This window comes from Pagrus major, chromosome 7 (genome assembly GCF_040436345.1).
Source record: "Pagrus major chromosome 7, Pma_NU_1.0".
NCBI lineage: Eukaryota > Metazoa > Chordata > Actinopteri > Spariformes > Sparidae > Pagrus > Pagrus major.
Window position 1 is genome coordinate 27948550 of NC_133221.1, and position 144179 is coordinate 28092728.

General features: G+C 41.1%; 2 protein-coding genes across 2 annotated transcripts; one reads left to right on the plus strand and one right to left on the minus strand.

Annotated features, from left to right (window-relative positions):
* Positions 1-6760: 6760 nt before the first annotated feature.
* On the plus strand, positions 6761-29209 carry LOC140999179 (carbohydrate sulfotransferase 11-like). Its single transcript, XM_073469452.1, has 4 exons — positions 6761-7267; positions 22803-22879; positions 24001-24165; positions 24945-29209. The coding sequence occupies exons 1-4, from the start codon at positions 7174-7176 to the stop codon at positions 25626-25628; spliced, it is 1020 nt and encodes a 339-aa protein (XP_073325553.1). The 5' UTR covers positions 6761-7173; the 3' UTR covers positions 25629-29209.
* Positions 29210-30713: 1504 nt separating this feature from the next.
* On the minus strand, positions 30714-63784 carry LOC141000277 (solute carrier family 41 member 1-like). Its single transcript, XM_073470962.1, has 11 exons — positions 63686-63784; positions 62227-62582; positions 51370-51477; positions 49022-49093; positions 48046-48190; positions 46009-46155; positions 44409-44553; positions 44237-44316; positions 39790-39924; positions 38899-39047; positions 30714-36676 (listed from the first exon to the last, which is right to left on the minus strand). The coding sequence occupies exons 2-11, from the start codon at positions 62536-62538 to the stop codon at positions 36503-36505; spliced, it is 1467 nt and encodes a 488-aa protein (XP_073327063.1). The 5' UTR covers positions 62539-62582; positions 63686-63784; the 3' UTR covers positions 30714-36502.
* Between the last annotated feature and the right edge of the window lie 80395 nt (positions 63785-144179).

The window sequence follows — 144179 nt, forward strand, 5'->3', positions numbered from 1 at the left end:
TTGAGGCAATGTGATTGTGATTCTGGGCTCTATAAATAAAATTGATTTGTTCATGCAACAGGGAAGCATTTCACAGATTTTAAATTGAAAAAGTGGAAAAGGAGAGCTCTGGTCTCAGATCAGTTCTCAATATCAGCCGATACAAGGAGTTAGTGTCAAGAGAGAAAAAGTCAAATGGGTACATCCCACAGAAAATCACCCTGGATTGAACTGATGATACAGTATATACTGCTTCATATTAACAGTCAGATAATACCCTAAGTTGTTCTGACCAAACAGGAGAGTCAACCGTCCATCACAAAGTAGTGTCATCTTTTCTCTAACCATCATGCTGTAGCCAATGAAGGACACAGATCAAAATATGATGATTTAAATCTGAAGTATTGACCTCCCGTATACTGACATATTTGTAGTTTTTGGTTAGATCTGACTTTATTAGATTGGAAGAGAAAGTACATGACATGACATTCAACAAAAGCTCTGGTTGGATTTTTGGCAAGGTCATTATGATCACATGTACAGCACATGTAACATGTTTACACACTACACAATCTTTTGGTCTCATTGATGTTGCCAAGATTAGTGGGTCACATGCATTTAAAAGGAACATGCTTATTACACAGAGAACATTAAAGTACAAGCAAGGCAGTTCATGACATGAGGTTTTTGTGGGAGTTTTTTCTTGTTCTCACTTCGGGTCAAAGGGTCGGAGGGTTGCCTGAGGGAGGGCCATTTTCAGTTATCGCCAGTGTTGCAAAAAATACCCAAAAGTCATATACTTAAATTAAGTGATATTAAATGCACTATATTTACATGTTTTTTTTAACGGTATACTGTGGGTTGACCAATTATCAGCCTGGCCATATCTAGCATTTTTCTCATTATGGGAATCAGTGGGTTTTAGTTTTTTTTTTTAAATCGGATTGCTAATAAAATGAATGCAGTTAAAAATGCACTTCTTACCCCTAAATTCCACCAGATCCGTGTTCGGTCCACCACGGCACCACCCCTAACTCTAACCCTAGGTTTCACTCTAGTCTATGTGTTTACTTCCACTGGCTCCGCTACATTGCGTGTCTACTCCTGAGCAGATAAGCAAAGCTTCTATTTCTGCCGGATGCCGGAACACGCTGCATCAATTCAGCCAAATTCACAACTCAGACAGGAAGTCACACACCGAAACAATAATATAACATCCAGTTAATTTTCAGAATAAAACACTCACCAGCACAAAAATCTCAAAAAAGAGACAAATCAAAGCACTTCTTCTAATCTTTCGGTTGGGAACACTTATTGTTGATGTGTTTATAACACATACGTATAACTGCGGTCGTGCGTGATTCTGTGATTATCGTGGGAACTCCTCGGTCTCGCAACTCCAGCTGTCCAGCAGTGCTGCGCCGTGCTGCACTCAAAACGGAGCCGGTGGGGGTTGACGGACGATGGAACAAAACCGTAGTGGAGCCGTTCCGCAATGTACATGAGACCAGAATTTCCGGGGTTAGGCTTGATGCAGCATGCAATCTACGAAGTAACTAGTAACTAAAGTTATCAAATAAATGTAGTGGAGTAAAAACTGCAGCATTTGCCTCCAAAATGAAGTGAAGTGGAAGAATAAATAAAAAAGGAAAATGTAGGAAAAATGAAAAATGGAAATACTCAAGAAAAGTACCTCGAAATTCTACTTAAATATAGTACTTCCATCACTTGCGTTTTTTTCCATAATCTGGGCATTGTGAAGCCCTTTCAGGTTGGAAAAGAGTTTAAGGCCTATATAAAGACCTGATTTGGACTTGTGTTGTGTGCATTGCACATCAAATGACAGCACGTGCTGATAGACAAGCATGGTCAGTACTGTCTGATGACAAATCTACAAAATGTCCTCATGTCCTTTGTCACCAATGTGACCGAGTGCAGTTTATTTGGCATGGCATGGCATGTCTGAAACAAGCTGATATTATGCAGTTGGTGTATTATAGGCTGGCCTTACTGACTTGTGATTAAATCCTTTCCAAGACTTAAAAACTGACTCAAGGTCATGTCCAGGGAAATGTCTCTCAGTGTTGTGCAGCATGTTTTAGGGCCCTATTATTGTCTTGCAGTTTTACAGGGGATGTCTCCACACTAAGGCCAGTCCTCCCAGCCCATCCCTGCACCACAAACAGAAAACCATATGGGATCAAAGGACGGTAATGAAGCTAACCGCTAACTGCAGGTCTTACAGCACATGTTAGAAGGAAAACTGCAAACGTTTACTTCCCTGAAGTTCCATCAGTCACAAATTAAATACATCTTAAGGCTGTGATGCCTTCCAGCTTGGATTCATTTACCTACAATCAGTGCTCCTGAATGACAAAATCACTAGCTACAACAACACTTTGATTTTTATATTTGTAAATGGTGATTATGGTGATTTTGACCTTTCTTCCCTTTTTGTTGATTGGTTGTGTGCGCTCAAAATTGTTGAATGGTTTAGATCGGGATTTGCTAGTTGGAAGCTATTACAGTAGTTAGTCAGGACAGAAGATTCATTTACATGACAAATCCCACAGGGACAGGATTAGAGAAATTAAGAGAAAAGAATAGGCTTTCTGTTGACAGCTCCCGAAAGAACATATATTTATCACATCAACACTGCCTTTATTGGACACTCATTATTGTTCCTTATCCAGTTTGTTCTTTAGCATTTATGTTTTGCGGTTTGCTACATTCAAATTGATAGGTTGCAGAAGAGCTACAGATTACAGGCACCTTCTTGGAAACTAGTGGTACAGTATGCAGCAGTGGTTCCCAATGCTTTCCTATCTTGCCTTCCTTTGGAAACCAAAACTAAATCTGGCTAACCTGAATCTTGATAGTTTGCCAGATTCAGAGCACTCTTTGGTCTATAGCATTCCCAAAATGATTCACACTGTAGATCTTCTTCACAGCCGTCCTTTTGAGTTATCTGAGCAGGAGAAGCACCAGTGGTAGGTGGGGGTATGGGGTACTGTTTGCACATTGAGATGATCTATTCTCTGTTTTATCTTGTCTGTTTAAACTGAAATGTAAAAACGGCAAGTTGTGGTTTTATAGAGGCAAGCTTGCTCTTTCCCCCTGCTTCCAGTTTAAGTGCTAAACTAAGCAAAGCTAATCAACTCCTGGCTCTAGCTCCATAAAGTCACATGAAAGCATCAACTTTTTTCAACTCAGTGAGAAGCAAATGAGCGAATAAACCAGAATATCCTACTATTCCTTTAATTTCTAGCCCCCATGATACCTTACACAAATTATGGGTGCAACTTCTGGCACGTTCTGTCTCTTAAAGGTGCTATTTCTAAGAGAAGTTGATTTATGAGTCTCATTCCAACGCTTTGGGATTATAGGACGGGTCGGCTGCCATCCCAACTCTTGAGTTTTTAACGAGTTGGGAATGAGACTTTAACAAGAACCAGGACACTAATCCCCATTCTCAGAGTGATTAGTACGGCATATAGCGACTTTATCCAGTGAATACAACTAACACAATTACTATTGCTTGGTCCACAAGCCTTGGGCCAGTGTCAGTGTGTCAATTATTATGGTACTTCCTTACTAACGCTAGTTCTACCGAGCACGGAAAAATCACCCGTAATCGTTTTGCCAGCAACCTCCTCAGTGACATCCCCTGGATGGAATTTCTTTTTTTTTTTTTCAATAGCTGACACCTGTAATATGAGAAAACAGGCAGCTGAGCCTGCGACTGATCTGATCCTATCACTGCAAGGGAACAGAGCTTGTTTGGTGATTTGTTTTATAGTGAACTCTCAAAGTAGGAAGTAGTACCAAATATTTTATTTAATATAAGGTGTCATGAAAAATATTTGTGCTATCCATAATAGTTTAGCACTTTGTTATGGCAGTTTTCAGTTTGCAAATGGCATCTTTATCCAACCAAAATCTCAGTTCATTAGTTTGCGATCTGAACTGAACATTTGGCCATCTTTCACTTAGTTTGCAAGACTACACAGTCAGAGCTCCGGTCAAGCACTGAACATTACTCTGAATGAATCTTTTTAACAAATCTCGTAAAATAACTGATTGTAATGAGTCATTGCACTGAAGAGAGCTGCTTTGTACATCACTAACCTCCCTGAGCTATGAGGAACTAGATCAAGACCCAGTGGGTGGTCAGTAAACCTTGTGCTGGTGAGAGTTGTGTGGTAAAAGCTAACATTGGCGCACACAACCACATAATTTGCAGAGCCGTCCTTAACCGAGCCTCCCTCATTCTCAAGTCTGAGATCTCTGTTAAGTGTTTCCAAGAATCCCAGGAGGCCTGCTTGTTGTAGGTGTAGTGATGGGCATGTGGGTAATTACAGCATTCTTTGATATGGCAGCATGAATGGTTAGGTGGCTTAAGTGCTGACCTGGTATTTCCTCAGTGGCACAGATTTCTGCCAAGTCTTTAGAGGATCATTTCTGCCTCAGGAGAATGAAGTTTGGACTATATCTTGAAGGAAAATCAAGCACTGACCTTACAGTACTCGTGGACTGTCATGGCCTTGCTTGTATACATTGGCACTTCATTTTATTCATTCTGTCACTGATGAAAGTAAGTTCTATAGGGAAGCTTTTGACAAAATTCAGTGGACAGAAGCTCTCAGTGATTATATTTAGAAACTCCCCATTTCCACGATCGACATTAAAATGCGTGCAGGTGAGCGATCTATTCAAACAATATAATCAGCTTTGATTAACAATTACTCTGTTTACTGTTGATACGATTGTAGACAATTGCATTTAAAAATGTGCAAAGAAAATGTATTTGTGCAAAATTAGTCCAAAAGCGAACACACATGCATACCATCCTGACGTGTGTGTGTGCAGTTCTCAGAGGTACTGTATATTTATCATGTTTTATGTGAAGCACGCCGAGTCCGTCTCTGTTTGAATCATGCTATACAGTCAGTGAAACCGACTGACATGATGTAATGCTGCGAGCATATGGCATGAGGGGACTATCTGGAGAGCAGACAGTTGATCTTTTTTCAGATATGCAACTGATACAATCTCCAATGTCCATTTCTCTGAAAGATTCAATCAACATATTGAATTATGTTAGGCCATAGCTGTGTTTTCAATCATCCTCTAACTTGATGTATTTCTCTTCCCTCTCCATTGGCTGTCTGTTACAATTTGTCAAAACTTCCTGCTCTGGTAATGACGTGACTCGGAGCATTGCTTGAATTCAGTGCTGCATTAACTTCTGGCTGTGCGTTGGAATGTGCTCTCGTTCAGAAGGGGATTTTGACTCAAGGGGGAGGAGAGGTGCAATATATAGAAGTCATTTGATGTCTAGAAAGTCGAGCAGAGTGGAATTTGAACATGTCCAGATGGTGAAGTGAAGAATTGCGCACATTCAAATAATACTGTATATAAACTCCAAAAGTTAAACAATTGTAAATGAGCTGTTATTTTTACATAATATAAAGTACTATTGGAATTAGAAATTGAAATGGATGGATTGTATGATGGACAGTAGCCGAGACATATCTCAAAAAGTAAAGGGGTCAGTACTGCAGCCATATTAACTTTCCAACAGTGACACAACAGGGGCATACTGCATTTCTCCTCAGCTTGTACCTTTGTAATCAACAAGCTCAAATGGGACTCTGAAGAAATAAAACTAGATATTGATGTTCCACAGCATGTCAAATTCGATCCCTTGTCATTCTGATGTTTTTGTATTTTTTATTGCTAATTATCTTGCGTGGTCTGTCCTCTTCAAGGTCAGCACGACATAGTGTTCATGTGACTCGGGCACCAGTTGGCGATTGCCTCCGCCTTCTCAGTCGTCCTCCTGGATCCACACTCTTCACATACATTTGATATCATTTCCTTGTATCAGATATTCTGTCAGTGAAAATTGTAAACTGTGAGTTTGTGGTTCTGTTCAGTAAATGACATCTACTGCATGTCTGTCCATCCTGGGAAAGGGGTCCCTCCTCTGTGGTTCTTCCTGAGGTTTCTTCCATCCTTTTCCCCCCCTGTTAAAAGAGCTTTTTTTTTTCACAATATGGCAAGTTGTTCCTCACTCGAATGGAAGGTCTAGGATGTTGCTCACTATAGCCTACAGATTGTAAAGCCCACTGAGGCAATGTGAGAGTGATTTTGGGCTCTATAAATACAATTGATTTGATTTGATATGGTAAGTTATTCAAATTCGTGTATTGTGTAACTAAAGTTATTCCTTTTTTAATTTAAATTTATTTTATTTCATGTAACATCTCACAGCCAGCGTCATTTAACTGTCAGTTGTCGCATGAGACCGGACATGGTGTACCTCAAGTCAGTTAGTGTCGAAATCCCTGTGAGCGACTTTAATAGAGCCTTAAAGTGCTCCTCGTAAGCCCGACCATCACAGGTCGACAGTCATGTGGCTAAATGGAAATACACCCCGCGCGTGCTATTTTTGATTTGACCGGCTAAATGTTGAGTTTATCTATTTATATTTGAGCCAAAAAGTGATGACACATCCTGCATGTACGACACGCTCTCTACATAACGGACAGCTGAGCTTACATCGCGTTATAAAACCCGACTTACTGGGTGTAGAGTCAAAATTTCCGGCGTTGCATGAAGGCAGCACAGGAGGCTGAGAATCGGGGAGAGGGCGCGATAGAGGGGTGGGCGTGACGTCATGGCATGGTGCCCCGTCCATGTTTGGCGGAGAAGAAGAAGAAGAAGAAGAAGGAGAAGAAGAAGAAGTTTGTGTAGCTTCGACAAACTCCAGACACCATTAGTCTGAGTCACAACTCGAGTCTAGGAGGAGAGAAACAGTTTATTCATAACTTTTCATTTGCTTTAGGGCTTATCACATCAACAAACGTTATTTAAGGCTTAATTTAAAGTCACCTTGCTTAATTTGTCATTAATATTAAGTTAACGTAATCTAAAAAGCCGGCAGAGACCAGAGCGGGCGGTTCTGAATTTAAGTCCCACTCACGTTAAAATCACCGGCTTGTTGCTTTGTCGTTCAACAGCCCAGCTAACGTTACTCCTGGATGGGCTGTGGGTTTTTATTTTATTTTATTCTATTTTTTTTAAGTTCCCCACAATTAATGAATAGGCTCCTAATTCTTCGTTTCGCATGAACCGCGTCGAGGCAGTAACGAGGGGTCGGGGGCTCCGCCAGAAGAGCCGGGCTTCAGGATGAGGATGCCCAGAGGAGGACGCCTGTTTCTGGCGACGTGCCTCGGCTCGCTCTTCGTTCTCGTGCTGTACTTCCAGAGCATCACCAAGCCAGGTAAGAGCCCACTCATGCTCTGTGACACAAAGAAGTACAATGACCGTACTGCAGTGTTATTTCATTTAATGTTATTTATTTGCCATAGACTTAACAGTGAAGGGCCATAAAGAAAGTAAAACTATAGCGTTTGTGATAAACGCATTGTCCGCATTGTGTTGACGTTAGCAAGACGACATTTATGTTCCAATGTGTTGTGTTTAATAGACATTTAATGCAATGATAATTGCAGTGAAAATCGCACATTGGGGTTATCGAAAAAATAGTTGTTACACGTCTATACATACAATGTAGAAGTAATAACGAGTGGATAATGGAGTGTGGTGGTCTTGCAGGCACTTTTAATGCAGCATTCATCTGTTAAACAGGGCTGTGTGGTTTTTGCGAGAATTGTGTATCTTAAAGACCATTTTTTAATACAGAAACACCGACACACCTGTGTGTTAGTGTGAAACAAAGGGCATGTGCAGAGAGACGGAACCAAATGCGACTGAAGTGAAGTATGAATAAGCTGACTGTGAACTCTGTAATGTTTTGAAACCCCCCCTCCCACAGACCCCCTGCATTCCTGGGCTTTAGCCTCCTCTCCTCCTCTTACCTCTCCTCTCCTTTTGTTGCCTGCGCTGAGCCTACTCTGGACATTGCAAGACAGATCTGGCCCCAGGGGAGTGCAGACTCCTGGGGAGAGGAGTCAGAGAGAGAAAAAAGCTTTAGATGATTGATTTGATGTACATGCCGAAGCAAAATGGCACATGGGCAGAGCGTTTGATGAAAAACGATGTGTTTTCCATGTGGATGGTAAAGAAGGGAGGAGGAGGTGCAGAGAGGAGTGCCCAGGTTTTTGTGATACTGTAGAGCAACAGGAGCTGGATCAATATATGTGGGTTTTTGATGAAATGGAAAAGTAGTGAGGTGAACTCTGCACACGTTAAGGCGCATACAGAGCGTCTGCACTTGTCGTATGTTGTCATAGTAAATAAAAGATGATTGATATAGTAGAACATTAAAAAGCATTGTTACACCCATAACCTCTCCTGAATTGTCTGCAGCGCACACCCGTGATGGAACAGTTCAAAACCCTCAGCAATAAATAAACTTTTATAGACCACCGCACGTTGAATATGTGCGTAACTGTCAGTGGCAGACACACAAACCACATGTAGCCAAACCTACAAGCAGCACACTTCACCACTCCCACTGACCCCTCCTCTACCAGCTAGGTGTATGTACCCTTTACTGTCTGTCCTGTTTAGACTTGTCTGCTTTTACAGCCCCACCAGTAGACATGCAGACCACATGAAGAGCATGTTGGAGCCACATTAGAGAGGACTAATTCACAGGATGTCAACGAAGCACAGGGTGTCCTTAATTACTGTGTATCTCGTCAGAGACAGTATGAAAAGCAACACTAAATGTCTTGTTTAGTTCTCTCCTGGTCGTTTTGTGTTTGTGTTTGTGTTTCTATCAGGAGCACAGTGAAGTGAAACAGGAGAGAAGAGAGTAGCCAGTAGTCCCTAACTAGAACAATCTAGAGAAGTATGCAACTATATGTTACAGGATGTATGTTTTATTACTTAAAATATTGAAAAGGTACGTCTAATACAACGTTTGTTCTTATCTTTTTGAGACAAATGCACTGCGAGTGATGTGTGCTTAAGTAAAAAAAATCGTAATTTGACAGAGAAAGCATCCATCAGGGATTTAATTTTTATACCAAGATGGAACACAAAGATGAAAAATGCAGACTGTGTTTATTTTGGCACAAGATTCAACATAAAAAAACCTGAAAACTCAGTTGCAAATTGTGCAGTCTTTCTTACTCTCCTGAATCTATTTTTTTTTAAATCAAACAAAATGGCTCAGAGCCTGATGGAAAAATTAAAGAGAAAAAGGAAAAGAGCTTTCCAATTGAGTGTTGCAGAATCCTAAAATCCAGAAATAAGTAGCAGATTTGCACTTCCGGTTCCCTCGTATCAAAGCCAGTGGGTTTTTGAGGTCTGAAATTAGGTCTATTGAAAGAAAAAATGCAATTATTTTCTATTCAAATATATACGTTACATAAATTGATTTCACATTAACAATCAAAATGGGTGCTATATGAGACCAATATAGTTCACATTTCTGATCATAACATATACTTTATTGATGGTCCCTGAGTGAAACCCCTGAGCAGGGTTTCAGAGGTGAGCTAACTGCCATCTTACTGCCAACACTGGGTGAAACTGAGATGCTTCTGAATCTGGAGTGAACAGCTCTCAAATATCCCGGCACCGGCATGAATTTCTGCTCTCTAAACTGATCTGCCAAGTACCGGGGCTCAAAAAATAGTCTGACTTTATTGAGGTTTGATAGCTGCTGTGAGCGTTTTAGCTAACTTCCTGTCCGTTTTGCAGGTAGCAATCCCCTCCCCCCTCTCTACGTCACTGCTCTTGCACAACTTTTCTTTTTTTTTCGAGGCAGCTCTCTTTGCCTCTCTCTTTTCTTCAAGCATTTTTCATCACTTGGCCTGTTTGGTAGTGTAAGCCATCACCTCAAGCGCCAAAATTGGTAGTTTTCCCTGTTCCACCATTGCTGGTTTAGGTACCAGAACAAGAGGATCCTGCTCTCTGTGTTTTCTGCAAGCTGACAGGACCGCCTCTTTATGGAGGTCTGTCCTGATTGGATAAAGTAGGCAGGGATATCAGAAAATGTCATGATAGTATAGTATGGTGTGTTAATCTGTAAATCCCACCCCTATTCAGCAAAAAGACATTCAAAACCCCAAGATGATTTTTGAGAGGACTTTAAAATTGCAGACTTGACATCAGTACCTCATATTTACCACTCGTTGACAACTCATAGGCTCTTCACCATGATGTGATGTCACACCCCAAACTAGATGATTATTCAAACTGAATGACAGTGGTCAGGTGTGAAAAAACGGTAGTTATTAAAGTGTATTTACATGATGTGTTCAATTGCCAAATTTCTGTACAGTAGGAACATCTGCACAGGTGTGCTCAGACACTGACAGTTAGCATGGTCCAAGTGCTTTTGTTTCTTGAGGTGTTGGAGGTTTGATGTTCACTGAACACCAGAATATTGAGGATGAGAAACGTGAGTTTTCATCTAGTAATGGTGCCTTACTGTTGATGGAGAGCTGGGTGTATGATTGAGACTAAAGAGCAGAAAGTGGTACTGATGGTAATGAGCTTAACTCTGTGGTTGGCATTATATTACTGTGGTACTGCGCTAACTGTCCCAGTTGTATGGCTTATATTTTACACACTCTTACCTGTGAATCCCTTATAAAAGCTTATTGTGTAAGTTTTTGTACCATGTTTTGTCCACTATATGACTTTATCTGTCTTTCCTCTGTTCCTTCATTCTTCTTGCCACTTCCGATCTGTTTCTCCTCTTTTCATTGCTTTTATAAAACCCTCATTGCACACTAAGCTCTGTCAAGCTCTCCAGACAGATGAATGCTACAAAAAACATTTAGTATGAAGAATGTCTGGTACTTATACAGTAAGTTGAACACAGGCATACTAGATGTCATTTTAAAATACCCTCATGTTTCCAGTCCACTTGTCTTACAGAACCACATCTCCCAATTAAGCCTGCTGTTGAATACCGGACAGGAAGCTCAGTGCATATTATTGTTGTGCTTCCATTGTCTGCCTTCCTGAGCCAACACCCTGGGTTTGGCACTCAGGAAAGAAATATGAGCACTCTCCAGTGTACCATTATAAACTCATTACTTAAGTCACACTAGATTTGTTGTTCTATTAACTGTTAATTTATTTATTTGAGTTTTACAGCTATTTCACCTTCTTTCCAAATTATTTTTCAGTTCCTTTGTGGGTGGGATAGTATAATTTTAAACACTGGAGGTTGGCCGTGAGATACAGCACTCTCAAGTTTTGTTTAAAGGTTATCTTTGGCTTTCAAGATGTGACACACATGTATGACTAAAAATAGGCAACATTTTGGCTGACTACATATGTAAATCCCCTTTCAAAAACTACTTCCACTAATAGGGCTCAACACTAACTTTTAAAAGTGGTTGCCAGGTTGGTAGCTAGGCAGCAGCTTTTGGTTGAACTGAAAATATGGTTGCCATTTTTAGTCACCTTACATTTTGAGTAACTAAGATACTATGCAGTTATGTTAGCTCAATAGAGAAAATGTGATATTACGGTCACCAAACAAAATTCTTTGTAGCTTGTCTCTTCCCGTGAGTCTGTAGCATGTGCTACCATGAACTGGTGGACTTGATGTGTCATTTATCGAGATATACGTTGTTGTTGAAAATTTCACAGATCATTTGTGTCTCCAGTTTCTGCTTTGTCTCGAAACTACCTAAAAAACTGCAATGGCAGCAGGCATACTGGATTGTCGAGCTGAAAGGAAAATAACTGCAACTACAGTATTTTCATAAATGATTAGTCATTTAAGTCACCTAATGTGACTCTCAAATGTGAATATTTGAAAGGTTTTCTTAGTCCTGTGTGATAGTAAACTGAATATCTTCAGATTTAGGACTGTTGTTAAGACAAACTTAAAAATGTCACCCTGGACTTGCTTGAAGCTGATGTTTTATAGTCTAAACCAGTGTTTTTCAATCCTGTTACTAGGAGCACCCTGCCCTGCATGTTTTAGTTGTTTTCTTGCGGCAACACACCTGATTCAAATGATCAGCTCGCCATGAAGCTCTGCTGAAGCCTGATAACGACCTGTTCATTTGAATCAGGTGTGTTGGAGCAGGGAAACATCTAAAACATGCAGGACAGGAAGCCCCCAGGAACAGGACTGAAAAACACTGGTCTAACAATTAAATTAAAGTAAACAAAGAAATACTCAACATATTCATTGATGAAGAAAATGACCATTAGTCATAGCCCTGAGTAGCATGAAGAGATTTGCTTAATGTGAGTTTTAAAGGATTTGGGTTGTATTAGTCGGATTGGCCAGCATCTCAGCAGGATTTGCTTATGTATGCATTTAAAGTCATGATTTTAGATCATTTTCTTTGCTTTGTGCTGCATGCATTTGACCTAGTTCTAGCTAATTGGCAAGAAGAATTCAACCCTGTAATCACTACCCCTCAAATCAAATCTGGGCACAGAAATATTGGGTTTTGAGAGCTTCTGTATTGGAAAAGTGATTCTTTTTGATTGACCCTTTTTGCCTTCAGCTTTTCCAAGTTTTTTTCTTTATTTATTAACGATAAAATTCAAATGTCCTGCATTTCCATCAGCAGTGCTTTCATTGGTACTTAATTGTTTGATTTCCCCAAGTCAGTGTGAAAACATTTTTGACATACTAAGGAAATTTCCCTGACATGTGCTATTTCCAGTCCGCCTTTCTTATTAGATGCATCATAATTTGAACAAAAATAGAGATGAACACCCAGTTTTCTTCCCTGTCAGACTCTCTTTTATGTGGTGGCATTGACTCAGCACTACTGTGCCGCAGTGGCATTGTGTGTGTGGTTTGAGTGTATCTTTCATGCCAAGTACACTGGCTCAGTGTGGAGGGATGGTGCGCAGTGTGTGCACTTGTCATAAAGGGGAGTGAACTTTCACAGAATAAGTGAAATCCACATTTGTGCTAGTTTGACAAGTCTTCAGCCCGACTGTTTGCCACAGGAAGCCTTTTCTATCAACACCAAAACCAGACTTAAAGGGGAGTTGCAAGTTGTTTTTTTAAAAGTAAGCTCTGTTTTGTGCTAGAAACACAAGTCACGCTCACAAAAAAGTCTCTGAAACCTTGTGAGGTGTGAGTTGTTGCAGAAATACTACAGTGGAAATGTGAGTCAGGGTTATAGTTTACCTAGAGGAACTGCCAGCAAGAATTTATTTCCAAAGTCGTGGCTGAATATTGAACTGATTTTCACAATCAACATGACAATTGTAATAACTCACCTTGAGAGATTTCAGAGTGAGTCCTCCTTAAGTCTTATACCTCTAATCTTATTATTTAACAAAAAGGTCAATCTACATAGGAATGTTTCCGTAATGTTGTCAGACACTTAAAATAACAACCTCAGCCTGTCAGTGGTAAAAACAAGCACCTTTAGTCGAGGTAACTCTGACGGTTGGAGTTGCCCCAAAGGATTACATTGCAGCCATTGAAGCTGTGTAGCCGCTGTTGACTGAGGCGATGTGCTGGACTGATTCAAAGTCTCGGTTAAGTATGAATGATTTACACACCAACGTATGTAAATATAGAGCCCAGGTTTATAGATACCAGAATTCCCCTTAAGTCTTTAAATTTTGATAAAAACATTAGATAACATAAGAACAACATGCAACTCTTTAATCAACCATTACATTAAGCATATGGTTTTGTTTTGCTTGTTATTGTGAATATGATATCACATGGCATAGAAACCAAACTGAGCTGACATATGTTGACCTTGAGCAGACCCAGGACATGTGTCTCTGGTCTGCTCTTGGTATTTCTGAGCCATGAACATATTCTGTGTTCATGGTGCTGTTTGCTCTACATTCACCCTCTCCAACTTTTCCACTCCATTTGCTTGGCAATTGTACACGGCTTCACATACTGGAGAGTGGGAAAACTCTTCTCTCTGTTTCCAAACTATGGCAAACAATAGCAAATTGTCCGATCAAGCTGAAATGCCCACGGGCACCTGAGTAACATATCTTTAAACCATGCAGCTCTTGTGTATTGTGTGTGTGTTGCATACCATACAGCTGTCAAAACTGTTGTCGCTATACTGAACAAATCTGAGCTGGATGTGAAAAACAAACCCCTCCAGATAGGTGACGGGTTTTTGAAGCTCGCCACTCAAGTTCTCAAAGCAGAATACACTCGGCTGGTCTTTCTGTCAGTGATGGATTCCACCTCACAACTGTAAACAGACAACATCAAGGCCTGCTCTGATGTGCCTTGCCCACACACAGAGTCAGTGCACAATTCACATTGTCATTTTTTCCCTAATCCTACTGTACACACACACACACACACACTGTAACACACACTGTAATCTTTGTCAATGAACACGCATTTACCCACGGACACACTGTTCGTCCACATACACACCCATCCATATTCATACAGTGCGATCCTGTAATTGAACCACAGGGCGGCTGCTGTGAAACAAACAAAAGAATGTTATGATACCTGTAGGGTCCCCCACAATGCTGACGGCTCTTTAGAGAGTGCTGTACACCACATGCTACACCCGCTGGCCATTTGTTGCCTCACTCTTTGGAGTGTATCAAAAGTCTATTTGTTAATTTCACTAACATGCTTTATCTTGTAAATCATTAGGCCTTCTGGCTTCCGTCTTTTTAAAAGAATAACATTAAGGACTGATTTAAAAAGATGAAACACTAAGGGTGAAGTGGATTTTTATGCAAAGACAAGAGCTGGAGGCCGGTGTCTGAAGTAGTTGAAGATGTTGTTGTGGTTTCAGTGCTTCCTGGTCATGGTTGGACTGTGCCTCCGAGCTTACTTGTTCTATTGTAAAACAGTAGTGTTGATTGTTCATGTTTGCTGTTGCAGGTTAGCTGTGATCTGTCCATGGCTTCTACTGTGCTTTGTAGCCTCTCTGTGGTTTCAGGTATAGATTATTATGTTAGTTTTGGAATCAGCAAACTACAACTACTGCAGCTTCAGATAGACAGCAAGTGCTTACACTCTTACGAGAAGTTAGACTCATTCCCTCTCAGGGAAACAAACTGACATTACCATACTTTTCTTTCATCAATAGACACATCACATGTACTGTAGATACTTAAATTAGGGCAGAAATGTTGAAGGATAATGAAGGATTTTAAATGCTGATCATTACCGACCAAAGACAAACACTCCCAGGCAGTAAACATTTATACTGGATTCAGTGTTTCGCATTAATTAACGAGACTCTGGCGGCCTGCCATAGTCAAAGTTGCTGTCACAATGACTAAAAGATCTCCAACGGTCTGTGCCATTGCTTTAGCAAAGCGTCTTTAACTCTCAGTCAGTCAGTATTGACTATTGACTATAGCGTATAGGATTGTAACATTGTATAGCCAGAGCTGTGTAGGAGAGTCAATTATGATGACTGGACTAATCACCAGCCAGCAGAGCCAAAGCTTAGTTTTGATTATTTTCTTCATTTTATAGTCTCCAAAATTTCTCATTTATGGTCATGTTATTTATGAGATACATACAAAGTATTATACAGACGCTTTGGGTTGGCATCCGACCTGAGCTGCCAACCCAGACTGTCCGTATTTGATGATCTGGGAATGGGACTTACATTGTGTTGCTTTCAGTCTTTTTCACTTTTATGGTTCTGAATCAACAACTAGGGAATTTTAAAGCTGAAGGGAATCTTACAGAATTTAACAGAAATAGACAATATATATTATGAGCCTATGTTATTTCATGTTTGTTTGTTTTTTGTCGAACTGTCTGCTGCAAAACCATTTGTCCTTCGGGGACAAATAAAGTTGAACTTGAACATGTTACTGGTGCAGTAGTGAGCAAAAGGGGTTGTTCAAAAGGAGCTGATTTGTTGGTCTGTATTATTGCTGCTAGCAGCTTTTGAGAAATTAAACTAGCAATTTAAAATCTGGATGATTACTTTGGGACTTTTTGAGCCCGACCACAACGACCCATGAGAGAGGCATCTCGATGGCAGCTGACGGTGCTGCCAAGCAAGCAATTAACATTCTAGCCCTTGAGGCTAATGTCAGCTAGCATGCCACTGTTGACAGAAACTTAAAATCTCACCTCCAGTTCTCACTGAAAAAGAGAAAATCTGTGTTGACCGTGTCTACCCACTCATCCAGACCTGTTTAACCTTCTGCCTTTTCTTTTCACGGCAAAGCTTTACTACAACAAGTTGTTGCACCACGCTTATCTTATCTATTTGGTTTATGTGCTTCCCCGTGAGATCACGTGAGAGGGAAATGTGTGAGCTTAGCTGTCTTTTTGCAGAACCATGAAGCTAAAGCGCTGAAGCCATTATTTTTTTATCGATTAAAATATACATACATGGATGAAATAATTTGCAGCATGTAATAGCAAGACTTTCCCTGATATGGAGAATCAGTGTTTTTACTTAAATACTTTACTTCAAAATTAAAATGGTCGTGACACGGATTTATTTAATCACAGGAGTCATATTTTTCCATCAGTATGGAGTGAGGAAAATAACTGAAAGGATTTACTGATTGTAACAACACTCACAGACTGTAACAATAGTTTGCAATGTTAGTTTGAGCCATTTTACTTTAGATGATACTGGGCAAGGTTTTTTCGCTTCAGCTTGCTCTTCGGCGGATTCCATGCTCTGAATAGGCGCAGCCATCTTACATGCTCCGCGTCAACGCACGTTACATAAATTGACGTATTTACGTAATCGATTACGTTCACACGTCGCACCAGCCCTAGTGGCATTCACTGTTTATTCAAAATGTATTAATATTGAGCATGTTACATGTCAAAATTGCATCCTATCCGATGCTGCACTTCCTTCGGTCCTCAGCAACACACCTGCTAAGTGTGAAGTAGATGAGATAAACAGCTCTCAAGATATGCAAATAACAGAGACAGAGAGAGACAGACAGATTCCTTGCTTTATAGTTAGATATAGTGATATATCGGCTGATATAAATAAAAGTATACAGCTCTAGTATAAGTACTACAAGTACAGGGGTTGCTTTATCCCCTTTGGCCACTTTCTGGCCCTAACATGCACACTGTAATTACACAGCGCTGAATAATAACCCAAACTTGTTAGGGCCTCACTAATTGAGGGGAGCCTCTCAGCCTTCGTGTCTAATATGAGTGAACTCATAGTCCATCAAACTAAAGCGTTTTGCTCAAACTGCTCAAGGGGGTCAAACTGAACTCATATTTTACGAGGTGCAACTTTCTGAAGTGAAAAATACGTTGGTTGATGTAGTAATTTAATCCTTACATCTGTTACAGGATTGTTTCTGTAGCATTTCTGATTTGAAAGAACTGTGCAAGTGAGCATAAGGACTTCCTGCCCCACTACAAAGGATAAAAGTGATCGTAAAGTCACCTCAGCTTGTTGGGCTAATTACCACCATCTGCAGCTCATAGCATGTGGATGGTGTGACACCTTTGAGTCAAGCTATGCTCAGACCAAACAAAGAAAGTCTGGCAGCCTGTTCCTCCTGATAACCCCCTCGTCTACTCTTGCCTTCAGCTGTTTTCATTTGTGACGTCCTATTTTCTCTTCCAGTCACTTTCAGACTTTTATATACCTTGATCAAATTACATTGTGGTTTTCTTTCAGCCAATGGAAACTTCCAGTACGTGACCCTCATAAAGACAGACCTTTATTTCAAGAGCAATTAAGTGTAATTTTACCTCTTTAGGTAAACATTTACATTATCGATGCCACAGAATCCTTTGTACTATTTATCAAGATCACAGAGAGGAAGAGGTTTTTCAAAAAAGAGAAGCTCATTTGCCAGCAGAGGAGGATGAGATTTTTTATTAATTGAAACAATCATTAAATTATCCAAAGTGTTTTAATAAATCGGGGCCCACGCACACTGTGAAAGCATCTTAGTATACGTTTTACATACTTTGTCACTAACTTCCTGTCAACTGATTAGTCATAGGATAGTGCTCTCTGTTTATAATGATTCAGACCAGTTTACAGGCTTAATGGAACCTTGTTTGCTGGGAAATATAACATCAGCAAAGCTTCAAACGCCTGACAAACCAGACAAACCCACGTTCAACATGTGCCTGTTTGTGTGTGTAATAAGCCTCTGCTGCTTCAACTGTCTGTATTGTGTCACTTCCTGGATCTGAGAGGAAGTGGTGGTTTTCTGGTGCATGCGATACAACACAGAAAAGATGTGGTTTATGATGATAAGAGTGGAGTAGACTCTGACGTTTACTTTTCCATTTAACAGAGAAAACATTGACTCTGTGTGTGCAGGTAGAAGCTTTGATGCCGTTTAAAGGGTTAGAGAAGCAGTCCTGAGTTTAACATTTTAAATCCTCTAGGTTGGGTTGTGGTGCCAGTATAGATAGAGACCTTTAGATTCTTAAAATTTTAGAGAAATGACCAATAGAATGACTTTAGCTGGACGTAATTGTACAGTTTATACAGTTAACAATGTAGAAATCAATCCGTCAATCAATCAATGTTGGTTGTGTCCAGATGACTCACAATTGATATCACAATCATTCTCACAATAATAGAGTCTACAATAATGTTAACTGGTGAGGCTTTTGCACAGAGTTGCTGTACAATGGTCATCATCTTAGTTTAGACAATTTGTTAAAAAAAGTACAGCTAAAGGTGCGTTCACACCGGACTTTTTATTTTTGTCGCTGTCGCTCGTGTTGCTCCAAAAAAATCGCTCTGTCGCTCAGCTGCAGTCGCTCGTCGGCACAATTCAACAGATTACTCTGATGACGTCATTCAAGCGATTCCAGTGAATTTCACGTCGCTCGGAGGCGCTCATTTCTTCCCGTTTGTATTGGTCCAGCATGGCTGACAGTTTGACGAGCTGTTGGCGAGAATCGGAGGCAGGATTGCCCGGTTGGACACCAACTAAAGGCGCTCCATCCCAGCTGAGGAGCGCCTGTAGTTGGTGTCCGGCGAGTGGCTGTGTGTGCGTGTGTGTGTGTGTGTCAACGTAAAGCCGGCTTTGCACTTCCGGACGGGTGGAGTTGTATTACGACCATGGTTTTAGTAGTTGTCATAGTTACACATAGATTACGGCAGCCTATCAGCGCTGAGCGACAAGCGACTGATGGCCAGAGACTTGGGATTTCTCATCTCGAGCGACAGAGCGATTGAGCGCTTTTTCGCTCCGTCGCTCGGCCGCTGTCGCTCGGAGCCCCAGCGATATTTCGCCTGAGCGATTAATCGCTCAGTCGCTCGTTTGCATTGACTTAATATGTAAACTTGTCGCCAGCAACAAAAATAAAAGGTCCGGTGTGAACGCACCTTAAGGCTGATGGAATTCCATCACATTGTTGCTTAGATCTTTCAATAAAGTCCAATGCTGTGATTTGATGGCTCGACAGACCATTGTTGCCATCCCTAGAGTGATGTTGCTAAAAAATTGTCTGCACTCAAGCAGCAAAGAAGTCTATACCTATAACAGACTGATGCTGCAATGGCTGCCACCGTTTGGAAAGGACCTATTACATGACTTCCCTTTTCTTTAGAAAAGATACGGTTGGTCGTTGGATGTAAATGCAACTTTGACATGTACTGGTTAAACCAGAGCAGCACCAGGGGAATTTTAAAAGCTAATAATATGCACATTTCGTCACCTGCTTTTTTCCAGTTTTAAAGCATTAGGGAAAGTGTATGCATGAAGTAAATCAAGTAGCAGTGGGTGCATTCTACAATACTTTAAGCAGTACTTTAAACTACAGGTTATGAACTTCTTTTTAAAGTACAGAAATGTGAAATTATTTGTTATTTTTCAGTATCTGCCATGAGAAGCAGGTAATTATTGGTTATTGGTATAAAAAAACATTGTGCATTTCTTAATTCCATCTATGTTTCCTTTTTAAACAGAAAAATACAACTGTGCATGTCTGAATTCAAGTTTCACTCTTTCACCTAACTAAGATGAGAATAATTGCCATGGTAACTCACTGTAAAACACACTTGATTCAAACTTAACACAAAAAAAATAAAGAATCCAAAATATAGTCTTGGATTGTCTTCCCACAATCATCAGTAAGATTTGAAAATATTCCAGCTCTACACGCTGTTTCTGCCTGCTGCTGACTCTCTCTCACCCCTCTGCCACTTCATGTCTCTCCTGTCCCCTCCTGCCGTGTCTTCTTGTCCCTGGAGTCATAGTCCTGATCGTAAATCACCTCCATGCGTGTCCCCTGTCTTTAACCTGGCAGATGTCTGTCTCTAAGGCTGACTAATTCAATGATCTGAGACTGCAGTCCAGGCAGAGTCCAGTCAACTACAGTAGTAAGGCCAATAGCTGCACTGAGCTAACTAGCTAATGGCAGCTAGTAGGTACAGCCAAAGAGAGCTCAAGAATAAAAGATTTAGTAGCATCTAGCAGTGAGTTTGCAGACTGCAACTAATGATTACTCCTTGTCTCACCCTTCGCTTCCAAGCATGTAGAAAAACCTATGAAGGCTGCAACATGGCGGACTCCATGGAAGAGCACCCACTCCCTCTGTAGATATAAAAGCTCATTCTAAGCAAATGAACACACAGTGAATCTTAGTTGCAGGTGATTTATACACCAAAGAAAACATAAATTTGAATATTATTACCACACAGTCTTTTCTGACCTTAAACTAGTTATATTACTAACTTACATTCAGGTCGTAGGACTCAAAACAGGACTGGTGCCTTAATTATTTTCACCCACAGATTAGCTCTGTATTTGACATATATACTCCTCTTAACTGTCTCAGCCTCGATATATCAGAATGGACGAAATACTTACGCGTTTCCTCTCCATCATGAAGTGTTTACAAGTGTTTATACAAAACAGATAATAAACCATTAATATGAGTAGGGCCTCCACAAGTGTCTTTTGACCTACTTTCTAGCTTCCTGAGGAAGCGTCCTGAGTTTGCAGAAGGCTTAGCTGCTTAAAATGTGAGCTGCAGCGCTGTTGACTGAGAGCTTTGGCACCTCATACATTATATTCAGCTCTACTTGGAAGATTGCCTGATATGTGCATGATGAGCTTTTAAGTTTTCAATCTCTGGGATGCAGTTTGCTGTTTTTGTGACCCCTTTAAACCATTCGTTCTCCTTTCTCTTCAACATGTCATCCTAATGGGAATGCACTGTAACTTGAGTGCTGCACAAAACACTTTATCATGTATTTATATATATATATATATATATGTATATATATACGTATTTATCATATACATTAAAATTGCATATAAAAGCATATGTAATGCATGTCTGTTTTGTATCCACACATGGCCTGAGATGTATCTATCTAGTAAAGATTTCAACATGGTCCAACAAGATTTAGATGTCTATCTGTGTGTTCAGATGATGTGGCAGATTCGTCCAGAGGAAGTCGAGGATTTTGATGGTTCATGTGGGCTGAGGCAGAGAGGAGGGACAGGCAGAGGCTGCATCACACAGTCTCAGTCTTACTTCCTCTTATACTATATATTCTGCTTAGACACCAGTACTGAAATTGTTCTCTTTTTTGTTTTCTGATTCCTCAAAATAGCAGGAAGCAGTTATGATTTAGAGTTTGATTTTAATCTTGAACAAGAGCTTGTAAACATCTGTGGTTTATATTTTTTTTTCATGAGATACGAGTCCCCAGCTGACAGAGCGATTTATTAAATTTGGGTGCCATTTCAAAACAGTACTGTACTGAAAGTTGCTTAATTTGAATTTGGCAGAAAGAAAAGAAACAGACTCTTTGTCCTTCTGGATTCCATACTTACAGAGCATAACCCCCATCTTCTTTTTTATTGCCAAGTGATATACTTTCCATATGTATCTGGAATTTTCTTGTCATTCCATAGGCCCTCTCTCAAGCTGATTCCCCCATGCTAATTTACATGAAGCACATTCCCCTCCTCTTTCCACCTCCATCACATTCCACTATTGTGCAAGATGTAAAGCAACCCTAGGCATTGTTTAGCCACATGTGCAAAACAAATCACTTTTGTCGCTCAGTTACATTAGCTGCAGACCCAAACACTGACTGCCATCAGGCGGGGGTGGGAGCTGGGCAGGAGGGGGATGGGAGTGGGGCATTGAAGGGGAAGACAGATGTGTTTATAAAGACTGGAGGGGGGAGGAGAGACGATAACAAGGTCCCTATCCAGATACTTTCCTCAAACCAGCAGAGCTGTCGGCAGGTCCATCATTACATGTTATGCAGCCCAGTATTGGTGTAATCCACTAACTAATCAGTGTTGCATTCATCCTGGATTGGTGTTATGTTAGGAAATTGGAACTGGGTGGTCCCCAAATCTGATTTGTTTTGTCCTCCAGTTAATTTGCTGTGTATGAATAACAAACATAATTGCAGCTAGAGCAATAAGAGACTAAGAGAGGAGTGGTGTAACTTATATAAGAGTCACAGAGAGAGTTTGGAAGAACACACTGTTCCCATGGAATCTATAAGTGAAAGCAGGGAAAGCAGAGGCAACACGTCATGACAAAGGCAGAAGCAGAGGGGGTAGGAAAGTTGGCTCTGGCTGACCTTCCCATTAACGCTGTATGGATATCTTTATAATGTTATTTAAACCTCTGTGCGAATACACAACACATTGTAAAAAGGTGTTTCTCATTTGAGAATCTGAATTTGTGACCTGCAGGTATAGGCTGCTGAAAAAATAGAAGTCATGTGGACGGACTTAAACCAGTGGTGACAAAGTCCACAAAGCACCCGCAGTGAACATTCAACACACATGTACTTATGTTGACATAACACATGTAACATGTAATGAGATTTAATTTGCACAAATCCTGTGAAAAGGTGAGAAATGCACTGGAACGATGGAAAATCAAGAAAAATAGAACTCCTCTATTAAATGGTGTTTTGATTTGATTTTTCTAATTATAGACGCTGGTCTGAAGACAGACAGCACACCAGGGAAAAGCAGGAGAAGTCCACTGCAGACCCTCTACAATGGAGACCAGGTGAGAACACAAACACACACATATAAAACATATATTTGTCAGACTCTAAGAGGCTTTGCCAACTTCGTAATGATTGACTTGATCCTGAAATCTACATTATTCAGGGTTGAGTGAGTACTCGGGTTAAACAAGTTTCTGGTGTAGCTAATACACTTTTTTTTTAGTACGTTTGTCATACGAGTAAAATTAATCAATATCATTAATATTAACTCCTGGTTAAGGTATAAATCCTGACTGGGTAGCCGACTGAATTTAATTCCCTTTGAAACTTGTTCCATAAATACTTCTCTGGCTGTTACCTACTGTCTCACTGAAAACATTGATCTGATGCGCAATTCTGAGGCTGTACAGTAAAAGTGTTCTGATGAATAATAACAATTGTAATTAATATTTACTAAGCATGTCACAATAATAATTCTCCAAATTCAATTAAATTTTCAGCACCAACGGCTATGCTATTGTTAGACTTTTATGCCCTGACAAGTTTCGTTTACATTTTTTATGAGGTGCACATGAACGCACCATGACTCCCCTGTCAGAAGGCTTGTTTTGAAGGATTTTTGATTTAAAAGCAAAATTGTGACACCCGTAACATTTATATAACGAATGAGAATGTGTGTGAAAGCAGTTGCTCGTAGCGATGACCTTACAGAGAATTATTATCTGAATCTGTTTCAGAATGTTGTTTAGTTGTCTGGCTGCAAATTTCCTGTTCTGGTTTACGTTTTGGCTGCAATTGGCAGCTGTTTTCAGCATTCGTACATTCTCAACACCAAATGGCAAACAGACACAGTTAGAAAGGAGCTGGTGAACATAGTGACGCATTTAGAGAGGCGGATAATTCCCTCAAGACTAGTTCCAAATAAATAATGATGATTTTTTTTAAAACAGAAAAAAGAGAAATCAATTTGTTTGAAACTAAAAACTAAATCTTGTGATTATGAAACTGTTGTTTCACTCTTGTACAATAACACTGTTTACAGGAATTGCTCTGGACACACAACTTGTCTCTAACAATAGTTTTAAAGGTTTTTCCTCCTTCTGCCTCTTCTCTTCCTCAATCACCCATCCGGGCTGTCTCTCATTGGCCCCATGCATCGACCTGGTCACATCTCTACAAGCAGCTGGAGCTGTTGGCAGCTCAGAGGTCCCTCCAAGGCCGCAGGGAGCTGTTGGAGCAGACGTGTCTGAGCCACATGAGGAAGCGGCAGGTGCTTTCGCCAGAGGATCTCAAACACCTCATTGTGGATGATAAACACAGCCTTATTTACTGCTATGTGCCCAAGGTTGGTTACCATGAGATTAAGTAGAGTGGTTAAAATTGTAGACCGGAGATTTTCAAACTGTGAGGTGTGCCTCCCAAGAGGAAGAGTAGAGAGGGGGGGCATGGAGGGCAAGCAAGTCTTTCCAAATTCAGATTATTCTGTGTTAATAGGCTTTTACCTGTGACATGACATGATCAATATCCCAGAAGTCCATTGTAATTAAATGTCCATAATTCTGCTTAGAAATCATATAGAAAGAGGCTTTTTGTTACTCCAGAACTTGCCTGAGAATCATGAGGTTTTTAAGTTTTCGTCAGTATTAAAGTAATCTAGTGATTGTTGTCTGTACATCCATGGATACGTTGTAAACAGGAACTTTGAATAACTAATTCGGCATACCTTTAATGGGACCAACTTGCCAAAAATGCAAACAAATACAGGACACAAAAAAGAAATAGGGCTGAAGTTGTAGCCCATAGCAGAAACTCAATGAATCCATGGCAACACTGCAGTTCCTGTTGACAAGGAGGTGGGTGGGGGTCTTCATGCAGTTGTCTTTGGGTGCCCAGAGTTTAAAAACCTCTGTTCCAGACTAAAAAATCATAATAAGAAAAAAGAAACAAGCAGCAATTGCAATAAATTAGAGAAAAGCAAACAAATAAAGACAAAAAATGTTGTGCTGCAAGTAGTTTTAAAATCGTATTAATGTATTTATAGTTTAGATTGTTGAGATGCTAGTTTGATGCAGTCTTTAAAAACACTATGAATGTGAAAATCTTCCTCTCTGTTATCACTTCCAGGTAGCCTGCACCAACTGGAAGCGCGTCCTCATGGTCCTCAAGAGTGACGGCCGCTACACCGACCCCCTCTCCATCCCTGCAAATGAGGCCCACGTGGCAGGTAACCTCCACACACTGAATGAGTTCTCAGTCCCTGAGATCAACCACCGCCTCCGCAGCTACCTCAAGTTCATCTTCGTGCGGGAGCCCTTTGAGCGCCTGGTGTCCGCCTACCGGAACAAGTTCACCCGCAGCTACAACACGGCTTTCCACAAACGCTATGGAACCAAGATCATCCGCCGGCACCGGGCCAACCCGGAGCCCGAAGCACTGGAGAAAGGGAATGACGTTTCTTTCCATGAGTTTGTCCAGTACCTGGTGGACCCTCGGACCCAACGGGAGGAGCCTTTGAATGAGCACTGGGAGCGGGTGCACTCCCTCTGCCACCCCTGCCTCATCCACTATGATGTAGTGGGGAAGTATGAGACTCTGGAGCCAGATGCTCAGGCTGTGCTCAGGTTGGCTGGAGTGGAGGGAACACTTCAGTTTCCAACATCTGGTAAGAGCACCAGGACTGATGGCAACATGGCAGCACGCTACTTTAAGCACATCAGTCCTTTCTACCAGAAGAAACTGTTCAACCTGTATCGAATGGATTTCCTGCTCTTCAACTACTCCACACCAGAGTACCTCAGGACTCGATGAGGGAGGAGAACAGAGGACAGACATCAGCACCGTGGATGGATGATGCTTTTCTTTCACATTCTCTTCAGACATTTTGTTAGTGATGGATCATTTTGCACTTTTCAGTTGCCATGGACTCTTGTATAACTTTCATCCCTGTTGTGAGTGGTCCATCACAACCGCTGACTTTCCCAAAAAAAAACTCGATTTTCTGGTTTCAGTGAGTGGAACTTTCAAAATGGAAACACATTCCTTCTGACAGAAGTTTGTGCTGAAATCCAAGCATATGTCATATCTGTCAGTTTGCGTTCCAGTCTGAAAACGCCGTATTGTTTTGAAGTTTAACAGAACAGTGCAGATGCAGGTTGTTTGAAATTGCAGGTAACACATGAACTGTCTTTACTCACAGGTCCTTCCTTTCAGGGCTTATTAGAATTCAGTTATTTATTTTTTATTCCCCTTCATCTACAAACAGCTTTGTCAAATTGAGCAAATCGCTCTTTCAGTTTCGTTGTCTGTCACATGTGGTCATTGAGTCAGTGTGATAAGCCTTATCAGCAACCCTGAGGTGCCCACTACAGTGAAGGTTCTCCCATGGCTTGTTTTTTTTTTTTGAGAACCAGTGAGCCATAAATGAAAGTCAGAGCTGGGAGGAGCAGGTTCTCCTCTTGCACGGGCATACAGGTGAATGTGCTGACTGTGAAACTGAACACAGCAGATTCAATCAAAGCACCTACAGAACAATAATAACTGGATGGCGTTTATTTATGTATGTCAGTGCGTTAAGTATTTATTGTTGTGGAAACGTGAGTGGCAGTGAGGCTTTGGGCTCATGATTTAGTGAAAATGAGATTCATTTGAATGAAGGGAGGGGTTATGTCTTTTATTTGTGTTTGCATGGAAAATTACTTGCTGTCTTGGCTTTTGCACATGAACTCATGCCAAATATGAAATCTTCTGGACTGTTCAAATATTATAATATCCCTGTTCCCTGGGCCTGTCTTATCTAACTTATCACAGCGCTCGCTGACACTATCTTAAATGTATATCTGAGAATAATTCCCAGGGAAACTCGCAGTCACTGCTTACTTCCAGTAAAAGCTTGTTGCCACCCCTCCTCTATCACTGTCTGTATTTAGCTCTGGGCAGGTAGGCTGAACAAACAACCACATAGCTGTGGTCAGGGCCGGGTCCAGCCCAGCACTGCTCCTCGTCAGAGCTCTCCTTGTTAGGGTGAATGCAGGCAGCCGAGGGGTCAATCCACCTACAGTCATCTCCACTGCAGGGCCTTGTTCAGCAAATACGACGGAAATTATGGTAAATAATACGGAGGTTAATGTAGGAAAATGTTTATTAATGGCCTGTACTGTAAAAATACCAGGTTTAACAAACGTCTTCATCAAGTTTTAAATGTAAGTTTTAAAGGGAATTCCATCGATTTTGCACATCAAAGTCTGCTTACAGGTGTTGGGGCGAACTACGGCTTACGTGAAAAAAGATGTAGAAAGCGTCTTTGTGCTCAATTAATCAGTTAGTGATTAGTTCAAGTTCAAGTTCAATTAGTCAGTTGAGACAGAAGACTACAAGTTTGAAAATGAAAACAATTAGGAGGTGTGTAGTTCGAAAGAAGTGACCTCACCGAGGCCGGGGTCTAAAGAATCGATTTTCCGATTCAAATCAATCTTCATCTGAATGATCCGATACAGAGTTATACATCTCAATCGATGTTTTAATAATTGCGTTACAGGGTCCAAAATAAACACACAAAAAGTTCCACATGCAAGAAATGTGAGTCGATGTTTTTATATTGAACCAAAATAGTCCCGTCATAAAAAACTATGCTGAGAGTCATTACCCCACTTTTGACAGACTTTATGGTGCATTCAGGTGCACTTCGTAAACTCAGAAATCTATATTTGAATGGTTACAACAGTTGTTTAAAACAGGGAAAGTTTCTTTCTTTCTTTTTTTTTCCTTTGTTGAAATTCTTAATACTTAATAATCTGTCATTACTTATCCCACTCATTTCTCCAAATGCAGATTTTAACCACAAATCTCCAAAACCATTGAATTTAATTCCTAATGTGAAAATTAATACAGCATTTACAGCACTTGTTGACAAGATTCCTTTCATATCAAAGCTAAATTGATATTGTAACTGTTTATAACTGTATTTTTAAACCTTCCATCACAAGTCTCACACTGTGTAATGAGTGTAATGCTAAATCAGTGGAGTTCTGTACTCGGTCCATTCATTCTTGAGAGTAGAGGTAAAATCATCCCAAATCCCCCAAATCTCACTTGAAACAGTCAAATCTGCCAGTGCATTGGTAAATCAGTATCTTTTTAACACCCAGTTCCAGTAACCAGAGTAAACTGCACTGCCTTATTTTATGTAGCTGGGGGATATTGATAAGGAAAAAGAATTATAAGGAATACATGTAAAGACAACTCTGTGCTGTAGCTTTTGTTGAAGTAAAAAGATCAACGCTTAATGTTTCCATCTTCATGAATTCCTAAAAATGTCCCAGAAGGTTTAATGAAAGAATAAGTCAATTGGCAATAATTAACTAAAATAATCTAAACTGTCTTCTCAAAGTCTCATCCCGTACTCCGGACCTTTCTTTTCAAGGCACCAGTCCAGCCTGGATGAATTGGAAACATTGCATGCTGGGATTCAAATGGACCTGACATAGCTAGTTATCCCTGAGAATACGAAAATAACTTTCTAATAACAAAAGTCATCATTTCCAAAAGTCTTGTCCCAGAGTCAGGATATTAGTTCCAGTTTTGCTCCAAAAGCTTGCACACTTTCAGTGCATGTCCAGACAAGCTGGCATGGAACTAGCTATAATTTCATCTTGTCTCCTCCAGATTTCTTTTTATAAAATGTTTCATCTTGCTGAAGAATATTGTCAGACGGGCCCAGTCAGGCCCCGTCTGGAATCATTGCTTTTGTACGCCTGTAGTCATGCTTTGAAAAAGTGCAATATCTGTGTGAGAATCTGTAATGTGTTAAAAGCTGTATCTTTATAAGTGACTTCCTCTTTTATTCAAGCCTTAAATCTGCGCCATTGCGCCTCTGCCACATTTTATTTTTTCTGTTCGGCCGTGATTGCAGCCGTGGATTACAGGGTTTTCATTTTAATGCTCCCCTGTGTGGCAGTGTGTGATTTAAGCCATAATTGGCGAGAAGATGTGACTTGCCAAAAAACCCGATCACACCCTTTGTGTTTTTTTCTTCCTACTGGCTCGACAACACGCTGCACAAAATATATGTTTTGCCTTTTGATTTCTTTTTTCTTCTTCTGGAAAATACACAACAACACATAGCTTGTTCTTTCAAAGGGATACAACACGCGGACGCTGCTGTGTATGAACACAGCTAGTCACATCTCCAGCCATTTTTTGTGGGAATGTTCCTTTAGTCAGACCTGTGAAATAGCACAACAGAGCACGCTCTGAGAGAATCTGTCATGCACCAGTTTACTCTTGCCATAAAACTGTGAATGTGATGACTTATAAGTGAAGTGCACTTGCTGATGTGATGATTGACTGGCTGGTTACCTTGAAGTTCCAACAAATACAATCCCTGAACAGCACCACTGACTCTCTCTCTCTCTCTGTGTGTGTGTGTGTGTGTGTGTGTGTGTGTGTTTGTTTCTCATCACAAACTCAGAGATATTCTCCCAAAGGCAGTTTTTCCCCGTGATGGTATGGGAAGCTGTCCTCAGTTAGACTTGACAAAGATGAACTTGTTCTAGTCCTAAGAGCACTGCTCATGGGTGGTTGCAGCTCAGGGCGAACAAGGCAGCCTTGGAAGAAAAATAGTCCTTGCTAAGTTGTGTTGCACGAGTCAAGTAGCTGAAAAAAAGTTTTTATATAGATTTATAGACATTTCCAGTTGCAATAAATAAAGACATTATGCAAATATTTATTTTTAAATTATTTTTCATTTTAAAATGTGCAATATGTAACAATTGGCCACATGCTGAATTCATACTCCAAACAAATAGGGGGCAGCATATCAACAGAGTAACTGCTGCTAACTGTAGTTGGTGATTAGCTAGTTAGCTCAGTTAGCAGTGCAGCTAGTGACACTGCCTAGACTGCAAGCTTAGAGCACTGGGGAAGTGTTGGTGTTTACAGCGCTAGATCAGAAGCTTTGGATCGCCAGGCAGCAGACTTGTTCAGGTGCAGGGGGAAGTCAAGACTGTGAATTCTTCACCTTCACATTCTGGTTCTTAACATCTGAATGTTTTAAACTGAAATTCTTACATATTGCGCATTTAAAGCTACTACAATGAAATCCTGGCAACCTCTGTGGACAAATGATGATGGTGGAACAAGGTACACTTTGGTTTAGTGCCGTACCACCAGACTACAAGCAGGGTGACACTTTCAACAACATATAATTATTTCACTGTTAAAAGAATGAAATTCTTTTTTTATTATTATAAAGTTGCAGCTTATGTTTATAATACTTTGTGACCGGTTAACAAATACTGTGTAGTTCATCTATAAACATTATGTGGATGGTCATGATAAAGTTACAACTGATTAGAAACTTTTACAGTTGCTTAATAATTGGTTTAAAAATCAATTCATTACCAGTGAAATAACCACTTCAGTTTAACTAACCAAAAACCTACCACTTATTAATGACGGTTATTATAAATGTTATGTAGAGCAGCTGCTTTTCCTTTGTGAGGCTCCTCCATTCATCCTCAGCACTCCACTATAAAAAGTTCTTTTAATTTCATGATTTATCCAACCAAGATAAATCAGACTCCCGACCCAGTGACAGGCTGAAAACCACTATATATATTATACAGAAATCACCAATCTTCTCACTGATGATCTTGTTTGCTTATGTAGGTCATAGAGAGTCATCAGTATTACATTTAGATGGTTTCTTAACCAGGTCAAAGTAATTTCTTTCAATTTTTATGATCATTATTATTCATAAATATACAGATTTTCCAGAAATGTGGTTAAGATTTATGCTAAATGTGTTGACCTGGCTGGTGTCATCACTGATACACATTGAAGAAACTGACAAACGTTTCGGGCTGGCTTAGGTGACGATTACCAAAGTGACACAGATTTCATAACACTGTTGATTTTATTAAAATATAACTGTTCGTAGCCACAAAATTACATCAACACCCGACGAACATTTGTCACATTTTTATGATTCCACGTTTCATCTTTGCGCACACATAAGACGTAACATACTGTAGGTGTGGAAGCTCAGGTGACAGTGAACACAGCGAGATTAGAAAACAAGGATTTTTCTAAAGCCCCTACAGTCTTAATGTGGCAGTGTTGACACTGAAGAACAGGACAGAGTTGTCTACAGGGAGCAAAAGAGAGGACCGCTGCAACATTTAAATAAAGCTGTTTTCTGACATTGACGTAGCCGATGAGGAGGTTTTAGGTAAGACACAGCTGACATTGACTTTGTTTTCAAGGCAACCGTAGACTACTATTGAAACTAAAGTGCAAGTTAGCAAATGTTTCCATCACATTCTTTTACATACTAGATAGGGCTGGATGATAGACCAATATTTTTTAAGGGAGTAGCTCAACATTTTGGGATATATGCCAATTCACCATCATACTGAGAGTCAGATGAGTAGAACAACACCACTCTTGTGTGTGTGAGATGACTATGAAGCTACAGCCAGGAGGGAGTTAGCTTAGTTTTTCATAAGCCTGGCTAGCTTTGAAAAAGTTTAAAAAATCTGCCCGCCAGCTGAATTTGACTGATTATATTATTACATCTTGTTTATTTAAACACACAGATGTGTTTTTTTTTATGGGGTGTTGTTTTCTGATAGAAAACCAGAGGAAACTCCTGAAAGTCACTGGCTTATCAAATAAAAATGAAATCATGAAACTCCCCGTAAAAACCACAACTTCTTTTTTTTACTCTCATTCTCTGTGCGACTTTTTGTTTCGAGGCTGAATTTTTGTCTTAAATGTCAATGGAATTTTGAATGGGGTTTTCCTACTTCTGGAACAAAAAGTTCCGGTTTCATTTGGACTCAGTATCAATGTTCTCGTCTAAGTCTCGGCAATAAAGTGAGCATACATATCACCCAAAACATTTAACTATTCTTCTACATTACTGTATCATGACTGACCTTATTTACTGCAGTCATAATCAAAACTTCAAATAAACTATCTGACTTCCATAAACCAATGACATCCAACCACAAGGACCAAAAAAACAATAAAGACAAACACTTGAAGTGAGCCCACGCAATATTGTAAATAAATACAATGATGTTTGTTTTTTTTAAAATAAGGTTATTATTACATTCATTGTTATCTATGTAAATGTGACATTTTATTATGATAAAGACTTTATGATATATTGTCCAGCCCTATTGATTAAGACACACTTATGTGCTGGTACAACACAACCTTAGCTGTGGTCTAATTCTCACAGTTATCACAGTTAACACACAGATCTCGTACAGTAAGCTCGATTGAAATAAACTGTGGTTCAGATAGTACATATTGAGATTTCATTGTCATCTAGAGTAGAAAGTACTGTGTAACAGTGTCACAATAAAAGCTCTCAGCAAAACATTATTAGCACTGAAATACATCACATAAAAAAATCCATTACTGACAAGACAGGCTCTTTTTAGAAATGTCTCAGATTTCAGTGTTCATGAGGTTTATCTCGAAAAATAGGTTTTTACCAGTAACCGCAAACAGCAAAGATGTTCCATGTGACTTCATGAGCGCATTTACACACATTTTGCACTATTATTTTCAGAAATAATGTAAATCTTTGAGATGAAGCTTGTATACGCAAGGATAGAGAGAGCCAGTGTACTTTACACTATAAACTCTGTATCCTGAACACTGTGTGACTAAATGTACTATTTTGTGTTTTCATTTAAAGGTGCAATATGTAAGAATTTTAGTTGGAAACATTCAAAAAATAACTAAAATTCTCAACAGAATGTGAAGACGTAACAGTTTTGATATAATATCAAATATATCTACTGAAGTAAGCATGCTAACCAGTTAGCCCCTGCCCAGACCGGTCCAAAGCTCCTGTGCTAGCAGTGTTAGCACAAATGCTCTAAGCTCCCAGTCTGGACTGCTTACTGCTGATAATTGTAGCTACCGTTAGCTATTTAGTTCAGTTAGCCGTGCAGTTAGCTGTTATTATGGTGATATGCTGCCCCCCATCTTTTTTGAGTATGAATTTGACAGGAATCCAATACTTAATTATTGCACCTTTAAACTAAAATAATAACAAGAACATGAAGATGCTTAAATATGACTTGAAATATTATATGAATGGGTGTTACAGTCTGACTACACAGTAACACTGTGAAGGAAATTTTAAAAATGGTGATAGCACACAATCAATGGAAAAGTGTGAGTAAGCATGAATTTTCCCAGCGTGGTGTAAACTGATGCAACGACACTGCAACATGAGTTGAAAATGTTGTTGAGCGAGAACTCTAACCGCATCTCAAGAGGAGAAAAATAAAAGACTTAAAGGTGAGTTCTGAATTTAGTCAGAGGCTGAATTGAACTAAAACAGTCTAGTAGTTAAATTTGTGCAAATGACACAAGCCGAAAATTTGCTTCACTTCCTGTCCGAATGACCCTTCAAGATTAGTATGCACATGTACATGCACTCACTGCTGTAATGATGAGGTTTTATGGTTCTGACAACAATCAGTAAGGCTTCGTGAACCCTCCATTAAAGGGACTATTGGTATCAAGTAGTGAGGGAATACCCAAGATCCTCTGCAGCTACACAGTCGATGTGAACACATAAACCTGGGCTGACAGACGAGTCTTCTGCATCAGTTCACTGCTGTGTTTTGTTTTTTTCCATTAAGTGGCAGCACAAAATCAACAATGAAAAATGTTTTTAGGAATATTGAACTTGCTATACAAATAGTGAGTGGTGTAGACACATTTTCTGTGAGTCACAGTGCTTTAGTGTGTGTTTGGGCCTTTGAACAATTTTTAGCATAATGTAGAATCTGAGAAACATTTTCAGCGCTTGAAATTATTAATGTATTTTTTGCAAGTGCCACATTAATTTATATACCATATACCATGTGCAACAAAAAGCAATACATCATCTGCATATTATTCATTCTGGAGTTTTTGTGATGGAACATGGCAATTTTAGTCAGAGTTGTGGCATTTTCACAAGGTATAAAAAGGCCCAACTCTCACCTGTTTGTTGTTTGGTGACTTGCTTTGATATGACTTGTCCACAGTGGAAGGAGTGCAGAGATGAAGAAAAGTTCTCAATGGTTCCGGGGTATTTTACAAAACAGCTAATTTTTGGGCTTCACCAAGTGATTCTTACATAAACTTTTCCTTTGAGCGTTGGAACCGGATGTGTTTGGGAAATGTGCTTATTTATTTTCTTGTTAAGAGTGAAATGAGAAGATTGTTAATCGACATGGTTGTATGCTCAGTATGAAACAACGGCTAGCAGCCGGCAGTGCTTTTTGGGCATCTTCAAGATTCAGGCAAAATCAGCGTACAAGCAGGGGTTACTGATAAACATGTTACATCTCATTTTTTATACAGATTAAAGTGACTACGAGGAAGTTTCAGTTTTTGTTGATTCTAGTGGCCCCTTTTGACAAAAGCGGTACGACACCAGCGCCTCCTGTTGTAAAGATCTTTGCTAGCTGTGCCAGCGGCACGTGCGTTTGTTTTGGAAGCAAGTCACAGTCACCGCAGGATGGATCGCGATGAGGTAATTTATTTATATGTGATTTCATATGTGATATATTTGATCCGACCCAAGCACAGGCATTAATAATAACTATATACAAATAGCAGTCTTTTCGCTGATGGTGTCGTTTGTTGTTACAGGTCATTAATAATCATCAGAAGAATCATAAGACTGTTTCATAAACACTTAAAAGTTCCTCGTAGTCACTTTAAACAAATAAGATTCAACATGTTAACTGTTTTGGAGGGGTTGGTAGATTTTTTTAGTATAGTATATAGTATAGTTTTTGGACAGAGCTAGGTTAGCTGTTGTTGCAGTCATATTGCAACAACATGTGATCAATCTGGTAAAACAACAGTCTAATCCTGGCTTAGTTCCCAAGTAGTGGGTAAATAACCCAATGCTTGGTGAATTCTACTGCACAATGATAGGAAAAGCCAACATCAAAGGATCTTCTTATTAATATTTTCCAAAATGTTAAACATTTCCTTTAATTGATTTTATACATACAAACATAGTTTATATCTGTCTAGAACTTGCTGGTGGATGCCCTCCCTCCTACAGTTTAACAGTCTTTGTGGTCAGTTCTGTTTGTTTATTCACCTCATTCCACTAAAACATTGGTTAGAGGTGTAATTTGTAAAATATGGCCAGAATTTGCAGGTAGCTCCAGAGCAAATCACCAGAGTAACCAGCAGCTGCTGCTTTCTTTTAGCTGTCTGTGGCTGTAGCTAGCTACCGTTAGCTAATTAGCTTAGTTGGCTTTGGAGCCAGTGGTCCTTGAGTTTGTCTGGACTAGGGAGTCACCACAGATGACGGGGCCCAGCTCAACTGGTGTTGGCAGCCTGATGTGAGAATGAACACAGCTGGACACTAAACTGGAACTGACAACAGCTTCCAAGAGTTCAATTTAAAGACAGGGATAATTTCTTGAAATTTTAAGAGTTTATTTTGTTGATTTATTACGCTAAAAGCTGGCATATATTGGCCAGCTGAAACTAAAGTAGCTATTGGATGCGTCTGTTGCCGGTACAAAGTGCTATTATTAGAGAGGACTGCCTGGGCTAGCTGGTTAGCATGCTAACTTCAGTAGAAATCTCTGCAATACAGTACATAGATTCTTTGTTTGATAACAAAGTTTAGTGTGTTATTAGTTTGTTTTTTGAATGTTTTAAACTAAACTTCTGGCCATATCTTACAAATTGCTCCTTTAACAGTGCTCCAATGAACAAAGCAACCAAATCTTTCGATATATTGTCTTCTTCCCAATCATGCTGTTTCCACTGTGCAGCCATTTGGCCTTTAGCATGAAAATACCCATTGAGTCATTCTGTCTGTTTTCCTCATTAGAGTACCTCATTAATTAATTAATGCTATTAATTAGCAGAAAACGTAAAAAAAATAAAAATAAAAATATAGTACATAAAGTCCATCACATGGATAATAATATAAATTGGACTTTTTTTTCATGTGATGATGAAACATTCCCCTGTGTGTTACAGGTACGTAACCTGATTTCTCATTAAAAGTAAACCTGTACAATTCATTCAAAATAAGTCACAATGATTCCAAACTCATATATTGGACATATATCAATGAAAATTCCAGTTAAATTCCAGGCATAATACAGCCCACCCAAACATGGACTGCTTTAAGTCTGTTTGTTCTGTCCCCAAGTTCAAACAAAATGTCCACGACTGTTCAGTCTCACTGCTATGATGCTAAGTTGCTACATATTCCTCTGATGAAGCCAAAGAGATGATCTGAGAGACGAGGTGCGCACAGAGCCACCAAACTCACATTTAGGAAAACTAAAAGACGAACAGATAAAGAGGAATGATAACAAAATAAAGTTCAATGTGGTGTATTGAAGGACAGAGAACCTAAACCTCTAAATACTTGAAAGCCTTTTACCGTAAAACAAAAATATTAGGTTGGCTGGACGTGTTCAGGAAGCAAACTCTTCACCCAGATGGATGGGTGTAGATGGGTGGGCGTCACCAGTGCTGTTTCTCCATCGTCGGTGTGAACTGGTGCAGTGATAACCATCAGAAAATGCTTTACTGTCCGTTCAAAAGCATCTCTTTGCAAATCTAACCAAATTGGAGCAACAAGACAGTGGCTGGCTGAGAGTTCAGTGGTAGAGGGTTAAAGTTCAGAGACCCAGGCTCTGAACCAGTGAGACACAGCGAAAGCAGAGGGCCAGAAAGCCGGTGCCCAGCAAGTCCCCCAGGGCGGTCAGGTAGGGGATGGAGAAGTTGTCTGGGTCCAGACTCCGTCTCCACATCACACGGATGATGAGGTCGGCAACATAAAGGAGGATGGCCACCTAGAGGGAGAAGAAAACTGAGCTGAAAAAGCTGCGATAAGGGTTGTTCATAACTAAACATCACAAACAAAGCTATGTATTTAAATGTATTAATCAGAGTATTCACAATAACCACTCAAAATCAACAGGGGGTCTTAGAAACAGCTGTTTATGGTTTGTAGTACTCTCTCTCTCTCTTGCTCTCTGATCGTCCCTTCACTTTTCCTGCCGTTTCCCTTCGTCTATGGATTACTACCATACCCAAGCTTCTGTTTACAACCACTAAAAGCAAGTAGCTAAGACATCGAAACAAGTCTATCAATCGATCTCCTCCATTCAGTTTCAGTACTATGGACAGCATCGCACCTACACACCCGTAATGATCCATACTCTACTTACCATTTCACAGCACAAACAGCCCTTTCTTAGTTGTGGGGCTGACAGTAATCATATGCCAAAATATAAGACACCCCAAAGTATTAAACCACATGCCGGCATAGCTCATGTGACATTTGAGTATATCACACATTTCAGGAGTCCCTAAGTGACCTCCTTTTTTCTCTCTCTTTTTCTAAAATCATTTTAAAAAACAGCCAAAACAGTCAAACAAGTGACTTGAGAATAGTTTCAATAGCAAGGCAGGGTCCGGCACAAATCAAGCCCTGTCATACAGTGTTCTTTTTAATGATATATTTTAATAATTAAAGCGGCTGCGTTCAGTCATTGTAAACGTTTTCATGTACGCAGTAATGTCACTGTAACAAATATCGTGGCACATTTAAGCAGCAAAACTGAAAGCTGTAGTTATAAACCTGACAGGACAGTGGAAACTCTCCAGAGGAAACAGAATCAAACTTTTACTGAAGCCTCTGAGATAAAATATTTTCAAACAGCTCTGATGGAGCTCCAGATTTACCAGGAGGCCAGCTCTTTTATGAACCTGGACTGTGTGTGTGACTTTTTGGATGTGTAGAAGAACATTAATTAACATTGGATCCCTGGATCATTGACAAGTTAAGCACAGGGGACGTACTAATCGTTTCTGCTGCTGGAGGACCACTGCAGGTAACATAATGAATATTTTCCTCATTATAGAGGTATTATTCCACCCACTGTCATCCCGTCCACTATTAATCAGTGTTACTTTTTGTGAACAGGCCACCTGATCTGCGGATTATCCTGTGGGTTTAATTGCGATCCACACAACACTATATGAATAAGAGACTAAAGCGCTAAGGCTTAGCCTTCTTAAGCCTACATTACCCATTTTAAGCAATGGAATCAAAACACATACTAGTGTCGTGATTCCCAAATAGCTGGTTATCTAAAAGTAAAGGATAACCAGTTTAAATAGACCTTTAAAAGTAATAGATGAATGGTTGAAATGTCCGGTGTCTGTCAATCCAAACAATACCATCATCAGCTTGACCAAACCAATGTCAACATTGAAAACAATTCAGTTCTATGAAAAAGTGTTGCAATAATATCCTCTTCTGTATTACAGATAGTTTAACCGCCATTCAAAAGAACATATTCACACTTCAGTTCCAGTCTGATGGCTGGGGGGTACATCAAACACAAGAGGTAGATGAACCACTGGACCTGCTGTGTACCTCAGCCGCTCGTAACGGACATGTATAAGTGTGTTTCTCTCTGCTTGTGTTTTGTTTTGTTATTTGCTGCCAGGCAAGTGACCTCAATCACAGCTTTCCATGAATCTTCAAGGTCTAAGGCAGCTTTTCTGGACTTGGGTAGATAAATAATTCTGAGATTTATTTAAACCTCCAAGAGATTTTAGACATTGGCAGACAGTCGTTGACTTTGTACCAATGGACACATGTAATTTTGTCCAATAGTACTAACATTACTGTCAAAACATAATGAGTCTCAGGTTTTTACAAACACGTAACAGCTGAGAGGACATTATGGTGAGGAGGTCAGACAGGTGACCGTGGCAGGAGTGCAGTGTACTTTTGGTCCTGTACTGGAACAAATCTTTCATCTCACTGAGCTGCTGAAACACCAACACCTGGCACAGGTCATTTCACAGTTAGGTAACAGGTGGCAGCAGCCATTTTTATCAGAATGTACAAAGTCTTACCCTCTGATGACTGGTTTGTATCAGAGTGAAACTGAAACTGCAGGGCCTACTGAGGGCATTCAATATTAACTACAGGAATATAAGACTGATTTATTTTCTTCTATTCTTCTCCTCTATATATGTATGGAACTGCATCAGTTACCTGTAGCAGAGCAGCACACAGGTAGCAGATGCTGAAGGCTACGGAGATGGGTGCCTCGTCTCCCTGCAGCAGAGAGATGGCGTAGAGGAAGACCATGTGACCGGGGACAACCAGCATCAGAAGCACCCGTGCTGATTTGGAGTTCACCCCTGGGAGACGCAGAGAAGAGAACATTCAGTTTGGCAAACAGGCAGACTTTTTATTTGAATCAAAAAAGGATTACAGTAACAAGAGCAAGTCCAGCTACTATTACAAAAGCTCATCAGGATATTCTACTCCGGGTCAAATCCATTCAGTTATTAAGAAGGAGATCCACGAAAAGGTCTCTTTAGCTATCAAAAATAATATCCACTCCTCTTTAAATATTCTCTTTTACTCTTTCCAAGGGATGACTAAACCATTTTATTTTTTGGACACTTTGGGGCAGCAGAAAAAGCTTGAATGTGCTCTTTAGAGGCAAAATGCCCCATTAAGTCACCAACTGGTCATTAACTTTGTCTTTTGCTTGGGCAGGTAGTGTACAGTGGTTTGTCAAGCTTCTTAACTGAAAACTGCTGCTTGCTGTGGCTGAAAACAACCCAGACGAGAGCGACGAGAGGGAAACAAAACAGCACATTTGTGGGCAGTAAACTCAAAACAATGAGCTGACCTCCACCAGGCACAAAATCTCCAGAGAAAAGGAAGGCTGACTGTCCATTTCCAATTTAAAATAAAAATATTGATGAGTGCTGCTGTAAAGGTTCCCTGTTCTTGGAGTTTGTGATAGATAGTCGGAATTCACATTTCTACAGTCTCTCTTATTGTAAGTCACCCTGTGTTGGTGCTTTGGGTATACACAGAAGGTTTTATGTATACAGATACCGAGGTTTGCATTCAGTGTGGCAGTGTTACCTGCAGAGAAGAAGGTGACGCAGGGATTGGGCCAATGCTGCCTCATCTTGTACGGCAGCACCCCTGGGATGGTCCAGAAGTGCAGGTAGGTTGAGATCCTACTGGCCTGGATGGCCACCAAGTTACCACCCACACCTACACAGGGGAAGGACAGACAGACAGACAGACTGAGTGGGTCAGTGAATGATGGAATATCTGAATGGAGTGCCACAAAGCAAAGCAACCACTTTAATCTACTTGTACAATTATTTACTTACTAATCAGAGATATTGGTTTCCCTAATAAATTGATTTAAGAAGCTTATTTTTTATAATTATAATCAACCGAAAAATAAATTTTTTTCCTACAACAGCTTTAGAATCAATCATGCTGCATCTCTTCATCATCGCCTGCTCACAAATGAAGCCAAGCAATGACACAAGTTTGGCTCAGCTACAATCCAGCAGGGGGTTTACAGAGAGCAGAGTCCATCTTAATAAGCCACAGAGGCCAAAGCTTAGCTAAAACCTAGCCAGTGGAGTCACAGCATTAGACTAAATCAAAGAGATGAACACAAACTCCACCCGATATCTCTCAGACACGAGAGCAGCAACACGTGCGTATGGAAAAAAAATCATCCGCATGCAGCTGCACGGTTCTGACAGTGAAATACGACTCTGGTTGTGCAAAAACCATTATGTGCCTTTTTGTGAAATTCAGATGGTTAACTTGTTTCTGACTGACTTTGTATCAAGATGTCAGATCTGTTCGATAAGTCATCTTCAGGTTTTTAACCAGGTCCCAGATGTGTCGTGATTCAAAGCAACAGAAAAGGCTGAGATATAAGATACGATTTATCCTCTCATTCCGGTCTGAGTTGAGCCTTTTTTCATTCACTTCGTCAAAGCTGCGTTTCTGCTGAATGCAAAACAACACCCAGTTCTCACCGGCATTCAAATTACATTATCATTTTGCCGTTGACGAAAGTATCTGTGCCTAATTCAGTTACATCAAACACCTTTCCAAGTATTTACCCCAGAAATCGACACAGATGTTCTTTTGTGAGATGGAAAAGACTTGAAGGAACGTTTAGTAAAACATTATACTGGTTTATGCAAGCTGGTGGAGGAAAATGGGAAATTCAAACCAGATTGGCGAATTTACAACTTAACTGAGAGCGGTGCAGAGAGAGAGAGAAAGAGAGAGAGAGAGAGAGAGAGAGAGGCAGATTGTGAAACAGTGGGAAGATGGGCAGAGAAAATGAGAAACAGTGACACTGAGAGTCGATGGTTATTAAAGAGCTTGTCAGCGGTGCCAGGACACTGGGTGTGCACCATTAGTGGTTTATATCGAGTTTTCTCCTTTACTGCATGCGCCACTTCACAGCCAAACCACTTATTCTGAAGGCTGCTTCTTTTTTGCCTCCACTTCTCCATGTCTCAGTTCATTTTTCATCATTCTTGAACAGCATTAAGTGGAAATCTGTTTTCTGTGTGCATTAAGTACCTACAAACTTTCAGACAGTTTCATTCTCTGATTTCTGCAGTTGATTCAACTTTCTCATGGAGAAAAGAGCTGCTGGCAAATGAGGGTTTAGTAATGAAGGTCGAAGATTTTAGTCATTTTTTTAACCAATAGGTCATTCATTTTAGATAGAGATGGACAAAAGCTGGCTTCTTGTTTTATAATTGGCTCAAATGACAAATGGTAGCTGTAGTTACCTAGAAAATTAAGCTAACTTTAGCTCCAGAAGTTGTAAACAATACTACAGTTGACCTTTTAAAGTTTCAAGCTGACAGGTTTTAAGACAAGAAATAAAGGGGATCTTAGATATGCACTTGATGGCCAAAAGCATGAAAAAATACTAAAAAGATGCTAATACTAAATGCTAAATGTGCCGTCCTAGCAGTCGGTTCACCCTGCTGCCATCTGGCAAATAATACAGAAGTATCCACTGCCATACCACCAGACTACAGAGCAGCTTTTTCCCCAGGCTGTGATACTCTTGAACTCATCCTCAACACTCCACCAAAAAAAAGTTTTTCTTGTGTAGCCTTTAGAGACTAAGACTTGCATTTTGTTGTTTTATGATGAGGGAAAATGTAAGATTAGGTTTGTTTTATTTTCGCATTAGAAGAGAAAAGGAATTAGCATGTGGACTAACCAATGTGTTCTGTGAACGCAACACTAGGTCAAATAATGACTTTTGCTCGGGTTACTGAAATGTAAATTTTCCTAAATGTAGTAAAGAGCAGTCCAGAGTTACTAAGGTTTGCCTAAATTTTGATGCTAAACAGTGAATGTCTGTAACCACACCACACCGCCTTTGCCAGTCAGAGTTCACCAATGTTGAACTCCATGTGAAGCCAAGATGTAAATATTTGCCACTGTTGGTTTCATGTATGTGTGATTGTAGCCATAAACTGGTATATCAAACTGGCTCTGTTGATGAGCCGAAATGCTCCTTTAAGTAAGTAAGTTAAGTTCACCATCTAGTCATTAACTTTGTCTTCTGCTTGGGCAGCTAGTGTTCAGTGGTTTGTCAAGCTTTTTATTGGCTGAAAATTACCCAGATGAGAGTGTTGAGAGGGAAACACAACAGTTCATTTGTGGGCAGTAAACTCAAAACAATGAGCTGAAAGATACTAATAAGCTCCATAGTGCCAATGTTGATTTCATATAATAGTGACGTAGCCTTAAACTGGTATAAACTGGCTCTGTTGATCAGCTGTAAAGGGTGTATGCATGCACTGGTAATGCAAGTCATACATTTTGGAAAAACTGTGCAACTGCTTTGAACTTCTGTTGAGATGGCAAAAACTGAACTTGAGGGTGATTCATCAAAGTACTTTGATGCTCCTCATGGCCTCGGTGCATCTGAAATAACCAGTCCTTCTGAAAATGTTCCAGTGGTTTTGAGGCTTCATTTACCGGACATTTTGGCAGCTCTGCATGTTTTAGCCCATTAACTCCAAGTCATGTATACTTTCATGTTTGAGCCAAACATTTCAAATAAGTATCACATATGATTTTTGACTGGTTTCAGTTCATTTCACAACGGTTAATCAAATCAACTTGAAAAAACTTGATGAGATGAGGTCATCATGTATGATGGGACGTTCTGATCACTACCCTTTCTACCAGGGCTGGCTATCATAACGTAACAGTTTTTTGGTCCTGGTTGAATAAGTTGGCTGCAAATACTGTTCAGATTCTTAGTCATTTTAATTACACAGTCCCTAATTAAAATTTTGCTAATTTCAAAATGTATGTTATTTAGGAACAGGTTTTCTTAAAGCTACACATGTTTGACAACATTTCACATTTCTCTTCTGGTGCACAATTAAAAACGTTTTTTAGACTTCAAAATAACGTTGATGTACAACATGACTGAGGCACACTCCATAACTTCGGAGTCACTTGCTATGAGGGACATTTTTAAAATATATTTTTGGCCTTTATTTTGACAGCACAGCTGAAGATAGACAGGAACTGGGATGAGAGATGGGGCGGGGGGGCTAACTTGGATGCCCCAGAACAGACATTTTCATACAGAGGAAATACAGAGGAACAAATCTACGTTAACAATTAGTTACATTGTTGTTCTACTCCCTGGCTACACCACTCTTAGCAGCAGCCTGAGCTTTTTTTTGCCCATTGGACAGGGAGCGGTAAAGAGGCAGACAGGAAATTACACTGCTTTTAAAAAGCAATGCTTTACAGTTTTCTAACATCACGTGTTGGGCATCTTTAAACTCACCTGTGTTTTCAAATTACTCACTCCATATAACTGCACAACCACACAATTTAACTTGTGAGCGAGGAAAGAACTTTAAGGTGAAAAAAATGAAAACGATCGGCTGCCAGTGGCTTGGCCGGGAAGGAAGGCAATAAATCAAAAAAGTCATTTGATGAAGCGGAGCTATGTTGTTGGGGATTAGTGATGCACTCGGCACCAAATCTCAGTGAAATCTGAGGGAGAAGCATTACTATTCTGTTGTGAGTGTTGGACTGCGCTGTCAAGTCAGTGTTTAGTATGCTGCTCAGACTCACACAGGAAGCAAACAAAGAGCACAACCTGCACCTCCAAACAATCTTTGAGGCAGGAACAGTTTTGACTATATGACCAAGTGTATCTGGCTGAGATGAATGTTAACACATCAACTGACCATCAGATGATCCAGTCAGGAATAATGTATATTTTGTTTGCTTAGTCTTAAGATTTCTTTCCCTACATGAGTCCTTCCTGCTGCTTCCATCAAATCAGTGATATGTGTTTGTTTGGATTCACCTGTGCTCTGCTGAGTCATCAGCATTCTGCTTAGAGTCATACAGGCAGCACACTCATAGAAGAATCTGTACTTCACTGCTGCAAAGACATTTGTGCAATAATGGTTTGAACGATGCGTTTCCAAACTCTGGACAACATCATGCAACAAATGGCAAAAATTCTAATTAATTAGCTTACCGTTAATGACGGGCGTAAAGACAGCCATGCCCTGAAAGTTGGGATCAGACACTGTCTTGTCCAGTATAAGGCCTCCAAAACTGGAAATCACAAGCACAGAGGGATTCAGAACCACATGCTTATTATTAATGAATGATTCATTAAGATAATTAAAAGGTGTTTGAGTTCATACCTGCTAATGGACATGGCCACTATAACAGGCTGCCACCCTGAGCGGAGAACCTCCCTGATCTGAGGGCTCTGCCGGGCCACCACCACCCACACTGGGATCAGAGCCAGGAAGACCAGACACACCAGGGGGGACAGGTACCATATATCTGTGGGACAGGATGAGGCATGAGTATATTGTGTACTGCAATCATATAACTGCAATCATGTACAAGAGGTAAGTAAACGACTTGGAGCTTGTTTTTCCTGTAAAGTAGCTTACAAATATTAGTAGCCACGGGCTGGGTTTTTTTTTGGGCTTGTTTGTCAAATATAGTTGCCATGTCTCCCATCTCTCCTGAATAGTTTGTCCTGGTGCAGGATCATACACAACACACAAGATGGGTGACATTTCAATTCAAAATAGCGCCATAGCTTCTTAGCTAACAATGCCGGTGACGAGTGGGTGAAAAATGGGAAATATATAACAAAGAGCTTGAGAAAGAGACTGTATTGAAGGGCTGGATTCGACCTTAAGTGGAGGACGATTCAAAGGATCTCTGCAGATACTGTAAGTTAGGTGTGAAGCATGTGCTCATTATGCGGATCTCCTTCAACATGCCAGTTTACATGGGTGATGCAGTGCCTGATACAGTGAGTGTAATGATATTGATGAAATCCCGCTAATATTGAGTTATATTTCTTTGTTACTGTTGAAAGTAATGTACTACTGTTACCTCCTACACTGTTCACTGATATAAATACTTGGTCACTTCATTATATGCAACTTCTTTCGTTTTTCCTTTTCATTCATTTATTTATTCATTCCTCATTTTTTGTCAGTCAGTTGGTTTTGTTCAAGTTCCTTGGAGTTAAAAAGAAAAATTAAAATTTACAAGGTCCATTATTCTTTAAATGGTTTCTCATGAAACTCAGCCACTGAGTGACATCACTGGAGAAATTTATTAGAGTACATACCGCTTCCCCTGGAGCCACAAAGGATTTATACTACTTTTTTCACAGAGTTACCCTTCAAAATTAAGTCAAGTTAAAAGAGAAAATGTGATAAACTTAGAGTTAAGGTAAAGTTTTATACTATACTCCACTATAAAATACACATGAAAGATAAACATGTATAAATGCACCCACTCACACATGTCGAAACACAAACAGTGAAAATAGAGCCAAGAGGCTCAAGCACATTTACACACACTGGCCCTGGAACAGCTTGAGAAATGTAAACAGAGAACGGGTACTCTGAATACAGGAAATATAGTACGAAAGCATACACGCAAACACACTTCACTGCTGTTCATCAGTGCTTGCACACACCATGGGAAAATAAACATGACTTCTGCTGCCATCTTGTGTTCATGACAAACTCCAAAAGGACTTTGTGTAATGGTCAAAATGTTCCCTCACATCTGACTTAATATAAAAAAAAAGAATAAAAACACATTCAAAATTATTCTCCTGACTCCAAAATAAAGACATTCAAAGTTTCCTCTGATTGGGATAAAATGTATAAATCCACATGTGAGTTGTTGTCATACTTAGTAGGTGTTTAAATTTACCAGGGGTGACTCATTTCCTTCATGACCTTCATTCTTACTGTATTTCCTCACCTATATGTTCATAGAGAGTGCTGCTGACCCCGGCCAGCAGGGACAGGGTGATCAAGTCACCCAGACTGGCAGCGATAGGGGTGGCCACGTTGTCAGGGTTGATCCCCACCTTCCTGGAGCCGATGATCACTCCAATCATCACCAGGCCTGTGGGAGAAACAGAAACGGGAGGAAATAGGATGATGGAGAAAAAGGTATCACTGGACATGATGAGTGAAAAGGAAAATGTTTACAGAAAGAAATGATCTAGGAGAGAGGTTTCATCAGGGTTACAAGACGACTTAATGTGGACAAATCTGAACGTGTTGGATTTTCTATGTCGGTAGAGACAATTTTCAGAACATCAACCTGCCTGACAGAGTGACAACATGCTGGAAAAGAGAAAATAAGATTTCAAAAACAAGCTGCAGGTAAAGCTGAACAAAATAACATAACTGATTTATAAAGGAATATTAAAAATGGCAGAGTAAGGAGGAGGAAAACTGGAAAGATGTTACTCCCTGCTGAGACATGACTCAAGACATTAGCAGAAAAACAGAACCAGGGGCGGTTGAGTTCTCTCAATCATGAAGCTAAACACTAGAACATTTATGGTGACGATAAATTATGGATTGTGCAGTTGTTACGGGAGGGGAGAGGGTGATATGGGGATAGGTGCACCTGCTACCACGTAAAAACCTGCTCAGTGTGTATGATTGATGGTGTCAAGTTTAACACTGTTAGTTATAAAGATATACAACTGAAGGTATACGTATCTTTTACTTTCTACTGAAGAATTAGTGCGATGAGAAGATCCATATCACTCTCGTGTCTGTCCGTTAAATATGAAGTTGGACAGTTTGCTTAGCGTAGCAGTTTGCTTAGCTTAAAAAGAGAACCTTTAAACCACGTTTAAAGCTTTTTATCCCCTAAGTTTTATCATGATTGCTGTAACCGGTTGCTGTTTCCCTGTTTCCATGCATGCTTCATATTTAACGGACAGATACGGGAGTGGTATCAATCTTCTTATCTTACTCTCTGCAATAAATTAAGTAAAATGTAAATGCAAAACTATTCCTTTAATCCATTCAAAGAAAGTTCAGTGAATTGGATCGTCTACAAGACACAAAGTAAAGTGATAAGGATTGAGCAATTACCAGGGCATCTCTGAAAGAAGTTAAGAGTGATTCATCTGTCTTGCCTAGAGACCATCTCCTGTGGGTCTTTGAATCTACATATAAAGCAGCTCAATAACCACTACACTTCACCTTAAAGGTCCAATTTTTGAGAAGGTGATTTTTGAATCTCATTCCCAGCTTGTCAAAAACTGACGCTTTGTGATTGCAAGTCAGCTCGGACACCATCCTAAAGCTTCAGTATTTGACAAGTTGAGAACAAGACTCAAAAATCTACTTTCTTACAAATAGGACCTTTAAAAGAGTAAAAAGGTGTGTATGAAAATACTAATTTTCTTGGCTGGTTATCTGTAAAAACTATTTTTTCTAAGTGTCTTACTATCTGAGCACCCTGCCAGCGTTGTTTGGCAACAGTTTCTTACTAAATGATTGTGCTAGACTGCTGCCCCAGGATTCTGGCTGACTGGATTTTCACTGCATCTTTATTGCATTTACACAGCGATTTTACGCATTTCTCACAGTGTAGGTCCTGATAAACCAAGAATATTAATGTCAGCTGACATTAATACGCTACTTTGATTAGAATTACCAACAGTTTGACAGCGCCATTTGATAATGACAAGTTTATTTTCAGTCGCATCACTGATGATAATATTCAGTGATGAACATATAAATTGTTGGGATATTCAAATAAATCTTCTGTGTGATGTGTCACCTAATTTGAAACAGGCTTTTATTTTGTGTGCTGTGTGAGATTTCAAGGCCAGATTTAGAACTTTAACATCTGTGTTCAGAGTTTTGCAAACTGAAAGTAGGTTTTGAAAATTGAGCCAGAAAACAATGAGAAAACACTGTAATGACTGTTCAGTTTTATTCAACTCTTACCGCAAACCAATGCAAGCTTCCAGTGGTTACCACTTACCTAAGGAGAGAGCGGCTACAAAGGCAGTGGTGATGCTGCTGGCGCAGAGAACGGCCGCCTGGTCCAGTTCAATCCCCCCTCTAGAAATTGCCCCTAAACACACGGCGGCCACAGCTGCGAGGAAGCCCACCACAGTCGCCTGAACCTGCAGATAATTAAGAGACACTATATTAACAGTCCACACAAGTGGAACGATGCATCTGACATACAGTATGTTGACATTAAGTCAGAGCTGTAACTAACAATTATTTTATTACTGATGAAGCTGATGATTATTTTCTCAATGAAACAGTTAATCGTTTGGTCTAAAATATATCAGCAGCCAACGGTCCAAACTCCAAAGATGTTAAATTTACATAAAACAAAGAAAAGCAGTAGGTTTGGCAGGTGTTGCTTTAAAATTACTGAAATGTTAAACTGGTAACAAAAATAGCCAGTTGAGTTTATTATCAATTCATGATTTAAGCTCCAGTGACGTTGCTACATGTGTGATGATTCTGATGTGTGCAACATGTTTCAAATGTTGCATCAGTTACGAATTTTGTATAAACTGAAAATTATTTTCAGAAACATGTAACCTGATTTGACAGCAATGACAAATATAAGTTCCATCCCGAAGTCTTTGGAAACAGACACCACAAAGTACAAAGCATGCCACCTTTTACTGTAATTAGCCTATTGCTAATTAGCACTGGGCATCCATGATTGACATTTTACCCTTTAGCTCACTTAACAATACATATTAGTAAACAATATTAAAAGGTGTCATTAGGAACTTCTTTTTACTTTCAGGCTGTATACTGACACCATAGTTGAGATACTATGTATGACACCTGTAACACTAAACACAAAATACATGAGACCAAAGGACACAAGAAAATATCTAAACAAAATATTCTAATGTTTATTTTCTTTTTCTTGCCTAAGATGACCACAGTAAGCTATGTGAGTATACAGTTTACAGTAAGTATGTTACCTGTATAAGTGCCAGATTGCTGCAAACCATAGTCCATTGTTTGTCAGGATCGTCCATTTGGCCCGTGTTGGCCTAAAAACATGGAGATACAGATCAGTTACTTTACTCAGGATGGGGGTGGAACAGGCAATCTCAATCATTCAAGTTATAATGGTTTGACAACATTAAAACAACATTAATTTGGAAGCTGTTATTTTAAGGTATTTTATCTCAAAATAACAGCTTCAAAATCATTTTACATAATGTTGCTTTAAGTGTTACAATTAAATGTTGATGTGGAATATTATAGCTCATTGTTTCATGCTGAAACCAAAGAAACTCAATCAACAAAAGAAAAAAAAAACATTTTACAACCTCAGGTTGGCTAACAGTTGCCCACAAATTATAGCGTAATCTTTTTGTACATACTGGCGTCTTACTGATAGTTACAAGGGAACGAGAGCAGGGAATAATGCAGTAACATACTGGCAACTGTTTTATAGTTGTATCTATAAAGGTACTACTTGCTTCTGAGCCTAATGTTTTGTTCCAAGGCAACATACAAGTATTCCAATTTCTGAACTGTTAGCCCCATTACACCTCATTTTTTCTGTCTTGTTATACAGTAATGATATAACGGTACCCTGTAATTATTAAGTAGGTACTTAGGCAGAAAAATACTTGCATTCTAATAGATTTTAAAGGCACAAAGTTGTTGTTACACTTCTTACACAGTAATAAGTGGGCCTCAATCAAAAGTGTTTGAAAATTGTTTGACTGTGTGTGCTTCTTTTCCTGCTGGACTCGTCAGCAGTAATGTCAGCGTGTCCGCAGACAGCAGCAATTAATTTAAAATGTGATCAGAATGTGAGGAAGTATCTGAATAATTTAATATGTTGCATTATGCCTAGGCCTGTCACGATAACAAATTTTGCTGGACGATAAATTGTCCTAGAAATTATTGCGATAAACGATAATATTGTCGCTTTGAGACCATTTTTCAACTAATATAATGATAATGGCAAAATAATGCAAGTACACCCTTTCAAAGATCAATAAACCTTTATTTCTAAAGAATATTTAATATTGGAATGTGAAGAAGACATTTTAAATATCCAAAATAAATAAAGATGGAGGTTGTGGCCAAAGCAATTGAGCCATGGCCAGCCAAGATTCCTTATTGCAGCAACAATATTAGCACCATTGTCTGTAGTGATGTGGAGGCGTGACGGTACACGTGATGATGATGACGTATGTTTTTTTCAAGGTGTTTCCCCGTTAATCTAAACATGTACCAGCTGTCTGTTTATAATTATATGGATGCTGTTATAATGTGTTGTTATTGAGATCCTGACCCACCAAACATCCTGGAAAGTGACAAAGTTACGTTTTTCTATAATTTACATAATTACATAATCGCCATCAGTAAACTGGACGCTGTCTGACTATTTCACTCTCAGGTTCACTAAGTTCACTGAGTCTTGGTCGGGAGGGCTGACCGTCACCATGACAACAGTAACTGACCATCGCAGTGATTTTTTTCACCGCAACAAACACTTGGTGAGTTAAAGTTTTTTGCCGGGGACAGACGCTGTTTTTCGGCCAGAAATGTGACGAAGAGTCGGTCGGACCGGCAGCCTGACAGACACTTCTCCACGAATAACTGCGGTATTTTTTTCCTCATATAAGTTGCCAAAGACACGACCAGTTACTACGTTACTGTTGTTTGGTCCTGTAACGTTGCTTTGTGGGACATTTATCTTTATTTTGTTGAGTGAAGGATCTGTAGAGTTATCAGACACCAACACCATCAGATCGACACACCCTCGCTCTGCGCCGCCAGCTCGGTTCGCCAATACTGCGCCTCTGATGCCTCCGGAGGCGCAGCGAAATTTCACCCCTCGCCACATCTGAAACTTTCACACAAAGGCGGATGCGGAGAATTGGCGCAGGAACCCCGCATGCAAACGGCTGCGTGAATGGGGCTAGTGACTGACACGAGGAAAACAAACAAGCATGCAAATGGAAATTATCGAGGCCGGCAAAATTATCGAGCTCATTTTAATTTATCGTATGATTAATTGATTTATTGATTATTGTGACAGGCCTAATTATGCCTAATATTACTCCAAGAAACTGTTTAACTTTCAACTTTTTTATCGTCTCATACGATATGAAAAGGTTTAAAAGATGTTGATTCATGTGTACTGTGTGCGTGAAAAATTGTATGTATGGTGGTAAAACAATGTATTCCTAAATAATAACAAATACATTCAACAAACACCGAGTTTGAAGACAGTTGTCAAGTCTTTAAAAGAATATGACTCTGCGTGAGGACCTACAAATAACCTACACCCAGCCCTTCTTACAGCAGTGGAGAGGCGGGCAGCCAGTGTCATCTCCAGGTTTCCTTTGAGTCCAACCAGTGCAGGCACCAGGATGAACACCTCTGTTATCACCTTAAACACCTCCCAGTGCTGGAACACACACATTGGAAAATAATTAATTTATGGACAGTTGCAAAGCAATGCACAAAAACACAAAACATATTTAAATTCAATAAATCCCAAAAGATCTCTCTTGTTCTTAAAAAACCCTATCAGTATTATCTCCACCACCACAGATGAACCCGCCGAACCTAGCGCCTCACTGACGCAGTTAAATAAGCACATCACATATTCTCGACTAACCCAGTAGCCTACTTTTCCTGTTTCCACATCTCTGAGCATCGTCTGACACCACGCCATACCACGCAGGTTCAGTGGGTTTAGACGTACAGTTCACAGAGTCTGCCTCATATTTTCTGACTACAACTAGAGTTGGCAGGACCAAGACGGTTTAGATCTTTAAATAGATTCACATATAAAAGACAACGCAGCTGCCAAGAGTGGAGTGATGTGGAGCAGGAGGAAGGCAGGGAGGGAATTGAAGATGAGAGGAGGGACTGACAGGCTGGGAATGGAGGAAGGAAGAAGGGATAAAGTCTCAGATAAGAAGTTTTGATATGAAAGCCTTCATGTCGTGGAAGCACAAATGTCATCAGTGATTCTGTTAAATTGGTGTGATGAAATAATGCTGGTGGAGCAGTGACAGAAACTGACCATATATATAGTTCGGCCAGCGAGCCTGAGCACACTGTAGAATCCAAAGCTCATACAGTGTTTTTGTTTATCCAGCAAAGGTGTCTTTGCATGAACTTGACAAGATTGATTTCTCCAGAAAGGACAGCTTCCTTTAGAGTGAAGCACATGTATGTCTCTTTGCTAGCCTGCCCAGCTGAGATTATGAATGTTCAATCAGAAATGACGTGACGTAGTTTTGATATCCAAAGTCAAAAATAAGACAAATGTTCCTAAAAAGCTGATATATTAAATCTATTAATCCCTGTTTATCAAGTGATATGACAATGTATTGAAGGTATTACAAAGTTTAAGAAAAATGAGCAATTTCAGTCACTAAATGTTGTACTGGATAACTGCCCAGACCTCACAGGGAAATACAAAGACAATAAAAAAAATTTAAAAAGTGAAAAGTGTTGCCAATAATGTATTTAAATATGACAAAAAAGATATGACATCCAGTTCATTGTTATGCTGTGCAGCATTTTGTCCCAAAACTGACAGTCAGCCAATGTTATACGGGATAACAAGCAATCTGGAGCAACTTTATGGGGGATTTTATTTTGACACGTTACCAGACAGGATGTTACTTAATCACAGAGAAACCTTTGCAGCCTCTGGTACACTATGTAGTAAAATCCTCAGTTTTTTGTGATATATGACATATGCTATTTTATCTGGGGACTCTGGCTTCCTCCCACAGAACAAAGACATGCAGGTTAGGTTAATTGGTTACTGTAATGGCTGGTGAATCAAGTCCAGTGTTAGCTGGGATTGGCTGTTGAGTTCCTCCTTGGCACCTCCTTAATGTGCACCTGTGCTTAAAACAGGACCACAAGGAAGAAGAGATGAGTAGTATAGGTTAGAGGTGTGCTTTTTTTGTTCTTGCATGTGTGTTTTTCTATTTATACACACTGCTCTCTGGTTCTGGACTGGCAGGTCTAGCTGACTGCTGTCATCTTGGGAGGCTATCTTGGGACATGGCCCACTTCTGCTGTAATACTGCTACTGCTGCTGCTGCTGCTGCTGCTGTGGCTTCAGTGTGATGGGCTAAAAGCCAAGAGACCTAAACACTGTGCTACTCAAGACCTCTCAGGAGGATAATATGTTTGCTTTTATTGTCAATATAACTATGGATATATATACTTACGCTCAATAGAGACATCATTAGCTATATCATCAGCTATATTTTAGGCTAACATTATGTAAGAAACATTGGAAATATTGCATACAGTGCAGACAGTTTTCCTTGACTCTGGTTCTCTGTTATGCAGAATCTTTTTCTTTTCTTCTATGTAATGCCAGACTATCAAGGTTTCTTAAACCTCCCTCTCCCTGGCCTCCTTTCTTTCATCCTTCAACCACTTATTAAATTAAGCGTTTGCTTTTATCCCAAAGCTCTCCTCTCCCTCCCACATCTAAATCTGCTTTGAAAAGCTCAGAAAGGTGGATGTTGCACAAGGCTCCTTCTGTTGATTAGAAAACAGCACAGTCAATGGGGAAGCAGGACTGTTCAAACTATGGTGCATACAGCGGCTGCTTCAATATTTCCATCAATACATTCATACATCCATGTATCCAGTTATCTGTCTGTCTGTAAGGAAACACTGCCTCCAACTTGTCTCCAGCTGCTCAATTATTCCAAAATTCTGCCCATGTAATGCAATTTAACAATGAAGTAGAGGGCAACAGATACTCAGTTTTTGAAGCCGATGCCAATACCAGTATTTGGGAGTGAAAAATTCCGATATCAATATATGGGCTGATACAAACTCACATTTTTTGCAATGATCCCTAAAATGAGGTTATCAAACAGGATATTTTACAGTTTACACTCAACTTTTTAAAGTTTAAACCCATTGTTGAAAATGAAATAAGTGCAATGAGCCATTGAACTTCACTGGGTATTTTAAGCTCCTATTTGTATGAATGATTTTTTGAGTCTCATTCCCAACTGAAAAAGCTTTGGGTTTCCCAACTCGTCAAATTTGGGATTGTAGGTCGGGTCGCTCACCATTCGACGGGTATTTGATGGGTTGGAAAAGAGACTTAAAAATCAACTTTCTTACAAACAGGAGCTTTAATAATTTTAAGTTAACCCACAGAGTTTTTTCTGCATTATAATCTCTTGAAAAAGGTTTCATCAGGCAGGCTCTTCTTTCAATCATTTTTTTCTCCAAAGATAAAACATGTTTAAAAGACTCATGCAATGTGGTCAAGAGCCAACTGAGTCATAAAGAAGGTGAAAGTAACTGACTGAAAAATAATGTTTAATAAAAAGCCAATACTGGTCTAACTCTATTATTATAAGAGCTGAGGCCATTCTTACCCAAGCAGCAGATAACGTCAATCTCTGCCTCTCACTCTACTGTTTATCTGATCTCCATACATCAATCACCCATTCACATGTTGATGGTGAACTTTCAGCGCCAATACAGAGATTAGTGTTGGTCAGGGTCATGCTTATGTGGGCAGCAAGTCCGCATTTCAGGAGATTGGAGTGAGGTCTCATTACAGACATGCAATTAGGTGTAATGTTAAGTAAGTGTTCAATAACACTGATCTTCAAAGCCAATTTAACATATTGGCCGAATCATGTAATTACAATGTCACATGATGCACACTGGCCCATGAAGACTTTTTCCTATAAGCTTACATGATGAAAGCTGTAGCCATATTTCCCTTATTAGATCCATGGTCAGCCCTCAACCCCATTGCTATCTAGCCTCAGTCTTTCCCTAGCCTTAATAGAGCCCGACCGATATATCGGCTGGCCGATATTAGGTATTTTCCAAACTATCGGTATCGGCATTTATAATGGCCGATAAATGAATATTTAAAAAATAAAATAAAAATGGACGAAACCCCCTTCAACCATGTTATGAGTGTTAGCGTTGCATAGTTTGTCCACCAGAGGACACTCTACAACGCCCCTGTTGGCAACACTCGTGTTTAGAACGCCACAAACCCTACAACCAGCTGATCCAGCCAGAGTCGGGCAGAGCTAACCAGTTATCCACGACTGAGATCATTGGTTAAGTGTGTTCATGGTAAGTTGGCAACTGTCACGAGAAATACATTGCTTGAATAACAATTAAAAGAACATCCCCATCAGTTCTCTTAACTCAAATAACTACAAATAACTAATGTTACGGAAATCTGTTTATGTTTTGTTATGCGTTTAAGGATTTATTTATTTATTTTATATATCGGCCGATATATCGGAATATCAGATTTTTAAATCACAAATATTTGTATCGGTATCGGCCTTAAAAATCCTTTATCGGTCGGGCTCTAAGCCTTAACATAATGTATTTGCATAAGCAAATCATAATAAAAAGGTCTAAGACAATTGCCAAACAGCATTTTCTGTTTTGTGGCTTAAGAACTTAAGCTTCTCTTTTAAGGATTTTTTTGTAGAAAACGCATTTGTATTTGTCAAAGTAAGGTATCAGAAAAGTGTTGTTCTGGTGTCAGGAGCACTGGTATTATAACATTTCAGATGATACCCAACCCTATTCATCTATTTGTCAATCAATCTCTCAAAACAAATGTTTTTTCTTAGATTTCCATACTTGTATGAGGTCCATAACAATACCAGCGGAGACCATTCCGAGCCCCGACACCAGGTAGGGGACTATGACCTGGGCAGCAATAAGCCAGGAGCTCTCTGGTAGGAACCCATGTTCTGATCGAGTCAACTTCCATGTCACGCCACGTAACTTCTTGCCCTGGTAGCGTAGCTCCAGCTCCAGACGAGTCACCACCATGTTGAATGAGAGGTCACTTAAACACTTTCTTCAACGTTTAGTCATCCCACGGCAAGGACAATCCAACAGTAAAGGAAAAATCAGATATTTCCAAATAAACTCGGTTTGAGTTTCACCTGTTCTTAGAAGTGAGTAGCGTGAATGCTGAAGAACCAAAACAGTCAATGTTGTTGTCCTTGGTTTAGAGCAAGGGCAAATGTATTAAGCCTTCACTGAGGCCTTTCTTGGAGAACTGAGAGAAACGATTGGCCTGCTCTCGAAGGATTCCAAAGAAACGACAGGCTTTTCTTCAATCCTTCTTGACAATGAATTCTTGACAATGAATGCAAGTCAAATAATTAGCTTACAAGTCTCTACCCCTGAAGACAATTGAAGAATCAAGTAATTAACTACTGCCATGTCTTCAGATGTTCAGAGATGACAATCAGAGGAAACAATGGCCCGTCACCATTAATTATCTTTTTTCCCCAGTCAAAATCAAAACTGAAGGCTTTAACTCTAACTCGAGGGCAATGGAGCATGGCATCTTTGGCCCAGTGGTGAGTCAGCAGTGATGAGGTATCCATTTGTCAGCACAATCATTAACACCATTTCTTACTCATAGGTCACAATCTCCATCTACAAGCACAGATGAGCCATATCAGATGTCAAAATGTGGGTTTGTTTTTAACCAACCTGCCTTTTTAAGTCAAGGTAAGATGGCTTTTGACATCCACACAAGAGAATGAACTTGACAATGGAGAGTTCCAATCCATTTGATGTAGTTCAAAGTCTTTTAAATGGAGTTTAGTGTTAATTGGGTCTAGCGCTCAGTCCATTTGATCCAGTCTGAAATCCACTTGACCTCCAGCGTAAAGGCACAGCTGTATCCTACAATTGATAGTAAAGCTGGCCGTGACAACTGAATGATTGACAGCAGCAAGAAGATGAAGAATAGTCCAAAAGGTCTTCAGAGTTAGAAGCAGCAGAATTCCTTTGTGTCTTTGTCAATCTAGCTCCTCTCTTTTGGCAGGCTCACAATGAGGTCGAAGAGAAAAACAAAAAGAGCTCCGTGATGTCAATAGGTGATTTAAAAGGTCCTCCACTGACAAGATGCAGCAGCCGGCTTCTGGCAGGCTGGAGTGCTCCTTTCCTCCTGTCAGCATCAGGGTAGTCCTGCTCCCTCCGCTCCGCTCTGCTTGTGTGACGTAGCAGAGAAAGAGGAAGGACTGTCTGCACTGCCCGACATGCAAACTCATGAGGGAAACGACCGGCTTACCGACTCGCACTCCCCCTCCTGCTATTTCTTGCTGCGTGTCTGCCTCTCATCCCACCTCCCTCTTTCCATGTGACATCCCGCTTTCTACGTCGGCCGGTCTCGCTGCATTTCTCCCTCTCACATCCCCCTTTTTCTAATCTCTCTCTCTCTCTCTCTCTCTCTCTACATCATGACTCATACTTTCTCTCCATCCAGTCCATCCATCTCTACCTCCGGTCCACCTGCTATATCTGCACTGTGGTCCCGTCATAGGCCCTGGCACTGTATCTCCTTGTTGTCTAACACCAAACAGACACGTACTGTACTGTGTGACTAAAACATTGCCTGGCTTTTAAGAAGCTTCCCTAACCTAAAAAATTGATTTCAGAGCACTTTTCATGTCACAAGAATCTCAAAATCACTTTTCTCTTCACTGTTTTCACACAAACACGCTTAAAATACTTGCTTTTTTGAAGTAAGTTAATAGTTATTATTTTCCTTATTATTTCCAAGTCATTAATTTAATCCCAGCTTCACTATCAAAGGTCTTCTTGCATCTTAATTGCATGTCCATTATCAACCTCTCAGTGTTTCTTACTAGTTTCAAATATGGATGTATCATACATTTTCTTTTTCTGAATAACAAATGCTACTTAAAGGGGTAATCCAGCAATTTACTTGTGAACCTTCATAAGATTTGGGACTCACAAAAGACAGATTAAAATCAAAGCAGCAGAGGACAAAACTAATACTGACCCTAGTGTGGGTGAAAACGTAGGATCTTACATTTCCCATAATGCAACTTAACAGCATCTCTTCTCAAGACGATCCTGATAACATAACCAGAGCTTCTTTTTAAGACCTGACAGCCCCTCTGCACCCACTCATTGTACAACTTTTTGTACAATTTAACAAGCACCCCTAATATTGAATTAACTTAAGTTCAGACAAATTCCGGTAAAGGATAGAAGCAAACAAGTCGCCATTATTGCAGTGGCACCTCACTTTTAAACCTGTGCAATAAAACTGATATATGAAAGGAATTACAGTGGTAAAATAATTTATCAAGATATCTTTCTTGAAAATCCTGAAGAACCTGTGCGATCTTGTCAACAATGTGATCATCATGCAAAAAAGGTTCTAATCTAAAAACACAATTTTCAATGAAATGTATTACAGTGTAATACATTTCTGTTCTGTGCCATTATCAGTATTGTAATTTATTTCACTTTAATTCAATTAATTTAATTGTTACATGTTAGGGATACGCTGATCCGATATTCAGTATCAGTATTGGTCTGATATTGGCCAAAATCACTGGATCGGATATCTGAGAAGGGAAAGTGTATAATCCAAACCAATTTATTGGCCTAAACACTCTCAGAAATGCTTAAACTATGCGTGACATGCCGTAAAGAGAGCAGCATGTGTCACGTGACTAGCAAACGGAATAAAAAAGCAAAACAGCTGGGTGCAATTTATGCGAAGCAAGTGTTTCAACGGGTGGCAGCACCGTTGTAAACTTCAATACCACGAACTTGATAAAAGTCTGAGTCGAACTATGTCATGCTGATTTGCTTTTCCATCACCAGTTTTACTGCGCCGAGTTGAGCCAAGCTGTGCCGGCAATGGACCTGCTCCAGAGTAGGGCTAAGCCGGGCTGGGCCGCGGTGATGTCTCGTGACTGCAGCCAACCCGTAGCAAACCCCCCTCTCCCCCTCAAATTGATACTGAACTCACATCTGTGCAGGAAACCTGAGAGAAAGACATTTTTAAAAGTCTGAGTGTTCAGCTTTCAGTACTTTCGTTGCTTCTAACTGAGTCCCTTTAGTGTCTCTTGTCCTTGTACTTTCAAACATCTGCTGCATTTTACTGTTTCGTCGAGGTTCACTTTCAGCTGTTTCAGGGGTCATATTTAGTTACTGCTGGTGAAAACAGAACAGTTCCTGTAATGCTGCTTCATAAAAAAAGCTTTTAAATGACTAAATAACAGGGGGCTTTTATTGTGAAGAAGTTATAGTAAATTAAACGTGTTTGTAACTGAATGAGAGGAGCCACTTTGTTAGCAGTGATTCTTCGATAGAATGGCAGAACTGATTCATGATGTTGTCTATGTATTTCTTCCTTTAGAGAAGTAGAACATTTGTTCTACAGTTTGAGCATGTTTTTAAATGGCTAGGTTAAGCAACGTGCTTCCATACAGATGTATTATCTATAGCTTTGTTGTTTAAGAGAGGCAGAAAGGCTGGATCGGATTGATATCGTTATCGGCAGATACTCAATGTTTTCTTATTGGTATCAGACATGAAAAAGTGGTATAGACCCTTCCCTATTTCGCTTGCATCCCAAACAAAGCCGCTGTCTGCCCTCAGATCTCTTGCTAGTAGGGCTTGGTAAGAAATTCAACTGATTTTCCGGTGTTTCAAAAATGTTATTAAATTATGTATATATCTGATAACAAGTCAAGAAATCATGTATTACAAATTCATGGCTTTTCTGATTATAAGCCAACAGGTAATACCTGGTTTAAGTGGTAGATAGAACTTTCACATCCAGCAAACATGTCTGCCTTTATTGTCACGTAATGTGGTATTCCTAAAGAGTGAATAACATTAAGTTGGTGGATTCCTGTTTGTATGTACAATTTAAATTCTGCTCAATTAAACATTCACAGCATCAAATATCAATATATTGTCATCGTAACCGAAAGTGCAACAACAGACCTTTACTCAAAGTATATTGATCTCATCATTATTTACAATAACAATAGTTAACTCTTCCCCCACAGTGGGACGACCAAACTTGAGCATGATGCTGCTATGATTTACGACAACATAGTAACAATAAGTAGAGGTAACAACCAAGTGTGATAGCCGAGTGACACTTAAGCTAAACTTAAACTGCAGGCAGAGCACCAGTGTTCATTTGAGACTGATATTAGCAATTGATATTCATTTGATAACTGTTTATTCTAAACAAGTGACTGTATCTGACTGTACAAGAAGAGCTCTTTGGAATCTTTATGGATGCCCCATTCGACTGCACAAATGTTTTGGTTTTTTTTGCTCTCTCACCTACACAGCTTGCTCATATATGTAAATAAATATAATGATCTGGCCAACCCACACTCTCGGTGTGTGTTGTAACAGTTTGGCATTAAATTTGTTTGCCTCAAACATTCACAGCATGTAACGCCTCAGGCTTGTGGGAGGCTGACCAACTATGGACACCTTGAGGTTTAAATTTACCTCAACAGAACCTCTATTTACAGAAGACACCATGGGTGTATAATTTTGGTGTGATGATGACCACAGTTTAGTTTGAGAACAAGTGCTTTAAGGCCCCATTTGAATCCATTAAGTAATGTTATGGAGGCATCAGAAATATATTAGCATAATTAAGTACGCAGGCCAAGCTTGGTAAGGCTGAGTGAGCGATTACTTGGAAAGCAATGGCAAACCACAAGGGTCAAAAACTGAAAAAAGCCCGTTGGCAGACAGGCTGTATGATGTAACATGTGGGATATAAGCTGTAGGTATGACAACAAGATCCACAGCCACCACAGGCTACAGTAGCAATCCTAATTGCTGAAAGTGTACTGTTCTTGTCTTTATCTCCTCTCCATTCAGATAAGCTACTCTCAATGTCCTTCTACTGTCCCCTGTGCTTAGAGACACAGCACTCGGCCAAACTCATGACTAATCATCCTCTATTAGACGTAAGAGGGTAACAGATACTGTAGAGGAGAGAGGGTGGAGGAAATACTGATGAGCAACAGATGGAGTGAGGGGAATCAGCCGTGTGAGGAGAGACGTGTGTTAATCAGTGGAGGACAGAGAGGAGGAAACTGGTACCAGCTAATTATAAAGCAGACAGCAGTGCGTCTAATTCACCTCAACCCAGCTAAACAAATGCCGGGGACGCCTGGCAGAGCATAAAGACAAGCGGGACCACACATACAGTAGGCACTCCACATCAATTAAAAGACAAGGACGACCTTATTATGTTTCCCAGCAAAAAGGAAGGGATCAACTACAGTATTTTTTAGTCTTTTTAGAGCCTGCCTTTGTTAAGACCAGCAAGAGCAACCTAAGTTTTCAAAGTATCCAACCATAAAAATCCCACTCCCTTCCAGAACCACTCTTCTGAAACACACAAACACATATTGCCTGTGGCCAGCAGGGAAATGTGTTAGTGGCTAGTTTGTTATATTCAAGAGCCCTCTTAGCTTTTTAGCCACATAATTTCATACATTTTTAACTGTACCTCATTCCAAAAGAAGGCTACCAAGCGCGACAGATTACTGCTGTAGGTGTATGCTTTGTGTTTGTTAGCCACTGAAGGGGGCTGTTGCTGTGGCTCTGTTCTTTGTCTCAAGGGCTGTGTGCTTTGTGCTACTCGGTTAGCTGCTGAACAGAAATCTGTCACTGCCGCTCATTTTTTCCTTGGCTCAGGGGTCGTGTGCTTTATGCTACTGAATTAGCAAGCTGCTGAACAACAGGCTCAGAGGCTGTGTAGTGTGAGCACAGCACATTGTTGTCGCTAACCATATCCAATTACCTCATGTCTTAGTCACATGTAAGAACACACCTAACATTATCATGATGAATGTAAACAACAAACACCGCTATTGTTAGTACTCACTGCTGTCAAGCTAGCATGTTAGTATTGGGAAACTTTGGCTGCACTTTCTATTCCATTCTTGTGCCACTAGCTCGCTAATATCTTTAGCAATATACCCGCCTAGCGTTGTGGAAGACGCAGGTACGTAGACAGACAGACAGACAGACAGGTGCAAAACAAATTAGATAGTCGGATGTGCTTATTAGTGTCCTGCACCAGCCACAGAATTTTTTTTTTTTTAATGGGCATGTAATGTTGACAAACTAGCAAGTCATTTACGGCACGCACAAAAACTAAGCATCATTACTGGGTGAATTATAACAACTCTGACAACATTGCTTTACACATTTTACAAGTTTCACTGAAAATGTAAAAACATGACCATGCTGACACCATTTGGGTATAATGTGCACACTGTCAGTTCACAAAATTTGGAATACTACTGTCTCATAACCAGCTTAATGATGGTGTACTCACCTGTACATTGTCCAGCACCATGCCAGCCATCACCATGCCCATCCCAGCCAGCAGGTAGGGAAAAAGCACCTGGAGACAGATAGCAATGGACGACTCCTCTTCCACTTTGGCAACGGGCACTTTTGGCCTCTCCTCCGCCAGCTTTTTAGGAGGAGGTTGGAGTACTGGTGGTAGGAGGAGGTCATCTTGGCTGTCTATGGTACCTCCCAGGCGGCCAGTGGGACTCCCACCAGGGCTCTTCCCTTTGGAGCGGGACTTTTTGTTCTTTTTCCTCTGGCGGGTGTGTTGTGGTGGTTTATCCTCACCGGGCATGATGGCAGTGGTGGCTATGACTAGTGTGGCAGTCTTGGCTTAATCTGGTGATACAGGATAAAATGGGACATTTAGTGGGTTGTTTTTTTAATCACACTTGTACCCAAAAATCTCCTTTCTACAAGCATGAAGCCTGCAAACTGACACAAAGCAGAAAAAGGTTATCAGACAAATCAAAAATAAAAGTAGACACACATCGATAAATAAATATAACACCTTACGACTTCCTTTATACTCCATTGAGTTGGTAAAAAGCTGTTAAATATTTTTATATTATATTATTATTGATGAATAAATTAAAATCTCAGATCACTTTAAAGCAGCTACATGGAACTTTCAGTTTTGTTGATTGTGGCGGCCCCTGTGGACAAAAATGTTTGACATCAAAGGAAGTGAAAGAAAGATGCAACATGGACCCATGGCCGCCCTGTATTAGCATTCCAGCTAACTGTCATACATAAAGAATTTAGGCTAATACAGAACATTGTGTTATACGCGCTTACATTTTCACCTTGAACAATTACAAAGCCTTTCTCCTCAACTTCCCATTGGTAGATATAATAAGTCACATTACTGTAGTATTAAATGATACTATTTTACAATTTATTTGACTAGATTTTCACAAATGTGCAAAACTGTTGCAAAGTTTTTTCAAAGCCATGGACACCATCCTTACATACAGAGTACAAAAGCACATTTTTCAGATAACAGCCACATCCAGGGGTTACACTGGACCGGTGCTGCCTCAGACTTGGGTATTAAAAATTAAATATGAATAACTGTTATTAGCAACCGCAACCATTTTCTTGGACAACAGGTCTCCAAGTATCTCTGTGTCTAGTATGTAGCGGTTAGCGAGCCTAGCATCTGAGTCGAAAGTTAATATCGGACAGTGTGAACCAGCCTCCACCCACCCCTCCGCCCCCACATGATACATCCTTATTTAACCTCTGGCCATGTCAGTTCAGCAGTGTTCAGGTGCAAATGACAACATGCATCCTTAGTTTAACTGAGCATTCACACCAACACGAAGAGGAGTCTATTAGTGGAGGTGAAACCTGACAGCAGCACATTCATTCAGTGTCAAACCCAAACTAAAATGACTGAGGTTAGAAATGCTGTAAACACAAGTTAAAGATATAAATACCGTTCGCATAATATCGACGACGGAGTCCCGGAAATGTCTCAACATGTCCGCGTTTATCTCCAGCTCCATTACACGTCCGTGAGAACAATAAAATGTACAAATATCTTCTGTTGACATCATGAGAAAACGCTACCTCCACTGGAAGCTGCCATGTGTACAGACCATAATACTACCGCCCAGTAACCACGGTTACACCACTAGGCGCCCTTTGATTGGATAAACGCTTGAGTAGTGGCAACGTGGAGCCCCGCCCCCGTGAAGACAGTGAGCAGCTGCATGAATTTTGGGGGAAAGTGACTGTCCTGCCACTGGTGTTTTATTACAATTAAGTATTAAACGATGGACAGATTTAAAAAAAAAACATTCTGCCATGTCAGGAATGATACAATCTTTATTAATATAAACAAATAGGCTGAACATTATTCATGTCAAGGACCCTAAAACAGAACAAACTGATCATATTAACAGATTGTGTGACAATTACAATGGCAAGGACAGAAATCAGAACAGGTGAAAAACAGCCAGATTGAGTTATTTTGCAGGGGAACTCCCTGGTTTCCCACCAGACCCATACATATTCGCCTACCGAGACTTAATGTGAGTGAAGTCTATGGCTAAAGCTGCCAAAACTGCATAGAAAATGAAGACAGTCACTCATTAACTTATGTTTGAAAAGCACACTACTGCTGCTTAGGCTACAATATGCATGGTGGAGATAAGTTTCTGTTTTAGAGGCTAAGATTTGATTTATTGTCCTTACCTTTGTGTCCCGAGCCTGTGAGGGTGATGTGAGCTCAAGCTCCCAAGAATAACTGTGTGTATGCTTGCTATGCTGTGTGCATGTGAGTGTAAATGCCTGACTATATTAGGGCTATGTGTATGTTCCGCTTTCCGTTTGCTCGGGCATTTTTGCCCATATATTTGTGCGTTAATCTCAGTGTGTGTGTGTGTGCGTGTGTGTGAATGTGTGTGTGTGTGTGTGTGTGTGTGTGTGTGTGTGTGTGTGTGTGTAAGCAAAGTGTGAGCTAGTGCGCATGCATCATGGGGCACCGTCTTGAATTTCATGGCATTGGCAGATAATGATATCCCTCCTCCTGTCTCCTTCCATCTCTGGTAGGCTGGTGACAGCAGCAGGCAGATACAACACCGTCACTTTTTCATTCATTGGAAGAAAGAACACATCTTACAGCACAACAGATAACTCACTGCCATATCCTGATTCATAATCTAAAGGTGGACTCGAAACTGGTGTTACACTAGAACCAGATAAGTCACGTTAAAAGTTGGAGCCAGTTTTCAGCAAAATGAGAAGGGTTCCAAAACAGATAAGTGTATTTTGATCTTATAGGGAATATCAATCAAACTGGTGTTGATGTATTCATTATAAAGTGTAATTCCACCAAAAGTTTACAGTTTACTACTGCTGCATATGTGGGGGAAAAAAAAAGATAAATAAAAGTAGTATAAAGCCTTTTGTGGCTCCAGAGGAAGCTGCATGTAATTTGATAAATTGCTTCCTGTGATGTCACTCAATGTCTATGCTGCATTGTGGGTAATGAAGGCACCATGTTTTGAGAAGCAGTCACTGGTCTAGCATCGCACTCTGGACTCATTACGGACAGTTTAAAAAACAAATGATCAAAGGATATCACCTTTTTTACTCCTTTTTAAACTTCCTTTTCAAAACCTTGAGCCCACATTACCCACAATGCAACTTAACCACTGAGTGCTATTACTAGAGGCAGTTTATCAGATTGCATGCATCTTCCTCTGGAGCCACAATCACCTTTATACTACTTGTTTCACATGTGCAGTGACACTCCCCAAGACCTGTAAACACACTTTAATGTGTTAAACTGGTGGAGTTACCCTTTAAGGATGACCAACTTGCAAGTGATTGAAGTATGTAATCAATATCTTTCATGGCACGTCTGTTACGTCACTTGAGTCTGACTTGTTGTCCTCCACTAGCTTGCATGTGTAACATGAAGCAGCGTGATGATCCTTTCACCGTTGATCACTGTTGTTTATGTAAATGACACCACTCTGTGCCCATGCTGTGACCTTTAATGGTTATGTCAGAGTGATGGTGTTAATACTTTAGTGGTCTGTGTCTAAATACAAATTCCACTGGAGAGTTTTATTGGTCTAGTTGACAGAGTGAGAATGTCTTCTTGTACTTTTACACTGAAGACATATCTGATATCTAGCTGCTTTAACTGCTGGCTGTAGCTCATACCTGCACCAGCAATAAGCAATGTGTCAACTTTGTACTGTGGTGGTATAATTATATCATACCTCATTATTGTAAAGATATTCAGTGCTGAATGACATTTACCCTCATCTTTTGCAATTGCAAGGTGTCCTGTCCATTATTTTCAATACCTTAGTGTCTACACTCTCGGCTGCAAGAGGTCATTTACAATATTAAGTAAAACCTTTTTAATGTTCAATTTTGTAATTACATTTGAAATTGACATAAAATATTTATAATTTAATATTGACATTAGAACAGTAATCAGAACTACAGAAGCTCTGAGGGGTAAATGAGAAAACGTCCCTAACCCTAACCCTAACCCTAACCCAAGTACGACTTTAGTTTTAATATAGTTGGTGTGTGTGAAATTGCTGCAGTGGACACGACTGTGCTGTCAGGTGCACACACACTCTGCCTTCTCCAGTCAGCTCACCTGGTACATCCTCACCACCTGCACACCTGTGATTTATCAGAGCCTGTCAGTGACAGCTCTCACAGAAACTAAACTTAAACTCCATATCCTCCTTGTGAGTCCTAATCATGATGCAGGCCACTGATTGTCACTGGCTGTAAACACATAACTACTGCGGTGGCACTCGTGCGTAAGGCTGATGGACGCATGGACTTTCACCGTCCAGACAAAAATGACGTTGTTCTCTCTGACTAACACCAACAAACAACAGATTTGAGTGGTAGTACACATCTGTGCCTTACCTAGAACACATGTTATTATTAAGGCCTAGTAACTCTTATTTTGAAAGTGGACCTGCAGTTAGGGTTAGGATTAGGGGTTAGCTGGGGGCTACCTGAGTTTAAGCTGCACTTGTTTTGGCCGTGACTTCATAGCTAGTGATTGAAGATGGACTGAAAGGTGGAATGATTATGATCCATAGATCAATAATGCATGGCCATTACGACGACAACAAAGCGATCTTCACTGAGGACAATAAAGAGGAATGCTAAACATAACACCTAGCTTAAATGATCCTTATAAAACCTTTACTTAGTGGGTGTGGGCAGGAGCGCAGAGGCGATGCTCCCAAATCCTCATGTATGTTGCATTTAGTGGGCGTTTCTAATGTTAAAAAATTGGATTGAGTAAGGATGATGTAACTGAACCCCCTGAAAACAATGCAATAAAATATGATCTACTTAAACGATGCGTATATGCAAACCGTATGTTCTCATTTTCATGTGGCTTCTACTTAACTGAGCCATACTCTCGCTGGAAATTCAGAAACATCTCAAATATGTTCGGTGGGAGTTTTTGTGCTTGTCAGAGACTTAGTGCTGGATTTCTGTCGTGCACATACAAGCTCACCATTAAGTGCATAAGTCAGTTCACAAGTGACTGACAGACTGATGGTAGATTCCCATCTTATCAAGTGAGGCTACTTATGTTTCCTGCTGCAAAACTAAAGGAGCGGGAGGTGGAGTGGAACATGAAGATCTTCTCTGATAAGGGCATGTGAGGATGCACCACCCGTACCCCAAGACTATCCAAAGCTGGCCCGCCAGTAGGTTCAATTTGGCCCAGCAGACACTATTAGCAGAAAGAAGAAGTAAAAATTAATTTGAAAACTATATGAATGTTTATGCTTATGGTAAAACATGCCCTTTAATTACGCAAGACCTGTCATTAATGATTATTTTTTATAATCTTAGCATGGCAGACAGAATGACACATTGCGCAGGAAGTCAGTCAATTAAGGGATCTTGGGATCCTGGTACCATTTTGCATCTTAAAAATATAGTACAACAGGCGCTTGGTTTTAGCCTATGGCCCAACATTAGGTTTCAATTTTGGCCCCTCATGGGAAAAAGTTTGGGCATGCCTGGTCTAGCGATCATTCAAACATAATTGACTGACTGGACACGGAACGACTTTCTGACAAAATAAAAGAGGGTTTGCCTATTTTAACAGCACTTTTGCCTTACCTGCAATGGAAGAGTCTGCATCATCCTCTTCCTTCTCGAGCCAAAGAAATATTACTATATTCCATTAATTAGGGTTGTGCATGTGCTGGCACATAATAGACAGTAAAAGGTATCCATTATATCCGGTTGTCTGCACTCCTAGCTTAACGCTTAACTAATGCATGACTCATGATGATTTTATGTACATATTAATGCAGGATGTATCACGAATTCCTGTTGCTCACCATGAACAAATTACAAAGTTACTATAACTTTATGTGAATAGTAAATTCGCAGTCACTTCATACATGATTTGATATCTGCCCAAATTAGCTGGATTCTAGTCACATAAAGCTTTATTTCACACCCATGTATCTGCTCAGCCTCTCTGAAAGAAATATAAAAGCTATGTTTTTAAAATCAAACTGGTCGCCAGATGTTGACATTCACATAATAAACATAAATACATGAAAACAGTCACATAAATAAACTTTCATGAACCTGAAATCCAGCTAAACAGGTGCATATCAGTTCATGTATGAAGAAACGGAGAGGAGAGGAGAGGAGAGGAGAGGAGAGGAGAGGAGAGGAGAGGAGAGGAGGTAGAAGGGCAACAGGAAGTGTCTCATGCAAACGGTAAACATCAATTTCTTTAATAATATTCTCGCACTTCATTTCATGAATAAATGATGTGCTGACCTGGTTTCTGATATTTTTAACTGTAGCTCCCTTTGTCTTCCTTTTGTCTTCTAGAGGAGAGCAGAGGAAAGGTGGTGGAGAGGAGGGAGGGAGGGAGGGAGGGCAAAAGGAACTGTGAATTCTCTCATTTTAAAGGTAAATAACTCTTTTAATAATGTTGTCGGAACTTAAATGTGCAGTCATCCAACTGAGTAACCACACTAACTCAATTATATCATCAAACTATACCTGCCAAATAAAATGACTGAACCAGATTGCAGAAAGATGAATTCAGGAACTGAACAATCATCTGTAAGTAATAACCTGAGAAAAATCTGGAAATCTTTTCGATTTTTTCTTCACAGCTGAAACAAACTTAAGAAACTCCCAAAACTGAATCATCTCACAACAATGACTTCTGACACAATCAAACAGTAAACATGTGTTTCAAATAAAAAAGACACAATACAAGAGAAATGTTTAGGCCTTACCTCGTGTTTTTTAATAGCTTTTGTATGTTGGGGAATCAAAAGGGGGTGTTTTTTTTATTATGATAATGTTTGGACGTTCTTGGTGACTGTTGTAATGGGATGGTAACTGACATGATTTGCAAAAACTATTGTACTTCGAGGGGTGTGTAGTATTTTGTAAGGAGAGGTCAGTGTATAACAAAAACAAGCCACGCTGGATCAACAAACACACACATACACACACACACACACACACACACACATTGTTGTTTCCACATCTGAAAAGTTTATCTTAAATATCTTATATTTTATTCATATTTTATTCAAAAAGCCAATCATGATGAACCTATATAATTTACATGTAAAAATGTAAATTTATTACGTGGAAACTTTCATTCATATGTGAAAAAGCCAATCATTTGTTAATGTTTCTTGTCCACACTTGACATTATTTATTTTCACATGTTAAAATTTTAGTTCATTATGTGAAGCCAGATGCTGGTGAAACATCTGGACCCAAAACAGTACATTTGTTGTTGGTGCATGTTTCAAATAAAGATGCAATAAAGTACACATAAGAATCTCAAATGCAAACAGAAGGCAAGTTCACCCAAAAGTGAAGTCATTATCACAACAACAATAACTTAGTCCACTGGAGCTTCACAGCAAACTAGTGTTGCAGCCTTCTCCTACACAACTGAAGTAGATAGGGACTTGTTTTAAAATGTAAAAGAAATCCTGAAAATAACATAAAATGGCTCCATACAGATCATCTGGTGTATACCGGACGATCTCCAGAAGCCCTGAGATCCCTAACTGATTTGAAACAATTTCATTTACACCCTTTTATAAGCAATCCTCACTCTATCCGCTGAGCTAAAAGTGTTAGCGCGCACCCGTCTTAAGTGGGTCTGCTGCAACATTGTTTCTCTGTGAAGCTCCAGAAATGCTTAGTAGATTTCAAAACTCACCCGACTTTCCACCCACATGGGGCTGAGTAGACAATGACAATGTTTTCTTTTCTGGGTGAACTGTTCCTTTAAGAGTAAAAAGTTGCCGTGTGCTGGCTCAGCTCAGTGAGTCCATACATTTCCACCTTAGATGCTGTTGAGCTGTGCGATAATGGCAGTGGGTGAATTTGCCTTGTTCAGGGCAGGCGACCACATGGATAGATCAACCCAATAAAATGCACTGACGTGATCAAAAAATACCTCACTAACACTGAACATAATGCAGAGCTGGCTGTAGATGAATCAACACCCGGACAGCTCAGCAGGAAACCATGTGCTAATCATTTGTCCCATACTGCTGCAGTGTTCTCCCAACTATACATCCCAGTTTTTTTGTTGAGGCTGCAGGACCTCCTGACGTTTAATAATGGAATTCAGCTCCTGTGTTTCTGCTGCTGAAGTGCCCCAGAGCAAGGCCACTCATTAGCTAACAGTGTTAACCTCCTTCAGTTGACAGTACACCGCAAAAAAGTTATGGACGTGCCAAGATTTAAAATCTTATGAGAAATATGTAAATATCTTGTTTTAAAATGTATTTTCTTTTTCTGAATTGATCATGAATATGTCTTTATGCCTCAATTAGTCAGCAAAACTAGAAAAATGTATTAATTGGCTGGTAAAGGGGCGGTGAGGCCACATAGTTTCTCTTTCACGAAAAAAAAAATAGTTTCAAATAAGTTTTTATCATGATTGCTGTTTTTTCTCTCGTTCCTTGACATGCATTTTCTCAGTGTGCTGAAATTAAAGGTGCATTATGTAGTTTTGGGGAAGAAATGTAAATCAGAAGAGAAAGATCTCCATTGACTGATTTTGTTATGCCTAAACAAACAAAATAAACAAACTCTCTTCATTTTCAGGACTGAATAAACAAACTGACCTTAAAGAACAACACAATTTCATACTGTTTTACTTTGTTTATATGTGGCGGACCCTGCCACCTTTCTAACTTCAAACAGTGTTCTGTGACCTTATTTTCCTCTGAGAACAGCTTGTTTATTCAGTTATGGAAAAAATAAATATTTATGAATTTGTATTATTACCTCATTAATACTGTAAATATCAAAATTCTGAATTTGAACTTTCACACAGTGCTCCTGAATTTAATTAAGAATTATTTGCTAATGTTTACTGTAATTACTTATTACTATCCTGAAGAAAGTCTGATCTCAAGTCATTCGATGTATAAAAAACAACATTTTCACCTTTTAACACTTATCAGAGCCTACTTATGTCTAGTCTGAATCAACTCATTTCAAGATGTCTTGTTGAGTAAAATTATCTCCTTGCCTTGACAGATAATCTCACTGGTATTATGTCATTCTCTCCCCAGTGCCAGAGTGTATTTCTTTTATTACAGCTTTCCTTTTTTGCAGTGGACTGTGTGTCACTTGACTACTCAATGACAGATCACAAGTTGTCCACTAGGTGGCAGCATAGAATAAAGCGAGAGAGCCCCAAAAACAGTCAAGTTCATGTCTTTGCTACTTTTAAGACTCGTTCAAAAAAAAAAAAAAAAGCCAATCACCTGGCAGAATTCTCACCTACTTGCAACTTTATACTGGAGCTAAAAACAGACCCCAGAGGAGAGACTTTGTTTTCATAAGAACACTTGAACAGTTTAGACTTGCTCCTAACTGCTGCAATCAAAACACAGAGGATTGTAAAAAATGTTCAAGATATTAGAGTTGACAAGTATGAAGAGCAACTTTCCAAGATCTGTGTGTCGGAAAAAACCTCTCAGGTGCAGTGAGTCGACAGCATGGTGGTCTGTCAGGGTGATCTGTCTGTAACAGGCCTATAGCCCTGGTCTTATTTAAGTTTATAGTAACCTGATCCCTGTTATAGTTATGGATTCCTTTATCCCTCTATTCAGAGGTGGAAAACCCCGGGAGGTTATGGAAATCTGGTTTACAGGCCCTCACTGTTTATTTTCAACTCATATTAACTATAATCAAAACCAGGAAACACAGATTGCCTTTCCGTATGTCTTCCTATACATTTGTGTGTGTGTGTGTCTTTTCATGCGTACAGCATGTGTTTTATGGTGTTCTTTGCTTTCAGATCACCATGACTGTGTGAGCCCTGGCATTTTCAACACTTCATTAACGCCTTCATGCAGAAATAGTGCACACGCAATGCACAGACAGATATACATATATAGTTTATATATAGTTATATACTGTATGAGCCAACACATGCACACAACAAAAGGCATTCTGTGCATTGCAGAGCTGCTCTGCTGTGTGGAGTAAAAGCAGAGACCTGCCAGAACTCCGTGTACGACTCACATCATTTAAAAAGGCATTCACTTCAAACATCGCCGACAGTTAACACCAGCTCATGTGGTGGTGTTTTTATAGCTAATATGTAGACATGTGACTCAAGTCATCTCTCAAGCAAGTCCTTAGTCATTTTTTCCTGGCAAGTCGTGTCAAAGGTTGTGTCAAGTCAGATGCAGTCGAGTCCTATGTCAAGAAATAGTCCCTTTACCAAGATACTACGATACTATCCTTACCTGCAGTATCTGGTCTTTAAAGAGAAAAGACAAGGTATTAGTACCTGTCTAATAATGATATGATTGGTCAATTTACATATCTAACCTTATCAAAAATAATGGCCATTAATTGAATTTGGATTATAACAATTGATATTGAACAAAAAACTAATAACTTTTATAAAGTATTATGTATTTCTTAATTTCTTCTTAATAAACAAAATATTCCTACCCCATCAGCCAGACTAAAAGAATAAATAAATAAAAAGCTAAACTGAAAGCATCAAATGGACCCAAACTAAGTCTTTATAGTCATCATGTCTCACAAATGTTGATCTTTAGGTCAAAAAGGTATTCTGCAATTCCCCCACGGGTGAGGGGAAACTCTTAACTCCCCTGGGTGCTGGGTTGGGCATGGGCAGGTCAAGAACTGAGATTTTAGGCTCTTCATGATCTTACACATCTTATTATATATATCCTCTGTATGTGTCTCATTTCTGAATGAGACACATCACATCTTCTGAATTCTAGTGGAAATCACCAAGTTTAAACCATTCCCACTGTGGATCGAACTTGGCTCTGACCCATCAAGGCAAAGACTCAAGACTTCTCAGGCTGTCCTGTGGTGTCTGGCACCAGGGTGTTGGTGGTGGAACCTTTCTGTAGTGTAGGTTGCGAGGTGGGTCCTCCATGGATCTAAATTGTCCTCCGGATGCTCGATCGGATCAGGATCTGGGGAATTTGGAGGCCAGGTTGAAACCTTGAGCTCTGGCCATTCCTAAACAGTTTTTGCAGTGTGTCAGGATGCATTGTCCTGCTGGGGGCCACTGCCTTTGAAGGAGTGTTGTTGCCATGAGGTGGTATACTGGGGCCCAATCCCAATACACCCCTTGCCCCTACCACAGGGCAAAGTGTTAGGGCTATATGGCCCTCCAAATAGAGGTTCTGTAACACACTTACAAAACAAGGGTTATGAGAACTCCTTTTCTAGCGGTCCTTTTCTTCTTAACAAACATAAAATAACCGCTATTAGTCTGCTGATGTCTCTGTAACTAACTAGCTAGCTAATGATACATTGTTATTGCTGAAGTCCAGCAATAAAGTTACTGCTCTCGATACTGCTTCAAGAGAAATCACCACAGCTGAAGACGGGATATTGGAATTGTCTGGTCGTGTCTGCTGAAGTAAATACCATCAACGTCAACGGATGACGTATCAGGAGCTTTAACTGTCCCATTTCATAGAGGGGTATTTTAACCATTACCCCTCGTAACTCTGTTCTGAGGGCCACAGGGGCACTTGAAAGTGAGGGGTAGGGGTAAAAATTGGAAAATGTTCTACAACGATGTTGTGTGTTGTATCGTGATGATCAATGTTATTCACTTCACCTGCCAGTTGGTTTTAATGATTTGCTGATCGGTGTATATGTCAGGTGGGTCTTTCAATGAAGAATTGATAAATAATTATGTATATGATAATGTCAGATGAGATTATTAGATAGATAGATTATTTTTCTAACATTAAAGTTATTTTTAAGGGAAATGAAAGGAATCTTGGTGTTTACTCTTCACAAGAAGCACTACTCAAAGTATGAAAACAGAAAAAGTCTTCTGAAGGGAGCTTTTTCAAGTATAATTACATAACACTGATGATGTCATCAGGGTTATCCCAGCTTGGGTTTGAAGGCTCAAGATTTTTTACAGAAAGCCTAAATCGCTGAAGGAGGTTCGATTCTATACCCTTCAATGTGTTCAGTACCTCATACCAACGCTTGATACTGTATATATTATGCTGAGTGATACACAGCAATACTAAGGCATCAAACAATCATTAGGACAAAAGTTCTTGGGGAATATGGAAGGTTCTTCTTCTCAGTCATTTCACTGTACATGTAATAAACGGCATAATCTCCCAAAAGCTTGTTGACTTTATATCCAGAATGGAGAATTAAGATTTATCCCTGCATACTTACACATGCCCCAAACCCCTCTACTGATTCCATACTAGGAGAAAGGAAACAAGGAGGTTTGATTGGGGACAGTGAGAGTCTTGGTCCATGCAGTGCTTTCTAAGCTGCTGCCGACAGAGTAGCTTTGGTGCTTGTGTGATGATAAGCACAGTGGTTGATAGATAGCTATGTGTTTTCAGGATCTCTGGCCTGCATGGTGGAAACTATCATGGAAACTTGTAATGTTGCTATAAATAAATGTCCCCTGTCCCCTGTTGCCAGCCACGTTATCAGGGCAGTCCTATAGTCAGTCAGCGAGTCTTTCTGTCCGACTGCCTACTTGTCTGGTTGCGGTGTGAAACATCTGCCCTGTCTTTCTGTTCACTAGTTTGACTATCCATTTTACTGCCTACTTGCCAGCCTGTCAAGAACACTATCCTTCAATTAGCTTTACAGACTGCAGATTTGCTGTAGCAATAGTGTTGGGAAAGTCTACACTATATCTGGAGTGGGTTGACATGGTATAGGTGAAGGTATCAGCAAATAGATATTTGTATAAATGTCCCTCTCTCTCTCTGACGGCACTCTGTCTGTCTGGTGTCCCTCTGGTTTACCTTGGAGCACCTGTTGTTGGTCACAACAGCAGCTGTTGGCCTTGTGATACTCCCACACACACACACACACACACACACACACACACCAACTACTGTATTTCACCCACTCTCGCAACACCTCCCAGTGTCATCATACTATGAGGACTGCCCCCTCCACTGTGTCTGTGTGCACTTAAAGAAAAAGATGTTTCATGGCAACATTTCGAGCATATAATTGGACCTCCCAATTATGTTCATTTCACTGTTTGTAAAACTGAGTCAAGTCTGCTGCGTCACGCTTCTGGAAAATGTTTACATGAATTCATGCTCAGAAAACACAATTTTTCTCATACTGGCCACTGCTGCACCTCTATTCACCCTCCATCTGAACAGTCCTTTTTAGTGCCTGTCTCTTTCAGCTTCAGAGTCAGACAGTAAACTGAGTGCTTGTTAGCCTGTGAAAACTATTTCTGCTGTTGTGGGGTTTGTCAAGACTCGCTGCTAGAGTTTTTTCAACAATTGGTTTTTTTTTTTATATTACTTAAAGCTGCTCTAAATGACGTATTTTATTTCTATATTCCAACAGTAATCACTGTTATGGCATTTGGTCAGCAACACATTTCTCTCCTCCTCCTGCTCATGCAGTAAAAGAGAAAATGAATGTTCTAGTATCCCTGCCCACCTTATCCAATCAGGACAGAGAGCTCCAGAAAGTGGCGGTCCGGACCGCTCCACGTTCATGTGGTGACGTAGAGTGCAGGGATAGGATGGCTAACAGCAAAATGGACAGGAAGTTAGCTAAAACAACGTCAACGCTAACAGCAGCTTTAGCAGCACTGTGCAGATTTTCTGCACACTGAACGTTGCTGAGTATTGTACTTTTATCACCCTATGAAAAAAGTGTTGATAGCTGTGTAGTCAGCCCTTTGTTACAAAAGTAGTATCTTATGTCAATCAAAACCCATATGTATCTGGAAATGAGCCGTAAAGAGTATGACTGCCCCCCTCGCCTTCTCCACCTCAGGCAGGCTTTCACATTAGTAAGGTTGTTCCATACCTGAGTACACTTGCGTATGTACACAGTCTAATACAGTAAGTGGCGTCCATCTTTGTACCATGCCTGCTTCTATCATTTTGGAGATGCCAACAACGACCCTCTCGTCTCCCTTTCTGCTTCTTCATCTACAGTGCAGCCCAGAGGATGAGATGGGCCCCTGCTGGATATGAAGGAGACTTGCATTCGTACGTAAAGTAAAACACAAACCAGTTGTTAACCAGAATATTCTCTTGATTTCCACAATGCTTTTAAAAAAGTGTGGACTAGTTACCTAACCAGTGGTAGAGGTTGTGTTGTTGTAATAGCAGTGACCGTTACATTGCATGTCAACTTCCATATTTTGGTACAGTTGATTCACAGATGATGCGAACCATACCCGAGTACACATAAAGCGTACTCGAGACCCACCTTTTCAAGCAGACTGGGCACGGTAAGCTTGTGTTCACTCTAACCAAATTAACTGGACTTTGGGGTCAAGTGTACCGGGTCAGGGTCCCTGATGTGAGAGCACCCTCTGAGTGGAGGCAACAGAGTCGTGCAAGACAAGGTGCTGTCTGTGCAGGAGGAGATGATGCAGGTACTTACTGTAATTATTGTACACTCCAAAAGTGTGTTTTCATGATTATTATGGACATTTTTAGACCCTCAGACACACGAAAATACACCTTTGCTGCATTTTCTCCCAAAGAAAAAAGGAAAAGAGGTAGAAACATGTCAGATGTCATGGAAACATTTTAATGTATTGTATAACTTTGGTACAATAATCACCAAAGGTCTATTTACAGTGGATAAAGGAACAATGGCCATCGTCAAAACATTTTTAATTCTCTTCCATTGCCTAAAGATTCAAGATTCAAGAGATTCAAAGTGTTTAATGTCATATGCACAGTAAGGAAACATTTTTCCCTGTACAATGAACTTCTTCCTTTGCTGTCCACAGAATGCCTATACATAATATATACTGGCCGTTCTCATGGCCAGTATCATTTATAAACCACCATGCTTTCAAGGAACAGCTGTCACGTGGTTCAGTGGCAGGATACAGCAGATATAACTGGTTCCAGTGTGGACGCCTGCGGGGAAATTCAGCATGTATGTGCATGTGTAGTGAGCATGTGTGTCAGCTTTCACTGAATGAGTTCAGATGGGACATCTGTTGATCTGCTGCTGTCGAGCGCTTGTGCTGTTAAAGGGACACGTTGCATAATCCTGCACAGCAGTATGATGAATGACTGGAGTTCCTCACGGAGTCGTTGCGTGTGCCAACGCCTTTGCTCAAGGATAATCATTCATCACTCACACAGACTGGAAAAATAATGTAATGACAAATAAACAGATGATTTGTTAATTCAAATGCATATCTTGATTCTATCATTGCAATCTGCGGTCTGTTTCTTCATGTCCATCAAGATATTACTAGAAACTTTATGATCTCATAAAACTTGATGTTATTTATCCATTAGTTGATTTATTTGATTTAATTATTTATTTTGATTCAGTGATATTTTTGTCCTTAAAGCACTGGAGTTTGAGTTTCTGTAGGTGGTGCTCTTGTCTGTTCAGATATGGTGGAAGTCACTGCTCAGACTAAACCTGTTGGTCTTGTGTTTATTGCCAATAAACTGGACGCACTTCCTGCACAATTCCTACAGGATTTTCTTTTTTCACTAAATGTTCGAAATAACAAAGTATTCAAAAGATTTTTTAGAGGTGGAATCACTTCTGTTAATTATCCAAAACAGACCTTAATTTACATGAAAATGCATTCATACGAAAATCATTTTAAGATTCAAAATGAAAACAAATGTTGTGGTTATCTGGATATTGTTTGCTATGATAAGTTTGAATGGGCTAATGGTAACGTTATAATTACCTCTCATTTAGTAATCTGCCTCCAAGTGCAAGCAGGCTCAAGTGACGTGACTGCAGTTCAAATGTCAGGGTCAAAGAGTCTTGTGGTCTGCATTTTGGGAACTCGTACAAGTGGATGGAGGTGGTCGGGTGCTCGGTGCAGCAGCATCTGCGGAGAGGCTCAAAGTGTTGGGGTCAGCCGGGTTGTGTGGGAAGGGTCAACTGACGTGTCCCGCCTGGGGGGAAGCAGTCTGCGTGGTAGTTAATCAGGAATAGATTGCCCATGCATAAATACACACAGACACATACATTTCTACTGGTTGACATACTATTCTTCTGTGCTTCATCCTTTCCACAAATTATTTTCTCCTTTTCTAAAGATGAACATAAGAGAAGCATTTGTTGTTTTCATGCTAAACTAGATGTTTGACTTGCGCTTTTGTAAAGTTGTAACTACAGTTTTGACTGTGAAAAAATAAAGCCCGAACATAAAACACCTGCTTTTAGAATGGAGTTTGGTTCACCAGGCTGTCCACTCGACAGACCACCAGGAGCAGAGGGTGTTCTAATGTTAATAATACACATGAGCTGACCTACCTTCTAATAATAAACCTTGTAAATAGCATAAATTAATGTAGGAAGTGGAGTTAAACCTGACCTGTTTTTAACCTCCTCTCATAGTAAACGGTCACGTAATTAAGCAAGAACGTCTGTCAAAACGGAGACATCGGTACACATTCTTGGCCCTGGCACGGTTGGAAGAGGTGTGATTTGGCACGGGACGGTTGCTCATGCATGAGCACAAGCACGGGTACAAGGGGTGACCGTGGTCAGGCCAGGTTGGGGCCGGAGCAATGTGAGTACAGGCCAGCAGGGGAACTGGGGAGGAGGCACAATCATGCATCGGCATGGTACAGAGCAACTGACGGAAGGGCAAAGTATCCTGATGGGCCGATCTCGTCTATGGACACTTGTCAGACATATTTGTCATATGACTTTGTGCATCCGACCGTGATGTCCATGTTTGTGCGTCAGTGTGTGTGACTTATTTCTACACACCGTCACTGTAAATCTCGATGGCTCAAGCAGTTGCTAACTCTGCCACGAGCACACAGGTGCAGGGTCACCAGCTCGTGTTGCTCACATGTCACCGTGAGGTTCCTCTCATTTCACTCTCAAGTGCCATTATTACTGCTGCTATTACCAGTGCTACTACCACAACTATTAATGGTTAAGCCTACAGCCACTGTTGTGGGGTCTGGCACGTGACTCTGATTTTCTTAGTCAGTTTGTTTATTCAGTCATGAAAAATGTTTGTTTGTTGGGCATTAAAAGTCAGTCAATGAAGTAATGAAGTCTTTCTCTTCTGTTTAAAAAACTTCCCAAAACTACCTAGTGCCCCTTTCATTTGAATTTTTGTCTTCATTATTGTTAGATTTGTTCAGTTTTAGTCAACAAAAACTGCTAAAAATAACACTACTACTGCTACTACTGAAGAGAGGTAAGTCAGTATGCTGACGGCCCTGTATGATAGGTGACATCTTGTGGAGGTTTAAAGCCCGAAAGACAGTCAGAAAACGTTAGTAATGAGCAGCAGTGCTCTTATATAATGAAGTGAGCAGGGGCTTTGATTCTCCCACAGACCCAGCCGCCTGCTGTGAGCAAAGGGAAGCAGGCCAGAGAGCAGGAAAGGCTGTAAAACAGAGCAGAGGAAAAAAACATCTACAACCAACCCTCCCTCACTCTGCTGTCACTGACGCCTGACAAAACAACCGAGTGCAACAGCCGTGCATCAACTAGTATTTGTAGTTTTTATGTTGTTGGAACGTCAGGGTTACCATATTTAACTACCTGCACCCTGATACTGTTGGATGCATTTGTAATAGTTATATTCTCTGTGCAAATAAAATCTGTTTTGTCTAAAACAGATCCAGTGCATGAAGCATAACCTTCCTGTGTCTTCATCCACAACCAAGTGAACAAATCAAGAATGAATAAATACATTTCATATCATATTGTACACAGCAAATACACAAAACCAACTGGTAGCATAGCATTGCCTGTCATCACTGGTCTGATTGGGCTAAGTTGGGGTGTGATGTGTCAGCATCTGTACAATACCCACTTCGTTCCACTCTTCCTTTACAAGCAAATTATACTCATACATACACCACTATAAGCACAAGGGTGCTAAACTTTGGCACTTCTTGGATATCTTGGATATAAGTAAAACTGAGAGAAGCGAGAAAAGAAACAGAACTGCCAAATGAGAGGAATAAGTTGTGTTTATCAAGGCATATCTTTTGTGTGTGTGTGTGTGTGTGTGTGTGTGTGTGTGTGGCTTTGCTGCCAGTGTGAAAGTGCAACCTTGAATGACACTCGCTGACCGCATCTACTGTTTGTTTGGAAATCCGCTTGTTTGAGTTCAACCCCAAGTACAAAGAATGACGCTGAAGAATGTCACTGAACCGCTTTTCGTTTTCTGTCTGCACTGACTCACATTTTGGAAAACCATCAAAGTGAACACATCCGATGAGAAGAAAGAGAAAGTTGAGCGTATGGGAGAGAAACCTCTTCTTCTCTTCGCCAAGTAGCGTTCACAGTGCCAGCAGGACCTTGGGCAGTAGCTTGATATAATCAGTGGCAAAGACAGAGCTGCATACACACTCTCTTACTCACAGATGGTAAAACCAGATCTGTTCACTAGATTATAAACTTCACTGAGAGGACTCAAACACATGTATTTTCTCTCTGTCATACTGCATTAGTGGACTACACCAGAGGGACACCAAATTGGATTTTCAATAGGTCATTGTGATGTTGGTCTTGTATTAAATATATGAGCTTCATCAGTCATTGTAAAGGGCCATGGTAAAAAAAACATTTGATATATGATTGTTCTACCACATTGTTTTCAAGAATTTCAAATGTTATTATTATTGGCTAGATTACCAGTACACCCAAAAACAGATTTCCTCATGTCTAAGTTTAGTTATGCCAAGCTAGTGGTATAGTCATGAGTCCTACAACATGGAAATAAGTATTTTTTTTAAACTGCGGTTCCCTTGTCTTGAAGTCAATGGGTTTTTGAATGGGTTTTCGGTTAAATGCCTGAAATAATGTCTGTAGTTAGCACAGGCTTAAGATATTTACACATTTTGTTCTACGACATGAAATACATCATCAAATGTCCCGCAATTAAATTATAAGACATTTGCGTGTCTTAAAAACAACGGTTGCTAACGAGTGGCTAAATGAGACTACAGGCCGACTTTACAACTTGAAGATTGATCAGTTTACGGAAAACGCATAGTGTAGTTGTGTAGTAAGACGCTTCGTGGTGGTGACGTTTAAGTCATGTGACCGTGATGTAGTCTGTTTATAGCCTAACGTTAGCTTTTTACTTCTAGCGATTTAATTTGCACTTCGAAAATCACAAAAGTGGTGTTCACCTGTGAAGATTATCTCACCTAAAAAATTTGTGAATATCATAAGCTTGTATTTGCCACAGAGTTTATTTTCTGCAATAATTAAAAAAAAGAATTCAAAACTCCCGTAGGCTTTTTATTGAGGGAACCAGGGCGATGCTAACTTCTGGTTTAGCCTACAAAAATACCTCATCCCTACAACACTCTAAGAAAAAATGACACTGGTCCGTGTGTTGTGTGGGTTATCCAGAGTAACCAGGACATTGTGAGACACTGCATACCGGTACACTTTAACAAAGTCAGTTGGGGTGAACTAAAGTGCACCATCCTTGTCTACATTTACTGACCATTTAGTCCGTATGTACCAATCCCACAACCGACCCTTTAAACTTTTGAAATATAACTATGAATTAAATCTCAAACTTGCCAAAGTGAATAAAAGATTTTGGCATTAACTTTAACAGGCAATAGACAATGTTTTTTCTTCTACTTATCATTCTGAAGTCAATACTGATTGAACAGTGTAATGGCTGTAGAAAAATGACACCATCCAAGTATAGATTGGTTCCCTGTAAACCTCACTTTCACGATGCTTTTCATTCAGCCACAGGGGGAGATTTTTCCTGCAAAAATGAAGGTTGCATTATGGCACAAAGGAGTCCACCATTGCGCAATCAAAAAAGGAAGAGGCATTGTTTTCCCAGGTCGCTATCCCCAGGTAGCGGTGGAACAACCGGAATACCTGTGGAAACAGTGCAAAAGCAAAAGAACCCTGCTGATGGAGGAGGCAAAAAAAGTGAAGAGGGAAAGTGAGGTAAAATAAGAGTGAATGGATGGGCATTCACTCAATGGAGAGTGCCGGTGATGTGTCAAAATCTGTTCCCTAGCTGATATGTGTTGCACCTTACCACTGTGACTCCAGACGGCTCAAAACCGGCATTCTTTCTTCTAGATCAGTCAGAAAGGTGTTTGACTCTGCCCTTTCATAGCACTGAGATCAGGATTACTGGGTCAAATTGGCATTCTTATGGTTGACTTTTGCTTTGGACGGTAGCCATGCTGCGCGCAGGGTTAGCTGTGACTACGACACCGGCTCCAACAGTAATACCACAGGGAAATGCTAAGTTCTGTGAAAACCAAACCGGACCATAAACACAGTATTGTCACAAGATGAAATTGAAAAAACTGAGACCAAAAGTAGCATCGCGTTGCAACATACGGAAATGCAAAGTTTCAACATATCCGTGGTTTGCAGAAACGTTACCAACATTTATTCTGGGGATTGGTTTGCTGTGCAAGTTGAATTTTTGGTCCAGGACTGAAAACAGCCGTGTGATTAAGACGTTCCAAAGAGGTCTTTAATTTTACAGCTTGTGTACCATGTTTTTCACAAGGTTCATTTGAGTTTGCAGTTCACACAAACATGATTCAATTGCTTCTATTTACCAGCCTGTGTCACGTGCCCAGCACATCAAATGAATTCTTCAGCTGTTTTTAATGTGGTTGTCTGTGAGTGTCAAACACAACACTTGAGGGCGCCTTCCCGCACACACGAACACACACATAAACACACACAACAAGATTCCCAACATATAGACGCTTAATCTTTACTACTCCATAAAGAGCACATAAAGAGCTCAGTACTGAATCTGCCGGATAAAATCTGAGATGTGCTGGATGTGATTTTCTCATCTCATTGTGGTTCTGGAGCGTGATGTGGGATCGTTTTACTGAATGAATGGTTTCTCTTGGAAATGTCCAGGGCTGCTCTGACATTCATATAAAAGTAGGGAAAATTAAGTGGAGAACACACTCGTGCACACATACAAGTGCACACACACAGACACATAGGGCAGAGAATAGTCCGACCACAGAAGAAACTGTAACGCTAACCAGGAAATGTTGGACGATGATGACAGTTTCTGGAAAACACATTTTCTGACTGGCCATGCATCTTCTTACATAATTCTCCCACAACTATTGTGCATTGTAAGAAGCATCACTTTTTTAAGTGCATGAGTGTGGGAGCGAATGCTTTAAACAACACTTGAACTGTTTGGCTGTGTTTCTTATTGACTTTAAGCAGGCGAGCAGAGCCTCATGGTTTTCCGCCAAGTACAGTCTAATCAGTCTTATAATTGGTCTGGGCCGTCAACAGTGGATAATAAAACTACAGTCAACTCTGAGTCCACTCATTTTTTTTTCTCTCCCAACAAGTGAGCATAAACACACAAACACACACACACACTGCCATATGCAACCATGTGTGTACACAGTGTGTCTCTCTCTCTCGCTGCTGGATTCGTAGCATGTGGTAGTGTTTAAAGCTCTGTCTTCAAGACAGAACTCAGGCACACTTTACACTCACACACAGCTCTCTCTCTCCTCCTGCTCTGTGTGTGTGTGTGTGTGTGTTTCTACCTCTCTCCTCTCTCTTGGATGCCCCGCTCTGAAATCTTCACAAGGTCTCAATTTCTGTACATTCCTGTGTAACAGAGAAAGCAGATATCCCAGGAGAGGTACTGTTTTATAACAAACATTATCCCAGGCCTCAATATTGAAAGCACCGCTCCCAGTAAAAAAGTCACATAAACCCAGAGGCAGGAACCGTCTGCATGGCAGATAAATACTTACACAAACTTATAGAAACAGAAGTAGAAAGTGTTTCAACTTAAAGTCTTAAAACCACTCATCCCCTGCTCCTGTGTATCAGATCTGTTTGGAGTTAAGAAACATTTGAACACAATGTTTGATACAGTATGTTCTGACATGCATTTAGCCCCTGGCACCATTTTATCAATTATAGTAGTTTACAATCCAGTTTGAAATATGTCGGACTGTTTCCAAGCCCTCGGTCTGCTACCACTCTCATTTTACATCACAACATTTGGTGAGCGTATAGAATTTGAACTCTCAAGTGAATTCAATCCTTTGCAATTTTCCATCCGACTATCAAGCCAATTTGAAGCAAACTTTTGAAATGATGCAAAAACATAAGAGAAGACAATGCAATTCAGGCCAATAGGGATTGCAGCAGGGTGGCTGTAGCTCAAGAGGTAGAGCGGGGCTTCCAGTAATCAGATGGTCTCTGGTTCGATTCCTCAGCTCCCCACGATTGCATGTCCAAGTACCCTTGAGCAAGATACTGAACCCCAAACCCTCGGCATCTTGCATGGCAGCCTCTGCCATCACTGTATGACTGTGTGTGTGCATGGGTGAATGTGGCAAGTGTTGTAAAGCGCCTTGAATGGCCCATAGAGTGGAAAAGTGCCATAGAAATACAAGTTAATTTACCATTTCCATCAACTGGTTCTGAGCGAATAAACTACAGTACACAAAGTTGGCGTTGTTGGCTCAATACACATGGCTGCAATAAATAGTAGAGTAGAATGGTTTGCCAACCTTCAAAAAAACAAGAAGAAGAAATATTTAAATTTCTGTGTTTGATACTTAGGCTTCAATGCATAAGTAGCATTTTTCAGTTCTGGCTGTTCCAGGTGGCGCTCCTTTCAACTACACCGATCAGCCACAACATTAAAACCACTGACAGGTGATGTGAATAACATTTATCATCTCGTTATAATTCCATGTTCTGCTGGGAACAGGCACCACCTGCCCAAGCAGCCATATAGACCACTTAAACAACCTCCTGGCAATGGCGCTCCCTAATGGCCCCCAGTAGGACAATGTGCCCCGCCATACCACAAAAAATGGTCAAGAAAGACCCAAGGCGCTGATCCGATCCCCAAAGTCCCCAGATCCCAATCTGAGTAGCATATGCGGGATGTGCAGGAACAAGCTCGACCAGTGGAGGCCTCAACCCACAGGACCCAAAGGATCCAGTGTCCCAATGCCAGACACCACAGGACAACCCCAGAAGTCTGGTGTCTGCCTCTATGTGTCAGAGGTGTTTTGGCAACACAAGGAGAACCTGCACAAGATAAAGCAGGTGGTTTTAATGTTGTGGCTGATCGGTGCGCTTCCACTATTCTCAAATTGTGGCACGAATACCGCTGGTGGTACGCGAGTACTCTTGTCCAAACCACTCATTGTGTCAAGTTTTAAAGATTGTGACACAATTCCAGCTAACAAATCAAACAATTCAAGCTTCTGAATTAGCTCAAAATGCTACAACTCCTGTTCGCCAGTGCTCTCCTGGCATACCCCAGGTGTGTCTCACCCATATCAGTGAGCATTACAAAGTCGGATACCGTGATAAAATGTAGATGCCGTGCACTCATTGACACTTTAACAGAGTGGATGTTTGCTAACACTGCTGCTTAAGTGGAGGTTTTCTGACAGTCTTTTTAACCAGCTTGTCATTGATGCCCAGAATGCAAGACAGGCTGCAGGTCTTCTTCTGGTGAAGGCCCAACAACAGACAGGGTACTATTATTTTTCATCCAGGCTGTGGAATATTTCTGGAGTCTTTACTCTTTACCCTTTTTAAAAGCCTCTCTGCTGTTTGGAGAAGCTAATGGACCCACATATGTTGGAGACAAACCTTTCAAAGCTCTGCTTGAAGGCAGGCAGGGAGGAGAGGCAGTATGGCCGCTCCTTGCTCCCTTTAATCAGACCGATTTCCCCCAAAAGCCAAACCCTTAAAGGAAAGAACCGGTCACTTCACCCACAGCTAAAAACCATAAAGCCCCAGAATTTTCATCTTGACTAACTCTTTCAACTCTGTGTTTATGTATTTTAACAAGACTTTGGAAAGTCAGCTCACTGATGGATATATTTTGTAAAAATTACATTAAAAAGTCACTTCAACATCAAGGACACAGTTTGTTGCTATAGTAGGAATGAAGTAATTTACGTTATTTATCTTGTATGTAAGTTCTGAGTGGGTTGAGGATTGGATCTCTCTGGACGGAGTCGGGCTGGGAGTAGGAGGCAGGATGAGATTGCCTATCTGTTACAGTGAACGCACCGAGAGCCCCTCCAATTCAAACAAACACTTGGCAGTACACGTTGCTGCGGCAATTACACAAAAAAGATTCAATTTGATCTGGTGAATGGGCCGAGTGTGTGAGTGTGTGGCCGGTCCGAAGGGCTCGGCTGACATGACAGATAGATGGGAAGATAATCACTGGAAATGAGAGACAGCGTGAGGAATGGATGCCTGTGTGTCTGTTTATGTGTTGAGAGAACAGATGCAGTCATCCACCTTTTTTGTGGACCTCAAAGATGATCCGTCCAGAGGCACGAGGAGCCCCACACTGATATCTGAAGTGGGATTTGCAGCAGGCTTACAACCGACACAAAGTACCACTGTGTGCCTGCCAGGTTTGTGACTGTGTGTGTAATGTCAGAGTTGCAGTATCTGATTTGGACAACATGCAGGAAATTAAGCCCAATTACAGGCCTGAGATTGGCACTCTGAAATCAAAAGCAATCCATTCAAATCATGTGCTCACAGATAATGCTCTATGCAAATCGAATGCATGTGATTATAAGTGTTTGCATGTTTATGCATGGCTGTATGGAGATATAATGTACAGGAAGGTATGGCACCAGATAGCGCACATTCACACTGGCCTGACAAAGACCTTTTTACTACAGGAAAATAAATCACCCACTACAGAACATGTGAGTCAAAACAGAATAGAAAAGCACCAGTAAAAGCTCCACCAGTGGCTTATTAATGCTGCTATATACGTAAAACAGCTTCAGGTTCAGATATTTGGTTTCCAGGTCCTGCGTGGTACAGAGCCGCTGCCAACGGCACGATAATAAATCCACTCCAGTTTGTTAGTCAACTGGGCACTGAGCTGAGAAGGCTGGCAGAGCACGCTGGAAATGTGACTGTGGAGGTCACGGGTTCAAATCTCAGGTTAATGAGGAACTTGTATGATGGAGAACACACACGCACACACACAGTTCTTCAGCCAGCAGAAGGATTTTCTTTTGCCAGGGACTTTTTTTTAAGTGTAAAAATGACACACTGGCAAACAGTTTTTTGTGGGCCTTCCAGCAGCTCAGATATAAGTTCAATTAGGAGACACTTCATATAACGTGATATTTCGGCAATGTCTAAAAACGACCAAGCCTTTTGTTACACATTTTGTGCAGTTGTTCATGTACATTATTCCAAATGTTTCCAACAATTGACCCCTATTCACATGGCGGCCATTTTCCTCTGACATCGTGCTCGGGGTAGGGAGCTTGAATGCTGGGATAATGTTATGCTGCTGTGTTGCAGGTTGAATAAACGTAGGGAATCTGAAAACTGTTTATCATTTCATCACTTACTGGTTGATTCTTAACTGAAAAGTTAAATCTGGAGGGAAATTGGACTATATTTTGAAGTAAAACTACAAATTTGATAACTCGTTAGATAATGTTAGCATTCAACCACTTCCTAGCTAACATTACAGTTTGATTACATAACTACCCATTTTCTTTTCAGTTGCTCATCAGTAAGGAAGCTTTGAAATGATAATTTGTCAGATTCTCTGTGTTTACACAGCTTGCAATCTGGAAGACAGCAGTCCCACAGTTGAGCCTCCCACCATGAGCATGATGCCAGGAGAAAATGGCCGCTGTTTGAAAAATCTGTAATTATACTTCAGGTAGACTGTTTGTATGCAATGTCACGTGAACAAAACTTTAATAAATGACCTCATCTGTGAGATTTCTGCCTAATCCACGTCAGCAGTTGTCGACTCCCATGATCCCACTCTTCTTTGTGACATCATCAGACTACATCTCTGTGTTTAAGAGATCAAGAGAGTCAAGAAAGGGCATAAGAAATATGAGGAGTCCTCAGCAATCGGTCCCCATAGTGACATCATCATTTTTAACAGGGACTACAGTGCAGTGGGAAAATGAATCCCCTCATGAATCCTCTTTACTGTGCACCACTGGAGACAGTATTCATATTCACTTTAAAGTCCCCAATTTATTTTGAAAGTTTAAGTAAATGGCTGTAGAAGATTGATAATATCATTAGAAAAAACGTTTTATTCTGTTTTATCGCTCTTTGTGTCCACACACACAATCTGGAGACCTGACTTATGAGATAAAAAAGGGCTCAACATTGCAGGAAAATGACTGCCTTTACTCTGCTTTGCCACAGGTGAACAAATATGTAGTCAGTACCATTAACCATTCATATAAAAACATAGATAAAGCCAGACAGCCACTATCGACAAAGAACGAACAAAAACCATCACAAGAGGTACTTGTAACGTAGTTCACCATCATTTTTATGTGTCACGCTCTTTGTTTTTTCATCCATTTTGCTCTCTAAGCTGTGATGAAACCAGGATGAGAAGTTGCCCCCGACTGCAGAGAAAGCAACAGGGCCAGTCGAAAGACCTGTGTGAGCTGTTACGTTTGCCTCCTGCAAAGAATGAAACATAAAGAAAAAGAAAAGACAGGGGCAGATAACTGGGCTCAGAACACCCTGAGACACCAAGACACTGACAGATTTGTGGCTTTCACCATTAAGTTGTCAGGAGTTTATTTTTGTTTTCAATCACTCATGATGTTTATTGAATTTTGAGAGGCTCTGACACGTAAAGTGTATTTTTCTCTATATTATTGACTGAGTTGTTAACATACCACCACTTCATGTGAGCCACCTGCGACCTTGCAGATGAAAGAACCTTTTCCAAACAGAAGATGCTGAAAAAACCTCCCCGCTTTTTTTAAATGTGAATTTTTTCCTATTTTCGGCAATAGGACTTTTTGCATTTCTCAAGAGAAGCGGTGTTGTAGTGGGGCAATAACTCTTGGTGAGGTCTCCCAAGGCAAATTGCTCTCATGGGGGAGGGGCAAGACTAAGAGCGATTCGAAGACACCATGGATCGTCGTAGAAAGTGAAGTACCTCGCCCGATATGGGGAAACCGGGGCCCCCCCAGAGCCAGACTTAGGAGGAGAACCCGCCGGTGAGCATATGGTGGCCGGGCCTTAGACAAAGGGGCTCAGCCAGCTCAGCCCAAAATAAACTACATGGAGCCACCGCTTTTAGGGCCCATCACCAGCAGGGAAGAAAAATGGGGTTGAGTGCAACGTGTGCCGGGCAAGCAAAAACCTGGGAGTCCTCAGTATATTGGTTTGCAATCAAATTAAAAAAGCTGAAGTGGGTGCAGCAAACAGAAGAGAAAAGAGGAGGGAAAGGTTTCAAAATCAAGAAGTGTGCCATCAATTTAATTTTAGGCTACTGTCAGCGCTTGCAACACCACAACCTGAAGCTAGCTGTAGCAGCAGCCCATGATCGGGGTGGATTCATGTTGTGAGAGGGAATAAATGAAGAAGATGGAGGAGAACAGGACGGAGAAAGGAAAGACACACTAACAGGTTTGTGTGTGTGTGTGTGTGTGTGTGTGTGTGTGTGTGTGTGTGTGTTGCTTTAATTCCCATTTAATATCTGATACTTGAATGCTAATAATGCCCTGTATGCTGACTAATGACAGAAGGAAAGAAGGCCCTGACCCCTAACCCTAACCCAGACTAAGTTATGGCCCCATCAAACAGGGGGTCTGTAATTTGATGATTCCGGCCTCAATAGACTCTGAGGAGGGGACCTATACCTTCATCCCTGTCACCTTATCTCAGAGCACCCATTTACCATTTAAGTTGTTGACCATCTCCGCTTAATTTGAAATGCACGTTTATGCAAATGTTCTCATTAAGATCATGCAGGACACTCTTGTATATGTACAAATGCAATGTCTTAATAACAGCATGACATTTTTGTGTGAATGTAGACAAACTGAACCAGACACTTTGAAAGAGGAATACAAACAAAATGCTCTTTGGAGAACAGATCAGGTCAGCTTTCAATAATCTGTTTTATTGTAAGTTACATAAAAAAACAAAGGATTGCTTACAAACTCACTATCTGCGTACATGACGCTGTATCTGAGAAATTATGTTCAATGAGATAAAACAAAAAATAGTTGGAAAACTAAATTTGAGTCACATATTCACTTGGAGGTTGTCAAAGCCTCTCCATAGTTTTTGTATTATTTTAGGCTGCAGAAAATGTTCTACTGTGACTGCACTACAGACAAATAAGTAAGAGAGGTAAGATGATGAAACTGACTGCAAGTGAAATAGCAATCAGTGGTTGCTGAATTGGCTGACATTTATTTTTCCTGTGTATTTGTGTGTGTAGAGAAGAGAGGAGGTAAAGGTCATTTGGCAGCCTTGTGCCTCATGGTAAGAACTCAGCACTTAGGTCAACATTGGCTGTTTTTAAAGGTCCTTATAAATAAATTACTTCCGAACTAGTTTAGTGCCAGACTTCTGCAAAACTGACCCCAAGTCATTTGTTGTTTTGTGATACTCCATTCATATAAAATAATCTTGCAGTGTATGGAATGGTCATAGTTATTTGCATTTATGGTTCTTTTGACTCAAAGTAAAACTTGTGCATTTGGAAACGTGTTGGCTGCAGCGCTCAGAAATTGTCATCTTTACTGTGTTAATGTCATTGCAGCTGAGGTGGAAGGTCCACTGCTGGCGCTGTGCTGCCGCAGCTTCACTGGATGCCAGGAATGCATTGCAGTCCTACTGACCAGAAGCTCAGCCTGCCCAAAGTGCAGGATAGGACTGTTTCTGTGGCTGGCCTGTCGGAAGTTATAGATACTTTTTTTGTTAAGTTGTTCTTCTTACTGTTTAATCATGTGAAAAGTTGAGACTGTTCAGGTCAAATTCATTGCTCATTAAAAATTGTTTAAGGAAACCCAGAACCCGACTCTGATCTGTTTTATTAAATGCAATGTACTGACAATTTTTAATGACCATATAGCATGAACCTTGCTGTGCCATGACAAGTCATGTGGGTTGAATCTGTTCGGCTGACTGTATTACAAAATATTAAAACATAACGCCAAACCATGGACAAACTACATAAACCACACTACAAAGAAATCAAAGCTTTGCCAAATATTGTCACAGCTTGAAATATTGCACACACAGTGCTACAGCGGGAGTGGATTTCATTAATATAAGCTGCTAAGCCTTTTGGGTGAGCATATGCATTTGGGGCCAAATACTGAGGTCATAGTGCCAGCGTTACATGCATGAGTAGATGCGATTAAAAATGAATAACCCCACAATCAAACTCACATAACGCAATGCAAATATTTTCTTAGCGCTCGGTCTGAACGCACCGGAAGACCATTGTAAAAAGAGGCATAAGGTCTATGACAAAGCAGCAGACCATCTGTTACCAGTAATATTTCTGTATGACATGTTTTTCTTTACCAAATCACAGCAAGCTTGCTGGTGTGTCATTTAAAAATATAGGTCAGGTGCATCTTACTAAAACACAGTGATTAACGGTGGGCTGAGAAGCAATATGCTGAATTTGACAAAAAGTGGCTAACTTTAGCCAACAGAATGTTTTTTTTGACCGTGCACAAATCTATACTTAGCCAAAGTTTCTGGAATCCCATTGATATCTACTGAACTATTGTAGCTGATTACTGTTCTTTCATAGTTAATGAGAAATATCGATGCAACTCTTTAACTTTTCCTCTGTCCTGAAAAAGTTTCTACAGGATTTCTATTTTTATGAGATAAGGAGAAACTATTGTCTTTATTGTTTTAGACTCATTTTGGCAGTTACCTTGCAAGGCATCCATCTTGGCAGGCCTAAAACTATGTGTTTGTGGTCAAACACAAGTCGTTCAGACCAATCAGTGTCCTATGAGGAGCTATTGGCAGCTACGGGTGTGGTTTCAGTGTGACAACCAGCTGCTTGAAAACAACAATAGTGGCTCCTCAAGGGATAAGCGTAGCCGCTGCTGTAGCAGAGGAGCAAAGAACGGCACCGAAGGCTTTTCTCAAAGGAAGAAGAAGATGTTTTCGCTCTACTCATGAAACTAAAAGTACATATTGTATGACAGTTTTGAGTGTTTCATTCCACATTCACATAAGAATCCATTCCATCTCTCAGTCTAATCATAGTTACTCATTATGGGGAAACAGAGTGTCGGTTTAACTTGACCTTGGCCAAAACGAAAACATTGAATGATTTAGTCTCATTATTCAATGAGCCTATTCATCTGTGAAAAGGAGATGCGGGAGGGGAGGGAAAGAGGAAAAGTGACATTGTGATGATGTGAAATACTGCCACTTTTGCTTGAAAAAATAAGAATAATCTGTAATGGAGGGCCTAATATACCGGATATTTCCAACACATTTTCTAAACTTTGAAGGACAGCTTGGCTCCATGTGGCCCCCCTTAATTTGTGACCCTGAAAGTATAACAAAACCCTTTTTTCAGGGTCCAGGATCCTGGCTTGGACCACAATCAGAGGACAGCTCTGAGGTGATGATTATTCTAAGACTTGTTGGTTTATGGCTTTCCAGTTTTGGCACACTGGGACGTCGGATCGTAAAAACCTAGCTGTTTGGATGTGTGTGTGCTCATTCCTCGAATGCGTGGAGAAGGTTGTCTAAAGTTATCAGAATCACTCCCAAGTGTCAAAGCTGCATTTTATATCTCAATCTGAAGCCTGTCAGCATTATTATACTGCACTTTTTCTGCACCGGTTCAAAACTGGGTTCACAAAGTCCTTTTCATTCAAAAATAATCTTTATCTATTAGTTTTACAGCAGAACAGCTCTTATCTGAGCTTCAAGAAGCTTTTGGGAACTCATGGGCCCCAAGTCGGTAACTTTCCAAGCCTGGCTCAGTGCTTGTACTGCAGTGCAAGGAATGCAGTGGTTGTTTTAACATTACAATGGCTTGGCAGGACTCTGCTGTGGTCAACCACTTGGTCCCAGACAGCGTCAGATATGCCCTCCAGGGTGTCTCCAACAGCAAGCCTCAGAGACCGGAGGCAATCAGAAATGTATAATAAGATGTTTGAAAACGTCCTGAGAGCAGGTTCTGTTGAGAGCTGATCCAAGGAGCGCAGCAGGGCTCAACAGAAAGAGCTACTTTGAGACCTCAGTGATACAGTAGAGCAAATTACGTCTCCTTCTTGTGTGCTGTATCAAGTGATAGATACACTCAGACACTGCAGGAGATTTGCTGGTCGCTATTTCTGATGTTCTGTGCAGTATTTATAGACAGCTTGTGTCAGAATCGATGTTTATTTCTCACCAGGGAAATGAATTTCCATCACACATTATGTTGACAGAATGCATTTCATTTCCATGCATTGAAACTTTATTTTAAAACTAAATATATTTAATTGATGAGTTTTATATTAAAAGTCAAATGGTATTTTAATGGAAAAGTAAATGTATTGACTTGATCAGTGTTAGTTTTCAGTTAATCTTCATAACATCTACCCCTCATAATTACAAGTCAATGTTCCATCAAAAATGTAGTCTGTTATTTTAAGGTAGGTTTAAGTGATTTTTACGATGGCTGCCTTTTTGGTGAAAAAAGATCAGAGAAGGAAAACACTGAAACAACAACAACAAAAAAGTGACTTACAGCAGGACTTAATGGTATCAAAGATAATATATAACAAATTAGAATGTTAAAAGAATGGGGTTTGAGATATATGTTGTATTTTTGTTATTGTCAGTGAATTCTATGAAAAGACCCAAGCCCCTTCACTCTGGCCTAAAAACATGGATCTTTATATACGGGCCAAGAATATATACTTAAATCTTAAAAATAGGAAATGTAGTTTAAAATAAAGTACAATTCAAACTAAAGTTATTGGGTATATTTGTCGGGGACTACTTTCAGCCACAGATAAATCCACATTTGGTACTCAGTGAGTTTGTCTGGCAGCAGGATGTTGTAAGTGGGACTGACTCAAAATAAACTGCAGTGTGTGTGTTCATGGTAATGAAGTAAGATGTCCGCCAGTGCAACAGTGTGGCTCAGTGATGTGATTTTAATGGTTTTTGTACAACACTGGAACATTACTTATTAGTAGAATCAATTGTCGGTTTTGGTCTTTTCAATGGAATTTGTTGACAGTAAGAATATTTACGACATTGCCAGATGTGCCCTTAAATCAAGACATGCTCTGAGCTGTGATTTGTCAAGACACTCATTTCGTAACTCTGTCCATTGCTTCTGTTGGCTGTGATAACATTGTGCGACTAAACATCGAGACATCACTAAAAATATGATCTAGAGGGTAAGCTTATTTCGATGGAAAATCTATATTCTGCAAACTTGAGCTTTCCTGTGCAAGGAACGATTATTAGTGACATTACAGTTTCAGTTGAATAACTCAAAATATGGTCTATGGTTAATACAAGCTTAAGAGATTCTCATGGATACTGTCACACCGCGGTGAGGGGTGTCTCGTCTTGGGTTTTTTGTCTTGTGAATTTCATGTTTTATTTTGAAAAGTAACTCTCCTCTCGTTTCAGGTCACTTGCCCTTCCTCTTGTGTCACTGGTCTGACGTCTCCCCTGATCCCTGATTGTTTTCACCTGGTCCCCAATTATCCTCTTGTGCTTAAAGTCTGCGTCTGCCTGTTGTCTTGTGCCAGAGTATCATGTTCGTTCGTGTGTCTCCAGCTCCCATGTTCCATGTGTAACGGAGTAGATGTGTCCATATTAAATTATGGCAAAACAGTCGCAACACTGCCACCTACTGACATAGCGGGGGGCGTGGGAACAACACAGAGGAGAGAGGATCTTGCTATGGTAAGACGTGCTCTCGCACGGTCCGAGACAATTATTGATTTTCTGGAGTGTTTCATACTTTATACTTTACTGTGTATGACTTTCGTTATGTTTTATGCCAACTGGGTTGAGCATTGCTGTAATTTGTAACCCAAAACACGTAGTTTGGAGACTTTGTTAGTGAAGCTAACCTAGCTTGAATGTTGTTTTCATTTTACGTGTTCAGACTCCGATTGTCCCGACCGAGACTGACTCTAACCCATGCCGATGCTGTGTTGTCTGCTGTGTTGCAGGTAATGTGCTATATATTTTTATGTTAATTTCAAGAGGGTTTTATTGAAAACAATGCCTGTGTGAACTGTTTTTCTTTATATATTCAGTTAAATGGCTCATTCATTTACTAGCTTTGGATTTAGTGTGTATGCCACATCTGAATTGTGTTATTTACCTCATGGTGAATGTTGAATGTGTTCTTCAGTTTAAAGCCATATAATGGATTATGTGGGGGTTTAATGTATGTTTATAGACCAAAATACACTATACGATCACTGTAATATATATTTATTTTTTTGTTTCTGTTTTATATAACCAGAATTGGGTTTTTTTTGTTTTGTTGCTAAACTGAGCACAGAGGAGAGAGGATCTTGCTATGACTCCGATTGTCCCGACCGAGACTGACTCTAACCCATGCCGATGCTGTGTTGTCTGCTGTGTTGCAGGAGAATAAACCCCTTGTAATCCACCTGACTGTCGTCTGTCATGTATGAAGCCACGGTAGTGTGGAGCTGCATTAACAGAGAAAAGTGACCCGTCACATTGGTGCCGTGACTCATTGATCTGGAGTTTCGTCTTCACCCCGGCCCGGGACCACCCTGTTGGACGGCTTCTACCTTGTGCTCTCAGGTGGACAGTGTTTCAGTCGGGATATGGTGTAACTGGTGCACCTTGTTCCTCAGCCAGTCTCCTTGTGTTATTATATGCTTTTCTGTTTTGATCTTGTTTAAAGTGATTTTGTCAAGTGTAATTTAACAATGAGCTACATACAGGGGAATGTTAGTACACCCTTTATTCAGAGTGTTGGTAGAGGGAGGGGTAGAGGTATGGTGTTGCAGTTTGACAGTCCTGTTCAGGGGGGTGATGTTCATGTGGTGGGAGATAGACAGGTTCTAGCTGGGTCCTCTACAGTCAGTAGAGACAGGGTTCCTTCTCAGAGCCATCACACTGAACACACACCAAGCACGCAGGTTCCTGCTACCCTCACACAAACCCCTATTCAACCTCCACATGATGTCGTCAGTCAGATGAGTGACATAATTAAACTTGTTGGCCAGCAGGTGGCTGATAGTATAGTCGCACACCTTGGCCCAGCTCATAGTACACCAACACCTAACACCCCAGTTGTGCACAATGCACCCACCAACATGTCTGCACACAACATGGACCTGTCACACGTCCAACTGGTGCCTCAGAGGAAGGTGAAAGAGCCTCCGACCTTCAAAGGTGATGACACGGACGCTGTGGATGTGCATGGATGGGAAGATCTGATGAAGAATTACATAAAGAGAGCGAACATCAGACCAGAGCAGCAGGCTGAGGAAATACTCATTCACCTCAGAGGTCGAGCTAAAGATGTTGTGAAGTTTGGTTTGAGAAACAGTGGTGTTGATGTGACTCTGAACCCAGATGCCATTTATACTCTCCTTCGTAAACATTTTGCTGCTGTCCCCTATTCACCTCTCCCCCTAGCAGACTTTTACACTACACTGCCAAGAGGTAATGAGGATGCGTACGACTACTGGCTGAGGCTCAACCAAGCTGCAGATGTCGCTGCTGACCGCCTCAAAGAACAAGGCAAAGAGCTACACTGCCCCAGTCTTGAAGTGACGCGCATGTTCATCAAGAACTGTCCTTCCAAGGAGCTCGCCATGACTTTCAGGTCAAAAACCATTGATAAATGGACTGCAGTAGAGGTCCAGGACGTGCTTGATGAGTACCACACCGAGAGAGGTTTGAGAGGTGCCGCTGCTGCCACTGTGAGTAGGAGACCCAGTGAGAATGTATATGTGAATAAAGTCGAGGTGCTTCACACTGCAGCACCTCCACCTGACTTTAGAGACTCTCCCAGACCCAGTAATCCCCCCACATCAGACTTGGCTGCTCTTGAACGTGTCATTACCATGCTGGAGAAAGTTCTGCTGGAGAGGTCTGCTCCAACCCAAACTAATACCTCCAGACAGACTAGATCGAAACCATCTAGGATTGAGGGTCTGAATAACCTGCCGTGTGCAGTCTGTGGCAACTCCACACATTCTGCACTCACCCATTGTAGAGACAAGAAACTCTGCTTTAAATGTTTCTCACCTGATCATTCCAGACGCAGCTGTCCTGTGCAGACGCCGTCCAATCCATCTGCGCAGGTGGAAAACTAGTGGATCTGTGCCCAGGGGAGGACGGTGCGGATCCTATTGGTGTCCCTCCCATAAGTGATGTTGAGGATTTTGAGTCAGTCTTTGAATCGGCCTGTTCCAGCATGCCCCCAAGTAAAACAGTCATGTTTCAAGGCACACACAGAATACAAAAGTCAGACAGCTTGTTCTACACCACTGTCACTGCAGCAGGTGTTTCATTGAAGGCAATGATCGACAGTGGCTCTACAGGATGCACGCTGAGCGAACCAGCTGTGAAGCGCCTCCTGCAGCATGATCCAGATGTGAGACGGTACTCTGCGGATGATGTTGTTATTATTGGATGTGCAGGTCATCAGGTCATGCCTTCGGCTGTATATGATGTGGAAGTTGAAGTGTATGATTGCAAAATGATTATTCCTATGTTTGTGGTGCCTGGACAGACTGATGATCTGATATTGGGCAGCAATGCCATAAAGAAAATTCTTCACTTAATGAGAAAGACTGACAGCTATTGGCGACTCATGTCTGAGCCCAGTAGTGTCACTGATGAAGACTGTCACCACTTCTTCTCTCTTCTTTCCAACACAGAGAGGTGGAGAGGTGTCACAGTGCCTGACAAGGTTGGCACACTGAAGTTGCAGCGTTGTGTGACTCTACAACCACAAAGTGAACATCTGGTGTGGGGTAAGCTTCCTGCTTCTGCACCGATGTCAGTTGGCAGCACAGTGGTCGTTGAACCAACCCAAGCAAGATGCAGACCCAGAAATGTTTTGGTTGGTAGGATTGTTACGCCTATGTGGGGCGATGGATGTCTGCCCATGAGAGTTATTAACCCCACCAATGAGCCCATCATGCTGAAAAGAAACATAAAACTGGCAGATGTGTTTCCCTGTGTTGCAGCTGAGGATCTGTCTCATCCTGACCACATCCAAGTTCACTCTCAATCTACTGCGGATGCTGTGACACCAAGGTCCAAGGAGGATGTCAGACGTGCGTTGGACAGGCTTGGTCTGTCTGATCTGGACTTGGATTCATGCGCCGTCTCTGACCTCTGGAGAGACAGGCTTCTCCAGATCATTGAGAGACATGAGTCAATCTTCTCACGACACAAGATGGACTGTGGTGAGGCATCTGACTTTGTGCACAAGATACATCTAGTGGATGAGAGGCCGTTCCGGTTACCCTATCGCAGAGTGCCACCAAGCCACTATGAGAAGTTGAGAACAGCTCTCACTGAGATGGAAGAAAGAGGCATTATTCGCAAGTCATCCAGCGAGTACGCATCACCCCTCGTCCTTGTGTGGAAGAAAGATGGTGATCTGCGCCTCTGCACAGACTTCAGATGGCTCAATGCTAGGACGGTGAAGGATGCGCACCCGCTGCCTCACCAGGCCGATGCTCTCGCTGCGCTCGGGAGAAATGTCTTCTTTTCCACAATGGACCTCACCTCCGGTTTTTATAATGTGCCTCTCCATGAGGACCATAAGAAGTATACTGCCTTCTCATCCCCGTTTGGCCTGCATGAATACAACCGGATGCCTCAGGGCCTGTCGAACAGTCCGGCTACGTTCATGCGCATGATGCTCTCTATTTTTGGAGATGAGAATTTCACCAGCCTCTTGTGCTACTTGGATGACCTCATGGTCTTCGGGCCGACTGAACAGATAGCACTTGAGCGCCTGGAGATGGTGTTCTCTCGCTTGAAGAACCATAACCTCAAGCTGGCACCGAAAAAGTGCCACTTCTTGCGAAGAACCGTGAAGTTTCTGGGGCATGTCATCTCTGGGTCAGGCGTGCAGACAGACCCTGGAAAGGTTGAAGCCATTTCCCAAGTACAGGTGTCTGATCTGATGGACAGCGACGGTGTCACGCCTTCACAGAAGAAGCTTCGGTCGTTCTTGGGGATGGTGCTGTACTATCAGCATTTCATCGAAGATTGTTCCACTAAAGCCAGGCCCCTTTTCAAGCTACTCTCAGAACAAAAGGCTGGAGGAAAATCCCGGCGCAGGAGGATGCCTAAGAAAAAGCTCTCTAGTCAAGTGAAGCTCTCGGCAGATGACTGGACATCCGAGTGCCAGAATGCTTTTGACACTCTGAAAAATGATCTATCTCACAGTGTGACCCTGGCTCATCCTGATTTTGAGAAGCCCTTCATCCTTGCTGTGGACGCCTCATTTGACGGGATTGGAGCTGTACTTTCTCAGCTTCAACCTGGTGAGAAAGTTGCCAGACCGGTCGCCTTCGCTAGCAGAACACTGTCAAAATCCCAGTTGAACTATCCAGCTCACCGGCTTGAGTTTCTTGCCTTAAAGTGGGCCATATGTGACAAGTTCTCCCACTGGCTCAAAGGAAGACATTTCACTGCATGGTCTGATAACAACCCTTTGACCTACATCCTAACGAAGCCCCGACTGGATGCCTGTGAACAAAGGTGGGTGGCGAAGCTAGCGGCATATGACTTTGACCTGAAGTATGTTCCAGGAACCAAGAACACCGTCGCCGATGCCCTGAGCCGCGAACCCTTCGTCCAGTCCAGCATAGGTCATCGGCTGTTAAAGGAACCCTACCTGTCTTTGTTGGATCGAGTCAATGGAGTTGTCACTGGGACAGTGCAGGACGCCTTCCGACTAACCACCAACTGCCAGGCTGTTCAGACGGCTGGTGACTCAGCAGATGGGGATCTTAGTCCGGTGCGGGATGCCTGCCTGCTGCCTGGTGGCACCATTGGTGCTGAAGAGGTGTCAGCCATCTTGGACGCCCATCGCACTGGTGGTGTCTCTCGTCTGCCCGGTGCAAGTCCATCCTTGCTGCAGCTGCCTGAGGAAGACCCATCCATTGTCATTCCACGCAGTCAGTTGCACAACATGCAGCAACAAGATGCTACCATTAACAGTGTGCTCTTCTATGTTCAGCGACATAGGAAGCCCAATGCACATGAAAGGGCAGCTGAGTCAAGTTGTGTTCTCCGGCTTTTGAAGCACTTTGGGAGATTGAAGGTGCGTAATGGGATTCTCTACAGAGTGAAGAGGGACCGCCACATGAACAAGAAGATTTTTCAGGTTGTCATACCCGAGGCTCTTAAACATCAAGTCCTGCAGGGTGTTCATGATGCAGCCGGCCACCAGGGCCGTTCGAGAACCCTCTCTCTGGCCAGTGAGAGATTTTTCTGGACAGGCATGGATAAAGATGTGATGGCACATGTGAAGCACTGCCAGAGGTGCATCCTAGGGAAAACTCCTGAACCGGCTGCCAGGGCTCCTCTTGAGAGCATCCGCACCTCAGCTCCTATGGAGCTAGTCTGCATTGATTTTTGGACAGCAGAGTCAGGTGACAAGAAGACCACTGATGTTCTTGTGGTGACGGACCATTTCTCAAAGCTAGCATTAGCTTTTCCCTGTAGGAACCAATCTGCGAAGCAAGTCGCCCGCTGCTTATGGGACAAATTCTTCTGCATCTATGGGTTCCCCAAACGAATCCACTCTGATCAGGGGGCTAATTTTGAGAGCAGGCTCATCAGGGATCTTCTTGAGATGGCAGGTGTGCATAAGTCCCACACAACTCCATATCACCCCATGGGTAATGGTATCACAGAGAGGTTCAACAGGACTCTTGGTGGCATGATAAGAACTCTCTCTCCAAAGTACAAGTGTAAGTGGCCGCAGATGCTCCAGATGTTGACCTTCTGTTATAACTGCACAGTGCACGAGACCACCGGCTTTGCGCCATTCTACCTGATGTTTGGGCGGATTCCACGCTTACCCATCGACATCATGTTCCATCATGTCCTGGAGAATGACAGTGTTGTCAGCCACCATGAGTTTGTGAACCATCTGAGGAGGGATCTTTCTGAGGCCGCTCAGATTGCTCGGCAGCATGCCAGTGACGAGCAAGACCGTCACGCTAAAATCTACAATCGCAAAGTCAAAGGGTTGCCACTGACTGTGGGTGACAGAGTGCTGCTGGCCAATCGGGGTGAGAAAGGCAAGAAGAAGGTTTCAGACCGGTGGGATTCAACCCCTTTTGATGTGGTGTCTGTGAGGCCTGAAATAAACGTGTATAGGATCCAGGATGCTGTTACAGGAAAGGAGAAGGTTGTGCACAGAAACATGCTGCTGCCTGTGGACTTCCTGTCGTTCCCTGAGCCAGCTGGTTCCCAAGCAGTCTCTGGTGAGTCACGTTCGGCTGTGCCATGTGGAAGTGGCCAGAGTTCTGTCGTGGATAATCAGGAGGTTGCTCAATTGCGCACTATGGATTGGCTCATGCAGTCTCCGGCCCAAGTTGAAGAAGAGATGGAGAGTGTTTCAGTTGATAGTGACCTCAGCAACGCCTCACTTGTGCTTGCCATGGATACAGGCCAGTTGGAGGAGCCGACGGACTGTGCTGCTGCTGATGACGAGCATCTGATGCCTCCCACCACTCATGCATATAACTCATCATCAGACTCAGTGCACGACACAGGACACTTACCTACTGATGTACCTACTGCTTTAAGTGACTCCCTCAGTCCAGATGAGGTTGAGTTAGAAGAGGTAGTGTGCACACATCCAGTAACACACAGTACACAGGCCCCTTCACTTTTCTCAAGGTATGGGAGAACCATTAAGCATCCAAATAGGCTTATTTGTGAGATGTTGGGCCAGAGATTAGTGAAGGATACTGACCCTCTTTTGGGGTCTTCTTTCGGTAACGTTGCAGCTGATGTGCGCATGTCAATCTGTGTGTAGATCAACCATTGTGGTTTCTGTGACGAGTAGTCACTTGAATTTATTTTCTTTTATTTCATGGGTTCAATGTGGTTTGAGATGTGTGTAATTCCCTACACTCATAGAGCATAGACATGTACAGGGTTATGAGATGTAAACGGCATCTCTGTTTGTCTGTGATACGTACAGGTTTTGGTACCACCCTGTGCTTACACACTTCTTAATGAAGAATTTCTGACATTGACATTTTTTTATGTACATCACTGCTCAAGATACACAAAGTTTTTTTTTCTCTTATCTGCTCTGAATCCATTATTGGTATGCCTGTATTTTTTTTTTCTTCTCTTAGTGTCGCCCCTATTTTGCATAATTTAAGGGGGGTGTATGTAACGGAGTAGATGTGTCCATATTAAATTATGGCAAAACAGTCGCAACACTGCCACCTACTGACATAGCGGGGGGCGTGGGAACAACACAGAGGAGAGAGGATCTTGCTATGGTAAGACGTGCTCTCGCACGGTCCGAGACAATTATTGATTTTCTGGAGTGTTTCATACTTTATACTTTACTGTGTATGACTTTCGTTATGTTTTATGCCAACTGGGTTGAGCATTGCTGTAATTTGTAACCCAAAACACGTAGTTTGGAGACTTTGTTAGTGAAGCTAACCTAGCTTGAATGTTGTTTTCATTTTACGTGTTCAGACTCCGATTGTCCCGACCGAGACTGACTCTAACCCATGCCGATGCTGTGTTGTCTGCTGTGTTGCAGGTAATGTGCTATATATTTTTATGTTAATTTCAAGAGGGTTTTATTGAAAACAATGCCTGTGTGAACTGTTTTTCTTTATATATTCAGTTAAATGGCTCATTCATTTACTAGCTTTGGATTTAGTGTGTATGCCACATCTGAATTGTGTTATTTACCTCATGGTGAATGTTGAATGTGTTCTTCAGTTTAAAGCCATATAATGGATTATGTGGGGGTTTAATGTATGTTTATAGACCAAAATACACTATACGATCACTGTAATATATATTTATTTTTTTGTTTCTGTTTTATATAACCAGAATTGGTTTTTTTTTGTTTTGTTGCTAAACTGAGCACAGAGGAGAGAGGATCTTGCTATGACTCCGATTGTCCCGACCGAGACTGACTCTAACCCATGCCGATGCTGTGTTGTCTGCTGTGTTGCAGGAGAATAAACCCCTTGTAATCCACCTGACTGTCGTCTGTCATGTATGAAGCCACGGTAGTGTGGAGCTGCATTAACAGAGAAAAGTGACCCGTCACACATGTCCTCGTCAAGTGTTCTACATCAGAGTCAAAGTTGGTATTCTTGTTTTTCTTTCCTCCTCTTAAGAAGAGTGATTTTGTGTTGTAGTTTTTTCCAAAGCAGTATTAAGCTAGTCTTGATTTATAGCCTTTTGTTTCCCTCTGTTGGAGTGGTTTTTTTGTTCATAGTTTTTTTATTTTTGTTTCCTAGAAATAGAGTAGACTAATTTTTGTAATCTCTGAACCTCCCATGTGTGGAGCGCCTTTTGTTGTTTAAATTTTCATAGCTAAGAATCCTCGTCAGAGTAGATCAGTTTTGTCAGCCTCTTTTGTTTCCTCTTCGGAGTGATTTTCTGTTTTTCTTTTTGCTTGTTCTCCCTGTCATTTACCCAGAGAAGTTAGAGTTTATAGCTGGTTTGTTTATCACTCGTTCTTAAGAGCCGTGAAGCAATTCATAGAAATAAAACCTGCTTGATCTGCATATTCCTCTGCATCTGAGTCCTCCTTTTAGTCCAGGCCTGACAGTATACTCTGGCCAGTATGGACTCAGCAGAGGCAGAACAGCTGACAGGGCTCTTGTAAGCTCAGGAAGCCCGCATCTCCCGGCAGGAAGAGTTCCAGACGGCGATGGCTGCGCATATGGGTCAACTCACGTCCCAACTACACGAGCTGATTTTGCAACTTCCTCGACCCACCACCCCGGCTCCCGTAACCGCTCCGCCCACGCCCCATGTCGGAGCAGGAAGTAAGTTGGCTCCACCAGCGCAGTATTCAGGTGAACCAGGACTATGCAAGACATTTCTCATAGACTGCTCAATTCACTTCGAATTAACCCCCCATGCTTTCCCTACTGATCGGTCGAAGATCGCATTCATGATCTCGCACCTGACTGGGCGAGCCAAAGCTTGGGCATCGGCGGAGTGGGGCCGGTGTTCTCCGATCTGCAGCTCCCTCACAGATTTCCAGGCGGCATTAAAACGGACCTCTGATCCCGTGACGGACGACCGGGAGAAAGCACAGGAGCTGAGTGGGCTGAGACAAGGCAGCGACTCCGTGTGTGATTACGCCATCCGTTTCCGCACTCTTTCGGCAGAAAGCGGGTGGAACTCCACGGCTCTCTATGATGTGTTTTTAAAGATCCAAGATCTCCTGGTTCCTCTAGATTTACCCGCAGGCTTGGAAGATCTTATCGCTCTCGCTATCCGGACGGACAACCGACTCAGACAGCTCAGACGACACCGGAGCGACCGGACTGCGATGACCGGAGGAGCCCCGCCCTCGCAAACACAGAGCTGGCCAGCTCTCCACCGCTCCCCGTCGGAGCCGCGTAATCACCCCCCTGCGGAGGAAGAGGGGGACCCCATGCAGCTGGGCAGAGCCAGACTGACACCAGAGGAGCGACGGAGACGACAATTGGAGGGAAGGTGCTTCTACTGCGGGGAGGCGGGTCACCTCGTCACAGCCTGCCCAGCCAAGCGACCCAAGACGGTGAGTCAAATCACAGCTTCAGGCCCCGTCACACGCACTCTCACCAAAGTCAAGTTATTGCATCACACTGTCACCAATCTTGGGGCACTCATAGACTCAGGAGCAGATGAGAGTTTGATGGACTGGGGTTTAGCCGAAGAACTGGACATAAGATCGGAACTGTTAGCTAAGCCCATCAGGGCCCGGGCTCTAGATGGGAAAGAACTGTTCTCCATCACCCATATCACTGAACCACTCCACATGCAGATTAAGGACCACAAGGAGCATATTCGCTTCTACTTATTCAAAGCATCCACTCACACTCTGATATTGGGACAACCGTGGCTTTTTCGCCACAACCCCCAGATAAACTGGAGGTCTGGAGAAATCCAAGGATGGGGGGAGGATTGTATTAAAGACTGTTTTTTTTTTGTCCAGCCCAGAGCAATGAGGTAGCAGAAGTTAACCTGTTTTCTGTCAACCCTGCCACAGAAGCCGAGTATCCGGACCTAAACTCGGTGCCTTCCTGCTACCACCAGCTCCGTGAGGTGTTTAGTAAGACCAAAGCCATGTCTCTTCCCCCACACCGCCCATACGACTGCGCCATTGACCTTCTTCCAGGTTCCACCATACCTAAGGGCCGCCTGTACTCTGTCTCCGGACCGGAGAGAGGCCATGAGAGAATACCTCACTACCTCTATAAAGGCGGGTCTAATCCGTCCCTTGTCATCGCCAGCAGGCGCCGGATTCTTTTTTGTGGACAAAAAAGATGGGTCCCTAAGACCGTGCATAGACTATAGTCCTCTTAATGACATTACAATAAAGAACCGCTACCCTCTCCCTCTCATGACTTCTGTTTTTGACCAACTCCAGCAGGCTAAGGTGTTCACCAAGTTAGATCTCCGTAATGCCTATCACCTGATTCGCATAAGAGAGGGGGACGAGTGGAAGACCGGATTTAACACCCCTAGCGGTCACTATGAGTATCTGGTCATGCCATTTGGACTCACCAACGCCCCTGCCGTCTTCCAAGCCATGATTAATGATGTATTGAGAGATTTCCTTGACCTTTTTGTCTACGTGTATTTAGACAACATCTTAATTTACTCCCCAGACATTGACACACACCAAGACCACGTGACCAGAGTTCTGAAAAGACTGTTAGAGAACAATCTGTATGTCAAAGCAGAGAAAAGTGTGTTTCATGCCGACACCGTCTCCTTCCTGGGCTTCATTGTAGCCCCTGGAAGCGTACAGATGGACCCGGCTAAAATTAGCGCTGTAGCTGAGTGGCCTACACCAGATAGCCGCAAGAAGGTTCAGCAGTTCTTGGGATTTGCTAACTTTTACAGGCGGTTTATCAGAGGCTTTAGCGCAATAGCTGCTCCCCTCCATGCTCTTACCTCCACCCAGGTGCAGTTCCGCTGGTCGCCAGAGGCAGAGAGGGCTTTCCAGGACCTCAAGAAGCGTTTCACTTCGGCTCCCATCCTCACCATGCCTGATCCACAACGCCAGTTTGTGGTAGAAGTGGACGCCTCCAATGAAGGGGTTGGAGCCATCCTCTCTCAACGCTCGGAACAGGATGGTAAGATGCACCCCTGCGCCTTCCTGTCACGTCGACTGTCCAAGGCTGAACGAAACTATGATGTCGGTAATCGGGAGCTGTTGGAGACATTGGCTGGAGGGGGCCAACCATCCATTCATAGTCTGGACGGACCATAAGAACTTAGAGTATATCAAAAAAGCTAAGAGGCTCAATTCTCGCCAGGCCAGGTGGGCGCTGTTCTTTAACCGCTTTTCCTTTTCCCTCTCTTACAGGCCGGGGTCCCGGAACGTCAAGCCAGACGTCCTCTCTCGACTATTCGACCCCGAGCCTGTTGCCAAGAAACCTGAGACCATCCTCCCACTAACCCGTGTGGTTGGAGTGGTGACTTGGCAGATAGAAGATGAGGTGAAGCAGGCTAATGGTGGAGACCCGTCACCTAGTGGGTGCCCAGATAATCGCTTGTTTGTCCCCGTTGAGTTGCGCCCACAGGTGATCCACTGGGCTCACACCTCACTGCTTTCATGCCATCCGGGAGTTCGGAGGACGATGTTCGCCATCTCTCGGCGGTTCTGGTGGCCATCCATGGAGCCGGAGGTTCGGGAGTACGTGGAGGCATGTTCGGTCTGTGCTCGAAACAAGACGTCCTCCGGGACCCGCATGGGCCTACTGCAGCCACTCCCTATCCCCTCCAGACCGTGGTCCGACATATCCATGGACTTCGTCACGGGGCTCCCGGTATCCCAAGGTAATACCACGGTCCTCACAGTGGTGGACCGGTTTTCCAAGATGGTCAGATTCATTGCCCTGCCTAAGCTGCCCTCCGCCAAGGAGATGGCAGAAATCATGATGACCAGTGTTTTCAGGGTTCATGGATTCCCTAAGGACATCGTCTCTGACCGGGGGCCCCAGTTCGTGTCCCGGTTCTGGAGGGAGTTTTGCGGGCTCATTGGAGCGAAGGCCAGCCTGACCTCGGGGTACCACCCGGAGGCTAACGGCCAGACCGAACGCCTAAACCAACAACTGGAAACCGGCCTCCGGTGCCTGGTCTCCCAGAACCCCTCAACATGGAGCAAACACCTGGTCTGGGTTGAGTATGCGCATAATTCATTGCCAACATCTGCCACAGGTTTCTCTCCCTTTAAATGTGCTTATGGTTTTCAACCCCCAGTCTTTCCAGACAATGAGTTGGAGGTATCGGTCCCCTCCGCCCATGCCATGGTCCGACGTTGCTGCCGCATCTGGGCAGCAGCTCGCCAGGTGCTGATCCGACAGGGAGATCGGGTCAAGAAGGCGGCAGACCGAAAGAGACGGCCGGCTCCCGCATATCAGCCCGGACAGAGAGTGTGGCTATCAGCCAAGGACTTGCACCTGAAAGTTCACTCCAAGAAGCTGGCACCAAGGTTCGTGGGTCCGTTTCCTGTCACCAGAGTCATTGGCCCCGCAGCAGTACGCCTCCGTCTGCCTCGGTCCCTCCGCGTACACCCGACCTTCCATGTCAGCCAGGTGAAACCATTCAAGGAGAGTCCTATGGTTCCAGCCGCCACGCCCCCCCCGCCACCCGAGGTAGTCGATGGGGGCCCGGTGTACAAGGTTAAGCAGTTGTTGGCGGTACGCAACCGGGGCCGGGGCAGACAGTACTTAGTGGACTGGGTAGGTTACGGACTGGAGGAGAGACAGTGGGTCCCCTCTCGACACATCATGGACCCCACCCTCATTGATGACTTTCATAGAGACCATCCTGAACAGTCTGGGCCGTCAGGAGTCGGCCCTAGAGGGAGGGGTACTGTCACACCGCGGTGAGGGGTGTCTCGTCTTGGGTTTTTTGTCTTGTGAATTTCATGTTTTATTTTGAAAAGTAACTCTCCTCTCGTTTCAGGTCACTTGCCCTTCCTCTTGTGTCACTGGTCTGACGTCTCCCCTGATCCCTGATTGTTTTCACCTGGTCCCCAATTATCCTCTTGTGCTTAAAGTCTGCGTCTGCCTGTTGTCTTGTGCCAGAGTATCATGTTCGTTCGTGTGTCTCCAGCTCCCATGTTCCATGTCCTCGTCAAGTGTTCTACATCAGAGTCAAAGTTGGTATTCTTGTTTTTCTTTCCTCCTCTTAAGAAGAGTGATTTTGTGTTGTAGTTTTTTCCAAAGCAGTATTAAGCTAGTCTTGATTTATAGCCTTTTGTTTCCCTCTGTTGGAGTGGTTTTTTTGTTCATAGTTTTTTATTTTTGTTTCCTAGAAATAGAGTAGACTAATTTTTGTAATCTCTGAACCTCCCATGTGTGGAGCGCCTTTTGTTGTTTAAATTTTCATAGCTAAGAATCCTCGTCAGAGTAGATCAGTTTTGTCAGCCTCTTTTGTTTCCTCTTCGGAGTGATTTTCTGTTTTTCTTTTTGCTTGTTCTCCCTGTCATTTACCCAGAGAAGTTAGAGTTTATAGCTGGTTTGTTTATCACTCGTTCTTAAGAGCCGTGAAGCAATTCATAGAAATAAAACCTGCTTGATCTGCATATTCCTCTGCATCTGAGTCCTCCTTTTAGTCCAGGCCTGACAGATACAAACAAGTGGCTAAATAAGACTACAGAAGTTGTCGGGGATAATAAGCATCATTACACCGAACACGGAGACAATCTACTCACTTGTCCGTCTTTACAGGGGTGGGCATCAGTTGCAAACTATTCTAACTTTACAACTTGTAGATTGATCAGTTTAAAAGTAAAGTGTGTATACTGTAGCGTATAAAGATGTTTAGTGCTGGTGACGTTGAAGTCATGCGACCGCAGTGTAGTTCGTTTATATCCTAACATTAGCTTTGTACTGCTGGTGATGGCAATTTTGCTTTAAAAATCACAAAAGTAAAGGCTATCTTGCTGAACAAAAAGTGTAAATATCACAACCTTGTGTCGATCACAGAGCTTATACTCAGCAATAATCCCAAATCCAATTGGAAAAATCCCACAGGCTTCTTGTCGAGGGCGCCAGGGCGATGCTTACGTCCAGGTTATTCTACAAAAAGACAAGGTAAACGTCACAATTTGGTTTGGTTTCGCAGCAAAACTACTTGGTTAAGTTTCAGAAAACATTATGTTGCATATGTACGTAATGTAAGTTAAATACATCCTTTAATTTACAGATTTAAGTTTAAACAAGTCAACGTTGACTTGCGGTCTCCCACAGGGCACGGACTCTGCTCTCCTGGCTGAAAGTCCTGTTCTTGTTTAATCTATCCATCAACCCCAACCTGTGACCTGCATGGCCTTGTTTTCCATAGAACCTAATGTGATGATGTGATTGAAGTGTCATCAGCATACAAAACTGGAGTGTAAGCAGTTAAAAAGTTGTGTTATTTGTACAGTGATAGAAGCGACCGTGTTGTTGAAACTGAGTTGGAGAAGCTGGAGAAAGATAGCGATGACTTGCAAGTAGCGGGAAACCTAATGTAGCAATTGTAAGCACACCTGTAGGAATGTATTTACAGTTTCATTAGTTCTCATTCCTGTGATTTATTGAGCCGCCTTTGTCCTGAGCTCAGCATTCCTGATGCTCGCTGCCTGCAGGACATTCTGCAGATGCCATCACAGCCTTCTAACCAAAATCACTTTTAAAAAAGTATGCTGAGCGAGAGACAGTGAAACAGGAAGTACATAAAAGTACAGTAGCCAGTCTTATGAAAGTGTCTCCTCAGCAGTTTTATGTAAGCTCCTGAGCACTCACTGAGGTTTTTTTTTTTCTGTGTTGTTTCTTTTGTTTGTTTAGCCTCCTTCGGGCCTCCTCCCTCCTCCTCCAGCCATTCCTCCCCAGCCATAATACAAGCCTGTTTACCCTTCAGAGGAGTGGAAGATGTTCTGAAGTCTAATTTTCAGATTCCAGCGCAAACAATATGGTGCCTGTGAAGATTTGTTGTTTTTTTTTTATTTAGAGAAATGATTCTCTGCCTCTTCTCTCTCTGATTTTCTCTCCACCATGATGTTGCACTTATGGTGTCTGTTACAAAACACAGAGCTGATGAATGATTGATGAGGCCCTGACCAGTGAGACATAAAATCTCATTCTCACTGGCACAGCATGAACTAACACAGGCAAACTAAAGGAAAGAAAACCAACGGAGCACATTTCGAAATGTCTCTCAGAGCAATTAATACCAGAGAGCATCCCGGGCAAGCCATGTCTAGACAAACATGCTGGACATGACACACTGGCAGCAGATTGGAGCTTCGTTTATATAAACAGGAGGCAGAGATTATCTCAGTTGTTGAGGTTTAATTGTATACATAAGGAAATGATTCCCCATTAGTAGGACAAAGACAGACTGTTTAAGATTAGAGAAGTCAAAGGTTTGGATAGTCTCTTACGGTTGACTGTAGACGAGACACAAATCCTGGTCGTGTCAGTTGAGGGTATCAAAAAAATGGTGAATACCTAGAAGTTTATAGAACCTAATTCAAATCTGGTCCTCAGACATTTTAAATGTGTGCATGGAACCGAATGAGAGCATCACTGACTTTAGCCTCAGGCAATAATGTGTGCAGCGTGACTGTTCTGGACATCTGCACTGTGTTTTTATGTATCACATCTCATGGGCTGCTTTCATCCTGTATTGAGATTTAAAGCAACAGTCTGTAATTATCTAACCTTAAAACAACAACTTTAAAAGCATTTTAATAGTACAGTGACCTGTAATACAGTGTCTCTGTCACTTATTTCTACGCTATGTAACTTCAGTAAGAGGGTAGGATCCCAGTGCGTAACACTTAACGGCAGTACATCACACAAACTGAATCATATTTTATGGAAATAATGTTTTCTGGTTTCCCCTCTGTCTCAACTCTCTGTAATTTACAGAGTTTCCTGAAAGCAACCTGCAACTGCTGTGTACTGCGGCTAGAAGTTAGCTCTGCTAGCTGACTCTGTTAACTGTTTACAACGCTATCACAGTAGTTCTGGACCCCTTGGAGGAAGAGGTTTCCTCGGGGGCCAGGGCTGGAATGGGCACCAGAACCGGTGCCAGATGAACAGGCAGCTTTTGATAGAGGTAAAGAGATGGAAGAGGACATTGACAGAGGATGCTAAGAGGAGAAAAAGAGTCGCTGGCAACAGTTTAGCTAAATAAAACGCAGCGCGACAGATGCCTAGCTGGACAGGTTGGTGTTGAATTTAAGTAATATTAGCCAGCTTGCGAAGTTATAGTCTTGTGCTGCATTTGCATGATGTGGTGATGATGATAACATGGTAGCATGTTACATCCAGGTGTTGATGTCTCTGGTTCAGGTTATGTTAGCTTCATGTTTGACCACATGAATATCCCATAATTTCATATATTCCACATGTTAACAAAGGTTGTAAAGTGTAGTATCACGTGTTGTCTTTTGTGAAGCAGGTATGTTGTCCCAAACAAGTTAGAACGTTAGTTGTCGAGGCCTGCATGTTACACTCCCAAGCTTCGAAGCTAGCAAACTGACACTAGCAAGTTGACACGACTGGCTTAACGTTAGCAGATGTATATGCTTGGTTCACATTAAGATTTACATTTTGCTAAACCACAGTGGAATTAATAGCAGGCTTCAAGTGTCTCGTTTGGACGGTAATGCTCCCAACTTAATTTGTCTTGCAGTTCACGTTTACTGCATTGTGTTTTACCTTCTGCTGATTTATTTGTGCGTCCGCAGATCTATTGTTTTTTTTTTCCCTTACCAAACCCTTTTTGTGTTGAAGCCATAATGATCTCACTAAGTGGCTGTCGGGTGGAGACAGCATCCCTGGGACTCTGTGAATCTGCACACGTCAATCAATGACAGGGATGTATTGTTTGTATTTTGACAGACAGACTAGACGCACAATTGGGGGAGAATATCATGCATTTTTTTTAATATCCCATAGCACTTGTGTCCCGACTCGTCTCGTCAATGAAAAAATAACAAAACAAGCACATTTCATCAAAGTTTTTGTTATCGAAGATGTACTTTTATCTTCTTTGTCTTGTTTTGTCATGTAAAAAAATCATTTTTCATCATCTTTCATTAATGAACTTAACACTGATCCTTCACATGTGTGTTCATGCAGGCCCCAGTGAATTTGCCTTTTTCTGTGTGTGTATAATAACCAGACTGCACGTCTGTTAAACTGTAACAGATACTGGTGAACGCTGAAAACAGCCAGATTGCCCTCATAATCAAAGGCTTGCCAGAGGGATCATCTGTTGGACTGTGATCTTCTTTCCCTGCTTCCTCTGGAACACAGTTGCGGGTAAAATAGCCGTATTTAAAGTGGCACAGTTACGTAAAGCACAAGATTATTAATGTGTGCTTAAATCAGTCTTTAATTCCTTTTCCGTTCTTGATTTATGCCTCGCTTTCTTATTTGTTTGCTTGCTTTCATGTGTCAGTATCAAGCCCTTGAAATACTGCACCCTTGTACATTTGAGTGTGTGTTTATAAGGCAGGAGCAGCGTGCTGCAGCAGATGGAGACAGACGAGCTGAGAAATCTAATATTGAAAGTATCTTTTGTTCTCTTTTCTAGTTTTCCCTTAGCTTTTATTTCTTCTCTGTGTTGGATGCCAACAGAGAATAGAGGCATTACTGTGTTGTCATTCTTCTTCTGGTCTCTGACACACACAGACACACACACACACACATACACATACACTTCATCCTGCTCTAAAGGACTGAATAGAAACCATTGAAATTCAGAAAACAAAGGCTGAAAAAGCTTGGCTGACAAGAACCACAATCACCATCCTCTCCGCACAACACAAATGGAAACCAGATGCTGAATGTATATGGTATAATAATGACAGGATCTCTGTATGAAAAACAGAAAGAAAAAAACAGTGTGTTGCCGTTATGGCAGCCATTCAGGATGTAATTTACTGCTTTATTTTTAATGACTGGAATAGCTCAGCTTGTGCGCTGTTGCAACTGAGCCCAATTTCTGTTTAGAACAAGGAGGTGATGACTTTGTAATCAGCCCCAGTCAGCACTTTCATTAGAGCTGGATGTTTATGTATTGATTTCATTCAATGTTCTGCAAAGATCCAACAATATAAGGCACTCGGTGTAAGAAGGAAGTTTGTTCTGTGGGTGGCTCTAGAGGAACAGTTATGTGGTTGGTGAAATGAACAGGGTTTATCCCTGTGGCAGCACATAGGTATGTGCTCAGCAAATGTCTTTATAATTAAAATGAACTCGTTGCCGTGAGGATGGCACAAGAGCAGAGCTGAGAGTGTCAAAGGCGCTCAGTGAGTTTCATGGCAATCTGCCCATTAGAGTTTGATGTTTCTTGTACACGAGTGGAACACTAGGGGAAATGTCAAGTGTGATCAGAAACATTCACATTCAACAGCAACCAACAGTGAAGTCCTGTCATTATTTCTGCCTTGCCTTGAACCTAAGTGATTTTCAATGGGAAAATTGTCCTCTGGAAACCATGACTGCTCATACCCAATTACACACTTTTAATGATATTGCTCTGGACTGTACTGTAAGTAAGTATGTACTGTACCTGGGTACAATTTAGAGACCCTAGTCATTTTATGCTACTTCTCAGTGCTTAATTTGTAAATCAAAATGCCAAATCAAACAGACAGGGTGCTGCTCCAGAGGGTTTGGGGAATGAAAAAGTCATGGAAAACTTAAAAACCCCACAGTCCTGCAGCACATTGTACAACGCCGGGGGGCCAGCAGTTAACAACACTGAACGTGCTGTTACAAACTTATTTATTGACATTTATTAATCAGAGCATTCACAAGAAACACTTAAAATCAGCAGGGACAGGTTCGTAAAAGCTGATTAACGTTACTGTATTCTCTCCTCTTTTTCTGTCTCACATCTTGACTGTCCGTTCACCTCCCTACAGTGGGGGGAAATGGAATTAGGGTCGAAGAGCTAACGACCACAAAAACATTAACCATACTGATTTCATCATTTCACAGCACAAACACTCTCTTGGGTTTACAGTGATCCCTCCCTCAACTTCAGTGGATCATAAAAGGCATTTAATATAGCACAAAATGTATTTGATTGTGACCAAGGAGGTGCCAGATCCTGTCAAACCTGGGAGGTCCACAAATTACACAGAAATGAAGCCCTGCTCCTTCTACAGCAGCACATTCCCAAGGCAAATAATGAACTTTATAGTCACTTTGCAGATTAGATTCTCCTGTCAAAACACAGTATGATCAATTTATAAAGCTTACCGGAAATCCAACCAGGAAGACTGTATTAATCCATCCATCCATTATCTATGACCGCTTATCCTTTAAAAGGTCGCGGGGGGCAGGAGCTGGTGCCAGCTGACAATGGGCGAGCAGCAGGATACATCCTGGACAGGTCAGCTGTCAATCGCAGGTAGGGTTGCCAACTTCCAAGCAGAAAAATGAAGGACACCAAAATTGTTTTAATAAAGTATTAAGATTAATATTAAGATTCATAAGTCTGAAGTACTTTATTAACAATGTTTTTAGAAATAATCTATATAGATAATATGTAACAACACGACTTCAGCAGATGCTTTCTACTAGCTTTTTAACTTACAACTTCAAATTTACTGATTAACTTAACATTAAACAAATGCTTTGACACTTTCAAAAAAATATTTTTTAAATAAATGTAGTGCAGGAGAACAGAAGGAGAGAAGGAATAGAAGGAATAATCATAGAAAATAATCTCAGAATGTTGATGCTCCTCGTGCACACATGACTTTTCATGTCAATATTTTCATATTTTTTATGTTTCCTGTTTCAACACAAATGAAAATCTGTTCATCACAAAGGCTTTTTTTCATGTCTGTGTGGAGCAGTAGACCATGGTTAAGCAGTCAACAGACTTCTCCTCACTGTGTGTTACTTCTTTCTCCATGTGTATTTCTTGTCACTTCTTGCAGCACTGAGTAGCTGTTTGTCTTTCAAAATACTGCAGTTAAACTGGACTGTTCAAAGTTGAGAGTGATCAAGAGCTCACTCCTTATGAAATCCACCCGTTCCTGCTGTCACTCCAATATGTTGGCCATTCTGGAAAAGATCCTTTCCACATATCCGATGGATGCCGGGATGATCAGGATGTGGCTGATGATGGCCAGCATGTTGGGCAGGTCAGCTCCTTGAAAGAGAGCCACCCAGCTGGCAGCAACATCTTTGGACTACCATTCATCTTCTGCATCCTCACTGAGCTCCTTCAGAACGGTATCTGCAGTGGTGCATTCATCATATAGTTTATCCATGTTCACTTTATCTAGGAAGTTGAGCTTATTAGTGATCTTCTCAACATCGCTGAAGGGAATCATGCCATGGTGCAGAGAGAGAGGTTGCAGGGAGGACAGCCAGATGTTTCTCAAAAAATTGAGAAATGAAATCTGTCCTTGCCTTGTTTTCATCATGTGGGAGGAGACCCAGCAGTTTCATTGCAGCATCTCTGGACTGATAACGCAGTTAAGGAGCCACAGAACTGGTCATCTCTTCTGTGTGTGAGTTTTTGCTTGAAGGTATCCATGAAGGAATATCACTCAACTCAGGCTGTTGAATCACTCTCCAGCTTCTTCACAACTTCCTCAAAGAGGAGGAGGATGTTGTTACAGAACAGGAGGTAAACCTCCACATCATCTTCCTCAGTGGAGTCTTCACTGAGCTTTAACAAAGCTCCGATCTGTCGTGCACACTCATCCCCCAGGCTTATGAAGTAAGACCAGAGAGCAGTCCAGGTTTGTGTTAGAAGGGTGATGGCTTCACTGAGGGAGAGCCAGCTTGTTGTGACATGTCGGAGAATCTTCCAGAACTCCACATCACAAATTGGCAAAGGTCTTTGAGGGATTCTCTTCGTGTGGCAGATGAGGAGAAGAAGACATAGATCTTCAGCACAATGTTTTCCACATCTACAGTGAGCTGGTCAAGAGCCTGCTTTACTGTGTTGTGCATAATAAGGCTGCCTTCAAGTTGGGGTTGACATGGTGACCCGGTGCAGTCAATACAACTTGGAGCACAATGCTCTAAAGACAAAGATGGTTGTGGTCTCCATCTACTTTCTTGGCACCATCATCAGGACCTCAAGTGGGAGCTAAGAAAGCATGGCAGAGGATGCACTTCTTGTGACAGCTGAAGAAGTTAAACCTGCCAAAGACAATGATGGTGCAGTTCTACACCGCCATCCTCACCTTGTCCTCCACCATATGATACACTGCTGCCACTGCCAAGGACAAAAACAGACTGCAGTGTATCTGCAATTTACTTTGTTTGTGAAAATATACTTGGCAATAAACACAATTCTGACTCTGACTGAGACGATAATGACGACAGCATTCAAATTGCACCCCTAGTCCCCAGATCATAATAAAATAAAATGTTTATGCTTATTATTTTTTATATCCGTGGACGAAATAATATGATGTAGGTAATCAGAAAACATAAGCTACATTTGAAAGGGCACCATCCAGCTTCAACAAACACGTCAACAACCCAAACCTTCACATCTTTCCTCACGCAATCATGTGTGTCACAGCAGTTTGGCCAAACACTGAATAAAAATCAACCTGGGAGGCCCTCTGCTGTAAACCAAAGAAGTCAACAATTAACCTGAAGCACAGAGTAGAGTCCAAATCCTGCAGGGGATTTATGGGCACGGCGGGACATTGGCGACACACTCTGTGAGAGCATGGGGCCAAATGATACGACCATAACCCTGCACACGCACACACATAATGTAATAGGCTTCCACATATCCCAGCTTGTTTTGCCACACACCTAGCTCATGTGTTGTGAGGATTTAGGTGCAATAACATTGTTGGGGATAATGGTGTGTACATCCAGACAGGAGCCAAGTTACTGCACCGCAGTGCAGGAGATTGTGGGGCAGATAACTAAATTGTCAGGCATGTTGATGCATAATGTTACATTGAGCAATTCCAAAACTGTAGATCAGCATAATCCATGTCAACTGCAGAGTACACACTGTATATATAATACATTTTTAGTGCATTGAATGATTCTCACAGTATACTTTTGGCAGATCCTCCCACATGCCTGTATGTGCTATAAACCACTTGCAAAATAAAGACTTGACACTAATCATAAATGAGTTTACTGTGGAGTTTTACAGTAGACCCCGGAGTCTCCTCCAGCTGCAGTAAAACTTATGATAATGGACCCAAAGCCGCAGAGCTCCTGTGTAAAATGCTCCTCAGTGCTGCTGCCTTTTTACTGTCTCATTCATCTTAATCTGCTGAGCAACATTCCCATATTCAGCGTCCGCATGCTTTTAATGAGGAGTTGACACTTTTTTACACACGCACATTACACACTGCCTCAGTTAAATAGAACTGTAAATACAGCGAGGCCCTTATTTAAAGACTGTACACAGAACATGAGGGCGGGACACATACTAATGAAATACATACACACACATATCTAAAACTGCAGGCCCGAAATATTTCCAAATCCATTACAATATGTGATTTCAGGTTGGTGTTTTGATTAAATTGTGTGCACTGTTATTAACTTTACATAGAGCAGTTCACTCTCTTATTCACCCTGCTTTAGTTCTCTAGCAGTATGACATAAATTAAAGCTAATTCAGCCTAAAATATTAGCTTAAGATCCATCTCTCAAATTATATATATCTGTGGAAGAAGTATTCAGATCCTTTACTTAAGTAAAAGTTACTAATACCACACTGTAAAATACATATAATAAGGAAAAGGTACTTAAAAAGAGACTATTAGAGGTAAAAGTACTCAATCTAGAAACATGTGCTGTTTGACTGTAATACTAGTATATATTATATCAATAACCCAACCAAAAACCCTGACATAATATATCTTCACAATCTTCACAATTACAAAGCAGGAATTGCAATGTTTTTTCATAGTTGTCGATTCATTTTCTGTCAAACTCAAATTGATAAACTGACTCACCATTTTAGCTGCACTTGTACATTTTCATACATTTTTGTGCAAAATTATAAATTCGAAAAAAGTAACAGAAGCTGTCAAAAAAAAAAAAAACTGCATAAAAAGTGTAATATGTCCCTCTGAAATATAATGGAGTCAAAGAAGAAAGTGCCATGTGATTAAAATACTCATTACAAGGAGCCGACCTCAAATGTATGCAGTAAAAAGTACACTACTTGAGTAAATGTATCAGATTACACAGCATGATTTGACTTTTACAATTTCAAACCGGGGATGGGTGACTGGGTCAAACAATCGCAGAACTCCAGGCCGCTGTTTGTGTCCCGTGTGAAACCAAAATTAGATGGTGAGTTATTCTAACCTTCTAATGCAGTTAAGCCACGCCACATAAATTACTGCTGTTACGTATGTGACATAGGTACGTTCATGATTTTGGTTACATAAGTAACATGGTTATTTTAAGCCAAACCACGATTTTTTTTTGTACCTCACCAATTAGTTCAGTTTTGTAGAATGGTGAGGTGAGAGGAAATGTTAGAAATTAGTAACATCAGATGGTATTAAATCCACAAAGATGAAAAGAGATTAAAGTGAGATAAAGTGATATCAACCAAAGACAACATACATGGATACATTAAGACACGGTTACATGGATTGAAACACTGTTGGAAGTGGTCTGAAAAGTGATGAAAGCATACACAGACTCTCAACATGTAATTTCCTGTCCCGTATTTAAATATGATTAATATGTTCTGTGTGTGTTGGCAGGCTTCTATATGGAAATGTGAATGAGTTTTCTTTGTTTCATCAGTAACTGGCTCTATCTCCCTGTGGCCTGGCCCGAGTCCTGCTCTGTTTCTGGCTGCGTGACAATGTCACTGACCTGGTGGAAACATTTCTAGACCTGCCAGCTGGATCACACACACACACACACACTCACACACACACACTCACACACACACACACACACACACACACACACACACACACACACACACACACACATGCACACACACAGTGTAGCTATAATAGACGGTAGTTATAAATGCACCAGCACACTCTCTCACACACATATGCATACACACAGATCACATTTTATCAGATGACTGTCAGTATCTTGGCCAGCGCTCTGTCAGGTCATCATCACCTAGCTGACACTGACACACACTCTCTCACACACACAAACACACACACAAACAAACACACACTCACACATATTGTATATCAATAGCTCAACACCAGGAATAGAGCCCTTGTGTTTGATGTGAGCCAATTATATAATTATATCAAATGAAAATAGAAATGTCAACATTTTATAATCTGGCAAATTATTTTTACTTACAGGATTAGAAGTATCATGCCAAGTACATATGTTTTCTGAGAACTGTATCTGCAAATATGACTTAAAGGATCATACTACTTGCTTTTTACTTGTTATACTGCTTTACTGAAAGGTAGAAAAAAGTAGTTGAAAAGCACTTGAGTTGGCTCAACCTTTCAAAAAAACTAAACCCTTAACAAAAAACGTTTCCAAGAAATAATGGAGGACGGGGAGGCCGGAGCCGTCCAGCGCACAGTGGAGTCCATTAATTCCTGATTAGGGATCCCTCGAAGGGCTTTATCCTGCTTATACCATGGTTACTTACCAAAGGAAAAAAATATGACTATTAATTTATATCTGCATGTGTTTTGCAATTAAAATCTAAAGGTTTGACAAACAGCTGGAACGATTATTGGAATGGAATGCCATTTTAGTCAATATTAAATAAACAAATAAATACATAAATAAATCAAAATGCTTCAATATGTCTGTGAAATCAATTCTGAAATAAATAAAAGGGACAATAAACATATACTAAACTTAAACATGACGTTATGAGATATGATATTATGAGTCAACACAGTTTAATAAATAAATGTTTTCATATTTCGAAGGACAACTTTTATTTATTTTAGTGGACTTTTATTTCATTATGACACAATTATTTATTTCAAGAGGCTTTTATTTCAAAGCAATATTTATTTATGTATTAAATATGAACTAAAATGCCATTCCATACATTGTAATCCGATAAGGTTCTTATCCAAAGGAAACATTCACTACTCCAGTACATTGGACAAACCTTAGATTGACTTGGCAACGAGAGATAACCTAGTCCACTCAGCTCACAGGACCCTTTAGCACAGCTATTAACCACAATGATAATGTTATGCTAGCAAGACTCAAAATCATTAACATGGCGTACAGTTGACAAACAGTAAATATAGTTTGGAGATTTGAAGATACAGGCTGACACTATGTAGCAGTGCATTAATTTAAAATGGTGAACAGACAGCTTCAGTATTCACACGGTGGCCATTTTCCTCTGACGTACTCAGGGTGGGAAGCTCAAATGTTTTACTGCTGTCCACCAGGTTGCCAGATACAGGGAATCTGACAAATTGTTATCATTTCAGTGCTTCATGATTGATCAGCAACTGACAAGATGATGGATAGTGAAAATCTGGAGTGATATCGTGCCATATTTCCAGGTAAAACATCATATTTGATAACCCTTTAGCTAATGTTAGCATTCAGCCTTTCTTAGCTACTGTTACTGTTTGATTACATCAAGTGCTTTTCACTTCCAGACCATGCTATAATTCGTTTTAATGTATGCCTTTGTCATGAGAAACCAAGGCAATGGAAATAATCCTGGTACTGAAGCCAATAAATTCCAATAGTGATATTTATACAACATAAAAACATAAGCGCTAAAATAAAAAAATATTTAATGTTATCTCATTCCTGGCACACTTAACTTTGGATAGGCAAACCATCCAGGTCTGCTCCATGTGGCCAAGAGGAAAAAGGATGTCTGGAAAACAGATGAATAGATGGTTAGATTCACAATATCCTGAACGGAAATAGTCTGATCTTACACAAGTTATTTTGCTTAAAGGAATCTATTCTGAGTAGTGTCACCCATAGGGTTGGAGTGAAGGGTGTGGGTTAGGAAATAACTCGATGGACTGATTTCCTCACGGAGTCACTTTAAATCTCACTGCCGCCCAGTAAACATGGCAGCATTTACTTACCTGCCACAGCTACTGTGTGCTTTGTGTGAGTGTGCCTGGATTTTTACATTCGTCTATGCCTCGTCAGTATATTTAGATCACTACTGTATGTGTATGTGTTCAGCCAGTGTGTGGACTCCTGACGGAGCTATGAGAACTGACTACATTTGAAATCCAAATAATGACCTTCATTATTGCAATTTTAAATAATTTACCTCTATTTGAGGCCAAATGACTACCAATAAACACCTCAATTATGGCCTGTCCACCCCTGGGGCACAGCCAACCGCAAGAGTCTCCTTACAAGTCTGTCTTAGGTTGTACAGGTGTGGTCGAGCACTCAGTGAGGCAGACTGTTGAAGACACAGTTGAAGTTTTGACTCTTGTTACTGTCATTCGGTTAAGTGGTCAAAAAAGAGGTTCAAGCTGTGTCATAAAAAAGTCTACTGCTCGGATTGTAAAGTTGATGGCATTGATAACGTTTGTTGTCATACAGAAAAAATCTAACGCATTTTGTAACTTTTATATAGCATGAAAACACAAAGATCGTTGCGAGAGAGGAGGGGAATGGTAGGTGCGCTGTACTAAAAAAAATAGTGTTTCTTTATTTCGTGAGGTATCAGCTATGATCAGTATTTTTATATTAACAAATGATCACATTGCTTGTAGCTCGCAGTGATAAACCTACAGATATATCACCTGCCCCTGCACTTTACATTAGCTACAGAGCTTTATAGTGTCTTTCAGCTCATTGTTTTGGTTTCCCGCTGGCTACTTCAGACTTTGGGTTTGCCTTCAGCACTCTCATTAATGTTATTTTAGGCTGTAGCTTTTTTTTTAGCGACTAGCTGGTAAACGAAAGTGGAGCATTTAGCAGCAAGAATAAATACCATCAGAGGATGGTAGAGATGGAAAACACAGTACTGGACAGAAATGCCTTTACAGCTTTAAATAAGTGCTGATATTGCTCCGTATGACCTTAATGCGTAAAATAGATCACTGTTTGCTCAGATTCATCCTATCAACTTAAAAGGTAATCGTTACAGCTTGTTTAATATACTTTTTTCAGCAACTCATATTGTGCCTTAAAGCAGCTACAAGAAATGTGACTAATTTGTTGATTCTGGCAGCACCTGTGGTTAAAAGCAATATGAGCATCACTGCCTTGTGTTGTAAAGATCTAGTTCTGACTTGTGCATGAATTTAATTAGAAAGCAAGTGAAAGAAAGATACAACATATTTTAAATACTGTTTTTTTTTAAGAAATGGCCAGAATTCAAAGGTAGCTGTAGGGGGAAGCAAAACCGCTAAATGCTGCTCAGTATACTCTTTGCTGTAGCTATCTTTGGCTTGCTGCTTTTAGCGAGTAGCTCAGGTAGCCGTGGAGCAGAGAGTCTGCCTGCTCAGGACCCTCGGATGATGGGGGGAGTCAACATGGTCAAAGGGGCTCTATCAACTGGCCCTTACGTCATGTTTGTGAGTTTATTTTTAGTCTTAGTAGTGAACTTGCTGATTTTACATCTCTCAGCTGAAACTACCAGGGCTATCAGACTATCACTTCTTTTGGTAGCTAGCTGGTTAGCATGCTAACCTCTGTAGACATCTCTGTAACACAGCACATGTCTTATATAATGTCTAATATAATCAACACTGTTGATTCTAACACTCCAAAACACAATTCTTGAATGTTTTAATCGAAAATTCTGGCCAGACCTTCAACAAATTGCTCCTTTAAGCACAGCTGTTTGCAGGCTGCATAGCGAACACATAATGTATCTATTTGTGGTTATGTCAAATTTCTAACTGTATTATGATGACGGTGAAACAAGGTAAGCACAAGGTGCTTTAGTAACGTTACCGTTCATACATGTTGGTTACATGTCATCCTACGGCTAACAGACTCCGCTCCTTAGTAATACTAATATTGTTTAGCTAAAGCTAAAATTGTTTCTTTACAGTAACCAGCCAACAGCAAGGTAATGCTCTAAAGCAAGAACAATGTAATATGTTATGTTATAAGCCAGTTCTGCTGCTGTCTGGCAATACAGAAGTATCTGCTGCCATACCACCAGACTACAGAGCAGCTCCACTCTTCAGGCTGTGAGACTCCTCCATTCATTCTTAGGACTCTGCCATAAGAAAATATTTTCATTTTTATTTTGGACCAGGCCGGCATTAAGAATAACTATAAAAAGAAATAGCCAGTCTTCTCTCTTTTGGCCTCAACTGTAGTTTCTCACAGTACGTTTAACTTAAACCGATGAATAGTTTTATGTTCACGCATGAATAAGAAAATCAGCAGGTGACTATATCGATCAAAGAAAACAGGTGACCTCTGTAATGTGCCGAGCCAAAAACAACAGTTCAGTGAGATGTTTTTTCAAAATGCCAGATCCAGCGGGGAACAGCAAAGACTAGAAGATAAGCGAAAACAAGCTATTAAGCGTACGGAAGAAGCTCTTTAAGGATCTCATGCCTTTGATGTTGCTTTGATGAGAACGACATTTCGTGTGTTTGGTCAGAGGCAGCGTGCCACCGCTCATCAGCATGACTCACTCATAGCATGTTGTTGTTGCCCCGGGCAGTTTCACACGTTTCTTTCCAAAACTTTGATAATTTCTATTGTCTGTCAGTGTGTGTGTAACATTTAAGTTTTAAAGCTTTTCTTCTTTGGCAGCACATGTGTCACTTCTGTCATGCTTCTTAATCAGCAACTACGAAACGTCAGCACTCGTTATGTTTTTTCTCAATTTCCAGAGACGCATGTCAGCCTCCCTTTTAAGTTAAGACATGAAAATCACCAAAAAGTGTCTTTTCACAGAGAAATTAAGAGAGAGTATCAGTGATGTACGACAGTCCGCATTGAACTGCTCAATTAGCCTCATGCTGAGGCCCATAGGCGTTATTGGGAGCCGGGACATCACTTTCATGGCAGCAAACCATTTAGCAGCATTTCTTTTATCTCTCAGTCCTTTGCTGAAGTCTTCATCCTGCATCAGAGGGATTCACTCTAAGCAGCAGCCAAGATCTGTTCTATAGAGTCATATACTGGAGAGCAATAACATCTTTTGCTTTTATATCTTCTACACACACTGGCTGTTATGGTGGCTTAGTGGGCTGAAGTGACAGCTTTTCTGGGGACTTAAGCCTTGTCCACACCAATATAGATCATTTTCTCCTCCTGTTTTGAAAAAAAGGTCCCGTCCACACATCCTTAGTTTTAAAAACTATCTCCGTAAACACAAGACCCGAAAAAAATGATTACAAACACTGAAACACGCATGCCAGGCCAGTAGGCGTCAATAAAGTCTACATCTCCAATATGTCTAAGACCAGAGAAGGACATTCAGAGCATGAGCATTGAACTTTTTCCCCTTTGGCGGCACACCAGGGTGCTGCTCAGCCTTGCTTCCAATCTGGAATGACAGCCATTCGCGATATTGCAGCAAAATTTGGCCCAGAAAGCATTTTCCCCAAAGACTGACTTTGATCCATGGTGGTTTTATACAGCATATACATATATATATATATATATATATATATATATATATACATATGTGTGTGTGTGTATATATATATATATATATATATATATATATATATATATACATATGTGTGTGTGTGTGTGTGTGTGTGTATGTGTGTATGTATAAATGTAAAGTCTGGGAACAGTATTCAGTGGGCCGAATCACCAGGAAGTAAACGTGGAAGCCAGAAAACTTTCCTGGTGTATGCGCTAGGTGGGCAATTCTCATTGGTTTGAATAGGCTCCATCTTTGCATCTGGTACCTAGTAGTCTACTAAATAAATCTATGCAGTAGTGACCTAAACAAAGAAACCTAAACAGTAGTTTCTAAGTATTGACTCACTTATAGTTCAGCCAGGAACACTCTCATCACAGGTTTAACCATTTATTGCAACAAATAGAAATACAGTCATGCTTGGTGCTGACAGCCCCGCTCTTAAGATGCTCCCTGTGTAGGAGTGGTTATGAGTCATGAGGGAGCCATATTTATTTTGGACCGCCTTGTGGTGAGAATAGCTGTGATTGGTGTGAGACTGATTGGTAAAGATGATTCGATTGGCAGGCTGTCAGCTGATTACAGCTGGGGTGTATGACCTCTGTGTCCTGCACGAACTCTAACTGTAACGCTAAGCTTCATTTATTTGACACATATTTCCTTGCCTTTAATTTAACACCTTTCTGGCACAGTGCCGAGGTGTTATGGAAACACCAATAGCAAAAGGTGATTTATTTGTTTGTCAGTTTTCAGTGACCTCAAATACCGTTTGCACGTAGATGAGAGGCCAAAACCTACAGGAAAATGTTTGTTTTGTAAAATATCCATACTAGTGTGGACAAGACGTATATAAAGACTTGGGGGAAGACAGTTTTCCTGTGATTCCTTACGTTTTTTGCTCAGGAAGCCAGTGCTAAATTTCTATGATACACCACTGAGTTACAGTAAATGATTGGGAGGTAATCCGAGTAGCGTAACGGAGTCGACCAGATGAGATCTATTAGGTAAAATGCTCCCTTCCTTCTACTTCTGCCCCCCCCCCCGTGTGTGTGTATAAATATACTGCATACTGCCGCCTGAGAGTTTCACCCAGCACCACACATGTATGAAGACACAGCTCTCTCTCTCTCACACACACACGCACACACACATACACACACACACAGGAAAAGTAAACTTCCCAAGGTGTTCTATGAAAGAGGCTTGTGTTGTGACTTTATTTTCCACCACACTCAGTGGACTCAGTGAACACAAGCCAGCACTCATGGAAACAAGTACGCCAGGAACTTGAAGGAAAACTCTACCCCCAAACCTGATTTTGCAATGCTTTACTGATCCCCGCAGGATAATTATCTTCTCTCTCGTCCCCCTCCAAGCGTACATCAGAGGTCAGTTGCGTACCTGGAGCTGGCGGAGATAAAGTCACAACGCCAGCCTCTTATGCTGCATTGGCTTGCATTTAGCCACATCAAAGCGGGCGTGTAATAGTCTAAACTATCTTGGCGACATCTTTTGGTGCTGCACCACTGCCCGCCTATGGGAAGTTGACTAGGAAGATTTATTTGAGGTTTTTGAATCAAGTCGGGTTTAATGTCATTCCAGTGTCAACAAGTCAGAGCCAGAGGTGTGTAAAACTCATCCACTGTCTCTGCGTCTGTGAGATCAATTTTTAATCCACCGTCTGGAGAGAAGCTCAGTGGGTGAGTTTGATGTATCGTGTGGTAAGTCTTCCGTCAATACAGTGGCTGAAATGAAGTAAAACAGGTTGGGGACACTGTGTTCAGTTCAGGCCTGCAAACTGAAGTGCTTCCTGCTGTCCCTGCTTTGCCATGTGCCTCTTCCTGACACTTTTTCTGTCTCCACCACTTCTCTCCCTCTCTCTGCAGCAGTTGTCAGTTAAACTCCACTGACTGCACTGTGCAGCCTTGTAACAATTACTGATGAAGCCCAGTCTCACGCTAAAGCATGTAACAAATCGCCGACCCACCATAGGACAGCGTGTGAAGGCCTTTGCACACCAAGTTCGTTTTTTTCCATCCCAAACTGCTGCACATTTAAAAACAAATTTGAGCTCATGTTGCGTCAACTATGTCCACACACTGTCTCTGAAACTCCTGTCCATCACATCCTGTCCCGATGTGATGTGTGTGTGGACCCTACCAGGACGTTCAGCCGCTGTTCACGGAAATTGGTGATCTTGTTAATGGGTGATCCAGTATAGCTCACAGTGTACTGTGTTAAACTAGTGAGAGGACCACAAAGTTTTTCAAAGTATTTTGTCTCGTGATGTCTACGGATTTGGTGTGCAAAGGTCTTACGTGTGACAGTTTGCCTCGTTTAGGCGCACAAAGTATACGCGTGTATGAAGGTGCAATACCAGCAGGGGGCGATATTGATAGGAGAAAGTGTAGTATAACCATTTAACCATAAGTAAATAGTTAGGTTAATGACAACTGGTAATAAGTACTGAGATGTTAAAGAATCTAATCAAAATGTGAAGGAATCATAAATGAATGGTTAAAACATGTATTACTCTGCACTATTTGATTGAACATGCACCTATTGATTGAATTGATGATTAAAACTACTGGAGTGAAATGTAACCACAAATGTCAGAGTGAAATCATGTAATCAAATATACCACACTTTTATTATTTTTAAAAATGCAGTATGAAGAATGATCAAAGCCAATTGGATATATTCAGAGGGAAACTTGTTTTTTTTAAAAAAGCTAAGGCCAGAAGTCACTAAGAGCTAATGGTGTATTCTGAGGAAACTACCTGTTTTTTTAAAATAACCAAACTCAGAGAGTAGAAGCTATTGGTGTCAGGAATGGCAGGGCACGGCAATCTCAGCTCTTACTGCCGACAATAAAAGCTCAACTGCACTCAGCTTTGAGGACTCCTGGTGATTTTTGACTCCTGCTTTTTGAAAAACCTTCTGAACATCCAAGACTCAAGAAAAGTCGTTACACGACACAAGGGACGAACTTAGTATAAAGAACGAAGCAGTCTGTGTCGGAAGGAGGTTGGGATTGGCTGGGAGGTTCATTTGTAGGACTTTCACCAAGGAGACCAGAGTTTTAGTCTGTTGTGAAGCCCCATATCTTTTCCTAACCCTAACTAAGTACTTTTGGTGAGATTTTGAACAACAACCAGACATTTCATGTTTGTTACTGCTAACGATGGACACATGCACACATTGGACACAAGATATAGACAGAAGTAGTACTTGTAATATGCAGGTCCGAGGAGCAAATTTGGTGAAATTGGTGCTTTTCTGGAGAATTAATATGCATCAACACATTGCTAGTGTAAGTGCTGTTACATGGAAAATAGGGCTGGAACTTTCATTAGTGATTAATCTGCAGATTATTTTCAAGATATATGGATTGATTGTTTGGTCTATAAAATGTCAAAGAATTGTGAAAAATGCTCATCACAGTTTCCCAGAGCTCGAAATGACATGTTCAAAGGGCCGAAGACGATCATGAATGACAAAAAAGCAGCAAATCCTGACAGTTAAGAAGCTGGAACCATCTAAAAATCAATTATCAAAAGGGTGGGAATATTTTCCTTAGATTGAATATTCAATTGATCAGGATATGCTTTGAGAAGCAAATAGTTCCATACAATGTAAATTCTGGAAAAGTTTGCTTTGCAACACACTGTGCTCAGCGACCACTACACCTACAAAGCTGAATTTAACTGACACATGGGCCACATTTTTATTGATTTTTATTGGTTGACATGGAATCAACGCTAGGAAAACACTTCATATCAGAGGGGATCATGTAATTGGTCCAAGATTAAGTACTTTTGCAGGTAACAGTTGGATTAATGTTTTTTTTTTTTTTTTTAAATAGAGCCTTGTTTTAAATATCATCCATCATAAGACAGATTTTGTCCTGAGGAAAAAACTGTACTAGCTGTGTTCAATTCATAACTGATGCTCGGCCTGACAGACGTTGGTTTGTGTTCGAACATGCTCCACGAAACCAGATGATGAGAGCTATTATGGGTTTACTTAAAAGGTCTCCTGTTGCGTGTAGGTGTGTGTGCTTCTGCATGTTTGTGTGCACTTACAGATGTATGTCAGTGTTTGTGTGCGCTCACAAATCATAAGTGCGTATATGCATGCGTATGAGTTTGGTTAAAAAACCTCCTGCTGTATGCATGTGTGTGTGTGTGTGCGTGTGTGATTGAATGTGTGTCACACATCGCTCCATCTGCAGAGCAGCAGACACAGCGCTAGCTAACAGCATTTTTTCCCCCACCCCTGCTGAGAATTCCTTACATTCACAAGACCTGAGGGCAACTCGCAACGAGAGCGGCCGGCACAAGTGTGTTATGTTTCCCCTGCTCTCCGTTTTACAGCGCTGTGCCTTTTCAAAGTGCATGCGTGTGTGTGTGTGTGTGTGTGCCTCTAATTCATGGCTTCTTTACCTAAAGTGCTGTTAGAGTGAGTGTAAATAAGTAGAATGCAGCCGCAGAGCTCCCACGCAGCCGTAAATAACGTGTGGTAAAAGGTGGCAAGGGTGGGATGGCGGTGAATGTATCGTTTTTTTATATGGCTCCCATGTGCACGTGTATGGACATGTATATGTAAGCCAAGCCACACACCAATATATGCTTCACACACACCCTTTACACATACACATGATTACATAAGAGAGAGAGAGAGAGTATGTATGTGACAGTGTGAGTAAGTGTTGAAGTGCTTACTCTCTCTGCTGCTACTTGAGACACCGCAGATACACGCTGACAAAATTAACCCTCACTGCACCTCGCCAACAACTCAAATGTCCTAGTTTTCCTGAACACAACTTCTTTTGTCCCCTTTCTCGCAACAAATCCTTGTAACCAAATGACTGAATACCTTGATTGCAAGTGACTCGCATATGTCAGCACTCCCAAAACAACTTGTCCATTTCGGTTGGGTTTTGGAAAACTTTGCGGTTTGGGCTGGAATAACTACATAACTTATGTAAATTACAAACACAACTGATGTTATGTACGTGAGTTTAAATAACTCACTGTAGACTAGTGGTTACACATTAGACACGGACAGCGCAGGTATGAAAATGTTGACATTTCTGCTATGGCTTGCGCTATGTGACTGAATTAGGATTAGGAGTGCTGGGGTCACAAGCAGGGCCGCTCATATCAGACCTGCCAAGTCATACTTCAGGTCCAGTATGCTTTAAATAAATAAGCTCATACAAAGTTACATCCAAACAAGTCTAAAGACAGAAGTGTTTATAGCTGTTCCTATTTATTGGCTATGCAAAAAATTTGCAGGAAAGCCTGTTGTCACACAGAGACCCATAATAGATCCTCGTCTGTGTCTCGTGTCAAGGCATTCATAGTGTAGATAGTTGTGTGAGTAAATGAGGGCTTGAAAGGGAAGTTCAAAACCTGTATTTCTCCACACACCTGATCAGTCGCTGCCTGAAGTGACGGATGCAGCCTGCGCAGTTCCAACATCACAGTCTTTACATTAGTGACGCTCTCAAATATGTTAATCCATTTATTTAGAATCAAAGATATCAAAGAAAACACTGTGCATGGTTGGATACTCTACATGTGTTGACTGTGACTACCACTTACAAAAAGTTATTTTCTCGTACTCCAAGCCTCAACTAACACGATGCCTTAGGTTCATGCGTCATTGGTTTAATTAGGCTTGCCAATCAATGGGCCCCAGGCCAAACTCAGTTCTCCAAAACATTCTTGTTAGTTTCCATAAAGGGTTCATCAGGGTGAGAATAGTAATGATTTTGGTCTGTTTATGGCATTCAAACGATAAAAATCAAATAATTTAAGATACTTGATTAAAGGCATAGGACTGAACGTGGTGTAAACTTTCCATATTCATTTAACAGCAGGGTGTGATACAACTTGAGTTACTCCCATTTTTTTGAACACCCTTCCTGATTTCAGTTGTTAATATTATTTAGTGTTTCAGAATTGATAGTCATTTTGAGAAGACAATTGTTCCTCTGTTGTTCGTCTGGAGTTTGTTTTATTCTTCAACAGCTGTGCCGTAGACATTTGGTTTAGGTTAGGGAAGGATTGTGGTTACTGTTAAAAGGTCCGCAGGACTGTAAACGGATGCAAAATCAGGATTCTTGCAGATCAGTTGAACATGCGACCTCTCCATCTCACAGACCACTATGATCTGCGAGATGGGACCGCTGAGCTAGCACTACTGCCAGAGAGCTAATGGCATGGTAACTGCTGCTACTCCTCTTTACACTGGCATTAAGCTGTGCCGTCTTAGTTATCTGATATTTTTCAAGCGGTTGTGACCAGTGCTGGTTAAAATCTTTCAGAACCTCACATTAAAGAATAATTCTGTGTTTGCATTTATACATTTTCTGTGGAGAGTTTTACTAATTTCTAATGGTTGTGTGACTGTATGCACTATTTCACTTTTTCCTTCTACAGAACAAGTAGACAAGCTAGCTAGATCTAATATACTGCTGCTTTGCAGGTTTTAGAGGTCTGTCAAAGTTTTCCCCTTAAGCGCTCTACCTGCATTGGCACTGAATGTTGCCACTGAATGTAAATTGTGAGATGTGAAACCCATCCAGTATGGTATTCATAGGGATCAGGGTAATGGAATTCTTCCAAACGGCAGAATACTTTCCATGTCAATGTTTCTGTAATAGTCACTGCCAAAAGTTTATTTCTACAATATCTCACAAGCAAACTTATAAGTAGATATATTGGACAATTCTTCAAAACCCCGGAAAACTTTCAATGTCAATGTATCTTTACCATCCAATGCCAAAAAAAATGTAAAATAATATATTTCTACAATATTTGGGCTTGTCAACTATGGCATGATTAAGGTTGGACAACTTATGGTAACTAGACTCCGGTCACAAAAGCCCATCCATCCCCATTCCTTGAGCACTAACTAAACTTAAATTAAAGGCTGCAGAATCATCCTATGTCTGTATGATTCTTACTTTTCTGCAGCGAGGTTTACAGCATTGGGTTTTGCCGCTTTCTTCTCCTCCATCTTCTTTTTCTTCCTCTATTGCTGTTTGTCCTGCATCCCATAGCGACTATGAAATCCCCACGTCAAAGCACTTGGAACTGCTGGACAAAAATCCCCAGGGCTACCCTATATGAACCGCTTGGCAAGATTAAATCATTCAGTTTAAGGAGGCAGTGTATGAATAAGTGGAAAAGCAACAGAGGAAAAACTGCAAATAACACACTGGATCAGAAACACATTAAAAGGTGTCAGTGTTAAGGTGCCAATTGAAGCTTAATGACTGCAAACACATACAGTGTTTTAAAAGGGGCTCACACTGGAGGGGAGGATTTCTGCTCCACTAGTGACAGTGACACAAGAACTGATAATACTATACAGGCCTCCATGCATACACACATGCATATGGACCAAAATACACACACCTTCACACACTAATGCACAAATTGCTCTCAGGCGGAGTGTGTGTCTTTGCGGCTGCTCTTGAGGATGGATCATGGTCATCACAGCCTTCCCTCAGGGGACATGACTCATTAGGTAAACAAATGGTGAAGCCAGTGTTCACATTAACACTTTACATCACAGCCTGTTCGCCAGAACATCAGATACTGTGTCCTGGAGACGGATAATATTGAGACTATTGGAATTCTTTCAAAAGTCCTCCTACAGGTTCCTACCATTAGTTCGGTTTGTTTAATTATCTTGAATACCACACAATAAACTAAGAAGTTGACTGTTTGGAGATATTGTGTTTTCACCTGGTGCAAAATGTCATTTTTTTAAGTTGAACATTTTCAAAAGTTTTAAAGAATGACCTACAGAATGTGAAGAAATAACAGTTTTGACATTATGACATATAAGTATTGTATTGCAGAGATAATCAGCTAGCCCTGACCCGTCCCAGTCCAAATGTTCTGTGCTAGTGGTGCAAACGACAACACTCCTCTGGTGCTCTGTACAACCAGTGTGTACCACTAGATGCACGGCTAACAGAGCTAATTGGCTAACGGCAGCTATAGTTTGCAGTTACTCTTGTGATACGCTGTTTGTTTTGGGTATGAATTCAACAGATGGCTAATTCTTACATATTGCACCTTTAAGAAAGTCAAGATGATAACAAGAATATCAAATTATTATTATTATTTTCTGTTTTTACGGGCTCTATGTAACAATTTGTAGCAATGTACGTGTATTATGTGAGCATACGTGAGCAGATTGTAACGTGACATGAAAAAAGAGACCTCCGGTGTGGATTTCTTTGTGAAGGATGTGACTTTCTGCACGTTCTCGAGTGCCTTGTCTCAGTGCCAACAGTAGCTAATGTTGGTTTGGAAATCTTTCCAAACTAAGGCTGGCCTATAATCTATAGTCAACAAGAAAATGTTTTTGACATTTCTCCAGCGTAATGTTTTCTCATCCTGATAATAAGTAAGGCTATTAGTCATTTTTGACTGCTCACATTCACCCAGACAACAGCAGGCTTGGTGTGAATCTCCATGGTATCAGCTGTGAATAGTGACTGACAGTCAGGAATGATCATGTCTAATAAAACCTGTTTACACAGTTATTACTTAATCAGAGTATTCACTTGCACAACATCTTGGTATTGTTACTTCATACACGTTCGAACATGTTACTCAACAACAATACAGCAATGATTAAATCCCATACTTTGCCATTCATTACAATCATGGAAAACACACCTCAGAGGGTATTATCCTTAAGACCTCAAGTAAATGGTTACTTGTTTGAATTCGTCACTGAAACCCTGTTTCAAATATCAAATACTCAGCCCCTCTATGCCTGAAAGTCAGCTCTTTAAAGCTTGTAGCTTGCACCTTCATGGAGGGCAGCAGCTGTTGCTATCTTAATTTACAGCCTCAACAATGGATTTCAAGTGTGGCCAACTTTATCGTGGAAAAAAAACTTAAAACTCACCAGACATTTCTCAACCAACTCCTGCAACATAATAGGCTCTTTTTCACAGCAGTCACTTTGACATGTCACAGCAGGAAAAACACAGTTTTAAACAGTGAAATTAATAATGGCTGAATTCCATTCAGCTGCTTCCATTTCAGGACTGTCACACTATCACGGCTCACTGGGACAAAGAATAGAATGGATCCATTGTTAATGTTGTTCATGCTTTTCCTACTATGACAATTTTTCATTTAATAATTTTGCGTCATGTAAACTCACTTTATGAACTACTCATCCTTTTGCGTCTGGTGCCAACTCCTCATACGTCCATAGTTATCTCAGTGCTTTTCCGAAACTCAGTTAAAATACTTCACTTTTCACAGTTTGCCTTGTATATATTCTTAATGTATCGTGTTTTTAGCATTTCTGATCATTTAGATAATCACGTAGGTGTTTTTTACTAGCAAGGTTAGCCTGTCAGCTAGCCTAGCTGGCTGTTAAAATGAAGATAGCTGGACATAAAATTGAAATCCCTTGATCCCAATGAATCCCAATGAGGTCCGAGCTTTACTATTGGTTTTCAGAAGACGTTGTTCGTCAGTCACTTGCATTTTTGGCAGCTCTTCCAAGCACTGAGCGTAAAAAGGAGCCATAATGACCGAACGTTTGCTCATGGATTGCTAACGTTGCTAATAATGCTTATCTATCTAGAGGATCAAAGATGACCTGTAAACTATTACAGATGAAAAAGCACCGAGATAACTATACTGTAGTGTTTGCACCGGAAGCAATAGGACGTGCAGTTTGTGGATATATGTCACACTACACTGCAAGTAAAGTGTAATATACAAAATGTCTGCTGGGAAAAAAAACAGGAGTGTATCTGTATTCCCTGGGTCCTGTGTTCAAACAACTATGCACTTTCCGCTGTATCTATATGCAAGCAATTTTCAAACCCATGATCTGATGTCGCCATGTTGGTGTTGTTCCTGAAACATCATAACTAACGCTTAGTCCGCATAGGCTGCTTGTGTAGTGCGTGGCGGCTGTGTTGTTGAGCTGTTCTGCATGTTGCTCCAGGACCATCATTGTAATGTCATAGCTTAGCAACTCTGGGGAAAAAGACAAGAAAAATATCTACATGGGAGATGATTTGCTTTCTAAGTAGTGTGGACTTTCCCATGTCGCTAGTACCATGACAATACCCTAATGCTGCTATGTGCTGCTGAATGTGCTGAATGCACACTATATACTGTACAGTATATGACAAGTTCCCCATATCAGCTTAACTGCTATGTAGATGTGGTGTTCATAGCCAAAAAATCTGTCTATTGAAGGTTTATATTATAACATTTTACACTTTTTCACTCTCACAGGTGCCAAAGCAGGTAACTTGCTAGCTCTGAGCTAGCTTTCACTAGTTTGAAGAAAAACTGCAATTTATGCTCCATAGTGATGCCACTAAGGATGTCACACCAGTTAAAAATGCTTTGAAAGTGTTCAGCCCGCGTCTGGTGGTCACGCTCCAATCCCAACCTCATGAGTGCCTGGCCTCTAAACTCTTCAACGGCTAGAGGTGATTTTAATGAAGCAGAACCAACTGGCAGAGAGAGGGAGAAAGAGAAATGTGAAAAGTGATTGATTTCTTCTCACTGTTTTTGCTGTAAGTCACTGGCAGATGCTTAAAATGTATAACACATGTTAATTTGGACAGATAGGAAAAGGAAATAAATAATCATGAAAATAAAGGCAGAGACAGAATGGTGAAAGTTGTTTGATCCAAAGGTCTAAATGTTTAAAGAACTAGCCACCTGTCGAATTCATACTTAAATCAAATATGACCAGAGTAACTGCAAACTGCTGCTTAGTGCAGCTGCCGTTAGCTAATTAGCTTAGTTAGCAGTGCAGCTAGCAGTCTGGATTGTGAACTTGGAGCAACAAGGGAGCGTTAGTGTTTTCACCGATAGCAAGGGATCTTTGGACCAGGACAGGATGGGGCTAGCTGGCTAGCATGCTAACTTCATTAGATATCTCTGCAACAGATTAAAAAGGCATAAAGAGGCCAGAGAAAGTGAAGGAGGAGGGCTTGTCTCCAAGGTGAATTTAAACCGACAGACCACTCCTTTGCATACCACACTGTTTTTTTAGTCCTTTGACTTTGAACTACAGGTTTCATTGACTTCTCTCCCAGTAGGTTTGTGCCAATCACATGAGACACACCTTGCTCAGGTTTATTCATTTGCACAGTTTTTTGTTGTCCATTGCTGAATCCCTCAAAGAATTTTGGCATGGAAAAAGATTGAGCAGGGCTGAGAGGAAGAGAAAAATATTATTATTATTATTATTTTCCCTCCTTGCTCTGTTCTAAATAAATGATTTGGATTCTTGGTCCACTTCTGATCAACAGCAGTGTGTCTTTTCAAACAGTGTCCTGGGATGAATCCACAGGCCTCGCTGTCAACATGTTTATTGGGGACTTCTTTGTATTGAAGTATGATTGCTAGTAGTCTCAATAAAAACATTGTTTTTGTCAGATATGCAAGCCTTTACTGAGGGCTGATGGTTTTGTGGCTCCTGATAATGGCTTGATCCCTCAGGCACTTTTCCATGTCGCAATACAGAGTCATGTTCTTGATTGAGATCACTGTGAAAATAAACAATCTCATAGGGTTTTTTGATGATAAGCTGTGACCAGATTGATGCAAAATAAACTCACTCTGGGGCAAAGCCCGGGATAGTGGCAAACCTGCATTTCACAAACTGAGCCAAACTCGTGTTGTTGTATTGTGCAGTCTTGTGTGTAGATGATCAACAGAGCTTCTTCCTTTAAGTGCTGGTTGCAGATAATAAACATTCTGAGACACGTAGGAGACATTTGCCAGGATAATCATTGTAAATACTGGCAATACACATGCCAAGCCCAATCACTGAATTCTGCATGATAAGGGATGTGCAGAGCTTAAAGGAGACACACAGTGTTATGCACATATTTAAGGTTCATCATTTTGGGTTCCTACTCCAATAGCTTCACATGCATTAATGCTGAAAAAACACATGAGTTTTCTCAAACTGTCCAGTGCAGCAGCTCTGTATTCCCCCTCTTTCTGAGACACTCTGTTTTAGCTCCTGTCTCTTTAAGACGCCCTCCCGAGTGCCCAGTCTTTTCTGATTGGTCAGCTAACACATGCCTGAGCCAGCACGGCTCCTCACGTCTCTGGTCGGCTCCGTCGTGTTTTTAGCTTCCAGTTAACTTCACTTCTGCTGTGAGTATAGGCATAAATTATGCAAGTGTGTGACATGGTGACATAGTGTGATGTCAAGAAGTCACTGAATTAAAGGCGGGACTTACGACAAGGAGTCAGGAGCAGTGTTCTCTGTGGGAGAGAATTGGGCTTTCTCACTTTCAAGACCCTTTACATGCACAAGAACCTAAATAAAACACAGTGAAGGAAAGGAAAAAAACAGGCATAATAGGCAGTCTCCTTTAAGGCATGAAAATGAATATGCCACAGCGAGATTCCTGTCAGCTGCAGTGGTTCCATCCTTAGGAAGGTAGTCTGTGTCCACTCATTGTGTGGTGTCCTGGTGGAATTATGTAAGACATGTGGGCTCTGTGAAACACATGAATAGGCACATTGGAGAGCTGACTCCATCCCCTCCTGCTGTCATAAATTTGGCTCATCTAGCTGGTTAGCTTCCCATTGTTGACATAAAGGAAAATGACTCATTCCTCCATGTGAGTGTTTGTGCGTGTGCACACATGTAAGTACAGAATGTATAGACTCGCACACCTGCCCATTTTGTACAGCTGGTGCACACAGTTTGCAATTTGTTTAGCTTTGGAGTGTGTCTTTCCATGTATGTGTGTGTGAGAGGGTTTTCCCCTGTGTATAAATGAAGTGCCATTTACAAATCACATTGTTGCAGTCTCATGAAATGAACTGTGCTGGCATTTCGCTGGACCCAGGAGACCCATTTCAGCAGACTGTATGGTAATGTGTGTGTATCAGCTCAGTTTGGACCATTAATAAGCTGCCTAGCCAAGCGGAGAGGAACATTGTGTGCCTGAATCTGGCCACCATATGTAAAAGATTTTTTTTAATAAGACCACAGATCAAATATGCGTCATGTGAAACGGGCCAAGGTATTATAAAAGCATACAAAAATAAACGTTTCACTTTTTGCATATACTTAAACACGTGCAGTGTGCACCGTTACATAATTCTGTATTCCATTTTTTACGTTTGCATCTGAGTGAATGTAAAGATTTCTATTAGAATTCATATTATAATCTTTCTTTAAAGTCAAAGATCATTGAGGGCAGGTCCTTATTTACAATGATGTTGAGTGAAAATATTAAGAAATACAAAATAAAAACACATTGAAAACAGGTACATAAATAACCATATAAATGGAGTTCATAGAACATACAAGAACAAATCAACTAAAACAGGTATAAACAGAAGCTGAATGTTTTATAATAATGGATTTAAATTCATCAAATGGTATCAAAGAGTTAACTTTTAGGGTGCGCTGTAAAGAGTTAGTGATGAAAATACAGTTGCATTCTTCACATGAGAAGTTTGACATCAGGTAAACACTGTCTATCCACTTTGACTGCATTTGAGCACCAAGCATCAATGAGTCCACGTCTCCTCGTCAGGGTAGCCCTGCGCTGTCTCGGCTCGGAGCACGGTCCGCCAGCTTGATCTGGGATGTTGTGATAGAGACAGGTCTCTGTAGAGATGTGGGTACAACAGTCTGTGATTTCCCGTTGCTTGGCCAGTCCAATTTGTCCATTTCATTTTCCTGCGAGGAGCTGACTTAAGTCTGGATTAACTGGATTAGCTTCTCTTCCTCACCTCCCTGGGGATGTCTGGTTGATCAGGTTGGAGGGTTGAAAGATGCTGTGAGCAATGTTCGTCTCAAAGTCCACTGCTCTTAATACGAAACCCCTTTAAGTGCTAAATAATGTATTTCTGTCATAGGTAATATGTGTTTAAGTGTTATAGCTGAAATATAACAGAAGATTGTGTACAGAGCCTCCATCAAAGTATTGACAAAAATCATTTGACAAGGCTAACAGTCTACAGCCATGTTAGCTGCTCTGTCACTTTACATGGGCACAGTGGTGCTTTAAGCTCAATGCTAATGTCAGTATGCTAGCATTCTCACACCATCACTTCCAACACTTTGTTTTCTCCCATGTATAATAATATTAACACAAGGAAACATAGATTTTGTGTATTTGTCTGACATCATTGAAGTTGCCTGATCTATGAAACACAATCGACACACACAATCCACAGGGCAGGATGGCATTTCAGCTCAAAAATCTAAACACTAATACTGCAGGTATTTAATCATGAACCTGTTGGAGCAGTCATCATTTTGACGCTTTGATTTTGACCTGAGATCACCAGTCAGAATTTGTCCTCTGGGGACCCTGACTGTGCAAAATTGGCGCAATCCATTAAATATTTTTTAGGCTATTTTAATCTTGACCAAAGTTGTGGACTAACTGACCAACAGAACGACTGGCCATCCTTATATCCATACTGCTAGCATGGGTAAAAAAAGCTGAAAAGGTTCATTCACACATACATACACAAAGTTTTCTTTCTCATGCTGACAAAGTCCAACAGTCCAGTTTCAATGATGTTGCAACGTTACACGTGTTGTCTTTTGTTCTTTCATTACCATTTTCCCCTTTTCTCTCTCTCTCTCTCTCTCTCTCTCTCTGTCTCTCTCTCTAACACACACACACACACACACACACACGCATTCATTCACACACACACTGGGTCTGAAGTTGGCTGAGAGTCGTGAGCGGTTACATAACAGTTATCATCTGATCCCACATGTCAAATCAGCACATGGGCCGTTGTAGTTTGCTGCGGGGTAACTTGATTCTGACCTTCAGATTTGTGTACAGTATCTGGTTCTCCTGCTCCCTCAAACATATTGACACACAGTGTGAAGGGTACACACAGCTGGTGGTCACTCGGCAACTTTTGAGGAAATGGAAAATACCCATCTGCTTTCTTTTATTTTCTATATCCCCACCAGAAAGATTTCAAAGTAAATATGTGTATTCATATTTATTCAAATTATAGCTACCACGGATCACCAAGCAAGCCTTTAATATACAAAAAAGATGCTAAAGGCAGTCGGAAAACAAGCTGACAGATACAATGTCATGAAGTCGTGGCGGCTAATATGTCAGCAAGCTTTTGTCTACTCGCCCGTCCAGCAGACACAGAGCACCATTATCCTCCCATTAGAGTTGTGTCTCCTGATGAATGTTAGCTTGATGACATTCCACCAGACATTGGAAGGATTGTCACAGCATCTATAAATCAGTTACAAGTCTAACATCCTCATTACACGCTTATAACTTCAGATCTTGCCTAATCAAATATAGAGTCATCCTTCAATGCTCTTGTTGTCTGTACATCCATGGCTACAGCACAAACAGGAACTCCTAGGAGATAATGCAACATGTAATTTATAAGCCTGTAATTGAAGGGGGTAAACCAAGCAAAAGCAGCCTGGAGGTTTAAAGGTGTAATCAGAGCTTGTTTGCTGTAGCGTCCTATAAGGTTTGATGAAAGTGGTGGAGACTCAAAAACAAAGTTGTTGTTGCTCACCTCTGGCTCTGTAAACAAACACAGTGGGAAACTATGAAAACCTGTGACTACGCCTGATTAATGTATATCTCTGTAGCTGTCCCACCTGCTTGCTTTCTATTTGCACTGCTAAATGGTTTATTTTCTTCCTTTTTGTTTTAATTAATACGTGTTGAATGAATATACCAGTCATTCTATCATATAGGGTGATTCTGACTAGCTAATTGTCTAGCTGTACAATACAGTGTGACATGTGTCTGTACACATCTGGCTACTTCCTGTGTCAAGTCTCCACTCTCATTGTACCTCAGACCTCAGTGATCACCATGCTTTTTCAACTGCACAGTGAACCGGCGACTTATCCAGGGTGTCCCCCCGCTGTTGCCTAATGTCAGCTGGGATCGGCTCCAGCACGAACAGTGAAGCACCGACCTCACTGCTCATCAGCTTGATGGTGCTTCTCTTAGTTTAAGTAGCCAGTTAGGTTAGCTGACTGGCAAAGCTCACTTGTGAGGTGATCATAAAAAGGATTAACAACACTGAAAACTTAAACTAACTAGCTAATGTCAACATTGCTAACACTAGCTAGCTAGTTCAGTTCAGAACTTTTCAGTTGTTCAGAACTGATGAAGCACCTTGGATGAGAGGTGAAACGTCCTCAAGAAACGGAAAAGTCCAGTTGCCTACGATACAGCACTTAGAATTACCATGACCTGCATGACTGAGAGCCTTCGTCAACAGTAGGTAGCTAACATTGGGGCCGTCCAAATATTTTAACGTTTTTTTCCACAAACTGGCAACTACCAAGACTAGTGATGCAGACGAAACACAGATACTGCATGATACCTTTGGTTCACAAACGTTTTTAAAGTGACTACGAGGAACTTTCAGTTTTTGTAGATTCTAGCGGCCCCTTGGGACAAAAGCAGTACGATCTGTAAAGACCTTTGCTAGCGCGTGCCGATGGCACGTTCATTTGTTTTGGGAGTGAGTGACAGAGAGACTGCAGGACGGATCGCGACGAGGTAATGTATTTATGTGATTTTATATGTGATATATGTGATCGGACCCGAGCACAGGCATTAATAATAACTATTTAAAAATAGCAGTCTTTTCGCTGATGGTCTTATTTACTGTTACAGGTCATTTATAATCATCAGAGACCTTTAAGTACCTTTTAACATGTTGTTTGAAGGGAAGTATACTGTGTCAAAATGTTACCAGTATGGTATAAGAGTGTAATTTGATTTTGCCGTTTCATGTTCATACATGCTCAGTATGGCACTGCTGAGCAATTTGTGTTTGGTATTTGGGGTCGAGTAATATAAGTAACCTTAGCTTTCAGGACATCGCAGGCCCATGGACATCAACAGAAAGCCAAACCTGAGAGGAGCATCCAGTAGAGTGTAGTTCAGGTCCAGATGTGTTGAATTAAATCCCTCTGCTGCATCCCAGAATGCCTCTGAGACTTGCACCGGCTCATAAATCAACATGATCTATATCCAGAACAGACAGCTTGTTTTTCCTGTTTGCTGCTACCTCTTTCTTAGCCGCTAACTTTCTGCTTTCTACACAATGACTCAGCAAACACGCTCAGAACCAGAGGACATCCAGAGCTGTTCCTTAAAATGTTCTGAGGGACGGGGGAGTAAGTGGTGGGGGAGGAAAAGAGCCTGGATGAAGGAAGAGCAAAGAATGGGGGTATAATTTCCATGCAAATTTGCCATGTGGTACAAATCTTACTCTGACGTTTCTCATGTTTCCCAGCTGTATGTCCCTTATGCAACTTTACGGGAAACGTTTTTTGTCTTTCTCCCTGAACTGCACATGGATAAAAGCACAAGAACAATATAGTTGAATGAGTCATCTAACCTCACTTTTCTATACATGGTTTTTAAGTGCACTTTACACTAAATGGGGGTGATTCAGATGCATTATTATCATCTCATGAAGTTGATACGGCCCAAATTTTACTTGAAACATCCGACAAAGAGTTTTAACTGGTTATGAAACAGTGTCAGTTTAATCCTGATGCCTCTGTATGACCTACAAGACACCATCAGTGAGAAGACCGGCTGTCTCCAGCAGACGATTTGTTCATTTTTAACATCCAGAAAGAACAATCGATAAGTTATATGTTGTATCTTTGTGGCAGGCAGGCAGTACTGGGCTGACATGATACACCACTGTGATTTAATGAATGTGGCCTAACTGTGGGCTGTGATGTCTGTAAAAACTGTTTTAAAAGGTATTTGTTTCTGGCTAATATATCGCTTTCATATCAGTGCTGTAAGAGCGTACGCATAATAATTATTTACAAGCGATGTAAGAGTCAGAATGCATCAGCTTTGTTGTACTTTGTATTATATTTTTCACAATGGAGCTGTGTCTTAACTTACGTAAGCAATTGGTTGATTTGTTAATTTTTAACATGCGGGATGGCCCAATGGGAGCACCCCCTGCCCCAGCACCAGCAACCAAAACACACACACACATGCATACACACACATAGAAACACACGTACACCTCTCAAAGGACATTGCTGCAATTGTTGACATTGTTTTCTGTGGTATAAACCCTGTCTTGGATTATGTAACAGAAGCAGCTGAACGCGGTTGCGGTTCAGTGCAGGTTAATTTCTTCCATCACATTACCTGCTCTGCTTCCAGGTTACACCAAACATCTATAGTAATATCATAGGAATATTATAGGGTACTACAGGCAGCAGTGTGTCTCTATGATCCTCTTCTTCTTCAGTGACGACATGTTGCTTCTTGTCACTTTGATCATGAAGTTAAATTGCCCACTGTGTATAACTGTCTGATAAATTGGATACCATCAGTTTGTATTCTTGTGCTTTCCTTTGAGATGTTAATAGTTAGTTTCTTGTCTATTGGGAAATTTTGACATTCTGTGTAGCAGCAAGTGTAGGTTGCTGTGTGCGGAGAGCTGACAGCATCATTCAGCTCCAATGGGAGTTAAGTTCAGTAGTCTCACTTGCATTAGTCTCACTAATGAACTGATTCTGGTGGTGTTGGGTGCTTGATGTTGTTTCTAGTGGAAAGGAATAGCAATTGCTGTACAGGCAGTGTTAAGTAGGGTCAGAAGTTAGTTCCAAAATGTACTACAGTACTCAATGTACTACTCAATTACAAGTAAAGCTACAAGCTAAAAGTACAAGGCATTCTTCTCAAACACTACCCAGAGTATTAGTTACTTTTTAACTGCTGCTGTTTAATACATTAGCAATAGCACATTTTCAATCTTTTTTCTGTTTCTGTGGTTGAATAGCCTTATTGACTACATGCAGGTGAAAGATTTAGATATTAATTAAAATGACTATACTCTGTACTTAATTATGATTTTAAACCTAACTAAATACATGACATGGTGTAATACATACTTACTCATGGGCATGAGTAAAATTACATACTTGAAAAAATACATTTCTAAAAGTACTGAACAAAATGACTTAATTACAGTATTTTAAGTAGCCGTGATTAGTTATTAACACCCCTGGTTACTGATTACACTACTATAATAACCGCAGAAGTACAACCAGGCACTATTAAACTGAAGAGGGTAATATTGTTTTGGTGCTACTGCCTTGCATTAACTGGTCTCTGTTGACTATAAAACCTTTTACTATCATTCAAAACTTATTGTAGATAATAATTTCTTCTGTTCTGTGTTCAGCTGCTTTTAGCAAACAGCTGAAAAAGACGGCTTTCACTGCAAACACTGCACTCTCTCTGACCGGGCCCTCGAGCAGGCGGTGAGACGACTTTGCACCATGATACATTAAAAACGCTCG

Coding starts and splice junctions, on each gene's coding strand:
- LOC140999179 (XM_073469452.1), top strand. CDS start 7,174: ATGAGGATGCCCAGAGGAGGACGCCTGTTTCTGGCGACGTGCCTCGGC. Junction 7,268..22,802: donor CCAGAGCATCACCAAGCCAG/GTAAGAGCCCAC, acceptor TTCTAATTATAG/ACGCTGGTCTGAAGACAGAC. Junction 22,880..24,000: donor CCCTCTACAATGGAGACCAG/GTGAGAACACAA, acceptor CATCTCTACAAG/CAGCTGGAGCTGTTGGCAGC.
- LOC141000277 (XM_073470962.1), bottom strand. CDS start 62,538: ATGCCCGGTGAGGATAAACCACCACAACACACCCGCCAGAGGAAAAAG. Junction 49,094..51,369: donor CTGCCCGCCTCTCCACTGCT/GTAAGAAGGGCT, acceptor CCATGTTTTTAG/GCCAACACGGGCCAAATGGA. Junction 36,677..38,898: donor TGTGTGCTGCTCTGCTACAG/GTAACTGATGCA, acceptor TTCTCCCTCTAG/GTGGCCATCCTCCTTTATGT.